This window comes from Mytilus edulis, chromosome 14 (genome assembly GCF_963676685.1).
Source record: "Mytilus edulis chromosome 14, xbMytEdul2.2, whole genome shotgun sequence".
NCBI classification, from domain to species: Eukaryota; Metazoa; Mollusca; class Bivalvia; order Mytilida; family Mytilidae; genus Mytilus; species Mytilus edulis.
Genome location: NC_092357.1, coordinates 23,590,348 through 23,734,526, shown reverse-complemented (window position 1 = coordinate 23,734,526; position 144,179 = coordinate 23,590,348). Strand labels below are relative to the sequence as shown.

At 32.3% G+C, this 144,179-nt stretch overlaps 5 protein-coding genes and 2 long non-coding RNA genes across 8 annotated transcripts; 4 read left to right on the top strand and 3 right to left on the bottom strand.

The window, feature by feature from the left end:
• The first annotated feature begins 5,915 nt into the window (after positions 1-5,915).
• LOC139502827 (uncharacterized) lies at positions 5,916-13,174 on the top strand. The gene is made up of 3 exons (XR_011658953.1): positions 5,916-6,096; positions 9,304-9,511; positions 12,604-13,174. It is a non-coding gene; the product is annotated as an uncharacterized lncRNA (long non-coding RNA).
• A 13,976-nt stretch (positions 13,175-27,150) lies between these two features.
• LOC139504057 (very low-density lipoprotein receptor-like) lies at positions 27,151-64,675 on the bottom strand. Its single transcript, XM_071294115.1, has 18 exons — positions 64,649-64,675; positions 63,382-63,439; positions 61,877-61,999; positions 58,477-58,584; positions 56,973-57,083; positions 55,446-55,571; positions 52,044-52,151; positions 50,027-50,134; positions 46,506-46,625; positions 45,399-45,521; positions 43,000-43,116; positions 39,063-39,167; positions 35,103-35,219; positions 33,051-33,260; positions 31,490-31,591; positions 30,497-30,700; positions 29,565-29,609; positions 27,151-27,572 (listed from the first exon to the last, which is right to left on the bottom strand). Exons 1-18 carry the CDS (start codon positions 64,673-64,675, stop codon positions 27,499-27,501), a joined length of 1,986 nt encoding a protein of 661 aa, XP_071150216.1. The 3' UTR covers positions 27,151-27,498.
• Positions 64,676-74,238: 9,563 nt separating this feature from the next.
• Positions 74,239-74,652, top strand: LOC139504056 (uncharacterized). Its single transcript, XM_071294114.1, has one exon. It carries the CDS (start codon positions 74,239-74,241, stop codon positions 74,650-74,652), a length of 414 nt encoding a protein of 137 aa, XP_071150215.1.
• A 3,638-nt stretch (positions 74,653-78,290) lies between these two features.
• On the bottom strand, positions 78,291-79,091 carry LOC139503497 (uncharacterized). Its single transcript, XR_011659114.1, has 2 exons — positions 78,553-79,091; positions 78,291-78,339 (listed from the first exon to the last, which is right to left on the bottom strand). It is a non-coding gene; the product is annotated as an uncharacterized lncRNA (long non-coding RNA).
• A 7,186-nt stretch (positions 79,092-86,277) lies between these two features.
• On the top strand, positions 86,278-91,916 carry LOC139502635 (uncharacterized). Its single transcript, XM_071292163.1, has 3 exons — positions 86,278-86,438; positions 90,229-90,325; positions 91,233-91,916. Exons 1-3 carry the CDS (start codon positions 86,329-86,331, stop codon positions 91,338-91,340), a joined length of 315 nt encoding a protein of 104 aa, XP_071148264.1. The 5' UTR covers positions 86,278-86,328; the 3' UTR covers positions 91,341-91,916.
• Positions 91,917-94,119: 2,203 nt separating this feature from the next.
• Positions 94,120-119,365, bottom strand: LOC139503365 (gasdermin-E-like). Of its 2 annotated transcripts, XM_071293135.1 has the most exons (10): positions 119,168-119,292; positions 115,165-115,338; positions 113,331-113,572; positions 110,922-111,072; positions 106,686-106,703; positions 103,784-103,976; positions 102,581-102,762; positions 100,449-100,562; positions 98,114-98,260; positions 94,120-97,360 (listed from the first exon to the last, which is right to left on the bottom strand). In XM_071293135.1, the coding sequence occupies exons 2-10, from the start codon at positions 115,336-115,338 to the stop codon at positions 97,160-97,162; spliced, it is 1,422 nt and encodes a 473-aa protein (XP_071149236.1). In that variant the 5' UTR covers positions 119,168-119,292; the 3' UTR covers positions 94,120-97,159. The 2 variants fall into 2 exon arrangements, with proteins under 2 accessions (XP_071149236.1, XP_071149237.1); XM_071293136.1 differs by lacking the exon at positions 106,686-106,703 and having other exon boundaries at positions 119,168-119,365.
• Positions 119,366-142,982: 23,617 nt separating this feature from the next.
• On the top strand, positions 142,983-143,672 carry LOC139504055 (serine-rich adhesin for platelets-like). Its single transcript, XM_071294113.1, has one exon. The coding sequence runs from the start codon at positions 142,983-142,985 to the stop codon at positions 143,670-143,672; it is 690 nt and encodes a 229-aa protein (XP_071150214.1).
• Positions 143,673-144,179: the final 507 nt, after the last annotated feature.

Genomic DNA, 144,179 nt, shown 5'->3' with positions numbered 1-144,179 from the left:
TCTAGGTCAGTTAATAATAAGTTGATTGACTAATATAAGTTGGGTGGTTAAGTTTAATATTTAATGCTTGTTATCATAATTATAAGATTCTAATGTGTATGTTGTTTAATATATTAATCATTAAGTATCATTTAAATCCTTTCATTCACTAAATGCAATATAGCGGAATACATATTCGGAACTTATTATTATTTTTTTTTAATGTATCGACGAATTTTCACTTGAAAATAACAATAAATGATTATTCAATATCACTTTGTTACGATTAATTTCCTCCAAGCTCATTATACATTGTTGATAGTGTGATTCGTGTCATGGCAGTTTTTCATTGGTCAGAATTTCGTTATGACGTCAATTTTTCTTGCTTTTCTCTGAATTTATTTTGTGACGCCAAGAAAAAAAGGTCTGAAGACGCCACATGAAAGACACCATCTTTTAGCAGATCCTTCAGAGGAAAGTATTAAAAATTGTCTGCATATTATTAGAGAAATAGGTTTCACCACAGAAACTAGTGCAATATAATATGTATCGACTCCCTACAGTTAAATTTTGAATATTTAAAGTGCTCAGCGAGCCTCACGTTTTCAATTTTAATTGCTTCGAGTTGATTGATAGTATATCCAACTTGATGCAGTGTCAAACCCATCACATGAATGGACAACAACTGTTATTTTCCTTACTTCGTTCAGGTACAAAATGGCGGATCATGACGATATCTGTTGAAGAAGTGGAGCTTTGTAAAACATAAGATTTGTTAAAAATACATTAGTCCTTATAATATGAACAACCATGAGAAAATAGAACAGGGTCGTTAAGTCTATATACTCAGTTAATTTAGTCGAATTGTATTGTTAAAATACTATAATTAAAATGCATATTTCAATTTATTTTAATTATACCGTTGTTTTGTTCTGATTTTCAAAGCCTGTTATCTTTGAATAGTATTAAAATAGATAAATAAATAATCTTTATTTCAAGAGGATGATCCCATTAGTTAAAACTAATCTTCCTGAGAGTCCTCAAAATAATAATAACATATTTATAAGTACATACAGTATTATAAAGTTATATTATACACAATATACAATTGTATTTAAATAATAATGAAAAAGCATATTAATTTGCACAATTTATGAAAAATTTGTAACATTTTGTTTTAAAAGATACAAGTGTATTACTCATTTTTATTTCATTTGGTAAACTGTTCCATATTTGAGAACCTGAATATGTAAATGTTTTCTTTAAAAAAATAGTTTTTGGTTTTGGAAGATTTAATAGTTTTTCATCAGCTGAACGTAAGTTATAATTTTGATTATCAGTAAAATGAAAATTTTCTTGTAAATAGTTAGGAACCATACCATTTAATGATTTAAATACAAGTATTAACTATATTTGAAACACCATTATAGACTAATTGACAACAGTACTGTAGCCAATTTGGATTTTTAAATTGAGAAGAAGTTTAAAAAGTAATTAAAATGGAATATTAATCAAGTCTTAGCATGGATTTATGATAATGTAATCTTTGTTTAATCGGCACAATGTTACATTCGTGAAATAATACGCTTGAAGGTTTTATGTAATCATGTTCGTATAGAATTATTATTGCTGCTCTCTTTTGCAGTTTCAGTACACTTTCTAATAGAAAGTTATTGCAGTTTCCCAATATTGAACACCAATAATCTAAATGAGGTCACACGTAAGCGTTATACATGTATGTTAAACAGTTGTTTATCTTCGTGATTAAAGTATTTCTTTATCCTTTTCAGTAAAGAGTTGACTTTTTTTTATAAGACCAAGATAGAGATCCATCAATACAAATACCTAGAAGCTTTTCACGTGTATTTTCTTTAATTTGTCGTCTATTTATTGCAAGAATAAATCTTTTGATTTGACGTATCTGAAAGCTTCTAGTTGGAGACATACATATAGCTTTCGTTTAAAATGCAATTACAGCCATTTTATTGTCCTCACTAGCGAAAAATATCTTGTAAAATCGTATTATGTTTTTCTCTGATGCAACTTTTGTTTTGTCCAATGACTAATATGGTGCTATCATCTTTATGATAAAATAAAGGATATCATACATATAATTGAAATTAACACTAGAGTTATTTACTATTATGTGTATAACGATGTTCATTTGTGGCAGCTGCTCTAAACATGAGGGCGAAATTCTTATTTATAAACTTCACATTGAATTAGGACTGAAAACTCTTGCGAACATAAGAAAAAAGGACTATCACAGGAATAAAGGAGTAGGTCCAGTAAGACCCCTTTTTGGCCCCAAAATATAGCAGTTTTACAAAATTGTTAAAATGTAAACTTTTAGCTATTCATTGGACAGAAGAATGCTTCTGCTACACAAATTTGGGCTGATTTTGACAATACAATGCACATATAACGGGTACTTACACTATTAAGTCATGCTAAATTACTGAAATCTTCACAAATCTAGCATTTTAGTTAAATTTTAGACGGTTTTCGTGTAAAACGAAAGTGGCTGCATTCGTGTTCATCCTTAATATTGAAATGTAAGTTGTATTTTATGATACTAGTAATACATAACATATATAAAAGTTGAGGATGAACACGGATGTGGCCACTTTCATTTTTGACAAAAACCATCTGAAAATGACATTTTTCGGCATATTTGGTAGATTTTTCATATTTTATCTTGAATCGGTGCGTTTTTTATTACTAAATCAGTTAAAAGAGTGGTCAAAATCTTTCGTCAGATGAACATTAAATTTGTGGCCAAAATCGGTCCTTACCGGACCTACTCCTTTTAAGTCATACTATTTTACGCTGCAAAAAAAGGACCCTTTGATATAAAAAAAACAATGAATAGAAAATTTGATTGTCAGCTTTCAATGTCACCTGTATATCTTTTTTCTCCTAATGAAGCATTACAATTGGACATGTCTGTGAACTGAACAAAGAATTATATATAGGACATAATTAGCTACGTGTTCAGGGGAAATAACAGTACCCCTAAAAACTTTATTGATTCTAATTTTAAAATTACATTGAATAAGAAATTAAGTTTGTTACTCCCTGCAACGTACATTTTGCAAGTAGTTATTTACAGTAATACTACGCATCAGGAAAAAAATGTTGAGGGTTGTCCTTTAAATAATTTTCTAACACTTAAAAAAACTAATTCATATTGATTATACATGTATCAGTACATTTGTAAATGAATCATTGTTAAGCGTGTGTAAGGGATAACACATTATCTAGTTTCATTATTGAGTTGAAAGAAATTTCGACGTTTGCATTTACAATGTCATTCTGGTATGTTTTGCCTCTCTTTACATAAAATATGTTTTGAATAAAAAAGTTGAGGACAGTATAAAACTGAATGTACTGCTGAGAGGTGTCATTAAATACAAAACAGATCTATGTACGAGAATGTTCAAAATAAGGGACTGCGTCGATCATTGTCAAGTGTCATTATCTAAATAGTTTGTCGTATTATAATTATTATGACAAATTCAATATACTACATAACACATATTTAATCAGACATACGTGATATGACTTGTCATATTATATGTTAGACATATTTTCTACGATAGAATTTAATTTATATTTTGATAATGGTTTAATTGTTTGGTTGCTTAGCATATCCTACAAAGCCATTCACGTCATGTGAATCCTTGTTAAAAGGTGTGTCAGAAGAAACCAAATTCCATCGTTTATATCAATATAAACAATTTGAAGATAGTGAACATGTAAGTGCAGTAATAAATTTTAAAAAGCCAATACAATGCAGTTACCTTATATATATATCAATTAAAACATGTTGGTGACATGTTTGGACTCTAACAGCCGTAAAGAAGGCCAACAACTCCATTGTGTTGTCATGTGTAAGACCATATATCATTAAACATGCCAGAATGAACCCCACGACCACAATAGATGGTGTGTCCCTTTTTAAAGTACGTGTTCATGAATACGAAACGTGATAATGATTTATCGTTTTTTTTTTCTTTTTTTTTTTAAATTTGAATCAAATAGTCAAATTGAAATTATTTTATTGGAATGATACAGTCCTTTTCTAAAGAGTTTCAATAATCAATTCGCAGAACCTATAGAATTATTAAACTTTTACAATCGTATGTGAGGACTTCTAATTTGAGGAAATGAAGCACGGAACAATTAATTGGAATTAAAGACCGTTTTTAAATTCTTCAATTGTTTTATGTTGTTGACTGAAAAACAATTCTAAATTAATACATCCATTAATGAAAACAAAATTAAAAAGTTGGTTTAATTATGGAAACCTGTTGTCGCAGTTTCTTTTAATTGAGAACACGTTTTCGTGTTACCATATCTACGTTGAATTTTCTCGTGTTCCCTTTTTGCACTCTCGTCTGATCACATTTGTTTGCTTTCTTTATTTTCCCGTTATATGTTCAATTTTCTTATCTTTTGAATAACAAAAACTTTTGTAAATGACTATAACTTAGACTCAGATTCATTTATTTTATGGTTGTATTTCTAACAAATAGTTGTAACCACGTGCCATACTAGCTTACACGTTGCATACTTTCAGTCGAGGGTTATGTTACTTGGTTACCCCTTAAAATTGATTAAGACCTTTTAACTCAACGTCTACATGCACTTTCTACCTTTTTTCATGGTGATATTTTGTATCCTGCTATCAGCTAACTGTTGTACATATAACATATACATGAATAAATATTTGCTTTATTTGTACATTTACAAATAATTACATTAGATGTATGTTTCATTATAATATTTTATTCTGATTGGCTAACTGCACATCACGTGTTATTCCGTAAGCAGTTGCATAGCTCAATACCACTTTTCACTTATGATAACACGTGCTCCAACAATAAAGTGCACAGGTGAATTAAATAATAGAATATATAAAATTCGTGTTTTCATGATCATAGCTAAAAAATGTAATTATAAGTATTGAATGCTTCTTTTTGTAACTTTATAGGGTTGTAAAAGCGTTGACCGTGCGTACATATTTAGAATGAAGCGTTTCCGCGCTTCATACAAAATGTACTTCGGTCAACGCTTTTACATCCCAATAAATTTACAAAAAGAACCATTCAAATCGTAAATAAAGTATCATTTTACCCGCTTCCATGTTGAGCAAGCGGTAACGTAAATATTTCTATCTGGGTAACATTGCTTTATGGGGTCCTCTTCGCGGTCCGAACTTCATCTATGTCGATTTCTGTTTGAAAAATCAGAGGCAATGATTAGGATTTAAACTTATGCCCAAGAACAAGGTGTAAAGTGCAGGTTTAAAAACAATATATTTACATTGTTGGAAATATAAAATGTATTTATACTCACTATGAAACAGGAGAAAAGCTCGGCGAGCATTGCTTTTTATCCTGTTTCTAAAGCTCATACAATTAAATTTGATATTTTCCGACAATGTACATACCTATCAATCTATACGATCTCTTTTTAATACCTTGTTGGTTTCAGTAAACAGATTCTCGAAATTTAAACATCTTAGTTCGCATATGGTACATGTCTACAAATTAGTGTATGTCCGACCGACTAAAATGAAAAGTCTAAATAAAAAGTAAAAAAAATAAATAACCAAGCAGTTTTCATTCGTATCAAATAACACAATTAAATGTACTATATTATCAAAAGTAAAAACAAATTGGTTAAAACCGTATGAATGCACTTCATACTCATGAAATTTAGTAAAGTCAAATCAATATGTCTCAAGATACTGTATTGATTAAGTTATACAAGATTTGATTTGAAATAAGATGTATACAAACATCTATCATAATTAAGTAATAAATCAAAATGTGTTGATCTTAAGTAATCAATTATTCCTATTTGACAATTTAACATGCATATATATATATATACATTGAACAGTCATAAATTACTTGATCGTACGCGCGCTGATTAGTACCCTCTATACTAGTAATATCTAAATTATATAATATGGATATACTGCATGTTCAGTCTTATGCATATCCTGGTTCTGAAGTCAACGAACTCTATATGTCGACATGTAAAAGTAGATACGTGGAGATGAAAGCATAGAAGTTTGCTCTGTATGCTTACTGGGATAAAACAATGGTAGGCTACGTTTACTAATATATTTCATATGATCGTAATGCTATATATAATATATTGAATCATTTATAAGGAATGTAATGCTTCTATTCTAATGTGTACATCGTACAATTGTAATGCTATTTTTGTTGGGTTTGTAGTGTCTTGTCTTTAGTTTCTAAGTAATGTTTTATAAGTTCGCTTTTTACTTAGAAACTAAAGCAAGGTACCACAAACCCAACAAAAATAGCACAATAATTGTCTTTTCGTTAAATATGTGTTTATGCTACGAGTTTATACGTTTTCTGTCGCCCATTCAATTGTATATCCGTTTAGAAACAAAAGACAGGCACCACACACCCACACACATAGCATTGTAATTGTCTTGTCGTTGAATATTTGTTTATGATACAAGTTTATCCGTTTTCTGTTGAACATTCAATAGTTTATCTGTTTTATGTGGCCCATTCAATTGAGATTGTGCGTTAATAATCATTTGCTCTTTTTATTTTCCTGTTGAATGATACAAATGTGCCAAATATACTTTCTGGAAATAGGATAAGAACACAGAAAAAAATCATGGTTTTCTCGTTGGCCATATTTAAAAATATCAAATTATGTTTGATTCAGCAATAAAGTATAACGTTCTGTTATATATATATATATATACAATATGTACAATGCCGCATTTTTACATATTGTTTTGCTCACACACCGTTGGCAGTATAATGAAATTTTATGCGACTGTCATTCAAGTCAGAGGGAATACCTCTACCAAGCACATGCATCAGAGTTGCTTTCCATTCGTTTGATTGTTTCAGCTTTTAATTTTGCAATGTGGATTTTCCGTTTTGAAAATCCTCCGCGTGTGGTATTCTTTTATAAATTTTAACTTTTAACTGTCCAAAGCGCTTTAGAGACAATTTTTTATTTTTTTATTTTTTTTTTTCTAAAAGCCTTGGTTCGTATGCATAAAGCCTCTTGAGTTAAGACATCCAATCGTTGTACTTATTTGTCGTTGGACATGTAGATAAATCCATCATTTCGGAACAAATATAAATTTAAGTAGCTTTATGCATGCCCTTGGGTACATGCACAGCTGTATAGATACATTTTATGTAATTGATTTGACACAGATATGGAATACTTTAACACACCCAGATGTATTCCTATCTTTATATCAATTTTTGTGATAAGTTGAAAATTGTTTCAACAATTGAAACGTCTTTGCACCCACAACAATTAATTCAAAACGAATATACATTGCAATACAAATTTGGACCATGACCAGGAAATAAAAAAGATTAAACTTAAAAAATCAAGAAATCAAACAAATCAGACAACTAAAGATTAAGTAAAAAAAATATCGGGAGAAATGACAGAGCAAATAGTTCTTGCTCCATAAGAGATGTTTACTCATTGCAATTGGATATATGTTGATAACTTGCCATATAAAACATTTGGTCTAATATTGTCCCTTAAAGCAACACCGAGAACATCGTCATACAAAATGCTAGTATTTTGGAATATATGTATTCAACATACCGTTGTTGCATGTATGAACGGGCCTGAAAGGAAATTTCGGGAAGAATCTGTTTAAACGGTCCACTGCATGACCGATAACCCCAATTTACGTTGCTATGCTAGAATATAAACAGTGGCCATTTGTGTTCACCACTTCAAAAAGACGACGATGCAAATGATTTTTAAAGATTGATTTTAACTAGTGTAACTGAACAATTTAAAATCAATCTAAAGCACTTACCCATTTACGCTTGAACATCATCCAGACTATAATCTATTGTGTTTGTTATTAGAAGGTGACAATTGAAATCATGCATTTTTCTCATAGTAAAGACTATTTCTGTAATGACTTTAATTTACTTTGGTCACCTGTACGAAAATAAAACGAAATAGACTTGTTACCGGGTTTGTATTAAGACGAGCAATACTACTGGTGACACGTGTGAAGCAGTATCAACATATTCCTCTAAAACATATGAGATCACCTCCAGTTTTTGGTTGTGTTGGTGTTTTGCTCAGTGTTTAGTATGTTGTGTTTTGTGTACTATTGTTTGTCTATTAGTCATTTTAGTTTTTTAGTCATCACGGAGTCATTTGTTTTCGATTTATGAGTTTGAATGTCCGTCCTTCTGCTATAAAAAGTAAAATCACAAGATACTGAACTCGGAGGAAAACCCAAAACAGAAAGGCCCCAACCAGATGACAACTGTCATCCTTTTGTGTATAGTTTACGGTTGTATATATGCATTTGCACTTAACAGATTCACTTGTATTTTGAACCTTCCAAAATCGACTGTTTCATGAATAATTGTCTATAGTTTAAACGTTTACAAAATCCAGAAGCTCAATATGATAATTGAAGTAAAGCGATTTGCGAAGATGTGGCATGAGTGCCAATGAGACAAATCTCCATCCATGTCAAAATTTGTAAAAGTAAACCATTAAAGGTAACAGTACGATCTTCAACAGGGAGTCGTGGCTCATTCCAAACAGAGAGCTATAAAGGGCCTAAAAAATTACTAGTGTAAAACCATTCAAACGAGAAAACCAATCGTCTAATCTATATAAAAAACCAAAAAAACGAGAAACACTTATGCACCACATCAACAAAGGTCAACCACTGAACAACAAGTTCCGGACTTAGGACAGGTGTAAATACATGCAGCGGCTTTTAACCTGTTAATAAGTACCAACCTTCACCCTTACTTGAAACAATAAGGCAACGTCACAACATAGAAATTTATGACGCAGTGATGTTAATACTAAAACAATAAAATAAGGAATGATATATTAAACAATTTTAAAAGGACAACTACTACCTTGAACAAAATACAATAATGTACACAGGTAAATACAAATAATTTACAGATACAAAAAATGTCTTTCACAAAATGAATAATTTTGTAGTTCATATGACACGTATACGATATGAATAATGTTTTAAATTATCCAAACCCATAAAAAGTAACATTAATTTGTCATTTTTACCTTCACTCACAAAGAGTTCCATTTCTTTTGTTAACATTTTAACTGGGTATTCTACTGAGATTGGGGTTATATTTTGAGTTTCAACGTGGATTGTCAAAATCCAATTTCTTTATGAGGCAGGTATGTAAAGTGATTAACTCACCAAACTAGGGGCTAATGAATACATTATATGTATTCTTATTTAGACTGGTAGTTTAATTACTTTTCAACTATTTTCAGAGAAACATATGTCAGCTTAGTCATATTTTACTCATAATTCTGGCCGTGTACACCTCCTCTTCCGTATTTGGAAACATCGGACGCAATGTAATTCCCACAAACCAGGAAGTGTCAAGACGTCCTATTCTATTATCTTTAACGACAACTGGAGATTCAAGTGATGGATTTTCGGGAAATTTTCTGGGATTTCTACTAGGATTATCCTTTGGTTTGTATTAAGTCATGCCACTATTTTCATTGGCGATTGGCATAATGATTAAGCACAACGCAATCTGTAAAATATATGTGAAATTTCTAACTACAATTAATTCTCCGACTAACTCAACCGATTACAAACCGATTTCGAAACAAGTTTCACAAAATTGTTTTACATTTTTGATGATTGCTTCTGAAATTGACTTATGAATCGCTTAATTGCTGGAAATTACCGAAGAGAAATTGCCAGTCTTGTTAATTATCTTGACGCCATTATTTATTCATTTAATAAGAATTCATGCAAATCCGCAATTTTTATGGACCAGTGAGTAAAGACATGAAAGAGGGAATGACATATAATTTGTTTCTAAGAAAATTAAAGGCGTCTAAACATTTTAATTATGATTTAGCTGAAAACTCATCATCTGAACTGCAAGCAATACTAAGACAACAAAAAATATAACCCAAATAACAATTTCTTCAAAGAAAAAAAAACCGTTTGCTTGGTAGCTTAATGATAGTGCTCCTTTTTTATTTACTTTAAACGTACAAGGGTGTTAACGACGTTGCATTTACATAAGAAGATGTTGAACTATTTCTAAATATGTAAAATTTATTCATTACCAAACTAAAGAACGGTCTATCGTTATTTTAACATGTTTAAATTGTCTACATTTTTTTTTGCCTCAGGAAATAAAACAATCTTATTAATACTTTGTTTGATATGAATACATATGTAATGCTTCTGACTCCACTTATAGATAATCATCAATTATTGAGCGTTAAAAACATATTTATTTCCAAGTTTATCAAATTTACTTGACGTACTTTTATTAAACTATGATTTACTGAGTGTATTTATGTGTGTTTTTATTCTGCATTTCGTAAGAGGTATTGAGGAGGGTTGGGATCTCACAAACCACGTTGCCACGAAGGCATATCTGCGCCTCTGGTCTCTATTAACAAAGAATATCGACCTCAGAGGATAATTCAAAACGGAAAGACCATTTTCAAATGGTAAAACAAAATGGAATGAATAAAAACTGTGATATTCCTGAATCGGTACAGGCGTTTTCTCATGAAAAACATGAGGAATAAAAAGTGGTGTTGTGGCTAGCTTAACCTCTCACTTGTAGGAGAGTCACAAAAAGTCAATTATAATGACAAAGATGTGTGAACACAACAACCAGGCATAATAGGTCAAAAATGTCAAAACTACGGTCATAACATTTTCTTTTTGGGCTAGCTGAAGACTATATTTAGGTGCTTGAATTTATCGCTGTGTTAAGGAAGCTGGATTGTCATGTTTTGGAATTTTAGTAAGATTTTCGGAATCCTCTGGTTTTATCTATTTGAATACTTTTAAAAAATTTGCCGGGTGACCCCCATTTTTCTTTTTATAATTCTTTCACATGTGTAATGATAAGCTGTCTGTTAAAGTCTTTTAAAATTCTAAGTACTTTTTAATAGTTTTTTAGGACTTTAACTTGTCAATGATAAAGCTATGAAAAGTCAAAAGAGAAAATGTTCCCACCAAAATTTCAATGGCTAATGTATCGAAAACGAGCACGGTGACCTATATATTTTTTTTGCTCTTTGAAGTCCTTTATTAACTCCCTATCAATATAAACTAGTGTTTCAAAAAGTTAATTACTTTGAAACTAAGAAGCGAACTCCCTTAACCAATTGTTTGCCTTGAGCTGTTTTCAGCTCATTGGTCGGGTTGTTGTCCATTTGACACATTTTCCGTCTCTATTTTTAATTTAACAACTGCTCGTCAACTTTAATTGGCACGACGTTAATTGTAAATAAAACTGGTGAACGCTTATTGAGTCTTCCCATTTGAGGCCGGTTGTCATTCATACCAAAGTCAAGGTTTATAATTTAATACGCTAGACGCGCGTTTCGTTTACATAATACTGATACGTGACGCTCAGATCAAAATAGCTAAAAAGTCAAACACAACAAAGTTGAAAAGCATTTCAACTTATATATTTTGCTTAAAAATGCAAAAGTTATTAAAAAAAATCAATTCCTACGTTCATGCGATTCCTTCATGTTTTACCCCCTTAGTTTATATCTTTTTAGTCGATTTATAAGATTTAAACACCGATTATATATAAATTCAGCAACGTCATGAAGTGAATTCGTGTGGATAAATATTTCTTCATTCGTACATATTTTTTTATTTTGTTTCATCTTTATATATTTACGCATATTTTTTTAATATCGTAACAAATCAAATACATGGAATCGAAACATTAACTTGTATCAATGGCAAACAATTAGTTTCAATTATTTAAATATCAGATTTTGTAATTTTTCTTTTCAAATTTTATTAAAATAACTTTCATCTTAATATTTAACGTATATGTTTTTAAAACCGTAACAATTCAAAAATACGTTCTAATCGAAATATTAACCTGTATCAATTACAAAAAATCAGTTCCAATAATTTTGAAGAGCAGATTTTCTATATGTTCTTTTTAAAAGTTAAATATACAAATCTCGACTCACAAAATTAAAAACAATATCTAAAATTATGAACTGCAAAACTACATGAACAGTTTTGTTCTATGCAATATCATTGATTAAGATCTTCACGGCTGATTAAATAGTCTGTATTGAAAACTACGGTTAAACCTATGAATGCGTTGGATAAAAACCGCAATTTTTATACGTAATCATGTAAAACAAATTGCGTTGTAGAAGGGTCTGAATACAGCACAAACAACATTTTCCAAAAGACCAAAACAGTGAAAAAGTATATTCAAACAAAACGCATTTGACTAACAGGTTGAACAACTGACGTTCTTTAACCCTGCTGACTGCCATTGGCGATTATTTAAAATTGATCACGAGATGTAACAAAATGGATCATAATATAAATTTAATACTAAACAAAAAACAATAAACTTGTGGCCCAGATGTTATGCCACAAACAAAAGGTGTCAATATATATATTATACACCAGATCTACATTTCGACAATATATGTCTCTTCAGTGATGTTAGGGATCGAAACGCTATTTGGAAGGCCATATAATTTATATATATATATATATATATATATATATATTCAATCTTTTTGTTTCTGGTATTGTAGGTACATCTCAAACTACGCCACTAATGACAATGACAATACTTGTAATGGTGACACTCATGATGCCGATGATGATTAAAATGATGATGAAAACGACTACAACTACAACTACAACTACAACTACAACTACAACTAAAACTACAACTACAAATACTATAAATTCATCAATTATCACACCAACAACCATGACAACTGTAACAACTACACAAACTGAACCGGAAGTTGTTGGCGATAGGAGAAACGGACGAGGAATATCATATAAATAACACATAGATGAGAGGGAGTGCAGATTGTTACCCCGAGAAAACATTGTCAACCGCGGCGAAGACAAGGTTGACAATGCTTTTTCGAGGGGTACCAATCTGCTATATGACCCTCTCAGCTATGTGTTATTTAATTTATTATACTGAATGTCCTATCATTATAGTATTTTACAGATTAATTTTATTTTAAAGTATTTTCTATGACGTCACGTACATAACAACGTTACGGGTGTTAAAAAAAATAACAAAAGCTATTCAAGATGTTTTATTTTTTATTTTAACAGTCCAATAATAAAATCTGAGCCAAAACGAAGATTTTTAGCATTGTATTTAATGACTTGATGTATAGTCAATGCATTGTCCTTTAAACTATCGGTTTTGATTGGTCTAGACGAGAAGGTAACATTCAAAAAATTGGTCCCCTCTCAGCTATGTGATAGAGTAAATTAACACCCTCTTATCAGTCAATCAAAATATGGCATTTTAACGTGAAGTATAATAAAATAATTGTTTCCACCTAAATAATTGCAAAAATTATGTTCCCTATTTGGACAAAAGTAAAATAATATTTATTTCAATGCATTTATAAAATTAAATTTGATATAAAAAAAAAAATGCTATTAATATTAATCTTACAATCATTTTTTTTTTTACAAAACAAGCTCATAAATGTTGCATGTTGCATATTAGTCTTTAAATATAAAAAAAAAAAAAAACCCTTATTTGATTCCGTAATCACTCAAGCTTTATTTTGGTCTTTGAATTAAATGATTTGCCAAAAATTTAAGAGCGTATTCAGTATGTTCAGTTAAACAAGATAAATTATTTTAAACATTGGAACGACAAACAAGTGAGCACATAAACAAAACGCATTTCGGTAAATGATTCGGGCCGAAAACAAAATTAGTCAATGGAAACTGATTGGAGACGAATGAACATGTTTTTTTTTTAACGGAAACAGAAAAAAAGCATACCGATTTATGGTCTGAATTGACTGATATCCCTATTTAAGGTCTAAATAGTATAGTTTGGAAAGAAAATGGTTAGTTAAATATATATAGTTATCATAGGTACAGGATTATAATTTAGTACGCCAGACGCGCGTTTCGTCTACATAAGACTCATCAGTGATGCTCAGATCAAAATATTTATAAAGTCAAACAAATACAAAGTTAAAGAGCATTGAGGATCCAAAATTCCAAAATGTTGTGCCAAATACGGCTCAGGTAATCTATGCCTGGGATAAGAAAATTCTTAGTTTTTCGTAAAATTTAAAGTTTTGTAAACAGGAAATTTATAAAAATGACCATATCATTGATATTCATGTCAACACCTAAATGTTGAAATTGTCTTTTGACTGTCATCATTTTCATCACTATGTGAACAATATGTAGGCTCATCAATTCCAACATAATATGTTGAGCGACGGTTGCAAAAGTTTTATCTCATACTGCATGCATACAATGTTTTCGAAATTCGATCTAATGAGTTGGTCACCCTCACTGAAATCGTACGGGAATCAAGAGTACGTGTCTACCGCACATATATTATTTATATTCTACTTTGTAGAATGACGATTCTGGAAGAATTAAAAACTATATTATGGCAGGGATTACTCATTTTACTGTGTGCATTGATATTGACCTAATACACCTCCATGTTATTAGTCAGTTTATGCTAGTTATATAGGTCAAATTCAATAATAAAGAAGGTTTTTTTGTCACCGATTGTTATAAAACAAGTCCTCATTGCACAAAAGACCCGTTTATGGTTAAAGAATTCACAAGCAGGAAGTACACTCATGACAAGAAAGAACAAAATATTACACGTTAGATATTTTAAAACAAATGGAGTGAATAGAAATAAAACAGTCTCCGAGGGTTGCATCTTTGACTTAACCACCTTTAACACTATTACTTATAAATCTGCAGTAATACATACATATCTAGATTGCAATATCAAACGATCATTTTAAGGATTTTAGGATATTTAAAGAGTATTTTTAATTTCCTGGTTGTTATTTATCCATACAGCAGCGTTGACAGACTTAGCTATAGGTAACTGATGAAGCGAATAATGTATTGCCTTAGAGACGAAATTATTAGTAACTTTAAGTAATTACTGTTGATTCATTTTTATTCGTTGGATACTAATTTTAGTGGATTTCGTGGGTGGAGGTGAGTTACGAAATTAAATGTTTTACGAATAACAAATGTTCTTTAGGCTTGTATGCAGATGTCGGGGAAACCACGAAATTAAATATCCACTAACATAAAAGATTTCCTCAATCCAAGAAAATTGATTACCACGAAAATAAATTCATCCATAGTAATCAACAATAACATGTTGGTAGGTACACTAAGCAGATTGTTATTGTTGGTGTGTTTGTCGAGATATGGTCTTTCTTAAAAAGAAAGGGGTTGGGCCCATCAGGATTTTCATGACTGCTATATATGTAAAACTGAGAAATGTGTCCTTCCCCTCAAACGTGTCCGATTCCTCCAAACGTGTCCTCGTCGACGTCACTGAACTGCAAAACATGTCTAGTTGTAAAACAGCGCCAAAGCGTGTCATTGGTATAATCACCCAAACGTGTCCAATCCCCTTAATGTGTCCATACATTTTTTTCTCTTTTACTGGAACTATCATTCGTGTCAATAAAATAAATACGTGGGTTATTCGATTACAGCTGTTTCATTTTATAATGTATACTCATTTTACTATTTCATTAAAGATTACAAAAATAGCTTTGTCAACTTTAGATCTTTTTTCTTAGTCGGCAGTATAACCTGAGTAAAAGTGGGGCGTTCGTTTTTCAATGTTGGATGTAAATACTGAGTTAAATTTTTAGATATTAAATCAGATTCCTCGTGTAGGGAGAATGTCCCATTCTCTGTGCAATTCTTACTGAAGTCATAATTAAATCAGTTTTTACTAACTCTTTATTTTTTTTAGATTTAAATCCCAACTAGTGTTAATCCCGAATAACCGTAAAAATTTAGGCCCAATCCTTAATTCCCGGTATGATAAAAAAAAAACTATCAACAGTATAAACAGGAAGATGTGGTATGATTGCCAATGAGACAACTCTCCACAAGAGACCAAATGACACATAAACTAACAGCTACTGGTATAGGTCACCGTACAACCATCAACAATGAGCAAAGCCCATAACGCATAGTCAGCTATAAAAGTCCCCGCAGTGACACATGCATTTATTGCTAACATGATATCGTTCAAATAATGCATATTATATTTGGCACTGGACGTTATGTCTCTTGTTCGTGTGTCTTTAAGCGATGTTCGAAACCTAAAATTTATTGAAAAACCAGATAACCAGTTTATGATTTTAAGAGCTTTTAAAATAACAGAACTGTTGACAAAAGGGAATCCATGCAATATTTGTATGAATATAAAAGGCGTCAACGGAGTTTATAAGTACACAATAATTCACATAATTAATTCAACAGTACAAAATTTATATGTATGCTTGCTTTAAATGCGCATGAAATACTTACAACTGCACAATAATCAATTTCAGTCAAAAGTTAATTCATATGTTACAGATTAAATTTTGCAATATCTTTTATGCTTGTGATTATCAACTGGCATTGAACAAACTTCAAATGATTACTAAACTGTGTCCCCCATCATAGAATTGCCGTAAATGTTATTGATTTTGGACAGCTATGCATGTATTAGCGCTAAAAACGTGAGGCGTTCTGGCTTGTAATAATGGACACGTTTCGGCGAAACACAAATTTCGAACAAGTTTTTGGGTTATGAAATTGGACAGTTTGGGGAATATTGAATATTACGGACACGTTTAGGGAGAACAGACACGTTTGAGGAATTGGACACGTTTGGGGGAAGGACACGTTTGGGAGTGTTACATATATACTATTTTTTCCTTTAAAAGTTTTGAGTAAGAAACAATCCTTTACTCTAATTCATTATTTAAAATGCTAATGCCAATTCCTTTATCTAATGCCAAAGCAAGTCTTTGAAGTACAAAATCTACAACTAAGCCAGAAACAATATTTATAGTTCTATTATACTTCATGTTGAATGCCAAATTTTGACTGGCTCGTACAAGATGCTTTATTTCATTTTTCTCAATGTCAAAATTAAAGATTTTATTTGGTTGATACGATGAAGATAATTCTATCTGTCCCAGATTAAATACTCTATTGTCGTTTACGGAGACGTTTGCTCGAACTTTTTGGATTTATCTGAAAAGGGTGGCTGTCAGAGTTTATTACTTTAAATTCGTAATTTAGTAGACGGAGATCACAAAACGTTCAGTATAGCAAATTGCATACATTTAACACATGTCTGAGAGATGAGCGATCTGATTGATAACTTTTAAAAAAAACACTATCAACTTTGGTTTCGCCTCAGTTTTCAATATTTCTTCGATGCCACCAGTTGATCTACCAACCTTTCAGAGTGTTATTTATTTTGTGAACCATGGCTCTGTGGGCACACCAATGTGTAAAAGTGACCGCTTGTACGTACCGATTAAATCGCTTATTCAAAGAACAATATTAAATATGTAAGACAATGCTCTAGTTCAACGTGCTGGACCAAGAATATCTTTATCATTTATTGTCAAAATATGAAAAAGATATCGCTGAACTTTTGCTGTTTTTGAAATGGCCGTAACGTTGTTATGAACAAACACAAGACAAAGACAAACAACTACGAACAATACAAGGTCCCAATATCCTGTTTAGCAAAACAGCCATCTTTCATAATAAGACCATATATCGTTAAAATAACCCTGTTTAGTGTATCTACACACATGTTATTGTTGACTAATTACTTGAAACTAAACATAATTGCGACACTAGTGTCAATAGGTAATCGCTACATCTGTAGTAGCTCATCGCTAAGTTAGTCATGTTAGTTGTAGCTGTTGTAACTCACGATCAGTAACTCACGATTAAATGAAAAAAAAAAATCTTTCATTATATCCTCATATCTTCTAAATGATCATTTGATAATAGAACTGAAAGGATCGATCTGTTACTGCTGATATTTATCTTCCATTGATGATGGTTAATAAAGACAATAGTAGTATACCTCTATAAGATTGTTCAGTTGATCTGATTTTTTGCTTTAATCGGTTTTGATTGGTCGTTTGAGTCCATTTTGTTTCGTTATATCTTACGTGTAATTTTGTTATTTTCCTGATTAATTGGCAACGAAATTACTTAATTCTCGCTTTGAATTTCTATAACAGAAAAAGCGTTTTATGTTTCAATGATACAGATCAATTACAATCGATGACAAATATACCTTTTTATCAATGAATTTGACCTATATAACTAACATGAACTGGTCCGAGACCACAATTATTTCGTAGGACGTTTCTTTTAGAACATAAATTAAATGAAAATAAAAAAAATCCCACCTGCGTTTTTCTAAATGAAATTTTTACAGTGTGTTGTACTACTTTTGGGACAAATTATATCAAAATTATAGAAAACTTCATCGGCTCTTACTCAAAATATGGACAAATTTATGTTTATAGCGTCTGGAAATTATTTGACAGCTTCCAAAGTGCTAATTTTTAACCTCTTTCAGGTGGACCAAATCCCTACTTTACTTTAAAATTCTGGATCAAAACTTTTAAACCGTATAATTTAACCTTCCTACTTGCAATTTGAAGCATTAAACATGGAGAAATAAATTGGGAAGGGGTATAAAAGATACAGGCGAGTAACCCACTGTCAACACTAGGGACTATATTCGTGGACAACGTAAATCAGGGAACGAGTATTGTGGTCTCGGACCTAATAGGATAGAAAGAGTTGACCAATCTTAAAAAAAACTTGGTATGACCAAAGCTTACTAAATTATAACACTGCTTACAAAGTTTCATAACAATAGGTTATGTAATATAATTAAAGACAATATTTTAAATTCTATACTCATCCTTGCGTGTTAAATTTAGACGTTAAAATTAAAATACTTCACATATCAACATTTGGGGCTTTAAAAATTAAAAATGCCTTAATATATAATTTATCATGTACTAAAAGCAATAGAGTACTCATTGATTTATCAGACTTAGCATAATTATTCAAAAGTCAAATTTATATGAGCCTGCGCCTAAAAATTGAGGTTTTCCGGTGAAGGGGGCCTTACAAGAAGATGTAATATTTTCCAGCAATTTTAAATTTGTGAAGCTTTTTGGTTATAAATAATCCTTACATATATATTGAATGTACTTTAAATGGAAAGAAAAGTTACAAATAACATATCATATTAGTTTAAAAAGGTCTTAGGCCAAGTAAAAATGGAAAACAATTTAGGGTCAATTTAGGCCGTGACACATATTTACATTAAAAATGCATATTGGGGCTATAAGAAATAAGAAATTGTGTCTTTTTTATCATTTCTATACTCATATGACATGATACAACAAATCTGAGCACAAAAAGACCATAAGACTCTTGCAGTTAACTTTTCTTGCAGACAGTATGGTCTGATACAAAGATTTTTGCCTTTTTAGTGAAAAACTTGCTTGCAATTTTAGTCTCAACAGGCTTATATTTAAATCACTTGCTATCCTACAGAAGAAAAGAAAGATATTATGTGAAATGGAACAGGTACAATAGACATTGTAAAGTGCTTTTGATACGAATTTAGTGAGTTCTTTATTATGGACTTCAAATTTTATATACCAAGCTCTTCATCCAAACAGGGCGTTAGGTCATTTATACATAGCATTTTGCACATATTGTCTGAGATATTCCCGTGCCTGCATTTCCTATCATGATTTTCTTGATAGAGGGTTACTGCTCACAAGGAAGCTATTAAACCAAGAGTTCCAAATGGTGAAGTTGAAATCATCCCTTCGTAAATTTTACGGACGCCATCATGAGTTGGTTGACCGTTATGGAATAACCGTTTCACAAATGATATCGGATATGTTCTTTACGTCGTAACTACAATCCCCTTCCCTTTCATGAATGTGACCTACCGAATTAGACTATTTACCGGATTTGTAATCACATAAGCAACACGACGGGTGCCACATGTGGAGCAGGATCTGCTTACCCTTCCGGAGCACCTGAGATCACCCCTAGTTTTTGGTGGGGTTCGTGTTGTTTATTCTTTAATTTTCTATGTTGTGTCATGTGTACTATTGTTTTTCTGTTTTTATTTTTTATTTTTAGCAATGGCGTTGTCAGTTTGTTTTGGATTTATGAGTTTGACTGTCCCTTTGGTATCTTTCGTCCCCCTTTGTCTGAGATAATCTTCTTTTCTGTAGATTCAGAATTCATAAATAGGTAAACGAACTAGATAAAAGCATAGAAACACAAATATTGAAACATGAAAACCTGTCAGATAGAAAGTCAGAATGCCATTTATGCATCAATATTTTAAAAAGCTGTAAAATGCATATTTTGACCACAAAACGCCAAAATTAGTCATTTTTGAAGAAATTCTATAAAATAAAGTTTAATCCTTTAGTTTTATGCTATTTGACAAATTGACACCATCAAATCATTTTGGGAAGTTGCCAAAGTACAGAATCTATATTTACAGATTTCACCTCTTAGGTCCGAGACCACAATTGTTTCGTAGTGCATTTCTTTTAGAACATAAATGAAAATTTCAAAAATCCCACCTGCGCTTTCTCAATGAAATTTTTAGTGTGTTGTACTACTTTTGGGACAAATTATATCAAAATTATAGAAAACTTCATCGGGTCTAACTTAAAATATGGACAATTCTATGTTTAGGGCGTCTTGAAATCTTTTGACAGCTTCCAAAGTGCTAATTTTTAACCTCTTTCAGCTGCACCATATCACTACTATTCCTTTAAAGTTCTGGCACCCAAACTATTTTACAGTGTAGTTTACCCCCCCCCCCCCCCCCTACTTGCAATTCGAGGCATTAAACATATAGAAATAAATTTGGAAGGGTATAAAAGTTAATAGCAAGTAACCCACTGTCAACACTAGGGACTATATTCGTGGACAACGAAAATCAAGGGACGACAATTGTGGTCTCGGAACAATTGACAAATAACATGGATGTGCATAATGCCTAAATTTCATTAAAGAAGGCTACAGCTGAGATTTCTAAATGCAAATGAGCTATAAACAGGCAGCTTTTAAAAAAGTTTTGGTAGAACTCGTCCTTACGACGATAGTTCAATTAAAATTGAGAATGGAAATTTGGAATGTGTCAAAGAGACAACAACCTGACCATAGATTAGAAAACAATTATCATTTTGTAGTATTATTTTATACAATTCATCATAAAAAATAAATATTTTTCGTTAATAGATTTTAAAAAGCCTTTATGTTTATCATACATTATTAACATCTATTTTATCAGCAATCAAAGACGGGCTTCAAAGTTACTGTGAAACTGCCTATATATTCTAGAGGTGGCGTGAATCAGATGTGGATACTTTAAAATTCCAAAGATCTTTTAGAGGACATACAATTTAACTCTCTTTCATCTTGTCATAGAATTAAAACATTTGACCTTTCTAAACTTTATAGTATTTTTAAGTATTACACATTCCAATTGAAAGAGTTGGTATTGCTTTGTTTCATAAAAAAAAGAATGGCCAAACGTTTTATGTTGAAAACGTCTTTGTTGTAAAAAATAAAATCACAAAAATACTGAACTCCAAAGAAAATTCAAAACGGAAAGTCCCCAATCAAATGGCAAAATCAAAAGTTCAAACACATCAAACGAACGGATAACAACTGTCATATTCATGACTTGGTACAGGCATTTGTAAACGTCTTATATTGAAAACGTCTTATGTTGTAAACATCTTATGTTGTAAACGTTTTATGTTTTAAAAGTTTCCCCCAGTTTTAGTTTGTAACCCAATTTTTTTTTTCTCAATCGTTTTATAAATTTAGAACAGCGGTAAACTACTGTGGCTTTTATTTACAACATAAATTGTCGTCAATTTTTTAAGTTTTAAGCGTAGGAATCATGTTTTGTAACCTTAATCATTCACCAACAATTCTTTTTTGATTGGCTCCCGTGTTTGTCTTTTCATTATTGAAAATATGTTCTTTTCAAAAACTGAACACGCCCTTAGCACACATGTATCCCATTTCTAAGTTAAGGCAAAATTAAGGCTTCCATGAACAAGGATTTTAATGAGTTGAATTATTGATTCTGATTACCACTATACAACATAAGACGTGTATTACATAATACGTTTACAACATGAGCCGTTTACAACATATAACGTTAATAACAAAAGACGGTAACAACAAAAAAAGTTTACAACGTAAGACAATTACAACATAAGACGTTTACTACATAAAATGTCGAAAACATAACACGTTAACAACATAAGACATTTTACCGAATTTGACCTACCGAATTAAGACAATTTACCGGGTTTGTACTAGCATGATCAACACGACGGGTGACACATATGAATCAGGATCTGCTAACCCCTGTTACCCTTCCGGAGCACCTGAGATCACCTCTAGTTTCTGGTTGGGTTCGTGTTTCTTAATGTTTAGTTTCCTATGTTGTGTCTTGTGTACTTTTATTTGTCTGTTTGTTCTTTTCTTTTTTAGCCATGGCGTTATCAGTTTAGTTTCAATCTATGAATTTGAATATCCTTCTGGTATACTTTCGCCCCCTTTTATGATTTTATTTTACAATAAAACTGACCAATAGTTAATAGCAAATTTTTATCGATAATTGGCTTTTATAAATGCATTGCAATTCATATCTTTTAGATTTTTTGTCACGTCATAGCTTCTTTCCCTGTAGTAGAAATCATTAGTCAATAAGTTCAATTCAATCATTAAAATAATGACGATGGGGGTGTTTATTGACCTAGACTACGTTTGGGGGTCGGTATTAACCTATATATAAAGTTTTCGCGCATAAAACAAAATTAATTCAAAATTCACACAAAAAAACACTTTTATAAAATAATATATAATTTTCATGCATGTGTATATCATTTTATTTTACTTTTTAAATAACAGTGCAGTGCAAGTGCATGGTGAACACTCTTCGTTAATAATTCATTTTTCTAAAAAGATTTGGTTTGAGGAGGCATTTTAATTTCCCCGCAAAACGTTCTTGAGATATTCTTCCACATGCGTGAACCCAATTTGTATGTACGTGTGCATAGATATTAATGATTTTTCAATGATATGTATATTTCTAACGACAAAACATTTTTATAGTATTAATTTTTATTTTAAACAATTTTTCTATGAGTATTTATCGAAGAAATGAATTTATAGCAAAGGACAAAGAATTGTATTTTGCACTCGATAATGTCCATGTATTTGTATATAGGTTACCAGTCAAAAAGGAAAGTTTCGTCAGCAGAAACATCTAATGCTGTAAACCAACTTAATTTCGCGAGCGATTTATTTTCGCGACTTTCGCGAATAGAAATTCAGCGCGAATATAAATCGTCCCGAATATGTAAAACTTGGATCATTCCTTATTAACCTTCATAATGTTAGTCAGAAAATCGCGGAATTAAATAGCCGCTAAGTGCTCTATAAAAAGTAAAACGCGAAATAAAATAGGTTGGTTTACAGTAGTCAAAACTGGCGTTTCAATTTATAACATGGAAAATTTGCTAGGAATTGTAAAAAGCTCTATCAAAACGATAACACTTTCGTTCCTCATTCAATTTTAACGTCAATCATCATGTACAATTTTTTTTTAAATAATAGTGCTACATTTTTTAAAGATTTATTTAGAAATAGAGTCCATTATGAAAATGCTTTGATGTATTTAATTCGAATCTTCAAGCCTAATCAAAAAGTTATCATTACTTTTGAGACTTGTGACAACGTTCTACAAGGATTACACGTACATCTAACGTGACGTAAGTGTACATTATTGGATAATCGATGAGTTGACAAGCATTATAGTCCCTCAAATGACACCAAAACTATGTTTTTTATTGCTGAAACTGCATTTTAGCGGCTTTAAAAAAATAATGACTTTCGTAGCTACATGTGTACTTTCTTCAAATTGTTATTTATTGATATAATTAAAATAAGATGGGTTTTGATTTATAATGACACGACAAACAACTAAAGTACACATGGCGTAGGTGTATAAGTATAAACCAATGACAATGTGGAATATACACCAGTTGCGTATATACGTAGCAACATAACAACACCAACATTATCATAATCTAAAAGAGGGACGAAAGATACCAAAGGGACAGTCAAACTCATAAATCTTAAATAAACTGACAACGCCATGGCTAAAAATGAAAAAGACAAACAGAAACAACACGAACCCCACCAAAAACTAGGGGTGGTCTCAGGTACTCCGGAAGGGTAAGTAGATCCTGCTCCACATGTGGCACCCGTCGTGTTGCTTATGTGATTAAAATATAGTTTATTGTAGAAAATACTTTTAGCTTATAACGTGATTAGTTATGTCACGTGTGTCTGTTTCTTTTACCTTGTATGTCGAATTTGACAAATGATTATAATACATGTCGATTCAAGAAGCTCGCACTCATGTTGAGAGCAGTCGGTGCCACAGAACAACATCATATTACCCTAATAAAAATCACAAAACTACTGAACTCCATTAACAATTCAAAGGAAAGTTCCTATTCAAATGACGAAATTAAAAGCTCAAACACATTAAACGAATGGATAACAACTGTCATACTCCTGACTTGGTACAGACATTTTCTCATGTCGAAAATGGTGGATTAACCCTGTTTGTAAAGCCAGCTTCACCTCTACTTGTATGACAGTCACATACAATTCATTTATATTGACAACGATGTGTCTTCTGCGAAAAAGGGACGAAATATACAATAAGGGTATTCATCCTAATTAGCCATTACCAAACTGGCATAAAAGAAAAATGACTTTAAACAGTATACAAAACACAACATAGAAAACAAAATACTGTGCGAACACACTCCATCACACATCTTGTGTATATGGCAATATGAAGAATACCACAAAATGACAATATTATGTGACAGGAATACAGTTCAAACAAGTGAAACTGCGAGCTACTGCTCACTGATGATTCCCCCTCCGTTATAAGGAGATAATTTTAATAGTGTAAAAATATGTAAGTGTTCGTTTAACAGGAAGTTGTTGAGTGATGCATCTGAAAACGCATTACACGGTATAGCTAAATTGTGTAAACCCTGAAACCAGATTTCAGGAATTCATGCATTGTAGTTCCTGCGACGAACATTTTCAAGTTGACTATTAGGTGTAAAATGATACAAGTGTTCGATAATCAGGAAGTTTTCGAGTGATGAATCTGAAAAAGTATCACACAGTATAGCTGACATTTATATATTCTTAAACCAAATTTAAAAAATCTTTGTATTGTAGTTCCTGTGACAAATGTGACGAAAATTTTCAACTTGGCTATCAGGTGTAAAATGACACAAGTGTTCCGTAAACAGGAAGTTGTTAAGTGATGAAGCTGAAAACGCATCACATCTGACATATATCAACCCAGAAACCAAATTTCAGAAATCCTTGTATTGTAGTTCCTGACGGACTGACGGACTGATGGATGGACTGATAGATGAATGGATGGATGAATGGATGGAGAGACATAGTTAAAACAGCATACCCCCTTTTTCAAAGCGTGGGTATAATAAATGCAAGAACACTCAGGACAGACAGAGAAGTACATCAATAAATAATATACTATTACATATCGACACGTAATCAACAGAATAATAAAACTTCTTTGATAATCATTTTAATTATTGTTTATTCAGCAATATCAAAAGCTATAACACCGAGAAGAAGAACATGATCAGTTTGCTTATTTAACGAACAGAGGTAAGTGGTCATGACAGTGATGAAAACTATGTGTACACAACATTTTAATTTTGTTTTGAATGTTTCATGTGTTTTGATTAGCTAATGTCAGTTCATAGACATAAGGATGTCATATGATCGCGACGTCATCAATGTTTCTTTCATGATTTACTCCTTAAAAATGAAATCTTTGAAATAACAGTAAATAGATATATCGAAAAATATGTGTATGAACCTTGTAAAAACTGGCTGTAAAAAAATAACAATTGTACCATTTTTCATAGAATTCATTTTCATTTTCTTTTGAAAAAATCGTCGACATAAATATACAAATTGATAGAAAATAACAAAGCTTTTTTTGATGAATTATACGAAACGTTTTAAACATAGCATTATTCTCACAGTTAACTGCTTAATAAGAAATAAATCATGACATTAATACAGTATGCTTATATCTCAAAACCGAATAATTACATTGAATAAAATGCATACAACATTAATTCTAACATTATTATTAAATAGAAGGAAACAAAATTATAATCTTTAACAAATTATTCATGTACACAATTGTCCCATGAATAATTTATATATCATAGTATCATCTTTTAAACTGTTTAGAGAAAAAAATATGCTTCCAAAATTGTAGGCACACAAAAAATTTATCCTTTGAGATTAAACTGAAAAAGAAACCGATATTCTATACTTATATTTAAATAGATACTTTTCAGTTCAGTTCAAAACAAAAAAAGTTTGAATCTAGTTCTGTCGAGCAAACACGTTACTGTATACAATCACAATTTAAATCAAAATTAAGTTTCCTCGTGGATCCTTGATGGAATGACTTCGTCCGAAAATATGCCCCAAAACCTTTTTCGAATGGTATGTGGAACAATGCGAAATAAAAAAAAAGAACGTTGTATTATTCTCTCTGATTTTTTACAGTAAGTGTTAACCATCAGTAATAATTCTAATTAAATATAGCTTATAGCAAAAATTGTTACTTTTTAAAGGAAATCGTCAATAAATTTGTTATAATATATCAGCAAGCAACTAAATGAAAAAGTTAAGAAAAATACAACTGTTTCACATTAAAACATAATAATTCAACGTCCATACGTAAACAAAAGACAGTACTGAAAATTAACATGATTAAGTGACAAAATGTAATATCAAAATCTTATATCTAAGTTTTTGTTTGAAAATCCAAACTTAATAATTCTAATTAAATATAGCTTATAGCAAAAATTGTTACTTTTTAAAGGAAATCGTCAATAAATTTTTTAAAATATATCAGCAAGCAACTAAATGAAAAAGTTAAGAAAAATACAACTGTTTCACATTTAAACATAATAATTCAACGTCCATACGTAAACAAAAGACAGTACTGAAAATTAACATGATTAAGTGACAAAATGTAATATCAAAATCTTATATCTAAGTTTTTGTTTGAAAATCCAAACTTAATAATTCTAATTAAATATAGCTTATAGCAAAAATTGTTACTTTTTAAAGGAAATCGTCAATAAATTTGTTAAAATATATCAGCAAGCAACTAAATGAAAAAGTTAAGAAAAATACAACTGTTTCACATTAAAACATAATAATTCAACGTCCATACGTAAACAACAGACAGTACTGAAAATTAACATGATTAAGTGACAAAATGTAATATCAAAATCTCATATCTAAGTTTTTGTTTGAAAATCCACAAAAAAACAAACAATACTATTATCAAAATGAGGTCCGGTGAAACCCTGATCCGTGAAGTTATAAAAACAGTAAAGACAGTAAAAAAATTAAATTTTCAAAATGTCTTCTTCTTAAAAATTGATCCATCAAGCTATGATATAAATTGCTCCCAGTAAACAAAGTCCAAATACCAAGATGTTCATTCCCACACTTGTTGCACCTGTAGTTAAAGAATTCTCAATAAAAAAACGTTAATATTGTAATTGTGTATGCAGTATTGTATAATGATGTAGAGTGTATGCAGTGTGGTGCAATGGTGTATAGGGTATGGAGTGTGGCAGTATGGTTTAATGGTGTATAGTTTATGCAGTATTGTGTAATGGTGTATAGTGTATGCAGTATTGTGTAATGGTGTATAGTGTATGCAGTATGGTGTAATGGTGTATAGTGTATGCAGTAAGGTGTTATTGAGAATAGAGTATGCAGTATAGTGTAATGCTGAATAATGTTTGTGGTATGGCAGTATTGTATTATGGTGTATAGTTTATGTAGTTTGGTGTATAGTGTATGCAGTATTGTGTAATGGTGAATAGTGTATGCAGTATGATGTAATCGTGTTCAGTGTATGTAGTCTGATATATTGGCGATTTACGTATGGAGAACGATGTATTGGTGAATCATGTAAGTGGAAAGTTTGCAAAAATGTGCTTGTCTTGCCCTGCTTGGTGATATTTTTTTTCCATTTCCTGAAATTAAAACCCCACACCTACCAAAACCGTTTAGAAATTTAATTCAAAAATTTCATAAAAGAAAAATATGGACGAAGTCACTAAAACAATTTTAAGTCAGTTGTTCAGCTAGGAGCAAATATTTATTAAAAGTCATACACAAAAAGGTCTGTGCATTGTGCGATAAGTGTTGTATGTAGATCTCTGTCGCTCTCTGTCTGCATTTTACTTTGATATGAATATATACACTGTTCTTATACCAAATTCATTTTAATTACATGTATATGTTTATGTAGATACAAATTTCATTGTGCAATTTTTCTTCATCAAAACAACCCTATCTCGTTCATGATATTATTTTTTAGCAATTTAGTGAAAGCACGTTATTTTTTTTCAAAACAAAAAGAAGAAACTTTCAGTATTTTTCCAAACTTAGGGCAACTCGTACCAAAATCCTATTTAATTTCGAAAAGGTTTTTTTTGGGATTTGGTACAAGTGATTTACCATGTGTATACATTTTTGCAATAAAATGAAAACATATAAATGTTCATGACCTTTTACGTTTTTCAGTGAATGAAATGCAAAAATGAATATGTTGTACCATAACTATAAACTCCGCCCTCTTCCCATTAATTTTAAGTTGAGGTTCATATTTAGCTATCAAAGTAAACATCAAATTGCAGATGATTTTATCCCCAACACACTTTTTGAACAAAGTATTTCATTACAAAATAAAAATAAAAAACGCAATATACATTACAATGTGATATAAATGATTTTAGGACCAGATTAATTCAAATGTGTACAGACGATTATGTGACTCTTTTTTTACAACGTGCCCCCTTTTCTTTTACCAATAACGAGAAAAAGACACTTAATGTGGAGCAAGCGTATCAACTTGTTAAACATGTATGCAATGCTAGTATTGTACGTTCTGTTTCATGGTGACCAGAGTGACCTCCAATTGTTAACATAATCATTCTTTTGTTTCTGTTTTTAAAAGGATAATCATCAAACATCTCTTTATTATAATTTTGAATTTTGTAAAGACATGTGTTTGAATTATCTTTAATGAATGGCTTTTATTTATTTTGAATTTATTGAACCATAAAATTAATCTTTTGACTCTTCACATTGAATAATCCGCGAAGCGGATTATGTTAAATGTGAACAGTCAAAAATTAATTTTATGGTTCAAAAAATTCAAAATAAATTATTGCCATTCATTATCAATAAATTTCTATAAAAAATAATGCTCAAAGATATATATTAATACCAATAACAACGTACACAGATGTTTGCGTATGAATACACAACGTTAGAGTGGGCGTGTCTTCATAAAAATTGATAACATTGAAAATAAAGCCAATTCTTTTAGCAAATCAGAAGACAGTAAATACACCAAATTTATTTATTACAAAATATTGTGATATCCCCACTTCTATCGTCAAACAAATTTAAAGACCACATTTGCTCTACTTACTTGAACAATCATTCAAAAAGTCCATTATCATATTCCCTCCGCATTCTGAAAAGAGAAATTTCCTTTTTATCCATGTTGTAATAAAATAACTGTTAAAACACACAACGTAATGGCACGACATATTTTCATGAGTACAACTGACTATGCAATATGGTTTTTATCTTATTAGATTTGTTTACCTATACATGATGTTGTTGCTTTCACCAACGTTATTTGAACTTGGATGATTACGTGTTTGGAAGGCTATCATATCACATTTACTAGTTTAAGTGTAATACAATTTTATGTTTTTTTCTCATCATCGCTGCACGTGATTCCGCCATGAATATAAAGGGCTACTACGTTATATATACAAAAAGTGTTTATACTTCGAGCCTGTTAGATAAGGCAAGCCATCTCCATGTGATTTTTACAGCTTACTTTATATTGTTGTGACACTTCTGACCCATGTTTTACCCCGCTACATTCATTATGTACCTGTCTCAAGCCAGGAACCTCTGCTCCAATGGTTGGCGTTTGTTTGAAATATTTGATTTTAGTTTTTTGTTGTCTGAAATATTTGATTTTAGTTTTTTGTTGTCATTTTTCAGGCTGCTTGTTAAATTGTTTGAATTGTTTTGCATTTTTTAATGGCACATCATATTATCAGGATCACAGCTGACTTTGTAATAGTGGTTGTATCCATTGTTTTATGATATACCTTGACCCTTAAACGTTATTGTTGCTTAATTCAATGTCATTTGAACTTAGACAAACATTTGTTTCATTTGCTATCGTATCACATTTACGTTTTTAATGTAACATTGTTTTAATAAATCTCATGATAACTTTATGATGAGTGCAATGAACATTTCATACATTATATTGTCTCTAGTCACTTCGTCGTGTTCTTTTAAATCAATCTAACGACATGCGGTTTTAAGGATTTTTACCTTTTACTTCTTCTTTCTTTTCATCCTCCATTATTGTAGGGCCTGCAGTACTATCGTCTGTTCCGCCATCATTGATAACACGTGTTACGCCATCTGCAGGGCCGTCATCAAGACCGTCAGTGTCGCCATCACCATCAGTGTCGCCATCACCATCAGTGTCGCCAACACCATCAGTGTTGCCATCACCATCAGTGGTAGTGTGTTCTGTGTTATAAATAAGAAAGTGTATTACTTACATCTTCATCAAAGAAATGAACATTCATTACTACAAACAAACATAGTACAAGCTTAACTATTCCCTTCCCTTTTAACGTATGTGACCTACCGAGTTCGACTGTATACCGGATTTGAAACAACATAAGCAAAAAGTCGGGTGCCACATGTGGAGCAGGATCTGATGACCCTCGTTTTGCTTTTTCTTAAGTTGTCTATGTTGTGTCTTGTGTTCTATTATTTGTCTATTTGTCTTTTTTTCTTTTCAGCTAATGTCTTCTTTTCTTTCCATAATTTGATTACATAAAGTCTAAAATGTCAACTTTGAAAATCGTATGCTTGAAATTTTTGCATCGATTTTGAATGACGCCACTCATTTTGGATTTAAATCTTCATATCCATTAAGCCTGTTTCCAGTTTTTCTCATCAACACGTATACTGAATGCCATATAACCTTTTAAATGTATATGTATCTAAAACCATGGTGTATTAAAGTCATGCTCGTAGCTAACAATACATATATATACCATCAACATATTTGATTGTAGCTTAACATTTAGACATATAAAACTGTTCGTTTGCATGACATAGTGTTAGCAGACATGATCGTAGTTATTATTTTAGGTATTTAAAACTGTTTGTTTACATGAAATACCGCTAATAGGCATACTCTTAACTTCAAATTTAGATTTATAAAATGTTCGTTTACATGACAAAGCATTAACATGTATATGCTAGTAGCTACAAAATAATATATTTTGATATGTTAGAATGACTAACCACAATTATCTTCATCTTCTTTTAACATACAGTCTTCTATTCCATCGCAAACTTTATCTTGGGAAATACATTTACCGTCTTGATGGCATCGAAACTCACAAGCTGTTGGTATAAAATAATTAATAGATACTCAAAAGCTGTTCGTATAAAATAATTAATAGATACTCACAAGCTGTTGGTATAAAATAATTAATAGATACTCTTGTCTATTGCAAACTTTTAAAATACATTTACCGTCTTGATGACATCGAAACTCACAAGCTAATGGTATAAAATAATTAATAGATACTCACAAGCTGTTGGTATAGAATAATTGATAGATACTTACAAGCTGTTGGTATACAATAATTAATAGATACTCACAAGCTGTTGATATAGAATAATTAATAGATACTCACAAGCTGTTGGTATAAAAAAAATAGCTCTCTGTTTACTTCTAATAACCTTTTTTATTATTTTTATCTAATCAAACGTGTAAATCGTTTGATCTCAGTTCTTCTTTTGTCAAAATTTAAATTGGTCGTAACATTTTATTGCTTTCCTCTAGATTTCATTTGAAAGTCATGTGAAAGACAACTCTGTTTGATGAGAGTACATAGAAAGAACAAATATTTTTGCAAATCATTAGAAATCAAGCATTACGTTCCCTGCATATTATTAGAGAATAGATTTTTACACAAAATCTCGTCCATTATCATGATATTTTTACACTCTCTACGTATCTAACTCTATAAAGAGGTACATTTTTCACCTATACACATGTATTCGAATTTGTAATATGTGTAACCTAGTACAAATGCATCATGATAAGATTCAATGCATTCAAATTTCGCGATGCTTTCCAAGCGTACAAAAATAAAAATGTTACTGTAGATAGTGGAGAAATATTGTCTCATATTTGATGCAATGGTACACACTTGATATATGTATTTGTGTTGGCTTTATTATGATAAGGAATTAATGTAATGAATAAACTGTAAATTTAAGAATGCGATGATAGAACAAACAAATTACATCTTCATAAGGACATATTCATATGAAGGTTTATTAAATCTTTTTATTTTAGTTCCAAGAATCATATGCTGGATGTCAGTGATTACCATCAACAAAATGTGTGAACTTAATTTTTGAACTGTATTGTTTTATGTTTCCATGAACCCATGATTATAATATGAAAAAATATTTTTAACACAAATGTCGACTCTTCTTAAAAACCAAATAGACATTGTTTACTTTTGTAATATAGGAACCTATTTTAATACTTTCTTATGTTAAACTGACGAGGCACTCATAGCCGTGATTCAGCAATCCCAAGTTAAACTATACAAAAAAAGTTTCTTTTGATTTTAAATCGGTTAAAAAGTCATTAACTATGACATTACCTATATCTTGTTGACATATTCTAAGATGTTTGATACAACCTTTTATTTGGCAATAATAAAAGAGATATTGTTTAGCCTTTCACTTGTATTTATACTTGAAAGTTTTTCTCCTAGAGTTGATTTTACATATTTTTATCAAAGTTGAAATTAAGTTCCATTTTAATTGTTATATTCAGTACCTGTAGTTGTAGGTACTGATGTCTTCGTTTGGGTAGTTATTGGCTGTGTTGTTGTCGCTGGGACGGTCGTCGATGGGACTGTCGTCGTTTGTGTTGTAGTCGCTGGTATTGTAGTAGTTGGTATAGTAGTAGTTGGAACTGTAGTCGTTGGTACAGTAGTCGTTGGTACAGTGGTCGTGAGTACTGTCGTTACTCGCTGTGTTGTGAGAGCTATAATAACAAATTGTCAGCCAGTGTCAGGGTAAAAGCAGGTATAGTTATACACAGATAATTTTAGGCAACGCTCAAATGGTAAAAATTGGTTTAAATTTTTACTCCTTTTTTTAATTCATCAACTATCAAACTGTTCGATAATTTTGAGTCACCATTTTGAATCATAACCCCATCCTGAGTCTTTATTTACATTCTTTAATTATTCTATCAATGACACTGTCCTGATTTAATAAAAAGATCTCTCTACAAATCTCACTTGTAGACTGTGATGATGCCATTCGACTTCTCATAAAACCTATTGTTTTATTTGGGATTCACCCTATCGATTTCCAAACACACTCGGTAGTGGTAATGCTTGATTCTATTTTCGCCATTATTTTGTGGATCCCCAGCACACCAAGTGTTAAGTTTAGTTTACACGTCTGAGTCCACATAGTACCAAAATCACTAATGATAAACTTGTTGAACGATTTTTTACAAATATGAATCCATGTGAAACTCGGATTTACAACCTGATCGACTTAATTCGATGTCCCTGCGATGATGGATGCATATCGTCATTGAGGGTATCATGAGATCAGTAGTCTATACATCTGTCATAAATAAACCCCGATTCAAATATCGAAACGTCAGACGCGCTTTTTTTCTACAACATTTGTACAACAGACTCATCCGTGGCTCTCGAAACAAAAAAGTTAAAAGACCAAAATAACGAACGTATAGATGACCTGCAATTCCTATTTCACATATGTTTTGGTTATCGACGAACGTCAATTTTGAACAAAAAAGAGTTTGAACATGATGGATTTAGCAATATTTTGCACTCACATCTTTTTTTTTTTTTTTAATGTTTTGACACCAATGCTCTTCAACGTCTTGATTTATTGTGGTCGTCCACCTGCTTTACCTTAAGGATGTACTTAGATGAAAATTAATTCTTTCAGTCGAAAAAGTATTGGTTAAGAAATAAAATAAGTTAAACATATTCATAGGTTATGCAGATCCTTTTCGAAAAATTTTATTTTTTTAGATATGGCGGGAAAAGGCTGACTCACTCTCTTACCTTATATTTGCCTTGGTATAATTTGGGTCTCAAATCAAATGAAAAAAATCTATGATCTGGTTACATTTTGGTAACTGACCTTTTATGAGCTATAAGTCTTATATGAAAAGATAAATTGATGTTATTGGGCAAAATATTTTATCATTTACTAAATGAGAACATCTGACACAAATTCCAAAGCCTCAGCTAAGTACATCCCTTAGGGTGATTGATAAGTCTTATGCAACCCTTTCACGCTTGTGGTTACCTTAATGATGAGCAGAGTTTCTTCAATGAGATTTAATTTTTAGCTTACGTGATGCATTATCTGAGTATGACTTATCTGAACATTTGCTATTAAATGCTATTTTTGGGGATAGCTGTACGGTAGGTATACTCATAGTAGGAAAAATATGGCAACATATGTACACTTTATCTTCCTACCTTAATTTGTCTTATTTTCATGTTTGCCAGGTTTCTTTTATAATTTTGATATGTAATCTTCAGTTTCATAATGAAAAAATTTAAACATGCCATTTCATCATTCTTCGAAATATTTGAATAAAACGTGATGAATTCTGACTCGTAGTAAAGTGTCATTAAATCTGACTCGTGGACAAATGAGATTAATTCTGACTCGTGGTAAAATGAGAATAATTCTGACTTGTGGTAAAATGTGATTAATTCTAATTCGTGGTAAAATGTGATTAATTCTAATTCGTGGTAAAATGTGATTAATTCTAACTAGTGGTAAAATGTGAATAATTATAACTTGTGATATTTTTTTAATGATTTACCACATGCTTCATCTACTTCGTCGTCCTCCGCTATACAATCAGGAGTTTCATCACAAACCAAAGAGTAGTCAATACATTTTCCACCAAAGCATCTGAATTCACCATTAGGACATTGACCTTTAAAAACAAGTAATAATTTAATCAATACATGCATTTGTATGATAATCATGTCTTCACCCAATCTCCGGCGCAAAGTTCATTTCCGATCAATACAAGCTCCGCATGACTGCACTTATATTGAATGTAGTATTACGAAGTATTAAACGAAACGGAAATGGTCTCCTCGTCGGAGATTTCTCTTCATCTGCATATGAAGAAGAAGATGTGGTATGATTGCCAATAAGACAAATACCCACTAGAGACCAAAAGACACAGAAATTAACAACTATAGGTATGGCCTTCAATAATGAGCAAAGCTAATACCGTATAGACAGCTATAAAAGGCCCCGAAATGAGAAACAAAAGACAAATTCAAACGGAAAACTAACGGCCTAATTTATGTACCAAAAAATTAACGGAAACAAATATGAAACACATCAACAAACGACAACGACTGAATTTCAGGCTCCTGGCTTATTTTTTATATCGCTTATATACAAATGTAGAAGAGTTTCCTTTTGTTTTACATTAAAACATTTGATCGATATTTCTAACTGGCTATTAAATATTGTAAATTAATCAAATTATAAGCTGTAAATTGTCTGTCAGCAAAGTTCGGTTCCAATGCATCTCGGCCATAGACTGAATTTATTTCAACAACAAAAAATAAAATAAGACATTAAATCTATTTCGTGTTAAAATAAATGTATTCTAGGCAGCTGTAGAATGTTTTGCCTCTGAAAGTGTTTTAATTTTTTTTCTATGTTGCATTCAGTTTGCTTTTCTTACGCATCGTATATCAATCCGCTACTCCAGATGAATGTACGGAATCAGCCGAGTTGTGACGAATGACCTTTTATATATGTTACATTCAAATATGTGATCGATATTTCTCACTGGCTGTTAAATATTGTAAATTAATCAAATTAGAAGCTGTAAATTGTCTGTCAGCAAAGTTCAGTTCCGATGCATCTTGGCCATAGTCTGGATTTATCTCAACAACAACAAAAAATAAAATAAGACATTAAATCTATTTCGTGTTAAAATAAATGTATTCTAGGCAGCTGTAGGATGGTATGCCTCTGAAAGTGTTTTAAACTATTTTTCTATGTTGCATTCAGTTTGGTTTTCTTACACATCGTATCTCAATCCGCTACTCCAGATGAATGTACGGAATCAGCCGAGTTGTGACGAATGACCTTTTATATATGTTACATTCAAATATGTGATCGATATTTCTCACTGGCTGTTAAATATTGTAAATTAATCAAATTAGAAGCTGTAAATTGTCTGTCAGCAAAGTTCAGTTCCGATGCATCTTGGCCATAGACTGAATTGTTTTCAACAACAACAAAAAATAAAATAAGACATTAAATTTATTTCGTGTGAAAATAAATGTATTCTAGGCAGCTGTAGGATGGTATGCCTCTGAAAGTGTTTTAAATTATTTTTCTATGTTACATTCAGTTTGGTTTTCTTACACATCGTATCTCAATCTGCTACTCCAGATGAATGTACGGAATCGGCCGAGTTGTGACGAATGACCTTAACTATGTATCCATACCAGACAATCTGCTGACTTTTTTTATTTCCTTTTTAAATTGCTTTTTGATGTAATTTTACGAACAATTATGAACTACTGATTTTAGTTAATTTAGTTGAATGGACACACAAACATTCGATTGGAAATTAAATTTCGATATATATGTATATGTAACAACATGATTTCATACAAATGCACATATAAGCCACAAAAAAAAAAAGATTTGTCGAATATCTAGGCAAAAGATTATTGCTGAAAGTATTAGGAATCATTTTTTAAATTCCATATCCTTACCATATTGTTACCTGTTTATTAAACTATCATATAACATTTTCCTGATTATTTATGTCTTACGTGTACATTAGAAGTTTTGTGTAACTTCAACACGACGGGTGCCACATGTGGAGCAGGATTTGCTTACCCTTCCGGAGCACCTGAGATCACCCCTAGTTTTTGGTGGGGTTCGTGTTGTTTATTTTTTTAGTTTTCTATGTTATGTCATGTATACTATTGTTTTTCTGTTTGTCTTTTTCATTTTTAGCCATGGCGTTGTCAGTTTGTTTTAGATTTATGAGTTTGACTGTCCCTTTGGTATCTTTCGTCCCTATTTCAATATGCATACTTCATACTCATGATACTCTAACTGCTTGATTAATTAAATTAATTCAAATATAAACATAAACATGATAAACTTTTAGCCACCTCTTAAAAAACAGAACCGAATTCTATGAAAGTTTTAAGTATGCACAGGAATAAGAGAGGGTTGAGAACAAGGGAACATGTTAACCTCCACTGCATTTTTACGCAAAAAGAGGAGCCTCTGGTATTAATAGTCTTGAGTTGTTATTTTTTTAAAATGGGTTAATATGTTTCGGATTTTAGCGAGACGTTCATATTCGCTGAACTAGTACACATTTTTGTTCAAGGGCTATTCAAAGCCCGCAATCAGGTGCGGGATATGCTTGCTGTGTTGAAGACCCATTGGTGGATTCGGGTTGTTTTCTGCTCTTTGATCGGGTTGTAGTCGTTGTGACACGTTCCCTGTTTTCATTCTCAATTTTAAAGCTTAAACAAAGATACTGACAAACAGCTTTTCTTAACTTTTGATTAAGTATACGAAATAACTATAATTTAATTTTGGATGTAACGCGTCTTCTGATTGCCTGACGTTATTTTGTTATCACCCCATAGACATAATTTAGTCATGTGACCGTGACGTCATCAACGTTTTTTCATGTTTTTTTACGGTTTGAAATGGAATTTAGAATTAAATTATAAGAAATGACTGTAATATTTTTTCTGTTTATTTGAAATAACATAAAAAATGTGGTGCACACTGTTAAATAACCCGATACGCGCGTTATTCAGTGTGCATCAAATTTTTTATGTTATTGCTTCATAGACAGAAAAAATATTACAGTCATTCCTTAAATAGATACGACGTTACAAAATAGCGTTATTTTTTTGTCATCGTTTTTCATTAGTTAATTGTCGTTTTTTGTCGAAATGTGCATTGATGCTATAGAATTTGCATCATTTAATGATATTTGGATGCAACAATGAACTTTTTAAAACCTCAATTAATCTCAACTGAAAGCTTCCGTTCTATATTAAGGAGGAAGACCTATGATAAGGGAAATAACTCTTTAAATCAGTACGTTTATGTCAACCATTTTCATAAATATATTCTAAACATCTGGGTTACAGAGATTATTTTCAATCTGTTTCAGGTAATGTCTTAAAACGCATTGATGAAAATTGAATTTTACAAACGCATTAATGATTTAAAAGAGTGACCTCCCTGAACCAATGTCTACTTTTTTAAGTTAGAATAAAATAGATATCACATGTATTTATACAAATAGAGCAGAAAGATACCTAAGGGATAATAAAGTAATTTCGCCAAGGTAATAAAAAATAAGTGGGCAATGGATGTGGTTGTTAAATTTAAAAGATGCGTGTTGTGTTCCTTTGTTGTTTATTGTTCTAATTGAGATTGTGACACAGTGATGACTGCTATACCCCTATTTTTACAATTTTACCTACAATGTCTGTTTTGTTCACGTATCGTTGTAAATATAATGGAATTTGATGCGTCTTTCATACAAGGGAAAGGTTTAGCGTGTTCAAACAAGGTTTAGTCCACCATTTTCTACATTTAAAAATGCCTGTTCTAAGTCAGGAATATGAATTTTGTTGTCAATTCGTTTTGTGTGTTTTATCATTTAATTTTGCCATTTGATTAGGGACTTTCCGTTTTAAATTTTCCTCGGAGTTCAGTTTTTTTTTATTTTACTTTTTTTATGCATATTACTTACATTGATGTCCTTCATCCTCTCCATCAGCACAATCGATATTGCCATCACACTCATTAGCAAAGTGACGACAACTTCCATCATTACATTGGAAATTAGCATTGCATCCTGGGAAATAATTAAAACATGATTTTATGTAACTTTCGTTCGAGTACTTCGTCTCTCCTGAATTACCGTCATAAGTTTCGCTGGAGAATAATTTAAACACCATTTTATGTATCTTCCGTTTGAGTACTTCGTCTCTCCTGATTTACTGTCATCAGTTTCGCGTGTGATCACAGTAAAGAAAGTAAAGCATAAACATGAAAATAGCAGAACGGTTTATTTTATTTTGGCAAAAACTACTTAACACACATAATTTAATTACTTCAAAATATTCATTTAAGGGCAACCCTTGATAAACAAAAACATCATAAGATTAACCGAACGCGGCCGATACCGATACTGAAACAGACGCCAAGAATAATTGAGTGGGCTGAAACTTCTACTGTGAATGTTCCGCAGTATATTAAAAAAAATGTTCTAAATCTGAAAGTAGCATATCAATAATAGCTTGACTCATTTATACATATGATTATTTCTAATGATGAAAACATTGTCCACTAAATGAACTAGTACAAGAAAGAGGCATCAACCTGGAAACAGTCATATATCCTTGATGAAAGACATATAATGGTTCAACATCGTCCCTCTTATTTACTTTTGTCGTGCTTCGCAGACTTTTCATGATCAGAAAATACCGATTTAACCCTGAACACGTTACGATTTAGATTAAAAATCAATAATCAAATGATTGCATGATTAGTTATCATAGCTAACAGGATTATAATTCAATAGTTGTTGGCAATAATTAACTAACTAATAAAGGTAGTAATTGTAGTGTTGCATGGAATGTTGTGCTTTAATCATTGTTAATGGCTTCAGATGTTACATATAGAATTAATTTTTTTTGAAGTGGGAACTTCAGAATCGTTTTAGCAACGCATGTATTTGACACATATTTTTTCCGCATTTTCTTTTAACGATGGTCCGGAAAATAAAACTATTGTAATTAATGATAAATGGATTCAAAAGAAAGAGAATATATATGACCTAATCCTTTCAAATAGATGAGAATTATTCAATACACTTATTAAAGATGAATCCCGTGTTCTCAGAAGTCCAAACTGATAACTTCATGATCTTTTTTGCATTTTAGGAGTATCTTTGTGCACAGGATTTATTTGGTTTACACAGTTTGAATTGTAAGAAAGACCGGCATTGTTCGATAACGCATTTAGTTGCACAGTTACTAGCACAATTGTATTTTAATGTTCTCGTAATTATTATAAAATACACCAAAAAACATTTATTTTATAAAAACATATCTTGATTAATATCTAATTTTAATGAATATACTATTGACGTTACTTTTTGAGGCGTTGACACATTTGTGTGACAGACACACCGTTAGTAATTATGTTATGCCGTTTTGGTATGCTGTCCTAAATTAATTCAAGTTTATCGTGGTGACTCTGCGGTTAACATGTGGAAAAGCATTACAATCTATATTCTAATGTATGTCTATGTCTTAAGTGTTCTTTTATTAATTTGTACTGTATTCCCGTCATGTAATGTTAACATTTTAACGATTAATTTTTCATTGCCATACAGTGTGATGTGTTGCCAGCCAAACACCCCGGTTCAACCCAACATTTTTTTTGAAAATGTCCTGTACCAAGTCAGAAATATGGAAGTTGTTATATAACAGTTCGTTTCTATGTAGCTTACATTGCCGTTTTGTTTTTGTTGCACTTCAGAGTTCTGTTGTTTCGTTATTTTTGTCTTATAGTTGAAGTGTTACTTTTGGTTTTATATTCTAACGCGGACTTCTTTTCCCTAAATCGATTTATGACTTTTGAGCTGCGGTATACTACTATTGTCTCTATTTGAGATTGAAAAAAATACTGTAGATTTTAAAAGACAACAAATCGGTAAACTGATTGCTCTTTGGAAAGATGGAAAATCTTAAACAAAAAATATGTTTTTGCTAGTTCACGAAACAAAACATGGCGAAAATATCGTTTTTGCGATGGAGGCTGTGAAAAAGAAAAATGGCCAAGGGTCGATCCTGGTTAAATCAATAATACTAATAATGTCAACATTAAATATTTTCGCTCCTCAAAGGATGTGCAACAATAATTAAGGTGATCGAAAATGAAATATCTGAAATCTGCATTCCATGTTTTTAACAACAATGACGCGTTAACTTACATAGGTTGATGCAGGTTATATATCGATAGCAGATAAGATACTTCATTTGTTTTGTGTTTGAACTTGCGTATTTGCAAAATGTATATAGCTGACGCCGCCATTGTTATACAAATATTCTAGAAGATTAAGAAAAAAAGATGCGTTAAGCTAGATCAACGCAAAGTTTTCAACGAAAAGACTTAATGTAGAAAAATTATTTGGCATGAAATGCCACTAAATGATGCACTGCTCTTTCAACCAAAAATCTTCCCCGATAAGTGTGTATCGTTACTTAAGTTATACTGGCATATTAAGTTCTATATTATTCATTTAAGTTTATAATAATTTATTTACATAGATTTATTTGAACTGATGTTTATGTAACAACTCCGTACATTGACCGTTTCCGGAACTATTTTCCTATACTCCACCGATAGTGCTGCCGTGAAGAAAACGTTGCTTGCTCAAATAATTAATAAATATAAATTAGTTTTTATTTTTAATTTACTAATTTTGGCAAGAAAATCTCCGAATCTTTGATTTATTGTTAAAACCTTCCAGTAAAAAAACCACAAAAAGATGTGGTATTGCTTTCTCGTTTATATATTAACCTGCTAGCTTTATTAAGAGATCGCCGTTTCTAAATCTACTTCACTTTTACAATTTATAAAAGCGTACACCAAAACTTTCTACTTGGTTAAACACATCTTCCATAACGATTATGTAACAAATGACAAGAGGTATATTTTTTCAAACAGAATACGAATTAAGTTAACCTTAAAGGGGCACAAACTACGTGATATATAAAAAATCAAAGTATGATATTTTTGGTTCAATCATTAATGAAAGTGAAGGAGTTAAATAATAATTTGCTTTTATCTGCTAAAATGGTTAAGTTTTGTCAAATTTAGCTAATAAACTTTGATAATGAATTATTCACTTGCAAGTGAACTTTTTTGATTAACTGATTCAATCCACACAAAATTATTCTTTTAAAATTAAAACGACCATAAACATACATTTTTAATCTATATTACAAATTTTAACAGACCTATAAAAATCCAATTGCACGAGTTGCTTAATCTATTTATATCTATGTTTAGGTCTACATTGCTTATATGGTCATAGAAGGTCAACTCGATAGTTATTTAGCTGGCGTCTTGGCTAAAATTCACACGAAACGAAGCTACATCTTATTGAGACTAAGTCCTATAAATTGTTTAATTTATACTTTTGATAGTTTGGAAAAATGTTTTACATTGTTATAAATAAAATATGAGAATTTCAGTCAAATCAGTGAACATGAATTTGGCAGCTAGTGCCCCTTTAATGCTTTAAATTATAAGATGGCGTAATTCGTAAACAACAGAATTCAAAAGCCGATACGAGGAAGAGGATACAACGTTTACTATTGACACACTTGTAAGTTTGATAATTTTGGTAAATATGACTATCTTGTTCGATTTATTAGAGAATAATTACAGTGTGGGTATAAACAACTGGTTTTGAGTGTCCTACTACTTCACAGTTTCAGAATCTAATGTATTTTGGGTATTATCTTCAAAACTGTACAGAAAAGCGTCGTTATTAGTTAAGAACGTAATAAAACAATTGTAAATCAACTAATAAAAACGTGACGTTATTTTCATTTTGGGGACCGAAACAAACAAAAACCCATATTCCTTTTGATTCTGATACGGCCTCTTACCTGTGCAGCCCTCTTCATCCTCACCAGTACTGCAATCATTATAACCATCACATTTGCTGTTCAAATCAATACACGTGTTATCACAATTGAAAACACTCTGGTATTGTTCACACCCTTCTAAATCAAATTAAAGTTAAAAAAAAATGTCATATTTTAGTATTGGTATTTCCTTGCTTAAATATGAGGAAGAGTTGATAAAATTTTAAGATACACGAAAGCAATTTGAAAAAGCTCTTTTATAATAACTTTCATATCGTTCTTTTTTTAATTTGTAAAATCAGGTCTTAAGACTTGAAGTAGAGGGTATCACCAGCCCAGTAGTCAGTACTTCTGTGTTGACTTGAGTCATTATTGATGTGTTCATAATGATAAATTAACTGTTAACAAAACTTTGAATATTTTAAATACTACGGCTTTTCTTCCTCAGGAATAGATTACCTTAGCTGTATTTGGCAAAAGTTTTCTGTTCCTCAATGCTCTTTGACATGTTCAACTTCGTACTTAATTTGGCCTTTTAAATATTTTTTGATTCGAGCGTCACTGATGAGCCTTTTATAGACGAAATGCGCGTCTGCCGTAAGTGTAAAATTTTATTCCTGGTATCTACGATGAGTTTAATTTTAAATTTAAGTATTGACACCTTGACGGCTGAATCAATGATTGGTACCCCTGGAGACTACACGTCAGGGGTTTGTTTTGACACACTGACACCATGGTTGATAATTGAAACCTTTGGAGACTATAAGTAAAATGTTAGAATTGATTACACTGACTATTGAGTTGGTAATTGATACCCTTACAGACTAAAATTCCAATGTTAGTTTTAGCAAACTGAGTTTTGAGTTAATGATTGATTCCCCTGAAGACTACACGTCCAAAGTCAGTTTTAACACTCTGACTGCATAGTTAAGGAGGTAAAATGTTATTTCGTACCTTGGCAATTTCGAACCCAAAATTATCATTTCGTACTCTATGGGCAAAACAAAACTACCATTTCGTACCTCATGGACTATATACATGTTCACAACTTGTTATCGTATAGTTGTAATAGTTCTTAAAAACAATACGATGTAAATATTTTTGAGATGATTTTATTTAGATATAATATAAATAAAATGTATCCAACCTTTGTTTGTTTGCGGAATTCTATGGTCCAAATGCATCAACCATTTCGTAAACTAAATACAAGTTTATCATATCGTTTCATATTGTAGAAATTTTCATTTTTTAAGATATAAAACATTTTGAGATAAAAAAAAAACAAATATTTGATTAAGCAGCACATTGAAACAAACAGTTTTTATTTCGCTGGTTTGCAGGATTTTATCCTTTATTTATTTTTTCATCGCTAAAAATATGAGGTTAATTTACCAACACAGGAATACATATCTGCAACTGTTTTTATAATCATTAACAGTTGTTTTTGTCAGGAAATGCATTGAATTGTCACACAGAAAACAGAAAGTACAAATTCATTTATTTGTTATCCTTATATATCTAACCATTCATATTTTGAAAAACGTTTGATAGATATCTATTTTTAATGTGTACTGCATATTTCTTGGATGCATATGATATATCTGTTACTACAGCGCCAGCTTAAATTTCAAATAAATATCCTAAATAAATACAAAGTCTTACAAATTTTAGTAAAAATATCGTTCATTGATTTATTCCTAAATAATATCTCGTATGTGCCTTAACATGTTTAATTTGGAATTTTAGACATTACTAGTGAAACCGCCTTACAATAAATAATCCTTCAGATTGTTTCAACCAAGAAATAAACACATATAAATCTTCCAAGATGTACGAAGTGGCATACATTTAAACGTTCCATGAGGTAAGAAATAGTAAACATACGAATTTTCAATGAGGTACGTAATGGTATTCTGTTAATATAACATAAGGTAAAAAATAGTCAAGGTACGAAATGGTCAGGGTACGAAATATATAGAAAATTTATTCCGTACATTCGGCAAAAAAAGGGTCCGAAATGAACAATATTTAACAATTCATTTTAAAAACTTACGACTGAATTTAGAACAAAACGATTTAAGAAAATCAAATATGGCAGACTTGAACCAACGATATCTGCTGAACAACAGGCTCTTGATCTAGGACAGCTTATAGTTTATAGTTATACATGTTATTTTGTACTGTAACACCTCTGCTTATGTTGGGGACGGATGCCGTTAGTATACATGTTTATCCGAACAGACTATGTATACGCAGTATCAAATCAAAAGCCTGAACTCAGTGGTAGTCCTTTGTTGATGAATATTATATTTGTTTTCAGTCTATAGTTTTGTACATAATGTATGCAGGTTCTCTTATGAATTGTTTTACATTATGAATTTTGTGGTCTTTTTTTTAATATGGGTCACGTTCATATTTACCTGCAGGCGCGCAAAAAAGTTCGTCTTCTCCTGCTTTACAATCAGCAATACCATCACACATCTTTGTTACTGATACACATGCATCATCTAATACGCAAGTCATTTGTCCGGAAGGGCATGTACCTACATGAAACAAAAAATCATTAAAATTAAACAACATTTGTGGAATGCTCATGAGACGAAATCAGTTCCAGCTTGGTTATGACATAGAACGACTAAACTGGACACCACACGAGTGTAGCGATACTTGCAATAATTAGTTGACAATGCGTTTTTGGAGGGGACAATCTGCTCTTTCACCCTCTATGCTATGTGTTATTTATAAAATATTGTATGACAGCTGCAGATGTCGCATATAAAAAAAATAAAGTACGAAGTGGAGTATTTCGGACCCAAAATGTCGAAAGGTTTTGCCAAATACATAGCATAGACCACAGCATAGACTGAATAGATTTCGATTGACCGGACGCAAAATGTCTGAACTAAACTGAAGATTGGACACGACTTATAAGTGTGATTTTGATTTTAAAATTCATTAGTCGGTCTTTAAAGAGCTTTACAGAGAAAATTTGTGTACTAGTGTGTCTTCATGCTCGTTTTTACTTACTACAGGGAAAATTGATTTGTTAGTGTGTCTTCGTACTCGCTTTTACTTACTACGGAGAAAATTGGTTTATTCGTGTGTCCTCATACTCCTCATTACTTGCTACAGAGAAAGTTGGTTTATAAGCGTGTCTTCAAACTTGTTTTTACTTACTACAGAGAAAGTTGGTTTATTAGTGTGTCTTCATTCTCGCTTTAACTTACTAAAGTGAAAATTGGTTTATTAGTGTGTCCTCAAACTCGTTTTTACTTATTACAGAGAAAATTGGTTTATGAGAGTGTCTTCATAATTGTTTTTACTTACTTCAGAAACAATTGGTGTATTAATGTGTCTTCGTACTTGTTTTTACTTATTACAGGAACAATTAATGTATAAGTGTGTCTTCATACTCGCTTTTAATTACTACAGAAACAGTTAGGATATTAGTGTACCTTCATACTCGTTTTTACTAACTACAGAGAAAATTGGTTTATAAGTGTGTCTTCATACTCGTTTTTACTTACCACTACATAGATATTCGTCTTCCGTCAAAGGACAGTCATAGTTACCGTCACATACTTTTGAATGTTCTATGCAACTGGTGTCTAAACATGTGATCTCCGGACATGGCTCTATTGGTTCACCTAAAATTGAGTTATAACAGTAAAGATAAATGATTGTCTTGTATTCAACATGATTAATGATGTTATAATGTTAATGTGTCCCTAGTTGAGTCTAAACACGTGATCTCCACACATGGCTCTATTGGTTCACCTAAAATAGAGTTATAACAGTAAAGATACATGATTGTCTTGTATTCAACATGATTAATAATGTTATAATGTTAATGTGTCCCTAGTTGAGTCTAAACACGTGATCTCCACACATGGCTCTATTGGTTCACCTAAAATTGAGTTATAACAGTAAAGATAAATGATTGTCTTGTATTCAACATGAATAATGATGTTATAATGTTAATGTATCCCTAGTTGAGACTAAACACGTGATCTCCACACATGGCTCTATTGATTCACCTGAAATTGAGTTATAACAGTAAAGATAAATGATTGTCTTGTATTCAACATGATTAATGATGTTATAATGTTAATGTGTCCCTAGTTGAGTCTAAACACGTGATCTCCACACATGGCTCTATTGGTTCACCTGAAATTGAGTTATAACAGTAAAGAAATATGCGTGTATGATTGTCTTGTATTCAACATGATTAATGATCGATGTAATAATTGATGTATCTCTATTTGAGTCTAGGCACCTTATCGCCACACATGGCTCTGTCGGTTCACCTGTATTTTGTTTACAACAGTAAATATATATGCGTGTATGATTGTTGTTTTTTTCGACATGATTTTACAATTATATAATGTTGATGTATACATCTTCATGAATATAATTGTAACAAGTTCGTTAACTGCATGAACTGTGTAATACGTTTCATTGCAAAATATGTTAATGGGTTGGTGTTGCAATAAAATAAAAACCTGCAGAGAAATAGATTTGAAAGCAGCATTTCAAAATTAAAATCATACATCAATGATACATACAAAAGGGTCTGTATAGGGTTACTTTATTTTTGTTCTTCATTTTAAGTCAATTTTCTCTATTTTTCACACTTGTTGCACACTATTGTCTTTTTTTTATATTTTAGACCTCATTATTCTATATACTTTATTTTTGCCAATTATTCCCTATTCTTCAAACGATCCTTAACATTATCATGCAACGACACATATTCCCATTTATCAAGTTTTTAATAGCGATGAATGTAAAAAAAGAAGTGACATTGACATTGAATGAATAGCAATTAATTTAAAATCATTGAAATGACTATTATATAAAATAGGTCACATGTTAAGCTATATAGTATCTCTTGAGTAATTGCTATATGTTGACAAACAATGTGTACATGAATGGTCAACTCACAGATATCTTATCAGTCTAGAGAAAAATGTAGAAAATGAGAGAAAATGTGAAAAATCCAAACATAACGAAGACAAACAATTTTTTAAAACACTGCGTAAAATAATTGGGATTGAACGACAGGAACCCAATCAAAAAATGGATGCTTCGATAGTATGAATGGATCCTGCTCAACTCGTGCTACCCGTCGTGTTACTTTGTTCTTTGTGGTTATTAAAAATGTGAATTATATAACAAACCACACAACACACGAATAATATGATAGGTAGTTGTATATCCATACATTCGTTAAGTTACTGAAGGCAATCTCAAAGAACTTTATATGTTGATAATAAGTTATGCAGTCTTACTCATTATATCAATGCATTTAACACAAATATTCAAGTCCTTCTCCGTTATAGAGCTCTCTTACGATTTTTATTACATTTATACGTCATTTCACAGATATGAGGTCTATATCTCTGCACTTTTGAAGTTTCAACCACTTTCAAAATCGTCATTTTGCATGATAGGTTTCTTAGTTACGTTATACGTAATGTTAATTCCCATATGACTGAAGGGAAGCTGACCAACTTATATGATATTTCCAGTATAAAATCAAACTTTTAGAATAGACGATGCGTACATTTCAGTCGCATGTTGGTTGAAATCAAATGAAAGCTTCAACTAACTATCTTATCCCGAAACTTGCGTTTTTTCTAACCTGTACACTATTGTAAATGGGATGAAATAACACGTTATTGTCATAAAAGTAAGTTCATATTATTATTTTAACAGATTGGAGGTCCTCATCAATGAGGCTGAAGGAAACGAAACAAGATGATTAAAAAAACACAATTGATTTAATAGCTTCTGTATTATCATAAATGTGGTGTCAAATGAGGGATTTGACAGATATTTGGATATACCATTATAACAAGGGGTCTTATACTACTAATAAAGGCTGTTTATTGAATGAATCATTCACCTTTGTTACAATGTTGTTGTCCTGGAAACATTATACAATTCTAATAATGTCCCCGCCAAGTACATTGTGATTTATCTGTATCATTGCCATTGTGTATAAAAAAAATCCGAACGGCCCAATTAATGACAATCCGATTGTGTAATGTGATTAGTTTTACTATCAATACTAACGTATACACTTGTATATTACAATAAACCATTAGATTTTATGAAGGCAGCCTTTTATGAAGATAATATGGTATTTAGGATTAAGAGTATAGCTAATCCTGATTGGTCGATATGTTCGCCCGTTATTTTTTTATTATTAGAGACTTCATGCACTTTGCAGTATACCAATGGTAAAACAAACAATTTCCTTATCCCTAACGAAACTGTAATGTCTTTTAAAGGCTACGTTGAGACACATATTTTTTATATACTATTGTTAGCCATGTCGTTGCCCTTTTATTTTCTAATGAGTTTGAATTTCCATGCCATCTACTATCTCTTATATAGATATTAGAAGATGTGATATGAGTGTCAATGGGACAACTCTCTCGAAAAAAAACTTAAAGTACAGTCTTCAACACGGAGCCTTGGTTCACAAGCTATAAGGACCCAAAAAGTACTATTGTAAAAACCAATTAGAAAGGAAACACCAACGGTCTAAACTATATAAAAAACGAGATACACTTATGAACCACATCAACAATTAACATCTACTGAACATCCGATTCCTGACTTAGGATAGGTGCAAACAAATGCAGCAGGTTCAAACGTTTTAATAGATAACAACCTTCATCCTTTCTTGAAACAATAGTGCAACATCACAACATAGTACATTTAAGAAATGACTGTAATATTTTTTCTGTCTATGAAGACATAACATAATAAAAAATGTGGTGCACACTGAATAACGCGCGTAGTATGCGCCCGTTTTTTTATGTTATTTCGAATAGACTGACAAAGTATTTTAGTTATTTCTTATAATTTAATTTTAAATTCCATTTTAAACCGACGTAAATCATGCAAAAAGCGTTGATGACGTCATGGTCACATGACAAAATTGTGTCTATGATGTGATAAACAAAACGATGTCAGCCAATCAGAAGACGTATTACATCCAAAATTAAATTATAATACAAATAATGTAAAAACTTACAATTTGTCTCGTCCTCACTTGAATCACAATCGCTATAGCCGTCACATACCCAACCATATGTAATGCAAGAACCATCATTACACAAAAAGTCCGAGTCCTGGCAATCACCTATATATAATGACAAATAACGTTATGTCAATCGATGAATATATAAATCTAGGCAATTACCTACACATAATGACAAATAACGTTATGTCAATCGATGAATATATAGATCTAGGCAATCACGTACACATAATGACAAATTACGTTCTGTCAATCGATGAATATATAGATCTAGGCAATCACCTTCACATATTGACAAATAACATAATGTCAACCGATGAATATATAGATCTCCACCCCTACTCCTTGTAGTAGTTAAATTGTTGCTCCCTTATCCCAATATTTTTGAAAAATGCTTTAATTTGTTTGTAAATATATTTCAAAAATTGAAAAAAGGCTTTGTGAATCACTTGTTCAGAAGTTATTGCACTGTTTTTATTATTGCGAAAAATGCAACAGGGTTATAATCATAATAATTAAAACTTGCATTTTGAAATTTTGTTATAAATTAAACAGGATTTTTGTCAATTATGCAATAATTATAATCGAATTTTAGTCTTAAATGACAAAATCACAATAGTAAATGCATGCAATTATTTCTGTTCTTACTATTATATAGTTGGTTTATCGAAAGTCAAATAACAATTTTGATACATTTGCCATGTTAAAATAGTTTTCATTTACGAATTGAAAAAAATAATGACAATAATGAATTTGATTAACATGTATCTCCTTACAATATTGCTATTTTTAAACCATTTATTAATCAATGTCTGGCTTTCGTATAGAAAAGTGTGTTCTGTTGTCTTATTTTGTCCTATTTTTTTTCTTTCAAATTGATCATGTCAACCAATGTTCAAAACAAAAATAACTGATGAATTAGAGGACTGCAATATGTTGAATAAGAAAATCAACAACCGTCCTCATTTAAAAATATGTTGTCTTTGAACCCTAGCCAAACAAATGTCTAAAGCATTGACATTCACATTTTGAAATATTTTTTTGAATTAATTGAATCATTTATCAAAGTAATCCATGTTCTACATACAAATTGGTATATATACTTCATGGTAACACGACCAAGATAATTAGTTTGCTGTGGACTATTTGTTCTCGTAGGTATAATCAATATTAGTACGCAGTGCTCGGTACTGAACAGGATCTGCTCACCCTTCCGGGTATCTGAGACCACCATCATCTCTTGTTGTTTTGGTGGGGTTTGTCTGCTTATTCTTTAGTTTTCTATGTTGTATTTTGTGTACTACTGTTTGTCAGTTGGTCGACTTCATTTTTACCCATGGTGTTGACAGTTTATTTTCGACTTATAAGGTCGAATGTCTTTTTTGTATCTTTCGCCTCTCTTTTATAATACACCATTGATAAATTTCCGTTTATGAATTATTGAATTTTAAGAAACTAAGGTTCCATCGTCTTCATGCAGAGGTGTTTTTTTATGGATATAATCTGGGTTTTTTTATATATCGTCGTGCGTTTTGTCACTGAAACATACTGAACCAAGTCATGAATATAACAGTAGTTATCCATTTGTTTGATGTGATTGAACTTGTGATTCAGCCATTTGATTAGTATATTCGCGTTTTTAACTTTCATAGGAGTTCAGTATTTTTTTTATTTTACTTTTTTCTTGTCCTAGGCTATCAATTATTCAGCTTTGAGCAAAACCCCCAAAATAGCTACTGACGCATTTGATTCATCTATATTCTTTTTATTATAGAAAAGAGGGGAAAGATACAATAAGGACAGTAAAATACATGTATCGAAAATAAACGCCAATGCTTAACAAGGAAAAGACAAACAGACAAAGTACACAAGACACAACATAAAAAATCTAAAGAATAGACGACACAAACCCCATAAAAAAACTGGGGTGATCTTAGGTGCTCCGGACGGGCAGACAGATCCTTGTCCACATGTGGCAGCCTTCTTGTTATTTTAATTAGTCATTACTTACATTGTGATTCATCTTCTCCATATGTACAGTCTGCCTCACCGTCACATACCCAGTTACCAGGAACACACGACATATCCACCGCACAGTAAAACAAGTCATCACCACATACTTAAAAAGAAAAGAAGAAAGTTTTAACTTGATAATTGTAACTTTCTCGTTGTCAATATACCATTTGTCAGAAGTAAACAAAGCCAACAGTAGTATACCGCTGTTCAAATGTCATAAATCGATTGAAAAAAAAAATCCGGGTTACGAAATAAAACTGAGAAAACACATCAACTTCAAGAGGAAAACAAAGAAACAACAGAAACACTGAAGTGCAACAAAAACCAAAACAACAATGCAACACACACAGAAACGAACTATAAGATAACAACTGCCATTTTGCCTGACTTGGTACAGGACATTTAAAAAAAAACAATATACTCTGTTTTACGTATATTGTTAAGATACAGTATTTCAATTACACGTTATGCTTTGCACGTTAACACTATACGGATTGTTTATTTTTTATCGAAAACGAATATTTCTATTCTTTTATAATAATTTCCTGATATATAAATACCAAAGTAGCATAGGTTGCATACTTATGAACTTCAGAGGAGTAACATTTTAAATATACTGGTTAAAGTTGGATTGAAAACTTGAGAATCATATATTGTTTCATTAAAACAATCTTAATTATAAACTCAATTAAATATTGTATACAAATGTATCTTTTCATGTCTCTCTTTATTACGAGAAAAAGGACCGATACTGAATAAAGTTAATGCACGATAACGTTAATTTCACGACGTTGTCGTGAGATTCTGATGTTAAATATATGTACCCGTCAAAACTTTGAAATGGCAAAATATTTTAAGGAAAAAAGTAGAGTAAAACGTTTTTTTGTATTCAAATTGAATAACTATAAGCAATTATTGTTTTGAATAAAATTCAAATTGTTTTTTTTTTGTATAAGGTCGATTTCTATCCGACGCGGCTCATATGTCGGTCTGTCGGCTCATAAGTAACATATTGTCTTTGTCTTAGATTTTTAAATATTCGATATTTTTTGTTATTTTCCTTTCTTCTTATGTTCTTACATACAGCCGATTAGCATAATCCATAATATTTTTTTATGTTTAAGTACGTAAATGAAGGCAACAGAAGTATACCGCTGTTCGAAAGTCATAAATCGATCGTAAGAAAACAAATCCGGGTTACAAACTAAAACTGTGATAAACATATCAACTTTATGAGGAAAACAACAAAACAACAGAAACACTGATGGACTTTAAGAAACAGAAAACACATTTTTAGAATGTGTTTTACCAAATCATGTTTGATCATCATAGACCTACTATTCATTTTTACCGTGCTCCTTTATTTTTAGAAAAAAATCATCAAATGACTTACATGTAATCTAATGCATCCTGGGTTATATTTTCAAAAGTGTACACCAAAACATCGTGATTAGTTAAAAATGTCATAAACAATAGAATTTAACCAATAACGTGACGTAATATTCATTTTGGGGTACGAACAATTGATTTACCCATAGTCCTTTAGATTTCGAAACAGCCAATTGAATATACCAGATTATAAAAGTTACACGAATTTTCAAAGCAAAAATTGAAACCCTTTATTTCGGGTTTAATTTCTTTAAAAAAAAATTGAATCCATACCCACACTCGAATTATTAACAAAATGTTTTATCTCCATATTGTCGAGAATTAGCAATAAAAATATTAATCAAGCCATAATAATATCGCAGACAGGATATCATGACCGTGCTGTTTCCAGACAATATCATGTCAGAAACTCAGTCTTACTGTCCTTACAACAACGGTACTAGCAGATGAGAATTGTTGATGATCATATGTGACTTGATTAACCTGTAGTGACAACAATTTGTGCAAGTCATTAGAAAGACATATTCATGGTCACAACGCCAACTACTAATTTATTCGCCAAATGCCATTGCAGACCGACTAATGCTAAAAAAAATCTTTCCGATATACTGAAATGCCTGTAAAAAAATCGTCTGCATAAAATAAACATTTATAAGTACTAAAATTTCTACCGAATCATTGACAAAACACATTGTAATCTATGGACAGAGCTGCAAAATCAAAAGGTAAAAAACATTCAAAACATGCCTAACAAATTTAATGTACCTCCCTGACAATAATTTTGTCATTCGTTACATACAGTCATTGCCTCAAACGGTGATAAATCCATTGATAGGGGTAAACCAGGGATTGGATGCATACCACACGATTTGAACATTAAATGACGGCAAACGTTTTGTAAGACATCAAAGAAATGAATAGAATCTTTGTTTAAACATTTTGTTTTCAAAATTTGCATATTCGAAATGGGAATAAAAACATATCTAGTGTTGTGATCTTAAAGTCCGTCAATATACTAATACTCTAACTGCAAATATCTGTTTTACGAAATAAGTCACAAAAACAGTCTTTGTTCCCCTAATTAATTTGCATATCTGTTCATGCATCATGTGCAAAATCTACCAAAATTTTACCATAATCAATCATGATATTTTCTGCTGAAAGTATTTGCTCTGGTAATTTTTAGATTATCTATGCTTGTGGCTCAAGGGGAAAACTATTTGATATAATTATGTATACTAGTAGAAATGTATAGGTGCTAAACTAAGACAACACCACTACATGTATACCGCTGTTCAAAAGTCATAAATCGATTCAGAAAACAAACAATTCCGGGTAAAAAACTAAAACCGAGGGAAACTAAGTAATAAACATATGTGTGAGCAGACGTTAAAAGTAATAATGGTTCATAATATGCATTGGCATTATGTAAACTGACCGTTTGTTCAATTGCAGAATACAAGGAGTAGAGTATATACAGTTTTGAAGTTGTTTGAAGAAATTAATTGATTGATTGATTGATTGATTGAAAATAGCAAGAGCACTATTTTGTATCAGAGTATGGTTTCTTATGTATACGTTTTGAATTGGTGTTCTGACACCTTCATGTTAGTAAATTGATAACATAGTTAACATACAAATAGGTAAGAATATAGAGTTTATGGATGTTCGCCTTTGTATTTTAAAATGACAAGCTGTTTGTAACACTGGTATTAATTGATAGTGTATGAATAACTGAACTTTAAAAAAAGTAGAAAAAAATGATATTTACGTGTTCTTGTTTTTGCAATATAATCAATTGAAGTTATTGGATATTACGCTCTTTAGATTTTCCATACTTTTAACATTTGAAGATTTATTCTTTTAAAATTACGAAAAAATAAAGTAAAAGAGTTATAATATTACAAAAAAAAAACAATACAGGTCCTACATGTATAACACCAGAGGATTCCGAATATCTGGCAAAACAATCAAAAACAAGAGGAGAGAACATACTTATATCATTTACCTGAAATACAACTTTGCTCTGTCTCGTCATTGCCACTTTCACAATCATGTTCACCGTCACATAGCCAATCCTTGGAAATACATATGTTGTCCGAACAGGTAAATTCCCATTCTTCGCATGCACCACCTACAAGAACAACCAAATTATTTCATTGACATAGTATTATGATTTTATTTATCGAAAGTCAAATAACAATTTTGATACATTTGCCATGTTAAAATAGTTTTCGTTTACGAATTAAAAAAAATAATGACAATAATGAATTTGATTAACATGTATCACCTTACAATATTGCTATTTTTAAACCATGTATTAATCAATGTCTGGCTTTCGTATACAAAAGTGTTTTCTATTGTCTTATTTTGTCCTATTTTTTTTTCTTTTAAATTTATCATGTCAACCAATTTTTAAAACATAACTGATGAATTAGAGGACTGCAATATGTTGAATAAGAAAATCAACATCCGTCCTCGTTTAAAAATATGTTGTCTTTGAACCCTAGCCAAACAAATGTCTAAAGCATTGACGTTCACATTTTGAAAAACAAGTTTTGAATTAATTGAATCATTTGTCAAAGTAATCCATGTTCTACATACAAATTGGTATATATACTTCATGGTAACACGACCAAGATAATTAGTTTGCTGTGGACTATTTGTTCTCGTGGGTATCATCAATATCAGTAGGCAGTGCTCGGTACTGAACAGGATCTGCTCACCCTTCCGGGTATCTGAGACCACCATCATCTCTTGTTGTTTTGGTGGGGTTTGTCTGCTTATTCTTTAGTTTTCTATGTTGTATTTTGTGTACTACTGTTTGTCAGTTGGTCGACTTCAGTTTTACCCATGGTGTTGACAGTTTATTTTCGACTTATTAGGTCGAATGTCTTTTTTGTATCTTTCGCCTCTCTTTTATAATACACCATTGATAAATTTCCGTTTATGAATTATTGAATTTTAAGAAACTAAGGTTCCATCGTCTTCATGCAGAGGTGTTTTTTTATGGATATAATCTGGGTTTTTTTATATATCGTCGTGCGTTTTGTCACTGAAACATACTTAATCAAGTCATGAATATAACAGTAGTTATCCATTTGTTTGATGTGATTGAACTTGTGATTCAGCCATTTGATTAGTATATTCGCGTTTTTAACTTTCATAGGAGTTCAGTATTTTTGTTATTTTACTTTTTTCTTGTCCTAGGCTATCAATTATTCAGCTTTGAGCAAAACCCCAAAAATAGCTACTGACGCATATGATTCATCTATATTCTTTTTATTATAGAAAAGAGGGGAAAAATACAATAAGGACAGTAAAATACATGTATCGAAAATAAACTAACAACGCCATTGCTAAACAAGGAAAAGACAAACAGACAAAGTACACAAGACACAACATAAAAAATCTAAAGAATAGACGACACAAACCCCATAAAAAAACTGGGGTAATCTTAGGTGCTCCGGACGGGCAGACAGATCCTGGTCCACATGTGGCAGCCTTCTTGTTATTTTAATTAGTCATTACTTACATTGTGATTCATCTTCTCCATCTGTACAGTCTTCCTCACCGTCACATAGCCAATCCGTGGAAATACATTTGCTGTCCGAACAGGTAAATTCCCATTCTTCACATGCACCACCTACAAGAACAACCAAATTATTTCATTGACATAGTATTATGATTTTATTTATCGAAAGTCAAATAACAATTTTGATACATTTGCCATGTTAAATAGTTTTCGTTTACGAATTAAAAAAAATAATGACAATAATGAATTTGATTAACATGTATCACCTAACAATATTGCTGTTTTTAAACCATGTATTAATCAATGTCTGGCTTTCGTATACAAAAGTGTTTTCTTTTGTCTTATTTTGTCCTATTTTTTTTTCTTTTAAATTTATCATGTCAACCAATTTTTAAAACATGACTGATGAATTAGAGGACTGCAATATGTTGAATAAGAAAATCAACATCCGTCCTCGTTTAAAAATATGTTGTCTTTGAACCCTAGCCACACAAATGTCTAAAGCATTGACGTTCACATTTTGAAAAACAATTTTTGAATTAATTGAATCATTTATCAAAGTAATCCATGTTCTACATACAAATTGGTATATATACTTCATGGTAACACGACCAAGATAATTAGTTTGCTGTGGACTATTTGTTCTCGTGGGTATCATCAATATTAGTACGCAGTGCTCGGTACTGAAAAGGATCTGCTCACCCTTCCGGGTATCTGAGACCACCATCATCTCTTGTTGTTTTGGTGGGGTTTGTCTGCTTATTCTTTAGTTTTCTATGTTGTATTTTGTGTACTACTGTTTGTCAGTTGGTCGATTTCATTTTTACCCATGGTGTTGACAGTTTATTTTCGACTTATTAGGTCGAATGTCTTTTTTGTATCTTTCGCCTCTCTTTTATAATACACCATTGATAAATCTCTGTTTATGAATTATTGAATTTTTAGAAACTAAGGTTCCATCGTCTTCATGCAGAGGTGTTTTTTTATGGATATAATCTGGTTTTTTTTATATATCGTCGTGCGTTTTGTCACTGAAACATACTGAACCAAGTCATGAATATAACAGTAGTTATCCATTTGTTTGATGTGATTGAACTTGTGATTCAGCCATTTGATTAGTATATTCGCGTTTTTAACTTTCATAGGAGTTCAGTATTTTTGTTATTTTACTTTTTTCTTGTCCTAGGCTATCAATTATTCAGCTTTGAGCAAAACCCCCAAAATAGCTACTGACGCATTTGATTCATCTATATTCTTTTTATTATAGAAAAGAGGGGAAAGATACAATAAGGACAGTAAAATACATGTATCGAAAATAAACGCCAATGCTTAACAAGGAAAAGACAAACAGACAAAGTACACAAGACACAACATAAAAAATCTAAAGAATAGACGACACAAACCCCATAAAAAAACTGGGGTAATCTTAGGTGCTCCGGACGGGCAGACAGATCCTGGTCCACATGTGGCAATCTTCTTGTTATTTTAATTAGTCATTACTTACATTGTGATTCATCTTCTCCATATGTACAGTCTGCCTCACCGTCACATACCCAGTTACCAGGAACACACGACATATCCACCGCACAGATAAACAAGTCATCACCACATACTTTAAAAAAAGAAGAAAGTTTTAACTTGATAATTGTAACTTTCTCGTTGTCAATATATCATTTGTCAGAAGTAAACAAAGCCAACAGTAGTATACCGCTGTTCAAATGTCATAAATCGATGGAAAAAAAAATCCGGGTTACGAAATAAAACTGAGAAAACACATCAACTTCAAGAGGAAAACAAAGAAACAACAGAAACACTGAAGTGCAACAAAAACCAAAACAACAATGCAACACACACGGAAACGAACTATAAGATACCAACTGCCATTTTGCCTGACTTGGTACAGGACATTTAAAAAAAAACAATATACTCTGTTTTACGTATATTGTTAAGATACAGTATTTCAATTACACGTTATGCTTTGCACGTTAACACTATACGGATTGTTTATTCTTTTATCGAAAACGAATATTTCTATTCTTTTATAATAATTTCCTGATATATAAATACCAAAGTTGCATAGGTTGCATACTTATGAACTTCAGAGGAGTAACATTTTACATATATTGGTTAAAGTTGGATTGAAAACTTGAGAATCATGTATTGTTTCATTAAAACAATCTTAATTATAAACTCAATTAAATATTGTATACAAATGTATCTTTTCATGTCTCTCTTTAAAAGAGAAAAAGGACCGATACTGAATAAAGTTAATGCACGATAACGTTAATTTCACGACGTTGTCGTGAGATTCTGATGTTAAATATATGTACCCGTCAAAACTTTGAAATGGCAAAATGTTTTAAGGAAAAAAGTAGAGTAAAACGTTTTTTTTGTATTCAAATTGAATGACTATAAGCAAAATTGTTTTGAATAAAATTCAAATTGCGTTTTTTTTTTATAAGGTCGATTTCTATCCGACGCGGCTCATATGTCGGTCTGTCGGCTCAATAGTAACATATTGTCTTTGTCTTACATTTTTAAATGTTCGATATTTTTTGTTATTTTCCTTTCTTCTTATGTTCTTACATACAGCCGATTAGCATAATCCATAATATTTTTTTATGTTTAAGTACATAAATGAAGGCAACAGAAGTATACCGCTGTTCGAAAGTCATAAATCGATCTTAAGAAAACAAATCCGGGTTACAAACTAAAACTGTGATAAACATATCAACTTTATGAGGAAAACAACAAAACAACAGAAACACTGATGGACTTTAAGAAACAGAACACACATTTTTAGAATGTGTTTTACCAAATCATGTTTGATCCTCATAGAACTACTATTCATTTTTACCGTGCTCCTTTATTTTTAGAAAAAAATCATCAAATGACTTACATGTAATCTAATGCATCCTGGGTTATATTTTCAAAAGTGTACACCAAAACATCGTGATTGGTTAAAAATGTCAGAAACAATAGAATTTAACCAATGACGTGACGTAATATTCATTTTGGAGTACGAACAATTAATTTACCCATAGTACTTTAGATTTCGAAACAGCCAATTGAATATACCAGATTATAAAAGTTACACGAATTTTCAAAGCAAAATTTGAAACCCTTTATTAAGGGTTTAATTTCTTTAAAAAAAATTCAATCCATACCCGCACTCGAATCATTAACAAAATGTTTTATCTCCATATTGTCGAGAATTAGCAATAAAAATATTAATCAAGCCATAATAACAGGACAGGAAATCATGACCGTGCTGTTTCCAGACAATATCATCTCAGAAACTCAGTCTTACTGTCCTTACAACAACGGTACTAGCAGATGACATTTGTTGATGATCATATGTGACTTGATTAACCTGTCGTGACAACAATTTGTGCAAGTCATTAGAAAGACATATTCATGGTCACAACGTCAACTACTAATTTAGTCGCCAAATGCCATTGCAGACCGACTAATGCTAAAACAATCTTTCCGATATACTGAAATGCCTGTAAAAAAATCGTCTGCATAAAACAAACATTTATAAGTACTAAAATTTCTACCGAATCATTAACAAAACACATTGTAATCTATGGACAGAGGCAAAATCAAAAGGTTAAAAACACTCAAAACATACCTAACAAATTTAATTTACCTCCCTGACAATAATTTTGCCATTCGTTACATACAGTCATTGCCTCAAACGGTGATAAATCCATTGATAGGGGTAAACCAGGGTTTGGATGCATACCACACGATTTGAACATTAAATGACGGCAAACGTTTTGTAAGACATCAAAGAAATGAATAGAATTTATGTTTAAACATTTTGTTTACAAAATTTGCATATTCGAAATGCAATTATGAAAAAAATATCTAGTGTTGTGATCTTAAAGTCCGTCAATATACTAATACTCTAACTGCAAATATCTGTTTTACGAAATAAGTCACAATAACATTTATTTTTCCCTAATTAATTTTCATATCTGTTCATACATCATGTGCAAAATCTACCAACATTTTACCATAATTAATCATGATATTTTCTGCTGAAAGTATTTGCTCTGGTAATTTTTGGATTATCTATGATTGTGGCTCAAGGGAAAAACTATTTGATATAATTATGTATACTAGTAAAAATGTATAGGTGCTAAACAAAGGCAACACTACTACATGTGTATCGCTGTTCAAAAGTCATAAATCGATTCAGAAAACAAACAAATCTGGGTAAAAAAATAAAAAACCGAGGGAAACTAAGTAATAAACATATTTGTGAGCAGAAGTTAAAAGTAATAATGGTTCATAATATGCATTGGCATTATGTAAACTGACCGTTTGTTCAATGGCAGAATACAAGGAGTAGAGTATATACAGTTTTGAAGTTGTTTGACGAAATTAATTGATTGATTGATTGATTGATTGATTGATTGAAAATATCAAGAGCACTATTTTGTATCAGAGTAGGGTTACTTTTGTATACGTTTTGAATTGGTGTTCTGACACCTTCATGTTAGTAAATTGATAACATAGTTAACATACAAATAGGTAAGAATATAGAGTTTATGGAAGATCGCCTCTGTGTTTTAAAATGACAAGCTGTTTGTAACACTGGTATTAATTGATAGTGTATGAATAACTGAACTTTCAAAAATGTAGAAAAAATGATATTTACGTGTTCTTGTTTTTGCAATATAATCAATTGAAGTTATTGGATATTACGCTCTCTAGATTTTCCATACTTTTAACATTTGAAGATTTATTCTTTTAAAATTATGACAAAATAAAGTAAAAAAGTTATAATATTAAAAAAAGAACAATACAGGTCCTATATGTATAACACCAGAGGATTCCGAATATCTGGCAAAAAAATCAAAAACAAGAGGAGAGAACATACTTATATCATTTACCTGATATACAACTTTGCTCTGTCTCGTCAGATTGATTGTCACAATCATTTTCACCGTCACATAGCCAATCCTCGGGAATACATGAGTTTTCCGAACAGCTAAATTCCCATTCTTCGCATGCACCTACAAGAACAACCAAATTATTTCATTGACATAGTATTATGATTTTATGACTACAAATTCACTAATAATTTTGATGATTTTTAAATTGTTTTTTTTTTTCTTTGATGTTACTGACTGTCATCACAATTCGATTGCTTTTCGAAAAAAAAGACCTAATAATCCTTGGGGCCAAGGTTGAGTAATTACTGAACGTTGTGTTGTATGAATAAACGATACGAAAATTTTATTTAGTTGGCTTATCGTACATTATCACACCTCGCGTACATTATGACGTTATGATTGGTTTAACGTCGTTACGTGATAAGTGATAAGGAAAATACGTTAAATTGGTTTTCTCATCATACAAAGAATTTGTGTTATGATTTTTTTGTTTCAATAAAAGATTACAAGTTTATATGCAACGATATACAAACGTCTCTTGAAACAATAGGTAGACTATACAAAAAATCGTTACAAAAAATATCCATTCATAACGCATTACTCTATTATGACTTGCTTCTTTCGCTTTGTAAACAACGCCGTGATTGTATTCTCGATGTATCTATACTCAGCGCAGACTCTGAGATGAACATATAAATGGCTGTTAAAATATACCTCCCACGTAAATCCACATGTATCGAAACCTTTACGCAAATGCTATTTTGATTTATCTGTGTTAAATTTTACAATGGAAAGAAAACTAACATAATCTTTACTCTGGTGCATAATAAAAAGAATGCGTGAGATTGGAAAAATGTGCAAAATGAAACATATTAAATTACCGCGAAATTCCATTATTGTTTTTGACACATTAACGTTATTTCTAATCATGACGTCATAAAAATGAAAAAAATCAACGCTGAAGGTTTTTTTTTCCATTGCGTTTACCGTATAAACACGGATATGATTACATTACAAAAAAGATTTAAGGTAGGTTTTTTTTATTCTGTTGCATTATTCGAACATTTGGTTAATTTCAACAAGTCATCATGGCGACTCCTTGATTATAATATGACGTTAGCTTACAAGATAAAATGTAAATTTTTACATTTATCGAACTCTTGGTAAAATAGAACAGCCACACAGACGGCATAACCATAATCGCGTCAGTTTCTGAGATACCGTATTTGTCCTGTAAGAATCTAAATAATTCTTAGAAGACATAGATTTTTTGGTAAATTTACACATGGTCTGGGCCGTGAAATACTTTAATCTTAAATTCTTAAATTCTTACAAATGTATATCTAGGCCCAGGCTATGTGTAAATTTCCAACAAATCTATAGCTTACATGAATTATATCTTTATTAGATATGTACCTATCTAAATTGTAGGATGTGAATTGTTTTATTATTTCATTGGCTTTAACTCTTGCTTATGCATACTATAACAAATAATAACTTACTTGAACACTGCAGGCTTGTTCCTAGTAATAATACCACTGTCCATATTTTTAAGATATCCTACATTGTAAGTAAAAACATTAAAGTTTATTATCTGGTTAAGGTGTTATATTACATAATAGGGATATAACTCTGCAGAAATCAGCTGCGCGTTTGAAACACGTTCTATTGTTATGGAAATTCAAGCTGTTCAATGATAAACAATTGTGTTTGTCAAACTGCTCTATATTCAATGACAATTTTTCAGAGAAGTGTGGTTCGAGCTTTTTGATTTTTTCATATTTTTATCTAAGGATCAAATGAAATATTTCGTCAAAATTTTATGAAAATTAAATTAGCCAAATTAATTTTCGTCAAGGTGTTTGGTACCACCTTAATTTATTACATTGGTGTTTATCTTTTAAGTCGAGCTTTTAAATCAATACTTTAGATTAATTTTTTTTTCGTGGGTATCAATTTTCGTGGATTTCTTATAACTTGTATATTCGTTGATATTTGATTTCGTGATTTTGTCATTCTCTATATACAAAGCATATTGAAAATATGATATTCGTTGAACATTGGATTTCGTGGTTCGCCTGTACAAACAAAACCCACGAAAATTGGTATCCAACCAATAATAATAAGTCCACAGTATATGATTACAATGTATATGAGATGTGCGATTGATGTTCTACATCTAAGGAATGACTGTAATATTTGGTCTGTCTATGAACAAATAATATCCAAAATGTGGTGCACACTAAATAACCCGCGTAGCATACTTTTTAGACAGAAAAAATATTATAGTCATTTCTTATAATTTTATTCTTAATTCCATTTTTTAACCGGAGTAAACCATGAAAAAACGTTGATGGCGTCAAGGTCACATGACTAAATTATGTCTATGAGCTGATAAACAAACACCGTCATCCAATCAGAAGACGCGTTACATCCAAAATTAATTTATTTATTTATAAACATGATAACTTTGAAAGATTTAAAAACAACTAGGTCGATTTCACTGCTGGTGGACGTTGCTTCACCTTGGATACCAAAAATCAGTATTGAGCTTTGTTGACATGAAATATCAATTATGCAGTAATCTGGGTTATTTGTGTTAGTTACATTGTAGTGTTGTGTCGTTGTTATCCTCTTATATTTATGCGTTTCCTTCAGTTTTAGGTTGTTATCCCGATTTTGTTTTTTGTCCACGGATTTATGAGTTTGAACACCGATATACTACTGTTGCCTTTATTTATTTTACTGTTATTCATTTGGCCTTCTTACCGCACTTGATCCTTTAGATTCAGTCATCACTAAAACCGCGTAGGGTCCACACATTAAAATCTTGGTAATTTTATGAGTGCCAATGAGACACCGTACCTCTCTCATTCAATTCACAATTTGCAAAAGTAAATCATTAAAGGTCAACGTACGGTCTTCAACTAAAAGCCAAAATTTTAAAACAACACGTTTAATAATTTATTGCGTCCGAAGCGCTTTTCTGGATTTACCTTCATCAGGAACGCTCAAAGCCAAACATTTGAAATCCGAAGATGTATAAGTACCGAAAATCGTTGAAGAGATATATGTTCAAAATACCTAAAATAAATAGCCAAATTCATCTAAAGCCAACTTTGCCTGAGGGAGTTGAAACCTTAGTTTCATAATAATTTCAAAATTTATCAACGGACAATTTTAGTAAAGTTTGTTTAATCGTGTCAGTACCGAAGCACTGACTACTGAGCTGATGATACCCTCGGGGACTGATAGTCCACCAGCAGAGGTATCGACCCAGTGATGTAAAAATTTAAAACAACACGTTTATTAATTTATTGCGTCCGAAGCGCTTTTCTGGATTTACCTTCATCAGGAACGCTCAAAGCCAAACATTTGAAATCCGAAGATGTGTAAGTACCGAAAATCGTTGAAGAGCTATATGTTAAAAATACCTAAAATAAATAGCCAAATTCATCTAAAGCCAACTTTGCCTGGGGGAGTTAAAACCTTAGTTTCATAATAATTTCAAAATTTATCAACGGACAATTTTAGTAAAGTTTGTTTAATCATGTCAGTACCGAAGCACTGACTACTGAGCTGAGCTCACATCATTTATTTGACAAACATATACTTCAAAGTATACATTATTTTTCTTATAACTACTTTCACCAATGTAAATAGTAAGTATATTACAGTCCCGATCATTTATTGTTTTTTTGAAATCTGATGGAAACAAATTAACATAAAAAAAAGTGAGGGTGGTTGCTTTGGGCTGGTAGGCGTCTTCTGCTATGCATTAATTCGGATCAAATGTTACAATTTGGAATAAGACATAGACTGGTCCGATGTCCTTTGCATGGGAGAGGACCAGTCCTGAATAGGACATTATAGAAACATTTACAGATCAGACAACTATATACTGGTATTGAAAGATAAATAGCCACAAAAACTGGTCCCTTGTCCTCAGCATGGGAGAGAACCAGTCCTGAGTAGGACAATATAGAAACATTTACAGATCATACAACTATGAACTGGTATTGATAAATAACCACAAAAACAGGTCACTAGTGTGTTAAAACACAGACTCGCTGTACTGGTTCAAATTCTAAAATTTTAAACCCCTTACCTAGATAAAATTGAGAAAGTAAATTTTTAACGTGCAAAAGAGACAACAAATCGACCAAAGAGGAAAAGAAGGCCCAAAGCCATCAATGGGTCTTCAGCACAGCATTAAAATCGCACAAGCGGCCTTCTGCTGCCCCCTAGACGAAAATGTGTCCTAGTTTAGTGAAATGGACACCAAACTAAACTCCGAAACATATCAATGAACTAAAAGTAGAAAACATACAAGAATAGATTCCCCTAACTGTATAAGGCAAAACTTTAAGTAATGGTGTGTCCTCTTTGCTCTTCTTACTTCATTAGGCCTTTTGAATTCTTTTGATTCGAACGTCACTGATGGTTTTTTTGCAGACAAAACACGCATCTGGCGCAAATACAAATTTCAATCCAAACTCTATAATGAGTTTATTGACATACTAGACTTAAAAAAATTACAAAGGCCAAATGCAGTCTTATCGGGGCCTTTTATGGCTGACTATGTGGTATGGAATTTGCTCATTGTTGAAGGCCGTACGGTGACCTATAGTTGTTAATGTCTGTCATTGAGGTCTTTTGTGGATAGTTGTCTCATTGGAAATCATACCACATCTTCTTTTTTATATTTCATAGTTTTATTACAATCGTTTTATAATTTCTGGTGTTAAATGCTCTTACCTCTTTATTGATGTAGTGTCAATTTTTTTTTCAAATAGAGTTAATTTTTGTCATCCGTTTCGTACAACCTTTAAAAGCCTGACATAAGGATGTGGGTGGAGATTACAGAATAGAGAATAATGGGCCAAAAATCTAAAGAATAGATAAAAATCTACCCCAAGAAAATAACGAGTAGGGAATAATGGGCCAAAAAGCTAAAGACAAGATAAAAAAAACTACCCCAAGGAAATAAAGAATAGAGAATAATGAGCCACAAATCTGAAAAATAGATAAAAATCTAACCCAAGAAAATACAGAATAGAGAATTATGGGCCAAAAATCTAAAGAATAGTTAAAAATCTATTCCAAGAAAACAAAGAATAGAGAATAATGGGCCAAAAATCTAAAGAATAGTTAAAAATCTATTCCAAGAAAAAAAAGAATAGACAATAAAGGGTAGTAAAATAAGAAAAAGAAAGGAGAATAATGGGCAAAAAATTTAAAGAATAGATAAAAATTTACCCCAAGAAAATAAAAAATAGAGAATTAATGGGTAGTAAAATAAAAAGAAAGGAGACTAATTGGCAACACATATGAAAAATATAGAAAAATCTACCCCAAGAAAATTAAGAATAGATGAGTCAATGAAATAAAAAGAATATAGAATAATTAGGGAATCAATTATAAACAATAGAGATAACGGGCAAAAAGTATAAAAAATAGAAAATAAAGGGTAAAAAGTCTAGAGAATAGAAGTTTTTCTCCCTAAGGAATATATTATCCAAGCTGTATTTGGCAAAACTTTTAGGATTTTTTTGTCCTCAGTTCTCTTCAAATTCGTCATTTATTTGGCCTTTTTACCTTTTTTTTATTCGAGCGTCACAAACGAGTCTAGCGCAAATATAAAATTTAAATCCTGGTATTTAAGGATGTACACCTCTGAGGAGCCAAAAATTTCTAGAATTAAACTTTTTTTCTTAACCTGATTTTTGGGTTTATAAGACTGTAACAAAATAATTGGCGAAGAAAAATCATATGGTGGTGCACTTCTATTTTTGCTACGACCCTCTGAAAATGCCCAATTTTGATGATTTTCCCATTTTTCATCGATTTTTACCTATTTTTGGGCTATCGTCGTGAAAAAAATCACAGATCCACAATTAAACTTTTTTTCATACTTTCTATAAAGATGGAGTGGACCAATCTGAATAAATTTTACTTAAAAAAACTATAGGTAGGTGTTAATATAAGAAAGTTTTATCATATTTTGACGTTTTTTTGTGTAAAATTTACCATGCTGTCAATTTTGTATTTTTGTGATTTTTCTCAGTTTTAAGAATAGAATGCATATTATTTCAACTTTTTTGTTATAAATGATTGAAAAAATACATATCTAGGAAATTTGAAAAGACCAAAATGATATGGGATGTACATGATTCTTGTGAAATAATTTTTTGTATCCCTCACCCATTTTCTCATAATGTTGGCTAAAAATACTGACTTGATTGGTCGTAAAATTTGAAAACTGGATTACTCAAAAATCATTCATTGTGAATACACAATTATTTCACAGAGGTATGTTTGATTATAATATTTTTAAAATTCATTGATATTTTCCACTTGTATCACATGTTTTGAAAATAATTCAAGAACGAGATTTCAACGAGACTGAACGAGACTGAAAAGTCAGAAGAATACATCCTTAAGATAATATTACTTAGAACAAGTGGGTCGATTCCGGTGCTGGTGGAGTTTTTATTCCTCGAGGGTATCACCAGCTCAGTAGTCGGAACTTGTTTTGACATCAATTATCATTGATATGGTAATAATTATAAATCATCTATTCACAAAACTTTAATGTTGTGAAATACAAAGGCTTTTTTACCTCAGGAATATATTATCCTAGCTGTATTTGGCAAAACTTTAAGGAATGTTGGTCTTCATTGCTCTTCAACCTCTTAATTAATTTGGCCTTTTTAACCTTTTTTTATTCGAGCGTCACAGACGAGTCAATTGTAGACATGACGCGCGTCGTGTGCAAACGCAAAATTTCAATCGTGGTATATATGATGAGTTTACTAAGTACTGGTCATCTGGTTGTGTCCGTTGATAAATTAATAGCTTCACGAGTCCAGTTACATGTATTAGTCTGTTTTCTAGTCAGTTCTCTTTAAATGGGTTTCCTTGTGATATAGAATTACTAATCAGGGCTCGGAAAAAACAACATACAGAAAGTAGTCAATGTTGGAACACAATATATCCGACTTATAGCTGTAACTGTATCAATAAGTAAGATATTAGAACAATAATGGTATCAAATGAAAGCTTCAGGGCTTGTGGTCACTGTAGATTCCTTTTATACGTTTCTTTTAAATGATAAGAAGATATAAAATCTAAATAGGTGGGCACTTTTACTCTGTTGTTCGGATCAGAAGTGCCTTTGTTTGTGCTACCAAACTTCTTGGGAATAAGTTCACTCTAATATTCGATATCGGTATGTTGAATATTAAGCACATTCCAGGATAAAATATAGTTTTTTTATTAAATGACTATAACTTTATTTCAAATAAGGACGACATACCTGATGATTGAAGACATAGAAAGCAGTGGTGAGTTTAACATAGAAAGCAGTGGTGAGTTTAACACAGAAAGCAATGGTGAGTTGAACGTAGAAATCAGTGGTGCTATGTATGTGTGGTTGAATTCCTTATAATCATGGATCATTGATTATAATGGCGACATTTAACTTCGCCAATATTTAGTTCAATTTACTTGTAAAACGTGTTTAGTCTAACTGCGTTACTTGAAATAATGTCATGAATATAAGTAAATTGTGCCAGTAGTATAACAAGTGGAAGGTGCCTTAAATACAAAACAGTGATGTAGAGTAAGGAAATAAGTTTCTAGTGTATTGATAGAGATAATTAAAGAGGTTTAACCAGAACTGTCTACTAGAAAAGAACATGTATTTAGTGTTTTCCATTAAAAGTAACTTTGAAACTTGAAGGACGGTGATAAGGTTTTGTAAATAGTCTCATCATAGATACCCATGATTGAAAATTCATCTTTTCGTCAGTCGCGCGTTTCGTCTGCAAATCATCGGTGACGCTCGAATTAAAAAAGTTAAAAAGGCAAAACAAAGTACGAAGTTGAGGAGCACTGGGGACCAAAAAGTTCATTAATATTGGCCAAATACATCTAAGAGAATATATATTTGTATTGATTTTATTTTTAGTTCATTTATATGTTTTGGAATTTAGTTTGACATTCATTTTCACTGATCTAGTACATATTTTTGTTTGAGGGCCAGCTGAAGCCCGCTTGTGCGATTTTCTTGCTGTGTTGAATACCCATTGGTGTCCTTGGGCTGTTTTCTTCAGCTAAGGTATTCTATTTCGTCGGCAGAAAACCTTATTTGTAAGTTATTGTAAACATTTATAAGCATGACTATACCAATGATGAATTCATGTCAACCCAAAAGTGCTGACAACTGGGCTGGTGATACCCTCGGGGAATAAAAACGCCAATACATAGTAAATGACGTGATAGTTATCTCTATGTAACAGAGGTACAAACAAACAGTAGTAATTTAAAGATCATTTCTAAATGCACTATTAAAAACAGGAAGTCAACAACTAATTCCATGATTTGTAACTTACATTACTGCTTTCAATTGTCCGCTTGCAGACTTAGAAATGAGAAAAAAATAACAAAATACCGAACTTCGAGGAAAAACCAAAACGGAATGTTCCTTAAATAAAACATCCCTCTTGTATGACAGTCTCAAAAAATTCTATCATATGAGAACGATGTGTATACAAAACAAACATACACAATACTATTAGGCAAACATGTCAAAAATGTTAAAAATATGGGTACAGCAGTCAATATTTTGTTATAATCTTAATCACTACACATTAGCAAAAATGAAAGACAAGAATACAAAAATTTATTATAGCACAAACTATTCTAAATGAACTAAGTTTCCAAATCACTCGGGGAATATTTAGCTTTTACTGTGTTTTTTTGGCTATAATAGTTAACACTTTTGTTCATATAGATCCCCGTGTATTTAAACGTCTCTAGGGTTTTGTGTTAATGACTTTTAAATGTCCTGATGAATGTTAATCAAGAAAACACATCAAACGCAAAGCATTTGAAGCTTTATTCATGCAATTGGTGTGTTCCTAACCGCAGGAGCAAGTTATAGAAAGAAGATGAAGTATGGACTTACCATTTATGCTTTGAAGGACTGTTTCTTGTACCTTCTTGTACAGTTCTAGAAGAGGATATTTCTGAACAGGTTATAGTTAACAATTTATAGGTCTGTATACTAAGATATGATTGGATATATACAAAATACTTGGTTTATTTTTTTAGCACCCAAAAGTCAAAACACTTCGAGTTTGAGTGTCGTGTTTTAAAATGATTAATGTAATTTTAAATTACGTCTAGTTAGAAGACTTATTTAGTCTTATATCCTTTTAATTGCTTAAATTAGTTTTAATGTGAACAGCATGTGATCAGTATTAACATATTGTTTTATCAAAAAAATAAGTAGGTGCTGAATTCTATTCGAGGCGTAGGAATATTCAATGTTTTTAAAAAAATATTTGTCCTTTAAAATGTTTACGAACTACGTTCATGACTTTGCCATTTAACAAAACAATAACAAATGTTTATTATCTTTTAAAATACATTTTTCTATAATTAACGTTACTTACACAGTGCTCATCAGTGTCACTGAACTAAAGCTATCAACATGAAATTTAAATGAAGTGGAGCATTAAAATTGTAAATTCATTCGTTTTAACGGACATTGCATTAATTAGAATGCAATTGATTTCTGCTGGGTGTTCTCATCAGACAACAGTTAACACAACATCACATTGAACTTGTACAATAAGAACACCATAAATAGTGACATCAGTTCAAATACTATGGACGGAGGCTTATCAAATATAAATAGTAAATTTTAAGTATGGGAATCACATATTGATATGATAATAGGAACTCAAGGATACACATTTTAAGTGGTTTTTGATTTGATGTTTAATAAAGTTTTTTTTGGTTATTCGATTATTTATGATGTGGTAGAGTTATCTTCAAATGAATAGTATAAATTTTAAATTTGTCAAACAGAAAAACTTAAATTGTGATCAAAAGTTTGCAAAGCTAATATTTTTAACATTAGTTAGATACATGTTTAACAGAAACACCCCCTGTTTTGCAGATAATTGGCATCTAGCGGTTTTTTTCTGGCCACGAAGATATAGCATAAAGTCTTGTAAAATTGTCTCTAATATTTGAGTTGGCTAAACTATTGATAGGGCTAACAAAAAAATCAAAAAAGAGAACAGAACTCAGAAATGTTCCGTATTGATATGGTCATATCTACAAATTACTAGTACCTGTTTACAAAACTTTTAACTGTTCGAAATACTAAATATTCTTTCCGTTGTAGAAAAAGATAACCCTTACAGTACGAGGTAAACATTTTAAACATGGATTTTTAATACTCTTCAACGTTGAACTGTATGTGGTTTGCTAATGTGTTTATTCAATATTCACTATTGAGTTTTGAAGACGAAACTTTTGTCTGACGTACAAAGTTATAAGCCTGGTGTCTTTGATAGTTTTTTGAATATTTGAAAATTCAATTATCGAACTTGACTAGTTGATAACAATTCATGTGTACATTTTTTGAAAAACAAATGTTTGGATGGACTAAGAACATGTCGTTAACAACCGCTATTTCTGTGATTCACCCAAACTAGAGTCGACTTTAATAAAGTTGATTATAAATTAATAGCAACATGTCTCATAGTGATAATTTATGTAATGATGTCCATTAATTTTCATACATTAGACATATGTATTTTTCAGGTGTTGAAAGGCAGAACTTTAAAGTATAGTCTTCTATGATTAAATATTTGGTCCACTAAATACTTTCAAGTGCTTTTTTAACCGGCATGTTCATAAACTAAAAAATAAGCTGCAGATAGATAACAAAGAGACGATCGAAAATCATCAATAAAATGAAAAACAAAAAAACGAAAGACTGAGCATTACGCATCCAGCTAAAAATTGAGGTATTCAAATATGTGCAGATTTTGCTTATGTGTCATTTATCATGTCATTCCTAGAAAATCTGTTGATAAACTATATCATTTTAACATACATCCCGCAATAGCGGATAGACTAATGTCTCTCTTCTAACCTTAAGATATCATCATATCCGTACACCATAGTCTCTGTCGATTTTTACATTCATAAACTGAATCGAAATCTCCAGAGGAAGAATGAACGAGATAATAAGCCAAGACAAGTGCTTGTTGACACACCTTGTTACCCATACGTTGGAATGTCCTGCGAGTCAGGCTTTAAAGTCTAGTATTTGTAATTACATGGAGGATAATAAACCCTTTATGTCTGATGTGTTTGTTTCTATTGTTGATAATACTACTCTTCAGCCTATTTAAAAGATTTTACGGGACACTGGACTTCTCAATCTTTATTTTTAGAAGGTATATTGCCTTTTTCCGAGGAGACTTCTGTTGGTGACCCGGTTTGTTACAAGGTGTAGAGTTAGGTTGTATAGATGTTCCCCTCCATCGTATTTATCTGAAGTCACTTTTGATAACTAGACTAGTTGTTGTGGGTGTTCTTCCTTATCTCCCTGTTGAGGGTGTTTCAGTATTGCTATGAAATGATGTAGCTAGGAACAAAGTGATTGCAATAGTTACCAGTGAACCGGAAGATGATGCTGAAATGTATCCAGCTTGTGTTGTTACTAGGGCGATGGATAGAAATCAACAACATGAGGATTTGCGAGAAGTCTAGTTTGATTACATGAACCTTTTTGACACTTTCCTAGCCGACATTGACGGTCCTGGTAGCTCGTAAAAGGCCCTGGTAAAACCATCCTAGTGTTAACAAGAATGCAATTATGCCATGGCCAGACGTAAACAGCCGTTCATTAGACATGTTAGACCGAAGGAATATTTTCGAAGAACAAAATAAAGATCCTGAGGTTCTTCAGCTCCACAACACGGCTCAACCAGAGGAGGAAGCAGACAAAGTGGGCGAATGCTATTACCATCAAGACGGCATTTTCATGAGGAAGTGGAGGCCCCTAGTTCTACCCAAGAGGAGTAATGGAGAGTGGTTTACCAAGGGGTGATGGCTAAAGTTTATAGGCAAGAAATTATAGGTAATGCCCATGACAGTCCTTGGCTGCACACTTAGGTATAAGGAAACTTGCCCTAAGATCTTGCAGCCTTTCTACTGGCCAAGACTTAGAAATGATGTCGCAGAATACTGCAAATCATGCTATATATGCCAGGTTATTGATTAACCTAACCAATTTACCACCAGCTCCACTTCTACCTATTCCAGCCTTTGACAAATATTTCAGTAGAGTACTAATTGACTGCGTTAGACCTTTGCCAAAGACTAAGACTGGACAAAATGCGTATTTATTGACGATCATGTGTACATCCACTCGCTTTCCTAAGGCTATTCCGCTAAGGAATATCAAGACATCTACTATTGTCAAAGCTATCATCAACTTTTTTACGTTAGTGGGAAAGTCTATACAGTCTGACTAGGGTTCAAACTTCATGTCAGGTTTATTTCACCAAGTCGTGTACCAGATAGGGATTTCTCAGTATAGATCAAGTGCTTACCATCAAGAATTTCAAGGTGCCTTAGAACGTTTTCATCAAACATTGAAGAACATGATTAGAAATGTTTGTCTTCAATTTGACAGAGACTGGGATGATGGAGTTCACTTTCTACTTTTTGCGGTCCGAGAGGCTGTTCAAGAATCCCTTGGTTTTAGTCCTTTTGGGTTGGTACTTGGCCATACTCTAAGGGGACCGTTAAAATTGATTAAGGAAGAGTGGCTTGCTGAACACACTGACTTGAATCTTTTAGACTATGAATCTAATATTAAAGAAAAATGGTATACTGCTTTACAAATTGCTCAGAAAAACTTTTTAAAATGTACAGAACAAGATGAAAATATGGTATGATAAAGATGCCAAGGACAGAGTTTTTGAGCCTGGTGAAAAGGTACTTGTATTTTTGCCAGTCCCTGGAATCCTTTACAGGCTAAATATTGTGGTACTTATACAATAGAGAGAAGAATCACTGGGTTGAATTATATTGTAAAAACTGCAGGTCGGCGCAAACAAAATAGAGTGTGTCATATTAATATGTTAAAACCATATGTTGTAGTCCTGTCGTGTACTGTTGTCATTTTAATGTTATATTTAAGATTGCCATAAAAGCGGGAGGTTTAGCATGCCACAAAACCAGGTTCAACTCACCATTTTTTTTTTCTTTTCTTAAAATGTCCTGTACCAAGTCAGGAAAATTGTTATATTATAGTTCGTTTCTGTGTTTGTTACATTTTAATATTGTGTTTCTGTTGTGTCGTAGTTCTCCTCTTATATTCGATGCGTTTCTCTCAGTTTTAGTTTGTAACCCGGATTTGTTTTTTTCTCAATCGATTTATGAATTTCGAACAGCGGTATATTACTGTTGCCTTTGTTGAGCGTACTAATGAATGTGAGAGTAAGCCATTTGCCACTTTAGCCATGGTTAAATTGGAGAAAAATCATGACAAACCAGATGTAATTGAACCACCTTTTAGTTCTTAAACTATGGAAGAGACAGTAAGATTGAAAAATTCAGAAATGTTTTCAAATTTAGATTTAAAACTTGCACATCTGCCTTTTGGTCGTAGAGACAAAATAAAAGCTTTGGTATTTTCTTTTAAAAATCTTTTTCCAGATGTGCTGTTTGTCATGATATTGATGTAGGCGATGCTTCTCCAATTAAGCAACATCCTTACCGGCTCAATCCAATAAAAATTGAATTTATGAGACAAGAAATTAAATATATGCTTGACAATGATATTATTGAGCCGAGTAACAGAGAATGGAGCTCCTTGTCTTCTTGTGCCCAAATCAGATAAAACCTTTTGTTTCGTGACTGATTTTAGAAAAGTAAATTCAGTTTCAAAATCTGATTCCTATCCGATTCCAAGGACAGACGATTGTATTGACAAAGTTGGTCAAGCAAAATTTGTGAGCAAATTTGATTTGTTGAACGGTTTCTAGCAAGTTCCATTGACACAGAGAGCTCGTGAAATATCAGCTTTTGTCACACCAGATGGCTTATTTCAATATAATGTAATGCCGTTTGGCATGAAAAATGCTCCAGCTACATTTCAAAAAATGATCAATAATGTAATAAAAGATTTAGACTTTTGTTATGCTTACTGTATGTAGTGATAGCTGGGAACAGTATTTAAAACATTTATATGATACTTTTGATAGATTGTCACAATCAAATTTGATTGTTAATCTTGGTAAAAGTGAATTTTGTTAGGCCACTGTTGATTATTTAAGGCATACATGGTTGGTCAAGGTCAAGTAAAACCTTTTATGGCTAAAGTGGATGTCATTACCAATTTCCTCCTCTTACAAATAGAAAGCAACTTTTGAGATATTTAGATATGATTGCATTTTACAGGAAATTCTGTTCAAATTTTGCTACTGTTGTTCAACCATTGACTCATCCGTTACGGAAAGATTCTAAATTTATCTGGAGTGAAAATTGTCAAAACGCTTTTGAAAATAACAAATCACTTTTAATTAATAGTCCAACAACAGTTTGTACTTGCCGTTGATGCAAACGATGTATGAATTGGAGCTGTTTTATGTCAAGAGACAGATGATAATGTTGAGAAACCTATATCATATTTTTCTAAGAAATAAGATAAACATCAGAAAAATTATTCAATTATTGAAAAAGAGTGTTCTGCAATGCTGCACTTCAACATTTTGATGTATATTTAATTCCCACTGTGCATCCTATTCTTGTTCATACTGATCATAATCCTCTCACCTTCATACATAAAATGAGAAACAAGAACCAGAGGTTGACTAGGTGGAATTTATTTTTACAGGGATATGATGTTATTGTAGAACATATTAAAGGTAAAGATAATTCATAGTAGATGCTTTATCCAGAACTTATCAAAACACTTTGTATATACTATGTATTTTTGTACATATTACTCTGGCATCTCTAGATGGGTGTGTCCTTAACTGTTTTCTATAATAAGGGCCCCGCCGAATGGGGTGTCGCCATAAAGTGATCAGTCTGAACAAATTGTGTCCTGTATATCGAGAGAACCTAAATGATTTCAAAGTTTATACTTGACATGTATATTTAATACCATCAGAGGGTGTGTCATAATGTATGTACAACTTCCTAGAGAAAGTTTAAGATAAAAAAAAAACTTCAGTTTCAGTTGACAATTTCGTGTTATACGGTAAAAATACAAATTGTTTACCCCAGGTTATTCACAGCAGGGCCCACAAAGATGGCTCCCATCTAAATGATGTCTAGTTTCTCTGTTCATCTTTATTTTTTTTTGCCAACTTTTCTCTTTTTAGCTCATCTTACCTAATGGGCCAAGTAAGCTTTTCTCGTCACTTGGGGGGCAATTGCCTGACATCATCCATTTTCTTTTACAAAAATCCTCTCAGAAAACTACTGGGCCACATTTAACCAAACTTGGCCACAATCATCATTGGTATCTAACTTTTAAAATGTTTTCAATGACTCACCCTGCAAATCACCATGGCTGGCTTGGCTTATAAAATGCAAGTTTTTTCAACTATGGTAAAAACCTTACTCAAAAGAGAAAATCTGCCAGCGGCAAAAAACTTTCAGAATGTTGAGATTTTCCATTTACCTAAAAATCTGTCTAACTACAACTTATGAGTTGTTGCTCTATGATGAAAATTTTAACCATTTTTTTTTTTTTTTTTTTACTTATATCTTAAATTCAATAGAAAGATAGAAATTTAAAGCAAAATGATCAGGAAGACAAGATCTACAAATAAGTCTTCATGGCAGAAATCGTCTGATGATTCATTATTGGAGTTATTTTCCACTGACATTTTGTACCATTTTGTTGTATTTTGTCTATTATTTTAAAAGTTATAAAATAAATATGAAAAAAAAGACAAGATCTATGTATGTGTCAAATTTTGTCAAAATTGATTAACTCTAAGACTACATAAGAGTTATTAAGGCTTGCCTGCGTACATCTTCAACAACGAACACTCCTACTAAACATTGTGGACTAGGATTAAATTCATGATAAAAATCTCTTTTTGTTGATCATTTTTTTCTGTTCACAAATTTTCTCATATATATCTTGCATAGTTTTTGACAGAAAATTAAAAAAAAAAACAGGAATCTTTTAGTCAGTAGCTTGACAGTAATTTGTTTTGACTACCACTCTCCTTCTCTTTCTCTCTTTCTGATCTTTCTCTCTCTCTATTTATTAAGAGCATGAGTCTACAGTTTATAAGAGCATATGTCTGCTCTCTTCCCCCTCACATCCTCATCTTTGTGTTAATTAGGAGCAGGTTTGACAGTGCAAAAGAGCATGTTTCCATGTTCTTTCTCACTACTCTGATCTTTCTCTCATTCTATTTATTGGAGCAGATTTTACAGGGCATTAGAGTTCTCTTTCCCTCTTATCTGGATCAATCTCTATCTATTGGAGGCAGAATCTACAGCACATTAGATGTAATGGCCTGACCATTAAGTATAACCGACGATTGGGCTCAAGCAGAAAAGACTATCAGGTGCTGATACTTTAATCAAGAGTCAATCTAACAAATGGTAAAAAGCTGAAAAACAAATAAAATACAATTTTACAATGTGTTCAATTAATGTTATTAAAACGAAATGTCAAAGGTAATAGATAGCACAGTCCGTTGAATCCGAGAAAATGTTGTACTTTCAAGAGCAGTTATAAATTTCCAGTGCTTCACGGAGAGAATGTTCAAATATGTATATAGTAATTTGAAGGCTTCAAAAACAATGTTGTAAAGTTAACTCACTCTGTGGTTAGCCACGAATTGTGTCCTAGATGACGTTTGTCCTTTGAAAAGTTCTCCAGAACTGGTATGACCTTGCAATGTTCGGTTTGAGATCCGTGTGAGCAGGGGAAAGGTAGCGATGATACGATGTTTTAATGTTCTTATAAGGTTACAGATGAATAATCCTCCTAGACTGGAACACATAAATAGATTGAGAATATAATCAAACGAACTATATAAATTACAGAACGGTGTAACAGAATACTCCCCGTCTGATGTCTATCTGATATCACTTTTCCATAAATTTTTCGAATATGTATATAAGATTTACACAAATGAATTAATCCCAATATAAATTGAATATATACAGGTGAAATTTCCACTATTGGTCGTGTGAGAAATATCACGTCTCAACTTACGACATTTCACTATAAAGTTTCCAGAATAGATTAATTCCACGGAAAACTGGGTTCGGCACAGTTTCTTGTCCTATGAAGAAGGATCTCTCCAATGAGATCGCTGTGATTTGTAGAATGTTCCATAGCTGTTGTTGAGATAGTAAGAACTGTTTTCTCCAACGTTGTGAGACGGCGACGACGGTTAAAGGTGGTCCTCCGATGGGTATGACGAGAGTTAATATTTGATCTTCTTCCGGTTTGGCGAAAAGCTCCATCTTCTTTAGTATCAGGCGAAATTAAGCGTTTCGTCTTAATGTTCAATCCTGCTGATCTTGCAGTTTTATCTGTGAAGTGGGGTCCTCTATGTTTGATTTTGTTGTAGTAATGTCCAAGAATAGGTGTTACTTTGTGATGATGTCCAGATAAGACTACTGGTTCCTTTTCACTTATATTCAAGTCAGATTTGGCAATAGGTCCTTCTTTCGGAATAGGTTTGTGAATGCTATTGATTTCCTCTCCATGAACTGTAGGTTCTGTTGATTTCGGATTGAAACTTTCTTTATCTATAGATTTTTCTATAGAAGTTACAGATTTTGCTTTTAGTGACGCGAGTGATGTCCCTTTAGATGAATTTGTGCGTTTACCAGGCTTGGTACTAGGTCCTGTACATTCAAGGGATTGTATTGAATCCGATTTAGCGACCTTGGCATTCGAATGAAAGTTTTTGTTGTTAGACTGAACAACAATTGGATTATTGTCCTTAACGGCTATTTCCGGTCTTGAGGCAAGACGTTGTTTTGATTCCGTGATTGAAACGTAAGTTATCTTTGTGTTGACTTCAATAGGAACAGTTTGCTTGTCAATGTATGTATTTCCAATTATGACCCAACCAAGTCTCAACTTTTGGGCAAATGGAGTTCGGGATGGTCCTAGGCGTTGTTCAAGGACGTGGTGTGCCTCTATAAGGTCCCTTCCAATTAGGAGTAGAATTTGACAACGTTCCTCTAGTGGTGTAATACTTCCTCTGAGTTCTGTCAGATGAGGATGATGCATTGCAACTTCAGGAGTAGGAATTTCGTCTCGATTATTGGGAATATTATTACATTCAATTAATGTAGGCAGATCAAATTGTACGTCACTATGTACAGATTTTATGACGAAATCTTTTCCTCTTTTCCCGGAAGTAGCTACTCTGCCGGAGCATGTCGTAAGAGAGTAGTTTTCAGGTTTCTCCCGAACGTTGAACAGACTGAAGAATTCAGGCGAGGCAAGAGACCGGTTGCTTTGGTCGTCAATAATGGCGTACATCCTGATAATTTTGTCTGTCTTGTCCTTGTGGTACACGTCCACAGGTAATATCTTGGCATAAGATTTCTCGCTCTTATGATCTTTGTAGATCTCTGTGCAGATCGAACTTACAGAGGTTAACTTTGTTTCAGCTGACTCTGTCTGCTCCCCGCCGTAGGCTTGTCTGGGTGAGCTAAACTGGGAAGTTTCAGATTGATGTGGTCTAGTGATGTGAAGAGCTGTGTTATGTCGTTCACTTCCACACTCGTTACAACTGATACTTGCGTTGCAGTCCCGACTTCTGTGTGTGGTTGACTCACAACACTTGTAGCACACATTGTTTTGTCTTAACAGTTCCTTGCGTGCCTCGATTGGTTTAGCTCGGAATGCTCGGCATTCATTCAAGGTATGCTTTGTCATGTGTAGGATACACAGATTTTGCTGTTGACTGCTGTCTTCAGTTTGCTGTTCAACAGCCGTCTTATGGACGTTGACTTTAGAGTACGTCTGAGGTGTGAACCTTGGCGTAGCGCCTTTTGTATTAGGCGTGACTTTTGACCCAAAGATGAACCCAGGATCGTTCTTTATTTTGCTGATTTCCCTGATGAAGGCAGAGAATTCTGTGAAGGGTGGAAATGCAACTTCATATTTGGACTTGTATCTTGATGCCCTTGTTATCCACTTTTCTTGGAGTCCGTATGGCAGTTTTTCCACAATAGGATTTACCCCCTTCGAAGAGTCGAAGTAAGCTAGCAAACATCCCAGCTTGGGATTTTCTTTGTGATATTCTATTTCTGAGATGATGTCTGACAAATCGTAAAGGAGTGAGTTGTCTTTATTTGTTAGTGTTGGAAAGTTGTCAAGTTTGTTGACGAGAGACGTCTGTAACATTATTGGAGCACCATATCGATCGTCCAGTCTTTCCCATAGTCTGTGTAGGCCTCTTGTTGGGTTGTTGGCATTTGATGCCCTTATACTCATGGCATGTTTACTAGACTCTGGTCCAAGCCATTTAATAAGTAGGTCTATCTGTTCCGAGTCTGAAACTTGTAGTTCGTCTATGACGTTTTTAAAGCTGGCTTTCCATGTGTGAAATGATTCTGCCTGGTCGTTAAAGCTTGTTAGCCGGGAGAACAGCAAGTCCTTGCGAAGGAGAAATCTGGTAATCTCTAACGTAGGATTGTTTTGCTGCAGGTGTGCAGAAGGGGTCTCTTCTATAAGTCCTTGTCTTAGGTGTGAGACAGGGATCTCTTCTATAATGCCTTGATTTTGGTGTAAGACAGGGATCTTTTCTGAAACGCCCTGTTCTCCTATGCCAGTTATTGTTCCCAGATCTGGGATTAAGGTAACTTCCGGGGACTTAATATCGGAAGGCAAGACAGCAGATGTCTGTGGCGGCAAGTTCAGTGCCACAGATGGCACGAACGCTGGTGCTTCGTGACTCAGCTCGAACTTAACAGGAATTTGTTTTTTCTTTTGATGTCCTGTTACTTCCTTTACAACAGTTAATACAGGAAGTTTATTGACGAAATCTTGCACACGCTGGAGCGGGTCTTCCTTTTCATCAGGAAGATCGCTAAATGCTTGGCTGCCGTCGTATTCCAGGACACGAGCCTCGGCTTCTGCGGCTGCAGCCTCTCTTTGTGCTTCTAGAATGTTCATAGCAGCTTTAATTTCGGCTTTTTCCCGTGTCGCACGCGCAGCCTCCCGTTTCATCAAAGTTTTCCTGCGTATGGCCTCACGTTTCATTTCAGCTCTCTGGTGTGCAGCCTCAGCATTTCTACGTATAGCCTCTTGCTCCGCCTCGGCTTTTCTGCGTGTGGCCTCTTGCTCCGCCTCGGCTTTTCTGATTGTGGCTTCTTGATCTGCTCTGATGGCTTCTTGTTCTGCTCTGATGGCTTCTTGTTCCGCCTCGGCCTTCATTTCATTTTGCTTGAAAAGAGTCTGTTCTTCTATCATTGCCTCCTGCTTTAGGAGCAAGGCCTGTTTTTCGGCAAAGGCTATTTGAGTTCTGGCAGCCTCTGCTTTGGCACGCTTCTTCCGTGCAAGACTTGAAATGTCAGAGACGTTGGAACTCCCACTGTGAGAGGATTTCTTGCCTCTAGATGTCTTTGTTTTTGTAGATTTAGCCTTTGTAAGGGCAAGGCGATGCTCATGTAAGGTTTCCATGACTAGTTCCACTCTGGACAGACGAAAATCCAATGAGAGATTACACGCGTCTATGTCTTTTTGACTCTCCAATGTCCTGGTCCTTTTCAGAAAGTCCAGATATTCGTCTACGAGTCTACGATAATTCGTACAGGCTTTTATGAGTTTATCCTGTACTGTTAGCAGTTGCTGGAGTTCTTTTGGAGGTTTGGTGATCTCCAATAACTGTGGTTCTATATCTAACCAAAGGGTCTCTATTTCCTGACAGAACTTGTCACGTTTTTCTGTGAAAACTCCTTTACCTTTTTCTGTGAGGTCACGCACTCGCCTAGTCTCGACATTTTCATCTGAAAGTGTTGTATTAGACGGATTTTGTAGTAGTTCTAGATCTGGGACATTTCCCTCTGGGGGCTGTATCTCTTCTTGCTGTTCCGCGTGACTGGGATCCATGATGTAAATCGACTAACTGTAGGCAGTGTTTGTTCAACGTTGTCGGTTTGCTGCCTAGGACGCAGTAGCTGTGTTGCGTAGTGTCAATGTAACAGCTACGAACGATGCTCCGTTGTATTTCCTGTTCAGGAGATGTGTAGACAAGTTGTTGTCAATTTACTGTACGTCAAGGGATGACGCGTACATGCAGGGCTCAACAGGTAGGTTGTTATGTAGCTGTATAACTAACATGGAGTGGCGTTATCTGTGAGACACAACAGGCAAGTTGTAGACTTTTTACTGTAATGGCCTGACCATTAAGTATAACCGACGATTGGGCTCAAGCAGAAAAGACTATCAGGTGCTGATACTTTAATCAAGAGTCAATCTAACAAATGGTAAAAAGCTGAAAAACAAATAAAATACAATTTTACAATGTGTTCAATTAATGTTATTAAAACGAAATGTCAAAGGTAATAGATAGCACAGTCCGTTGAATCCGAGAAAATGTTGTACTTTCAAGAGCAGTTATAAATTTCCAGTGCTTCACGGAGAGAATGTTCAAATATGTATATAGTAATTTGAAGGCTTCAAAAACAATGTTGTAAAGTTAACTCACTCTGTGGTTAGCCACGAATTGTGTCCTAGATGACGTTTGTCCTTTGAAAAGTTCTCCAGAACTGGTATGACCTTGCAATGTTCGGTTTGAGATCCGTGTGAGCAGGGGAAAGGTAGCGATGATACGATGTTTTAATGTTCTTATAAGGTTAAAGATGAATAATCCTCCTAGACTGGAACACATAAATAGATTGAGAATATAATCAAACGAACTATATAAATTACAGAACGGTGTAACAGAATATTAGACTATGTTTCTAATCTCTCTTTCCTTTCTGATCTTTCTCTCTATCTTTTTATTGGTAGAAGATTTAACACTACATATTAGAGCTGGATCCTTCTCTCTTATGATTCATTTCAGCGCTGAGTCTACATTGTATTGCCCCATATTTCTACTCTCTCTTCTTCTCCCTTCCTGATCTTTATCTATTATAGAAAGCAGAGTTTACAGCACATAAGATCATGTCTCTCTTTCTCTCTTGTAGATCTTTCTCTGTATCTCTTTACTTGGAGCCTAGTCCCAAGAGCATAAGATCATGAGCATTTGTATATATATTCTCACTCTCTCTCTCTCTTTATCTGTATTGAGCCACTTGATATTAATCAAACAACAATCAATCTGTATTAGGTAGTTGCAGAAGAGCATATTAGTCCATCCCATAGTGAACCTCATTCTTCTTCCCCTTAGAAATGATGTTTTGTTTGTATTTTGCTCACTTTGATGTTGTGTTGAATTAGCTTCAAACAAAAACTTTGCATTTACTATGACAAGATATACAATGTTGTGATTCTATTATAAGTAACAGTTGTTTAGGTATGATTTTGAGTACGAACTGCATCCTTTTGATTGCAGTCTATAGCTAATTCTGTATACCTGTTCTGTTTGTAAATTTCGGGCTAGCCTATTTTCAAGTAATACATGAGTTGGACAATTCTTATCTTCACTCTGGTTTCGACTAAGATGATAATTTTTATGTTGGCGGTTAATGTTCAATGACAGATATCAGAAAAAGGAAGATTAATATTTTTTGGGGATCAAGCACTAATAAACGAATTTTAGTATAAAACGGCAGGTTAGATCTTAACATCATATGAAGAACCGACAAATAAAAGCATGGTTTTAAATGAAAGGCAAACGTGAGTCCTACACTCCTTTTGAATTTAAAAAAAAAATCAATTTTAGCATTAAATCGTCACAGTAACCATAAAAAAAACATTTCGACTCGATAAACTCGCTAATATTTTCATCGCCCCTTTAAAATTATGGAACCATCCATGAAAGAACAAAGTATGAACCGTAAAATTATCCTTTCCCATAATAGAACTATTATATATAAAGTAAAATCACAAAAATACTGATTGAACTCCGAGGAAAATTCAAAACGGAAAGTCCCTAAGCAAATGGCAAAATCAAATGATAAAACATATCAAACGAATGGACAACAACTGTCATATTCCTGACTCGCATTGGTACAGGCATTTTCAAATGTAGAAAATGGTGGATTGAACCTGGTTTTATAGCGCTAAACCTCACATTTGTACGACAATTGCATCGAATTCCATTATACTGACATGGATGCGTGAACAAAAAAAAACAGACACAATAGGTAACAATGTCACAAATAGGGGTTCAACAGCAACACCAAAAACAAAGGGTGATTTCAGGTGCTCCGTGAGGGTTAGCTGATTCTGCGCTCAAATCAACCGGTAAAACAAATCAAGTTCTAACTACAGTGAAATTAAACTAAGCACCTGGTTGTCGTTTGTTTATGTGTAACATATTTGTTTTTCGTTCATTTTTTATATAAATAAGGCCGTTAGTTTTCTCGTTTGACTGATTGTTTTACTTTGACATTTTGGGGTCTTTTATAGCTAACTATTCGGTATGGTTTTGCTCATTGCTGAAGGCCGTACGGTGACCTATAGTTGTTAATTTCTGTGTCATTTTGGTCTCTTGTGGAGAGTTGTCTCATTGGCAATCATACCATATCTTCTTTTTTTTTATCAACTATTTAAAATAAAGGATGAACATCTGTCTACTAAGACCCTCTACAGTCCACGTCAATATGTTAAAACATAAAAGTACATAATGCTAATCAGTAAATTACAAAATGAAATTAATCAGCTGATTAAAATCTGTATTCAACTGAGCATGTAGGATATACATGATATATTAGTATCAATTTTAAGTAGGCTACTATGAATATATATATATAATTAATAAATAAACAAAAGAGCCGGGCCCTCATTGGGGTAGCCACGTAATATGATAATCCTATATTTTGTGCCTATATAATCACATAATCATTAATCATTTTTTTTCAACAAGATAATCTCAAATCATGTAATATTTAATCTTCTGGGTAGTATTATAATCACATTTATCAAATTGAAAACCCCTTGAGGAGGCTTATAAATGCGAAACTTCAATTATTGAAGACTTTATTCACCGGGTATTATACCAATGTTATTTCAACTGATCGGGCGGAGCTTCTGTTTTAATTTGAATAAGGATAGTCTATTTGAAGATGTGTGTGATAAGAATGATTGCCGTTATAATTATTACTGATGTCTAATCACCTTTCACTATCATCAAAGTAATTTACAAAACAATGACTGGACTTCATTGATGAGTTTATCCTAAAACACCTATCGATAGATGGACTGGTTTATTGTGAGCGAATCGGTTAAACTCCGCCCAGTCAAGTGAAATAAATCGAGTAATATCACACTTTAATAAGAATGTAAACAAACCGTTATCCGAATAAATCTTGTTAAATCGACTGCATCCGAAAATAAAAAATAAAAATATATGCAAATTAAGTGCTCCAAGTGCAGGAGGACAATACCAAAACAATAAAATCTGCTGTATTTTTATCGTTTCACTCCCTTCACCAATGGTGCTCTTTTGAAAACGATGACCGAAAAAAATGAAAAAGACCTATTCGATAGAGTTAAATCTAAAAAATGGGAAATGGCAAAATTACCTGCAGGAAGCAGCTTAGGGTGTTTATTTTCTTGGATAGGGTAAATAACTAAGATCATTTGTTTTATCTTTGGTAAGTTCCCAAAAATAGAACCATAATTTACGCATTACCGATTACAAAACGACTTCCATCGTGACAATCATGTCCTTTTTCGCATATATTTACATTACGGAGTACTTTTAAGGAAATAGTGTATCAAAATGAAAGTCACTTCATGTCTGCTTTATTATGAAGTGAAACTTGAATGAATTCCCGTTGTCCTACATGTAGCACTCCCTACGTATGTATGTATGTTCCGTATCTCCCTCCTTTAGTAGGAGCACCACCATGGGTTATGGTGTAAAATGGAAGACATTTAACACACTGTATCGGTACAGATTTAATGTGAGCATTTGCCTATCCAGTCTCCCAGCCTGGCCGTGACGGGTCTTACAACCAGAAAGTTAACCTTCCCCAAAACAATAAGTACAATGTAATAAAGCATACGAACACACCCACTCACCTGAATCGCTCATCCTCAAAAATATAAAAAATGCATAATATAAAAAAACATTATATACAAAATAAGGGATAAGGTCACCCCGGATGCCGCACAAATGCCTAGACAACGAACGGGAAACCGGAGAGGACATACTTGGAATCCAAACCGATACCGCTAAATGCCCAGCTGTATTCCTGGTAGAGGAAAGCCGAAAATCCTATGATAAAGGATCTCGGAAAGAAACTACCGATCCATTAGGGGAACAGCTAAAACCCTCAGACATCAAATAGATTGGTCTGGTAGTTGGAAACTACTAATGGATCCCATCTGACTACATGTCTCAAACAAACCTGAAAATATCTGCAGAAACCTTTCTCAACAAAAAAATATAATCCAAATCATAAAATATACGATGTAAGGATAATAATATTTATCCATGAAATCAATTTGACAAAACAATTTCAATGATGTTGATGGATTGTCTCTGCAACAATTTTCACGTCGGCTCTCATTGGCATGCTCCAATACTAGTCAATTTTTTTGTTGGGTGGGAATTGATTGTCATATAAATGGAAGCAAGTTAACTCGTACCACTGGAAACTTGTACCATGTTAACTCGTACCATGTTAACTCGTACCAAAAAAGTTAACTCGTACCATTGAACGGAAAGTAGTACCACTGGGAAGTTGTACCATTAAAAATGTATTGAAAAATACGATGTTTTATGGTGTTTTTAATTTGAAAACTTAATTAAAAAAAAAAGTTGAATTACTGGAATTTTATACTAGATTTCAATGAAAACTTAGAAAAAATATGTTATTCTGCCATTCACAATACCTTTATTCACAATACAGATGGACAGTCAAACTCATAACTCATAAATAGAAATAAACTTGAAATATTATGCTGCCAACACTACCATTACGTCTACTGGCTATTCACAATACCATAAGAACCATAATTAACAAAAATTTACCGGATGGACAGTCACACTAATAAAAAGAAATACACGCCATGGCTATTAAATAAAAAGCCAAGCAGGCAAATAATAGCACACAAGACCGTGACAACATAGCAATCGAAAGACTAAGCTGAGGAAAATTTTAAGGACTGTTTCATACATCATTCATTTTCCTCTGAAGATGTCACTACTCTTTACCATAAAGCTATGCTGAATATTATCATTATTATATATATAGTAAATTTCGTACTTTAACTGTTGGTCATCAACAATTTACAACCTTTAAAACACAATAAATTAATTCTTTCAATGAATAAAATTCCTTTGAGAAACAAAAGAAAAAAAACCCAAACCCATTCAATGTAACTAATTTGGAATGATTAAAAATTAAATCCAATACATGTAGTTATCAGTAAAAGTTTAAAAAAGAGTGTATTCAAGGGAGACAACAAAGCAAATCTGCCACGGTATTGTCTGTCCAATACACAAGGAACATTTGCTACAATTTGGTCTTTGTACTTTCAAATTATATACATTTTACAGACTAAAGAGGTATTAAGTGAAATAATAGTATATATTCATCATTAAACACCAATCAAATGCATTTAAATAAGTTGGTACGAGTTTGCATTGGTACAAATTTTTTTTTAGTGGTACGAGTTGACATTGGTACGAGTTTACAATGGTACGGGTTAACTATAATTTGTATAAATATAAGTTAGTGACACATCTCCATTAATCCTGATAGGGAGTGTACATTGATGCCTCAGTGACAGCAGAGACATATATATACATATATGTCTCTGGTGACAGTCACAGCTTTCTTCAGATAATGGAGGCATTCACCAGTACAAAAAGTAACATACATGTGTACATACATTTATACAGTGTTATATACTGCAGCTGTGCTATTTGAGCAGTCAAATTGCATTGTCAGAAAGGAAATCAAACAAGAAATTAGCACATTTATAACCCTACTGAGTTCTAAAGGGAATGAAAGATACTGGCTCAGTTTGTCATGTTTGTCAAGAACATGATAACACGCTCCTTGGTTATTTATCTGCACTATCACCATGGGGTTGATTAACAGATTATTTATTTTGCCACATCCAAGTACATGTATTAACATTTGAGGTCAATTTCCTATCACTATAATTGGTCAATTTTATTAGCGAATCTTTAAATTTGAAAGATTCATCCAATTTAATAAATTTTGATAACTTATTGACTTGTAGGAGTCGATATTTGCAACTTTTTTTATTCTGGTCAATTATTTCTTGCTTAACAATATTTGACTTATTAAAGTTGTATTTTGTCTTGCATTAAAGGGAGACAAATCCTAAAACTTACAAATTTAGACCTATATATGAGTCAAAAGCAGATTCAGACTTATTTATGTCTGAGCTCTGACTGAATGTGACAATGGCTCCAACCCGTTCCTTCGGTACAAAGCTATAGATGGAATGGCAGACCAGTTAACTCGAATCTCGGACCTCTATGTTACAAGACTATAGACTTCCATATCCCAATTAAGTTATGGCTGATTAACTAAACAACTAAAGGGAAGTAATCTTGATACATAAACTAAACTGCTGAAGAATTCAAGATACTTAGTTTATAAAGGTTCATCATAATCCTTTTATCAAATATGACTTTATGAACAAAACAAAAATTACTGAGTGCAGACAAAAAAATGCACTGGTATACTTTGAAGGCATGTCACAGTACCTAGATTATTACATTTTCACATGTTTTTCACGCATTTTAAATTCATAAGATTTTAAACAGATAACCGTTACAGATTTCCAGATTCCCCTTTTTAACATTTCTAAATGTTGCTTTTTATGTTTTAGAAAATGTAAAAACTAAGTTATACATTTTCTGAAACAAAAAATTGCATTTGATTTTTTAGATTTCTTTCTTTTCTGACCCACAGCAGGTGCTCGGAATCTCTTTTTACATTTTTGGAAATGTTTATTGCCTTTGACACATAAATTTTTTAAATGCATTCTTTGGACTCGGCTAAAAGATGATAATAAGCTAGAAAATGCCTGACTGTAGTCACCTTTTAGTAAATAATGTCCCCCCAAAAGCCCTTTATTCTATGTACTAGTAGTTTTATAAATATAAAATATATATCATGAATTGATACATGTAAATCACAGGCACTTGTCTCAGAATAAAAATTCTTATATACCTTAATATTAATGTATAGGAAATTTTTTTCTGAGACAAGTGCCTGTGATGTATATGGTGGTACATTTTCCACACCATGGCTAAATTTTGTAAATGAAGTTAATGTGACATGTCAATTTCAGGATAGTGTTTTAAATACATGCAATATTAAATTAAATAAGATACTAACTGACAATATTTTTTTTCTTTCAGCACTAAAGGAGATTATGAAAGCGCCCAAAGAAAATCATTAACAACAAAAGGTTGGAGGAGATACACAAGTACATTTACAAATGAAGGGAAACTGATGGTGAGTGGTGTTTTTTTCTCATGAATGTGCAAACTATTACTAGATTTATTTCACTTGACTGGGCGGGGTTCGCTTAGTTAAGACCAGTCCATTTATAGACAGGTGTTTAAGGATAAACTCATCAATGAAGTATCCAGTTATTCGTCCCATATCATACACTCAGTTCTTTTGTATATGCATTTGGTGACGCTGATAGGTGATTATTATTAGAATTCAATAATAATTATAATGACAATCATCCTTATTACAAACATCTTCAAATAGGCTGTCCTTATGCAAATTAAAACATAAGCTCCGCCTGATCAGTTGAAATAACATTGGTAATACCACTTAAAGAAAAGTAAATCTTTTCTATTTGAAAACAATGCCATGGATCCCGAAATGCAGGTCTATTTTTTGTGGAAACCAATTTCATATTTAAAAGGAGTTACACCCTTTAGTAACCTTGAAATAATGAAGGTACCCTTTGCCAATTGATACATGACTTGTATCTGTAAAGAGTTTAACACTGTGCATGTTATGATTCATAAATACAAAAAACGAATGTATAATCATGATAAAATCAAGGTCACATTTATTAAATATTAGTTTTGATTTCGGTATTTACTGATTTAGATTAAAGTTTAGTTACCTCGAGTAAAGTGCTAAATTTATATATTTGCTTTCTAGCTACCTTTACAGATTTCGCGAAAAAGTGGTGGTCCTATGGATTTTACCACCAAAATTTTACATAGGACTGGCACAATTTTAGTATTTTCAATAGAAATAATAGTGAGGACCAGCATATTTTCTTCAAGGACCACCAGGGAAAAAAAAATTTCGCGAACTCTGCCTTTAGGATTGTAAAACTATGCAGATACACTTAAAATTTGTATTATAATGAAATAACTTTTTATTCTTATTTTAGTTAGCCCGTCTTTCTGTGGTGATGTGGGGTGGAATTGCTGCATATGTTGCCTACAGGTTCCTGAGACCAGAGAGGAAATTAAAACTTGAAAAAGAACCAGTTGGATAAAATCTAAATTCTGTATTATAGAGTTTTAAATATTCACCATTGATAGTCAGACAGGAGAAATACTGAATCATTTAGTTTGTGTGAATGTTCTTTTTACAAGTTTTCCTTTTCAATCCTATTCCTGCAAAATCAAACCAGAGTTTATTCCCTTAAAAGAATAAAAGTATGACCATACCACTTGGCAATGCATTGAGAAAGGGATCCTAGATATAAAAAGATGTGGTATCATGAGTGCCAATGATATGACTTTTTTTCTTTTTTTCTTTTTTCACTCTGAATTTGATACAATTTTTCAGTGTGTAGAGTAAGACATAATGTGTGTTACTTGGAATTCAGATACACTATTTTTTAATTTTGAATAGTCCACACTTAGTGTGTGCTGTGATATAAGCTTTTAATTAATTGTGTCATGTATCTATCATCCATGTAACATTTTGAGATTGTACCCCTTCATGACTGTATATTTATTGACATATATAATTGGTTATAATAGTGATGGTGTGTATCTGTTTTTGAAAAAAGCTGTACATTTATTATGACTTGTTATTTTTAAATAGAATTTCATATACAAAATAAGGTTATTGTTTTAATTATATTGCCATGGCCTTGAGATAAATAGACAGTTCACCTACCTTATGGCTTTTCCATTAAAGTAGATGAGAACACGGTAGGAAAGTACTTTCAAATTCTCCCAACAAACAACCATATATATATATTTTTTTTTTATTGCAGCCAATTTCATTGAGTGTGTAGGCAAATGTAATATCGTTGGTTAGGTTGCTTGTTAGCTGAACCGTGAAGTCATTATATGGTCAGGTATACTGCCCTCCTTTCGAAGTAGCATAGTCCAACAGACAGATCAATTGTTTTTTCTGTCAGACTAGTCTATTCTTAAAGTAGAGTAGTTTACCTAACCTAATCATGACTTCACGGTTCAGCTAAAAAGCAAGCTTACCAAATATATTACCTTTGGCTACACACTCAATGGAATTTGCTGTAAATTTGCACACAACAAAGGCATACTATCTTTAATGACCCAAAACTCATGTCTCGGATTCCCTTCTTCCCTCCCACATTCATGTTAATGGCATATTCATCAGCACTCAGACACCCCTGTATCTTCTTTCATGGTTTCAAATTTTACAAACAAGAAAAAAAATCATTATTACAAACTTATTATCTTACAAATTTTTGTGACAAGAAACCCAGGCTCCTGACTTTGGACAGGCACATGAAGAATGCGATAACCAACTGATAAAAAAATTATGCCGTCTTATACCATTTTAAAACTGTTGCTGTACTTCAAAGAAGTGTTCATACAGCAAAAACAGAACAAGAAGACATGATACTGTGTATTCATGATTTACAATTAATTACGAGTAATGATGTATAATAATGATGCATTTTTTGTAAAGAGCTATTTTCAAAACATGGTTAAATCTAGATTATCTCCCCTAATCACAAATGCAATTCATATATTATATATATGTAGATATCTGACTAAAGCGGGTGGTTAGCTAGGCTCTATAAATTTAGATTTAATCCACGATTTTCTTAGTTTAGTATTTTTGTTATTGTACTTGTTTTAACCCCCGCCGTAGCAGAGATTAAGTTTTACCCTTGTCCAAAATTCTGTAAGTACGTCCCAAAATTGGTTTCCATGCTCAAACTTGAGTTTGCCTCAACCAAATGTCATGAAACCTATACACAATGCTAAATACCACAAAACACAGATCAAGCTTAAATTTGCTGGCATCACTTTCACCATTCTATGGTTATGCCCTTTTAAAAATTGAAAAATTGCATTTTTTTTTATTTCCGTTCTCTTACTTTTAGTTTGTCTCAACCAAATCTTATGAGACTTATACGCAATGCTTATTATCTAAATTTAATAACACAGACTAAGTTTAAAATTAGGTGGCATCACTTTTACTGTTTTAGAGTTATGCCCCTTTACAAATAGAAATATTGCTGCATTTTTCTTTTCTGTTTTCTAACTTTAGTTTGCCTCATCCTTATGTTATGAAACTTATACACACTGCTTATTACCACAAAACACAAATCATATCTGAATTTTGGTGGATTCACTTTTACTGTTCTATAGTTGTCTTTGACAAATGGAAAAAATGCTAGATTTTTCGTTTCCATTCTCGAATTTCAGTTTGCCTCAACTAAATGTTATGAAACCTATGCACAATGCTTATAACCACAAAACTCAGATCAAATACAAATTTGGGTATCCTAACTTTTACAGTTCTTGAACTATGTCCCGTTATAACATAATATGCAAACGGGCACATCATCTGTGTCCCATGGACACATTCTCCATTTTTTTAACTAAATATCTAGAAAGTATGGTACATATCATGCCAGTACCAAAGCTTTGACTACTGATGTGATGCTACCTTTGTAAACAAACAGTCCATCAGTCGAAGAAGTCTAGAATAACATTTTATAATTTTGGTGTGTTCAAAGACAGGAGCTAATTTAAAAGATACCCAAGGGACTGAATTCGAATTTGTAAGTCGAAAACGAACTGACATTCCCATGGCAAAAAATTAATAGACAAACATCAATTAACAAAACACAACATAGAAAACTTAAGATTGGGTATTTTAGACTGCACCAAAACCAAGGGTTGATCTCTTGCACTCATGTTAGGTAAGCAGATCCTGCTCCTCATATACCTGTCTAAAGATTTTTTTCTAGATTTACCAAAAGTGGATTTATATCCTAAAAACAATTTTCATTTTTACCATAAATGAAAACAAAAATTGTACTGTTTTGAAATTTTTAATTACATCTCAATACATTGGCATTTGTAACATATAAAAAATATAACAGAAGCAGCATAATATGTAAATATATATCACAAATCACCACAGTAAACTTTTGGTAGTTTGAGATTTTTTACAATCATTTTAACTGTTTATGACCATTGCCATAGCAGAGGTGGCATTAAGTTTTACCCTTGTCCAAATTTTTTTAGCCTTTTGCCAAATGTTTGTTTCCTCATGTGGAAAAAACTTACTATCATAACTAGTACTACTGATTAAGAAATATTTTTTTATCTCATAAAATCTAAATATTTGAAGATTATTTTGACAAAATCAAAAGTGGTGCTGGAAATCCATTGATGGAGGAGCAACACCCTTCAATATAACCTGTGGTGATCCCTGTAAAGGAGGCAGAAAAACAACATTATATAAATCAAATTACATGGCACTTTTACAATATTTTGAAATTACTGAACACTTTTGAAATGGTGAACACAATGTCATCAGAACAAAACAAACAAACAAATGTTTGAGGATACATAGGTTTTGTTTCTACTGGTAATCAAATGCGGTGCTGGAAATCCATTGACGGAGGAGCACCACCCTTCAATATAACCTGTGGTGATCCCTGTGAATGAGTGAGAAAAATAACATCATAAAAGCCAAAACACATCAAGAGATTAATTTACATAACATAACACTCTTAGAATATTTTAAAAATCACTGAACACTTTTGAAATGTTGAACACAATGTCATCAGAACAAACAAACAAACAAATTCTTCTACAAAAATGGCAATATAGAGGTTTTGTATCTTACAATCATAAACACAAATAATTAGTTCAAAATAAAAAACAAAGTTCCAATGTCCCCCCCCATATTACATATTTCAACTATGTAAGTGCAAAAACTAAAAAAAACCACTATAAATATATAACTCTTTAAAAAATAGTTAATTAATTGGCACTGATTTTCTAACTTGTATGAGATATTGCTGTTATATACGTATACCTATGATATAATTTTAAGTTTAATAGAAATAGGGCAAGAATTGTACATGTGGGAGCATGACTATGTTTCTTGCAATGTGTCTCGCAGGGGAAAATATAAATCACAATTTATTTGTAAAAAAGATCAACTGTCCGAAACTCAATATGTAGTAGAATAGATAACACAGGAGTGCAACACACATGGATTTACCTAGATGAGCTTGTCCTATATATTGGGTGTTGTTTACACCACTGCATATCTTTCATTTAATATGTATACACTGTTAAGCATCTAGATCTTATTGCTTGCATAACTTCTACAAGATATAAGCTGGGATTTTGAAAAATGATTTTGAAACATAAGTCATATTGACTTCAAAAAGAAACTACACTAGCATTATGGTTACTGGCCTGGTATCAAACAATTTTCTTTGTGACCTCAAAATATTCACATGGACATCATTTTAATCCATAAACAGTTAATACATAACATTACAATAATTTGTATTGTAGAAATTTAAATACATTTCAAAAATATAGTGAAATAATCTGAAGACATAATATAAAATAAAATTACATATAAATAACATTTATGGTAGTATCAACGACACATATTTTGTTACTCAGGAGTTGTTTTAAATTTGTTATACATTATTTAATTATGCATATACTTATGATGACTTATTATTAATGAGTTTCTTTATCTTTTTTTTTTACGTATACCCTTATTATAATATTTATCCAATAAATAAAAAAAAAAGTAAAGTTTGCTGCCAAACATTTAAGCTATTTTTAAGTATCTAGCTTTACTCTTAAAATAATTCTAAAACATTTCTAATCTGAAAGACTATACCTTACACAACACAGCTACATTGAGAAGCTTAAAATCAAATAGACAAAAACAGTCTTCTCAAGATCAGATCATTTCTTAAATATTTGTTTTTCAATTCAGATAAGCATTGTTAATTACAATGTAAGAGAAGATATCTTATTGTAATATTAAACAATAACAGAAATTAGAATATTTGACTTTAATTTTGTTTGCACGATAAAAAAACTGAGCTAAAAAGAGAATTTCTCACAATATGCCTTGAACTTTTTTTACTATGCTAGAAGAGACTTCAAATAGTAGTAAGTTAGCATTTATATTTTAGTAATAATTGATTAAAATAAAGTTACAACAGATACTCACAATTAAATGAAGGTCTGAGACAGTGAAAATACTTATATCCCAATTTCCAAGATTTAAAATTAAAACAGACTGGCAATAATATAGTAAGATTGAGTATCTTCCTTAAGGAGGCTCCAGGGTACAAAAAAAAATAGGCAAAAATTGAAACAAGATTTTTTTCATTACAAATTTTATTTAATACTCTATTAGTTGTTACTTTATGATATGCTTCAAAAATCTACCAAAAAAATCAATTCATGTTGGCTCCAGATGACTTTTAAAATGTATATATATATGAGTGAAAAGGCTCCAAATTATCTCCCTTTGGTGAAAAATGCCATTTATATGCATAAAAATTAAAATAACTTTTTTAACTCATCAGTGACCTATATTTTTTATTATTGTTTTCAAATGAACTGTACTTAAACTATCTATTGTAAAATTTAAGTGATTTCTGTAATTTAGTTCTTTTTAAATTTCGATTTTACATTTTTTTATCCTAATAGTTCAACAGAAAAAAAGTATCTTAACAAAAATGCATGCTTCTTTCAAAGGCAGGTTGTGAGGTTAAATGAACGGTGACCCCATATTTTTATTCAATTTTTCTATTAAGTATAGGATAAAGTTTACTTTATATAGAAAAAAATAGCAAAATCCTATATTTAAAAAAAAATTAGACCCGCTAGCCCCCTTAAATCCTTGTTTTTAACCTGATTTAATAGTCTAGAACATTGAAAAGTGAATACTGAAATATTTCATTAGAACATCAAAATCAATAAAATTTGGAAATTTATTTAAATATGAAAATAGAGTATAAATTTTTAGTTTGTCTTTGTAAGTAATTTAGCTGCTTTCCAGTCCCCTGTGCCAAGGAAATACACTTTAAGAGACACAGTAAAGAATACAGTAGATACACTCATGGATATGTGTCTTAGTCTCTGGTGGTAAAATAGTCCCATTGTCTTTATATACTGTGAGTTTCATGTCGGAGAGAATACCATCTGCTGGCTCCTCTAGTGCTGGAGATGTTTCTGTGTCTATAGGTATCGGCACACTACTAGATACTGCACTGAGTCTCTTAAACTGAAAACAAAGATTAAAGATTATCTTTAACTATAAAAAGAAGATGTGGTATGCCAATGAGACAACTCTTAAAAACAGAACAAATGACACAGAAATTAACAGCTATAGGTTTTTGTATGGCCTTCAACAATGAGCAAAACCCATACCGCATAGTCAACTATAAAAGGCCTTGCAAAATATTATTTTTTTGCAGATATTAAATTTTGCTTATAAATGTCTAGATAATGTACATGTACTGTAAAGTCAGATATTATTGCATACTTTTATTATTGGAATTTTTTAAGACAAGACTAAATTCAGAGATTAATTATTGAAATAAAAATCTGCATGCAGAAATATGTATCAGATGTCAGAATGATAGTTTTTATTATTGGGATTCTTGCCCATCTTATAATTTGCAATATAAAAAAACTTTGAAATAATTACAGAATTTACAGTTGATAGGCAGTTTTGTGCACATTAAAACTTATTTCACCCTGCCTGTGTCTATAACCAGTCAGCTGGCTATCAGAACCATGTGTTTTTGGTCTTCCTTTATCAGGATATTTTTTCAGAAGACCAGTGTTGATTTTTGTTTGTTTATTAATTCTGATAATGAAGAAACAAATTAAAAAATATCATATGGGGAATTTCTTGTTTGGCAGCTCCATCTATTTTGCTTCTTTTTTTTATTTTTTTTATTTTGCCCTTTTTTAGATGTTTACTTATTTCAAATATCCTTCAAAGCAAGATTAAATAAGGATGTACACTTACAATTTTTGTTAAGGCTTTTAGCTGTTCATCATTACACTGACAAAGTTTCTCAAGATCTTGTGTTTCAACATCGTGCATTGCATCCACCAGATGAGCAACAGCTGCTAATATTGGAGTTGTCTCCCCTTCATACACTACATTTTCTTCCTATTAGTAAAAAAACAATAAACAAAGATCAAATTACAATCAATTCTTAATTTATGGTTAATTTTTAGTAAAATGCTGCATGCAAATAAGGCTATCAAAATCAAACCAGGTGCTCCGCAGGGCGCAGCTTTATATGACCGCAGAGGTCTACCCTGAACCGTTGGGGCAAGTAGGGACACAACATTCAAGCTTGATACAGCTCTGAATTTGGATTATGATAAAAAATTTGACATAATATGAGTTTCTGACACACACAAAAATTGAAAACTACCACACCCCTTTTTTGAAATTAGTCCAAAACCTAACATTTCTTTATACACAATTTACAAGTAGTGTAAGGGAGGTAAATCCGAACATACCTTAACGTATCTTAAATGTTTTTCAATTACCTCCCTTATACTGCTTTTAAATTGTCTTAATTGTCCATTGACCAGAAAAACCTACTTTTTCCCCTTTTTTGCCCCTAATTCCAAAACATTTTGAGCATTAACCCCTAAAGTCAATACTAACCATCCCTTTATGGTATGTAAACTTGTGGTATTATTTCAGAGAGATTCATACACTTAAACACAAGTTATTTTTTGAAAACTACAAAAATGCTTTTTTGAACCCCTTTTTGGCCCTATAGTTTCTAAATTATTTGATCCACAACCCCCAAAATCAATCCCAACCTTCCTTTAGTGGTATTGAACCTTCTGGTAAATATTTATAGTGACATATTATTGCATGGTCGTATGTATTTTGTAGTTAAGTTGTGAGAGTTGTGTCCCTTTGTATAATGATGATGCATATTTGTCATGTGATGTTATCGGTCTCTTTAAAATAAACGTGCTATGGAAATAGATCTGTTTTTTTTTTTGCTCTCAAGCAAATATAGCTTTAGCGACATCGGGAGGCAAGTATATGTCCCCACATGTACGTAATACTATCATTTCACAGATTTTTGCATTAATAAAAAACATTGCAATATTTCTGAATTTACATTCATAATTTTGTTCTTTAGAAACTTATATTGTATCAGTTTTCACAATAATTAAGACATTGCCAAAATTTCTGACTTTATAATAAACAGCTAAACAGAATAATTTCATAAAAATATGCAGAAAAAAAGTGAATGTTTGATGTCCAATTGTTGCTTAATTTAGTTAATTATAACCATTCAGGACAAGAATATGTAAATGTGATATGATATTATTTCACTTGGGTTTACACTATACATGTACTTACCTTTGTAAGCACATTTGGTGCAAGAACTGAATGAATAAATGTGAACAAATGCTACTTTGAAATCCATAAATTGAGATTTTCTCAAGGTTGGTTTTAAGTAATTTGAATTATCTCACTTACCACAATGAATATAAATTGTAACTAGCTCAAAATCAAGAATTTACTTTTAAATTTGGCATAATGAAAAAGAATTATGAAATAAATTTTATTTGTTCTTTAAAAAAAATCATTACAAAATAATCAAAAGTACCAATATGAGGTAGGTGTCTAATAAATCTGAAAAGGCTGAAACATTACAACTCATCATTGTCACTCTGCTGACCGAATATGAAATCCCTCAATTTAATCTAACAGGAGAAATGGGTGAAAAATATTAATTCAATTTAAAACATTGATTTTTTTTATTATTCTATCAGACAAAAGACTCTTTTAAATGTGGGTGAGGGACACTATTCCTTCATGAATACCCCCAGACTGGATTTTACAACTTTGAATTTGATACAGTATTCTGGTATTTTTTCAATAAGATTTAATGTTTAATTAGTCTGTTTCATTTTTGTATTGTGTTTAACAAAGGTGAGGTTGACTTTCAACTTACTGTGGAGTAAGTATGCAATATTCTGAATGTCTTTTTTTTTTTTAAATAGCATGTATAAATCTAGAGCTTTGTTATAAAAAATATTACCATAGTTTCTTCATACTATTTTATCTAAAGAATTAAAGTTTGTTTTCAAAAACATAAAAAGTAAACATTGATACAGAAATACACAGTTGGGGGTCCAGAAATTTTCATAAGTGGGGGCCCACTGACTACTTAAGAGAGGGCCCACTTCGGTCATGAGTCCATGATTCTCTATATAATCAACCAAAATTTTCCCAGAAAAGGAGGGGATGTGCCCCTACACCCCCCCCCCCCCTCAAATTTGCCTCTGATAAAATGTCACACTTGCATAGATTTTACCTCAGTTTTAATCCCTGCAGATGTAGCCACTGTCCATGTTTCAGCTTTATTGACAATTAGCTCATTATGTTTTTCTTTCTCTTCTTTTAAGTTACCTGTTTCTGCTTGTACAAGCTGTAAAGAATTAAAATTAAAATGTGTCATGTGTGTAATTAGGTAAAACTAAATAAACTCTTTGGAAACAAGTGAAATTTTTTAAATCAATAATACTCCTTAAACTACACATTCAGTCTTCCAGGTTTTCAGTTATAAATACACATTGTTCATTATAATCTTAAATATTTTACTGAAACTCCAATTTTTCCAGATGAATCCTTTAAAATGACCCTTAACAAATTTCTGGATAATATTAATCTTTTATTTATTAATTCAGAAATTTGTGCATGCATTTATTATTTCAGTTGTAGAACAATGGATGAATTGTGAGACTATTAATTACAATTTGAATAAATAACTGAAATCTGATAACTACTTAAAATATTTTAAAGGAGTAGGTCCGGTAAGACCCCTTTTTGGCCCCAAAATATAGCAGTTTTACAAAAGTGTTAAAATGTAAACTTTTATATAATTGAACAGTAGAATGTTTCTGTTACATAAACATGGGCTGTTTTTGACAATACAATGCACATATATCGGGTACAAGCACCATTAAGTCATGCTAAATCACTGAAATCTTCACAATTCTAGCATTTAAGTTAAATTTTAGACGGTTTTCGTGTAAAACGAAAGTGGCCGCATTCGTGTTCATCCTTAATATTAAAATGTAAGTTGTATTTTATGATAATACATAACATATATAAAGGTTGAGGATGAACACGGATGCGGCCACTTTCATTTTTGACAAAAACCATCTGAAAAGTGGCATTTTTTGGCATATTTGGTAGATTTTTCATATTTGAGCTTGAATCGGATCGTTTTTAATGACAAAATCAGTTAAAATCTTTCACATAAACTAATTGAATTAAATAAAATAGACACTTAAGTGTTTAAAAAGTGGTCAAAATCTTTCGTCAGATGAACCTGAAATTTGAGGCCAAAATCGGTCCTTACCGGACCTACTCCTTTGAGTTCTTCTTGTTTGCAATATCTTTTGTGTAACAATTTTGAAAATAATATAAATACCCCAAAAAAATTCATAGGTACAGTAATTTACGCAATGTTTCAATGAAAAAGTGATCCTTATTTTGGGCTTACTGTTTTGTTGATTCAAAGGGAAATAACTCATTTTATTTTCAACATTTCTATGACAAAGTATACGATATATAGATGAAAGAAGATGTAGTGTACGTGCCAATGAGACAACTTTACACCCAAGTAAAAATTTGTAAATGTAAACTATTATAGGTCAAAGTAAGGTCTTCAATAAGGAGCCTTGTTCACACCAAACAGCAAGCTATTAAGGTGGTACCCAATACTTTCACTAAAATTAATTTGGCTCGTTTAATTTTCATTAAATTTTGTCAAATTATTTACTTTGACCCTTTAACAAAAATATAAAAATTAAAAAAATTTTGAACCAACCGTTTTGTCAGAAAAATTATACTGGTTATATAGCAGTTTGACAAACACCAATTTTGATCATTGAGAAGCTTAATACATTGTATTCCTTTTACAACACAACGTGATTAAAACGTTTAGCTGACTTTACAGAGTTATCTCCCTGTAGTGTTAGGTACCACCTTAAAAGCCAACAAGATGACTAGTAAGAGTAAAACCATTAAAACCTGAAAACCATTACCGGTATGTCTGTATAAAAGCAATGCATCTGTATAAGCCATATCAAATCCGATTTAAATATGTATGAAGCACTGTAACATGATTGATTGAATATTTGTTGCTTAACATCATGTCAATGCCCAAAAGAAAAGAGAATCATTGGATAGGAATAAACCTTATGCAAGGCTAAGCTTACATGTACATATATAAGAATTTGATTGATTTTGAAACATTCAAATACAAGGCAAAAGATGAATTTTGGTAGGTTTTGTAGATATTCTTAGCATATCTCAATTTGAAAACAGATACAGAGTTTCCATAGGGATTTGATCAATATGAAATGGGTAAACAGATGTATTGATATTTATTTGCATAAGGTTGAAATTCTAACTGACACCGCTTAAATTTAACATTACCAGTTTAGACAGCAGGACAACATCACTATGGCAAGTCATCAGTTTGAGTAAAGCTAATTTCAACAGTTGACCTTCTGCCTCAGGGAGGTCAAATAAAGGTTGCAGTTGCTCCTCTAGATGTTGGAGAACAGAGGTTTCTTCTTGTTCTGTTGGCCTCGTAGAAGACTCATCTCCATCAGTAGCTAAAAAATACCCATAATCCTTAGTTTCAGTTTTAGTAAAAACATGTGCTTGACATGACAAAAAACCTGGAATGAATAACCCCTAATGAATAAGAGCTTAACATTCTGTATAGACACCAGTGTAAATTGCTGTAGACAATTTGTGTTTATTCTACATTCATACATGTACTGTAAAAGAGAGGTGACATTTGTGCTAGTTGTGCTGTTTGAGTTTGAGTATACCCCTTTGTGATAAATATCCACTAGTGACCATTTTCTGTATATTGCCTTGATTTTCACGCTAATAAGTTAAAACTACGACTCCAATGAAGAATACATGTTTGCAGAATTAATTAGTGGTTTATTGTTGGTTATCTAAATCAACGTATGGATCCTTTGATCAGTACTTCATTGGTCAAAATTTGATTTATGATGTCAATTTTTTTTAAAGGTAATTTATTAAAAATTACTTTTAAAGTCATTTGACAAGATTATTTTACTGTTATTTGTCATATGATGATCCTCTTGTAAACGAAGTAAAAAAAGCATGAAAACATGATTTGTATCTCAATAAGTTTTTTTGTTTAAGAACATAAATAATAATGTTGACCTATATCTTAGATTCTTTGTGTTGTCTGGATGCTGTCTCATTGAATAATACTTAACAACTCCCTTCATACGTAGTGCTGTTCGATGTGAGCCAAGGCTCCATGTTGAAAAGCATACTTTGATCTATAATGGTTTACTTTTACAAATTGTGACTTGGATAGAGAGTTGTCTCATTGGCACTCATACCACATCTTCTTATGTCTATATACTGTGAATTCATAATTATTAGTTGGATACCAATTTTAATGGATTCCATCGGTACAGATCGAGGAACCAAGATTTCAAATATTCAACGAATTATGAACTTTCTAAAAGAATGTATGCAGTCTTTGCCACAACAAAGAAATTAAATATCCATGAAACTGCAACTTTTCCGCAAACCACAAAAATTTGTATCCAAGAAAATAAATGAATCCACAGTAATTATAATTACTTATATCATCCATGGTTGAGTGGTGAAATCCCCCCTCTAATTCTGCTGTCATGATGGGTTCTATACTTCCATTCTCTGCATTAATTTTCAGTTCCCAGACTTTGTACGCCAGTGTTGTTCCTTTTTCTAGTGTGATATCTTTTTTCTTGTTTTCAGAGAATTCCCCACTTTCATTGATTCCCTCCTTTGTAACCTGATAAATCATGAAATATCATAAAGACAAAATAAAGAATGAGTAAATCAGGGTTTTAGCTGCATGGGTGTATCAAATTTGCACCAAAATATATTAGTTAATGCAAAAGAATATACCGTATATATAGGTTTCAATAATTCCAAGTCAAAGGGGTTCTTTCAAACAAATTGACCTTTTGTTAATGAAAAAAATGATAAATACAGGAAATTATCAAATACATTTACCATAATTGAATTATACCTTGGTGAAAGCAAAGGAGTTGGTTCTTTAAATTCTTATTTAGGCCCTTAAAATTATTTTGTATATATAGTTTTGAAAATAAATTATTATCAAAATTTTATGGAAAAATTAATAAAATAACATTAATCATGGATAGACAGATAAAAATATAATAGTCCATGCAGTTTTATATAATTACATATTCAGATTGTGAGAGAAGTATTATATACACTTGAAGAAAATACAAAAGTTTATGATTATCAAGTCAAGAACTATAATACATGTACTTTGGTAAAATATGTGTTTGCACAGATCTATATTAAAGCTGGACAAACTAATAAAAACAAAGTTAATATCATATAACCAGATGCTCCGCAGGGCGTAGCTTTATACGACCGCAGAGGTTGAACCCTGAACGGTTAGGGCAAGTATGGACACAACATTCAAGCTGGATTCAGCTCTAAATTTGGATTGTGATTAAATAGTTGACACAGCATAGGTTTCTGACACAGAACGAATGTGTTCTAATGAACTTAAAATTTTTGTTTCTCTTAGAGCAATTCACTATGCTGTTGAATATTAATCCTCTCAAAAAAATGTTTGAAGAAATTTTCTTTTTTATTTATGAAATTTCAAATGAGAAAAATTGAACCCAATTTATTTAATCACATCCCCCTTTCCCTTATTCCAAAACTAATCTCAATTAAAATTTCTAATGGAGTTTGCAACAATAACTACTCATTTAAATACATCATAAAATATTAAGATGTAAAAAAACTGCTTGTTATCACTGAATGGTAAAGATTATTTTAATTTATCAGTTGGTAGTAAAAAGTGAATATACATTGTATATTGTATATAACAAAGATTTAAGTTGATTCTGGACAAAGAAAGATAACTCCAATTAAAAAAAAATCTTGCTATTGCACAATATTTTGCAATTAGATATTTCTTGCTTACTATTCTGGACAAAGAAAGATAACTCTAATTAAAAAAAAATTTGATATTTCACAATATTGTGCAATTAGATATTTCTTGCCATTGCGCAATACTGTGCAATTGAAAAGACTTGCTATTACACAATACTTAATATAATAATTTTAGATCCTGATTTGGACCAACTTGAAAACTGGGCCCATAATAAAAAATCTAAGTACATTTTTGGATTCAGCATATCAAAGAACTTCAAGATTTCAATTTTTGTTAAAATCAGACTAAGTTTAATTTTGGACCCTTTGGACTTTAGTGTAGACCAATTTGAAAACAGGACCAAAAATGAAGAATCTACATACACAGTTAGATTTGGAATATCAAAGAACCCCATTTATTCAATTTTTGATGAAATCAAACAGAGTTTAATTTTGGACCCCGATTTGGACCAACTTGAAAACTGGGCCAATAATCAAGAATCTAAGTACATTTTTAGATTCAGCATATCAAAGAACCTAACTGATTCATTTTGTCAAAATCAAACTAAGTTTAATTTTGGACCCTTTGGACCTTAATGTAGACCAATTTGAAAACGGGACCAAAAGTTAAGAATCTACATACACAGTCATGACAGTTAGATTCAGCATATCAAAGAACCCCAATTATTCAATTTTGATGAAATCAAACAAAAGTTTAATTTTGGACACTTTGGGCCCCTTATTATGTTGGGACCAAAACTCCCAAAATCAAACCCAACCTTTCTTTTATGGTCATAAACCTTGTGTTTAAATTTCATAGATTTCTATTTACTTATACTAACGTTATGGTGCGAAAACCAAGAAAAATGCTTATTTGGGTCCCTTTTTGGCCCCTAATTCCTAAACTGTTGGGACCTAAACTCCCAAAATCAATACCAACCTTCCTTTTGTAGTCATTAACATTGTGTTTAAATTTCATTGATTTCTATTTACTTAAACTAATGTTATTGTGCGAAAACCAAGAATAATGCTTATTTGGGCCCTTTTTTGGCCCCTAATTCCTAAACTGTTGAGACCAAAACTCCCAAAATCAATCCCAACCGTTCTTTTGTGGTCATAAACCTTGTGTCAAAATTTCATAGATTTCTATTAACTTAAACTAAAGTTACAGTGCGAAAACCAAGAAAATGCTTATTTGGGCCCTTTTTGGCCCCTAATTCCTAAAATGTTGGGACCAAAACTCCCAAAATCAATACCAACCTTCCTTTTGTGGTCATAAACCTTGTGTTAAAATTTCATAGATTTCCATTCACTTTTACTAAAGTTAGAGTGCGAAAACTAAAAGTATTCGGACGACGACGACGACGACGACGACGACGACGACGACGCAGACGCCAACGTGATAGCAATATACGACGAAAATTTTTTCAAAATTTGCGGTCGTATAAAAATTAAATAATTTTTGCCAACAAACACTTATAATTCTATTAGAATATAAACTTTGATATTCAACATGCTTGTATACTTTAAATATACATGTATACATGACTAAAGCAAGAGTGGACACACTGAAATGTCTTACTTGCTTAATCTGTTGACACTGAATAAATATGTTGAAATGCTAATTTGATATATCAAATGTTAGTTTAAACAGCTACAAAAATGTAGCTAGTGTTAATCATTGAAAATTTGTAACAAAAAAATAGTACAATTTTACATCTATATAGCTAAATATGGGATTCGAAATCCAATTTGAAGAAACATTTATAAAGGAGAAGGTTCACAATTTTTTATGTTTTCACATAGAAATACTTGTGACATTTTTTTTTGCACCTTCCTTTAAAATTTATGAACATATGACCCCTCAAATAAACATTATTTGTAAGTTTTTTCCAGAAATTGAATTATTTATGGCATAATTAACCTTGGCCGCCATCCACAATCCAAAAACTTCTTATATCAGGGATCTCCATGGCCTGTTTAACGATGGCGCCCCGCCATCGTTCAAATGTCTTGCGCCATCGTCAAATGACTTGCGCCATCGTTAAATTGTTTTGCGCCATCGTTAAATTGTCTTCCGCCATCGTTCAAAACTTCATCGTTTTTTGCAGCCCGACGCCATTTTTTTTTATCAATTATTATCAAATGCATGTAATTGCATAACCCTTAGGCTTTTTATGTTATAATCCAATACAGTTCTAACGCCTGAGGGATATCCGGATTAAGATCGCTAATCAGTTGTACCCGAGCTTGTACAGGTAGATCAACAAACCACACAGGAGAATACTTATCTGAGGATAGACGATCTATTTGTCGAATTAATCAACTAAGTTTTAGCAAATGATTATGATAATTTAGATTGAATAAAAAAATTAATAATCCAGTTACAAAGAAAACAGTTTAACAAGTAGAACACGTGCTTTTTGACTTACGCAATCAGCATCCCCCTTTTTTTAAGAAGTACAAAATAAGACGCAAAACAGTAAATATTATTTCATTGCAAATAACTTGAATACTGCTGTAACGATAATTTAGAATTACTTTAAAAGTTTAAAAGTAAAAACTTAAATATTTCCTGTAAAGAAATATCGTATCGTAATTCCGAATTCATTTCGTATATTACAATTAAATTGATACATCCGCGTTTCCGGTTTCTATTCAGACTCGAAAGATGCATGTTGCACAGCATCAATTTGACAGATAAAGTCATTAAAAACGTTTTCATTTGTCAATGTTTGCTTTACAAATCTCTTTAACCTTTTACATAACCCGTACAAATCGTTTTGTTGTTGCTGCAAATCAGCCATACCGGTAATGGGTTCTGAATTTGACAACTGTCCATGAAAAATAAGCTCCACATCATTTGATTTTTTACCCCCATAACAATTACCAAAAATACACAAAATCTACATGGGGACCTTCATGACAGCTTTTGGTCATTCTCGACTAAAGGGGGACCATGAAGACTTGGCATTTGAATGGTTAAAAACGGCAATAAATGAAAATATTGATACTTCTAATTCTATAATGAAAATTCAAATAAATATAATTTAAATAAGCAATGATTTAGCATGTTCACCATTCCTTGTATAGAGGGACAAAATACTTCCGATCGCGCTACACTGTACAGTGTAGACACGGTTTGTAATGTGTAAGTTCCTCCATCGTTCAATTTTCATCCATGGAGATCCCTGTTATATTGTTGAATTCTACATTAAAATTGAAATCTGTTGGTTACAAAACATTTTGGACCAAGGTTTTCTTTCCTCAAGCTTTTAGGTCTGAAAATTGCAAAAATGGGCCTTTTTTTTTGAGAATATTATTTACTTTTAAGAAAAGAACTGATTCAATTAGCATTAAGACTTTTGAAATAGACTATTTATGAACCAAATTATGACCTTTTGGTGTTAAATGATTTCTATCCAGTACAGCTCAAATGTTACTATGTATATCAGAAATGTGATTTATCAAAATTCTGATATAGCTGGACATATACTATACTTTACAGATTCTACAGAATAATAAACTTATTTTCTATATTTATTATACTCATAGGAAAAACAAAACTCACCATAATACAAAACATGTACTTAATCATTAAATCACACCAAAAGTTTGACAGTGGTAACTATTCAACTACAGTAGTCTGGTTAAATCCAACTACGTATACACATTACTATTGGAAATAACTGAAAATAACCCTTTATAAATTTTGTGCGTCCAAAGCACTTCCTGGAATAACCTTCATAATGAACACTCTGATTGTTGGAAGCGGATTATTTTAAAGCCAAGGATGTATAAAAATTGAAATTTTGAAGAGACAGCCTATATGTGACCAAAAAGGACCTAAAGGTTATAGCCAAAATATGTTTTAGGTAAAAAAAAATCTGAAATTATATCAGTGAAACATTTGTTAATCATGTTAATACATGTACCAGGTGCCAAGTATTGCAGCTCACTCCTTTAAAATCAAGGTGTCAATTGTTGATTTGATGGTAAGTTTTAGCCAATGAAAATATTTTTAATATAAAAAGTGCAACTGTCAGGTTGACCCTAATTGGTTTTTCAGTATTTTGAAGGTAACAATTGTTGAATTTAGTTTAAGAGGGAAGCTAGTACCAATGAACTTGAAGTATTCAAAGGCATGACTTGCCATGTTCTGTGCCTAGTTTCTAATCTATCAAGGATCTTATGTCTTCAATGATAAAGTGAAAAAAGTCAACATCAAACTTGGTCTCATTTTTTATCATTGGGTACCAGTTTTGAGAATTTCATGAGTACCAATTAAATGTTAAACAAATTACACATTTTCTGAAAATTTGCATGTTACTAAGACTTCAACCAAATCTTGAAATCAAATGAATTAAATTTTTTTCCTACCGCAGGATGGTGGTTTTCACCCGGCACTCCTGCTTCCTCTACCAATAAAAACTGATCACCATGTAAAATAGTATAATAGTGTTGAAAGTAGCGTTAAAAACTAATCAATAAAAAATATTGATATAAAAAAAATTCCTCAATCCAAGAAAAATTGGTACCCAGGAAAATAAATGAATCCATAGAGTAATCAAATTTGAAAGTAGTCATTGTATAGTTCATAAGTTTTTTTCCACAGAAATGACATAAAGTGCCATTTTAAAATTTATCAAGGACCATCACTCCTGACCAGTATGATTGATGATTGGGCGCAGGACATTTGAGCGAAAAAATTAAAACTGCTAGGGGACATTTGAGCGCCAACATTAGGGCCCATTTAAGCGCAGGATTAATCCGCTCACCTGTATTTTCGATAGCCCATTTTTATAGCGAAAATTTACCTGTTTGAATAATGCTCACCTTACTATATATACCATGAACAGTAATTTATATTGGTTTAATGTTTTAATTAAAGTTGTTTATATTTTCATCATGGAAATACAAGTCACAATGTTGAAACGAACAAAGGAAAAAAAAGGCTAGAACAGACTTTTAACATTTGATTTAACCTTTTAGACTTTTAGTGCTGTATTTTAATTGAAAAATTTTATATTGTTTTATGTTGAGCTGTCTTGAGTCTATTAGTGCTGTATTTGAATGGACATGTTTTATATTGTGCTGTCTTGAGTCTATTAAACATTTTTTAATTTATTACATATTATTTATTTACCAAAAAGGGTTAAAAATATTTCGCTAAAATGGATTAAAATTCTGGCGCTCAAATGGGTTCTACTTTGGCGCTCGAATGTCATATTTTTTTCGCTCAAATGTCCTATCAATGCACTGAAAAGTCCTTCGCCGTGATGATTATCAATATCCTTGACCTTCATTGTAAATTCTTGGTAGCAACATATCAAAACTTGAAAAGCATTGGTTGAACAGCTCATATAATTTTAAATGCACAGAAACAACATAAAGTTCAATTTTCCAATTAACCAAGGACCATAACTCCGGAACAGAATATAAGTAATCCTCCTCAACATGGTTTATATAGGGCCATAAAAAAGAATAGGTTTGTTTGCCCAAATGCTACCTACCAAGAAAAAAGCTGCCTACTCAAATTCTTTTATTGTCCTAATTTGAAGAAGTTTTTTTTAATCAGATAGGCATGAAGACTAATACACACCTGATACTTCATTTTCTTTTTGAAAAAAAAAAAAAAAAACGCCTACCTACCTTCCCACTGTCTCAACCTTTGGGAAGGGTTTGGGCAAACCAAAATATTTTTAATTGTGGCCTAGCTACTTGCCATACTGCATCATTTAATTGAGAAGATTTTTCAGATAACTTTGTCAATAAAAATTGTGCAGACAAACCTTAACATGTGTACATGTGTTTTTACCTTTTCACTCATCGTTTCTTTCAGATCTTTATCTTGAATACGTTTGATCTCTGCATTATCTGTTGTCTGTATAACACCTCTGATTACACACAGAACCGTATCTTTTGATTTACGAATCTGCTTCACTAATGGATGGTTCATGTTAAGTTTCCTTAAAAGGAAAAAAAAATATCAAGGTTGAAAAAGAGAGGCAAAAGATGATAAAATTTGGATGGCCCAAAAACGTTATTACTGGCCTGCATGGTCAGAGGGCTTAAGGATGAACTTAGGTGAGGTTAGGTAAATATTAAGAAATTAAGAAATTAAAATTGATGCTATAAGCTGGTAGAGCATCAATTAAGGATAAAGATAAGCTAAAAATAATGATAGGTCATGGACCTCCTTTTCGAGGTTTTTGAAATTTAAAATATGGCGGGAAAAGGCTGACTCGGACTTTTACATTATATTTGCATTGGTATTATTTGGGTCTCAAAACAAAAGAAAGAAAATCAAGAATCTTCTAAAAGTTTGGTAATTGACCTTTCATGAGCTATTAAGTCTAATATGAAAAAATAAATTGGTGTCATGGGGCAAAATATTTTACATTGTATTGTATGGAAAAACACCAAGGAGTCCGAACATTTGACACAAATTTCAAAACCTCACCTAAGTACATCCTTAAGTTGTTAATGGTGAAGACTATATTACAATATATATCTAAATGTCTTGTTTGCATGAGACTTTGAATAAAATGTATATTTATCAGTCTAAGAAAAGAACTCAATACTAATTCATTTTTAAAAATTGTTTGTTATATAGAGAATAATACATGGCAATATCCGTATCATATGCCGTATCATCCCGAGATACCAATATCAGCACGAGGGCCTTTAGGCCCGAGGGATGATATTGGTCGAGGGTGATACGTCGTGTTATACGGATTTTGCAATGTATTATTCTGTTTATTATATATTTTTTAAAACCAAATTAAAATTGTAAAAAAATGCATTTGTGCAGAAACAAACTTCATGAAAATTATGACCAAATAAACAATTAAACTTCAGATATTTCTACATCTTATTGTACAATTTTATATACAAATCGCTCGTCAAGTTTCTGGGTAATAATTATTTGGAAAAAAATCGATTTTAGTTGAATTGATAGGACGTTTTTTTTTTAATAGAAATCATTTTTTCCCTAAACCTGAAAATGCAGCAACTGGACGTCATAGGTCAAAGGTTGACGTCATTTTAATTATGACGTCACGCCAGGTATGCGATACGGATTTTGCTATGCGATATGGGTTTAGCTATGCGATACGGGGTATGTGATACAGGGTAGGTGATACAGACAGGAAAAAAGAACCTTTATTAGATATACAAAATTGCTGTATTTTGTACTAAATATATAATAAAAAAAAATAACGCTACCTGATGACAGCGTTTCTTTGTTTACATTGAATATGACGTCATAACTTAAATAACGTCACAACATTAATCCCTAACAACAGAACCAAAATCAGAAACATTACGTTCTTTGTTTACATTGAATATGACGTCATAACGTCACAACTAAATCCCTAATAACAGAACCAAAATCGGAAACGGTATAATTTCCTTTTCTCTTTTTAACATGTTTGATTTATAAAAAAAATCATACAGACTTCGTCCCCATTCACAGGTTATGCCTGCCTCATATTAGTAAACAATAAATGTTATGGTGGGATGGATCATATAATTATGATACAGTACACTACAAAATATAATATATATATATATATATAATAAGTCCAAAAGGGTACAACATCACCAAAAAAATAAAATCATAAAGAAATGTTTCTCATGTCTATCATGTCTATGGATAGAGAGAGTGGGAGGATTTATCACTGCATCTAGAAGTCTTGTGAGATAAGTTATATTTCTCAATTCAAGACTCGGTCATGACTGTGAGTTACTAGTATATCTTTTAAATTAAAACACCAGAGTATTTTAAATATTTTAAATCTTAGTTTAGTACACAATAAACTATCAAGAGTGGATAAATATTATATAATACAATACATGGTACAATAAAATTGTACCTTTTTGTAATGTCACACTGTCAATTAGGAAATTTTACGATGTTTTCATCATTGCAAAAATAGCACCAGGATTATCTATGGCATTTTTCCTTTATAAAGCAATATAATGTTCTTAGACATGAATACATCAACTTACGTAATAATTTGCTGCACTTGTCAACATGAAAAGGATAATGTAACATTTTATAATCATAGCCTTTTGATGAGGTCTGTAAAAATCTTTTTAAGATAGAGAAGGTACAATTTTTAAATTTGAATTTATTTTCTTAAAGAATTAAATGCACAATGAAAAAACTGTGTTCTCATGCCCGTCTAACAAGATTATATAAAATTATCATATATATTCAAACCTTTTCATGAGTTCACTCATAAAATTATCTGGATCAGCAACCTGTACCAAGTTAACTTCTCCAAGTTTGGCGCTGATAGTAACTTTATCGCTAGCACTTAGATTGGCGTCCATTAAATCTTTCATTATATCCACTCCAAATTTACCACTGAGGGAGTAAGTGCTCTCTGGGTTGTAGGAACAGAATGCTGTCTCCTCGAGTTTAGACTCAAACACATCATTACTGTTGAGAAGGTCATAAAGCTGTAAATGAGCAATAAAGAATGTTTATAATGTAAGAATTTTATTTTATTTTCTATCATTTATATTTTTAATTGGCCATTATTCTATATTCATTATTGCTTATAAAATTTTTAAAATGGACCCAAACAAATCAGTGGCGGATCCAGAACTTTTCCTAAGGGGGGCCCGCTGACTGACCTGAGGGGGGCCCGCTCCAGTCATGCTTCAATGATTCCCTATATAATCAACCAAATTTTTCCCATGACAGGGCCCCCCCCCCCCTGGATCCGCCTATGCAAATAAAAAACAGACAAAAATGAAGAATAAGGAATAATAGGCAAATGTGAGGAATAGGGAAGATTGTACACATTATAAAGAATAGAGAAAAATAGCAAAAAAGTAAAAAAAATAGACAAAAAAAAGCAAAAAATAAAGGAATAGATAAATTACCAAAAAATTAAGAATATAGACAAATATGCAATAAATCAGGAATTTAGAAAATTATGTGTAAACAAAATAAAGAATAGAAAAAAAGTTCTTTGAACAATTAAAGAATGAAGAAATGAGGGACCCCCATCATGACTCAATATTCTTTAAATTCAGGTTTAGCAACTGATACCATTACATAATTACTCCACCTTCTGTTTAAAACTGATAAACTCCCAAGAAGCGGATTTAGGGTATTCTGGAAAAAATTTGGGGGATTATACATGTATAGGGAATCACTAAAGCATGACCAGAGCAGGCCCCCCTCTTAGGCAGTCAGTGGGCCCCCACTTATGAAAATTTCTGGATCTGCTACTGCTCCCTCCTTTCCTAGTATCAAACTCTTGTATTACATTCTATGGTAATCCAACTAGAAAATCTTGATTACCAAGAATCATTAAAATGTACCTAACATATAGTTAAATATCTGTAGATCTTTAGTATTTATATATATATGAACTTGAACTTTGAAGCAAAAGTTTATAGTGTTCTTTTCCTTTCCCATGTATTCCATAGATCTATATAAATATAAATTAAAACCACAAAGGAAATCATTACTTAACCATACTTTATGAGGGCCTAGATGGTGGGTTCTTCAGTATTGTATTTTTTTTTTTTTTTTAGGCCATTTTTATTTCTTTATTCTTTATAGTTTTTGACCTTTATTCTGTATATTTCGCACCCCATTATTCTTTATTCATTATAATTTGGGTCCTTTTTTTATCTATTCTTTATAATCTTCACACATTTTTCTCTATTCTTCATGATTTTTGCCCAATATTCTCTATTCTGTAAACCCCAATCCAGATTCTCTCTTATTACATGAACCCCAAAAGAATGAAAGTTAAAGTGAAAAAAATATTGCAGAAATGTAGTGTATTTTTGAAGGGATAGCTATGTCAAACTCAAATATAAATGGTACAGTAACCAGATATCCTTAAAAAAATAAGAAAAAAAACATGCTTAACACTGCCCTATTCTATATGTGTCTGTCCTATGTCAGGAGACAATCATGACAATAGTTCAAAGATTGTATCTTATATCAAGTTGAGGTGAAGAAGAGTTTGCTTTTTTTCAATATTGTTGATTGATTATAAATTATACATGCAAAGGAATCTGATCCTTACTGGAAAGTCATAGGTTGAATACTCAATTTTGTGGAAAAATATCCATCGCCTTTTTCGTCTCTTTGCCACAACATTAAAAGGTGAAATTCTGGTGGACTCTTCTAAACTGGAGGATGGAATAAGAGTGTCCTTGCCCATGGCATTGACAAATTGGTGACAAACTGCTGGAAACATCTGTAAAAAAAAAGAAGAAATTAAGATCGAAATACTCAACTAGGATCATAAGGCCATAAAAAAGAATAAGTTTGTTTGCCCTAACCCTACCTACCCAGAAAATCATAAACTGCCTACTCAAAATCTTTCATCGTCCTGATGTGAAAATATTCTTTTTATTAAGATAGCATGAAGACTAATAAACATCTGAGAGGGCCCTCATGGGGTTTTTGATTATGTGATTACTTGGCCGTTTTTTTAATGATTATTTGATTATTAAGCCAAATATTTCATGATTATTTGATTACCTAGGACTGTATTTTTAGTTTATGATTATTTGATTACTAAAGATCAGCAAATATTTAATGATTATGTGATTATATTGGCAAAAAAATGGTGATTATGTGATTACTAGGACCCCCCCCCCATGAGGGGCCTCATCTGATACTTAAATTTCTCTTTGCCAAAAAAGAAAAGAAAATGCCTACCTAATAACCTACCTATGCACTGTCTTGATGTTGGTTAGGGTTTGGGCAAACCAAAAAAAAATTTAAGTGTCGCCTAATGCTGTTACCATTAGACATCAAACAGTCATTTTCACCTACCTGGTAGTGTCAAATTAGTTATACTTTTAATGTGATTTGTCAAAATATCCTTATCATAATTTGTCTTAAATAATTTTCTTTACCGTCATTTTTGGAAAAAAAATGAACTTGATTCGTCAAAATCGTCGAGATTTTTTTATTGTCTACAATTAAAGAAGGTGTACATTTTATCATCATGCACCAAAAAATAATGCATGTTAAAGTCATTTGGCAAGAATTTTAGTTTAAACATATTTATTTATAGTGGATTGTGAAACAAGTTATTGCAACTTATATTAACCCTGTCCACTTTATGGTTCCGTGTGCTGCCATTTAAGAAGCATTAGCCTACTCTTTTTTGAAATCTATAAGTAACAAGGGTGTCTTTTACATGCAAGAGATATTGCTTTCTCTTAACACGGGTCAGCCATTTATTGTCCCCTTCAGACAGACTATCATCGTTTCTCAAAACTATACTCGAATATGGTATCAAGGGAGAGGCGAACATACAGTCCCCGAAATGTTCTTCCCCAAGTGGGGATATAAATTTTAACCATTATTCATCATGAAGGTACCCCCATTATATGACACTCCTCATTGCACTAGGCTAAAAAATAAATAGCTGTGTAATAGAGGCAAAAAAAACCAAAAAAACATGTGTTTCTGCTAACCATACCTACCCTAAATTTTAAAATGTACCCTAACACTTTTTATGCCATTTTTAAGAACAACATGAACAAGCACTGTATGTTATAGTCAGACTGATTCCATAGCAGTCATGGCAGTAACCAGCTGAAATATATTTGTAAAATAAATTGACATTGCATACCTTCCTCCCCTTTTTTAAACCATGTTAGTGGAAACAAATGTTTTATTTATTGGCCTTATAAATATATGCCTTGCAGATCTAGAGTTGGGTAGGTAGGTTATAATTTAATTTCTATTTGTTGCCAACAACATAAAGATATTACCATGATTAAAGCAGGATTTTTTTTTTCTTTAATTCTTTAATTTGAAGCAATTTGTGTCAAAACATAATTTTTTCAGGTCTAGCTGTAAGTTGTAACCCCCCTTTAAAAATGGATGCATTCCCCCATGCTTTGTAAAGACAACAATGAAAATAAGCTCTAAATAAAGCTTTTTTACATTGTTGTGCAATAATTTAATATAACATACAAACTGATTTTCATTCTACAAAATTTTGGTGTATAATAATATTGAATTTTGATAAAATTTCATTACAATTAGTTTGTTTTTGAAAAAACAAACCAGTAATTACGATGCGAAATATGTTCTAGTTACTCCCCTTTGGCCAAACGTTTGATATTCTCGCTTAATGGATTTTGATTTGTGTTTACTCCACCTTTTAGCTTTAAAGTGAATTCCTTTTCCTTAAGTCATTACATTAGAATTCTGTAGAGTAATCAGATCAAAATTTGAAGTTAAAAGTCTGACAATGGCCTACAGACCTCTCTGAGACATCCACAGGTTGAATTATAAGTCACTAGCAGAGTACAGGATCACAGATGCTGGGGAAACCAAAGAGGAGAAGAAACTGGAAAAAGATCCAAACAGTGTGAAAAGGAAGTTGGACGTGAGGGATGAGAAAAAAGCTCAAAGCAGCGCAAAGAAGAAGTTGGAGGCAGCCATGAAGCTAGAGAAATCCTTCAATGAAGATGATGTTGAAGAGGAGGAGTTGAGATGTTTAAGGGCAGAGTTAAAAAGTACAGAAGAAGATTTAAAATCACACAGATTACAAAATGAAAAGATAGTGTTGAAGGAAGAGCTAAAGAGAAAACAACTGGAGTAAGAAAAAGATAATGGTGAAAGTAAAAGTACATTACATAAGAAAGTGGCTTCGACATCTAGCTACAAAAGTAAAGGGAAAGTTTTGCAGGAAAAATCAATAAAAGACCCTTCACTAAATGAACTTAGGCAATTTGAGAAATTAAATGAAATAGAAGACAAGAAATTATCGAAACTAGATCTTCTTGAGCAAACAATTGATTCTGATTCCTCTTGTAGTACTTTATCTAAAAAATCTCGCTCTGTCACTGTTAGGAAGGGAAAAAAGAGAGTAGAATAAATCAGAGTTTCAGATAGTTCTGAAATAGAAAATAGAATAAATGTTATATTTCAAATACAGCGTAACATTACCACTGATGAAAAATGATGTCTTTTGGTTAACAATATAGCTCAGCATTATTACTTAGACTGTCTTCCTCTTTCATATCAGAGTGTCTAAATATAAGAAATAGTGAACTGATATGATACATCAATATGTAAGTTTTCATCTAGCATGATATGAAGGTACGTGTCAAACAGTCATTTTCTGCTACCGTTAGCGTCAAATTGGTTAAAATTTTACCATGATTCATCAAAATATCCTTATCGTGATTCGTCAGATATGTTATCATGTAATCTTTCATTTTACGAACACCATGTCAATAATTAATATAATTAAATGTAACAAGTTCACACCCGTGATATCGCGGGTCCGTGACTGAATTAAAGTATATAACTATGCCTAAGCCTTATTTTAGTAATTGGTATTGTCATCTGATAAAGTCATGTCGATTATAAGATACACAGTTTTCTCTGCTTTTAAATCTTTCTGTTTGAACCCGTCGACCTGGAACTTATCAATTATTGGAAATATTAATTATTTGGAAAACAAAAGGTCCAGGCTATCCAGAAATGGAGTATGTTTTAATCAACAGCATTGTCCTATATTAGTTATCTTAGAAAGTCTTGCTGATTGCTGAATAAAGCTACAATAGGGAACAATTTGACAATGATTGAATTTAGTAGTGTCAGCGCTTTGATTGTGACCCGTGTATATAGCAAAATCCTAAATACACCGTTTGGTGGTGCGCCTGTCAAATGCAGAACGTACAGTTAAGGTAATAGCTAACAGGTGAATATACTATTGGTATCGGTATCGGATTAGACCCGGAACTTGTTAATTATTGGCAATATTAATTATGTGGAAAACAAAAGGGTCTAGAGTGGTGTAATTTTTAATCTACACCATTGTCCTATATTAGTTATATATAGAGTTGAATTCTTTGATGTGTCGTTTTTACCCGATGACGGCTGACAAACTGGACCTCGTAATTTTAGTATTATAGATGCCATAGGTCTTAAGTTACTTAACCATGGAATTTGTATTTGTATTTGTATATATTTCAGGACATTTTTACAGACTTGTGCATGTTTTGCAAGTGTTAAATAAGCAACTTTTACAAAAATATATAAAAACTTACTATAAACAATGTCTCGGTTCTTTGTTTTACAAATGGAAAACTACGTTTCGAGAAACGAAAGTAGGAAAAGAAAGAGGAAGTCGCTACTTCCTGTTTACAGTTTCGATTTCCTTGATTTGTTCGGTAATATTCGGCCAAATACGGTTTTATCCGTTGAAGGCCAAGCAAACTAAAGTTCGGGCCATCAATGCACAGTCGAACAATGACCAAGAATCAGAAGTTACTCAAAGGTTTCCTTTAGATATTCATAAGTTTGCAAAATGAGGTTCGAAAACATGGTAAATTAGGAATAGACAAAGCAATGCCCTTGGGAATCGAGTAGCAGGAATTTTAAGTTTATCAATGTTTTTTTCTCTCAAATTTTCAAGTGGGGTAATACGAACAGTGGGCTGGCCACTTTATGATATGCAATCATATACTTCTAATTCTCGTTCAAATTAGTATGTCTGTGTGTATAAATAGGGGTGGGGTTTGTTGTTGGTTTTTTTTTTGGGGGGGGGGGGGTAGTTTTTCTCCTATGATCCTATGAAACAAAACTTCTTAAGTCACCTACAATTTCTAACTAGTTTACATCTTATATCAAAATAAGCTCCCGTATTTTTTTTTTTTTGTATCTTTTTTTCTGATAATAAAATTGAGAATGGAAATGGGGAATGTGTCAAAGAGACAACAACCCGACCAAATAAAAAACAACAGCAAAGGGTCACCAACAGGTCTTCAATTTAGCGAGAAATTCCCGCACCCGGAGGCGTCCCTCAGCTGGCCCCTAAACAAATATATACTAGTCCAGTGATAATGAACGCCATACTAATTTCCAAATTGTACACAAGAAACTAAAATTAAAATAATACAAGACTAACAAAGGCCAGAGGCTCCTGACTTGGGACAGGCGCAAAAATGCGGCGGGGTTAAACATGTTTGTGATACATTTATGACATTGAGGATCATTGATGAGTAATGGAACTTTATTCGTTGAAGAAAAAAACTACCAGGGCGTCTCATGCGGTCATGTCACAGTTCCCATGTTATTCTAGATATCAAATCGTATCTTGAAAAAAAAACAAGTTCATTACAGCTAATCTGTTGAAGCTTGCGTATATTACATTTTTTCGAGTGTGTCCATATTCCCCTTTTTGTGACAGGCATTTGATCGCGAAATCTACTATTCAAACTGTACTGGAATACAAATCCTTGTGAAATCTAAATGCATTTGACATCGAAATATGACCCCGTCTATACTCTATATAGTTTCTACACCGGAAAAGATCCAGGAACAAAACAAGAATCCAAAATTATTCTTCTGTTTTTACAATTATTTTGAGTTTTTGGTCAATAAATAACACGGAGACTGCTTAAATAATTGGACTGATCAGACAATATATATAGACAAAATATGATTAAAATTATTTCAAAACTCCACGTGTAAATCTCATGTATAATTTTAATGTTGCTAAAACTCATTAGAAAACTTCATTAAACGTGATTGTTTTCGTTATAATGTTTTGATCATTGCCAAAGCAATAATCTTTACCCTCTTCAAGAAGTCTTAAAAAGCAATTGACTTGAAGTAAATATATTAAGAAACCGATATTTCGATAAAATCTGACATCCCGTGCGCTATACACAAATTAAATAGCAATGACACTGAAAAAAATATATTATTCCATTGTATGATTGATGTTTCCATTAAAAAGATTAATTGACTATTTATCAAGCTACACTAGGTTAAAACTCACCGTCAATAAGATAGAGGAGAGCCATAGTGTAGTGGTTAGCGCATCAGACTACAAACACACACTATGGTTTCTAGATGGTTCGATCTCCGTTCCGGAGAGAAAATTCAAGGACTGAATTTTCGGTTCTCCCTTGACACCATGATTTCTGAGTATTGTCTTGAGAAACATTACAGTCCGTCGGAAGGGGACGACACATGACTGACCCGTGTTTAGAGAGAGCAATATCTCACGCTTGCACATAAAAGACATGCACCGTTTTAGATTTCGAAAAAGAGTAGGATGTTAATGCCGCTACAAGATCGCACTCAGACCCGCAAAGTGGAAAGGGATTAATACATGTATAAGTCTTAAAAAATGTACAAGCAAATCAGATTTTCTACTTACGTTCATTATAGCTGTTTTACGTCACATAAAAGTATACACTATTTATACAGCTACACTCAGTCAACATTCACCGTCAGTACAAATCAAAATAAGCTACTGAGATTTTTTTATTGTAGATATTAGTATAAAACTGTTTTATCAATCAAATTCAAATTATATAATGTTCACAATTTTGAATTAACATATTAATACAATTGAATAATTAATAGGATCCGGAAACAAGATTTAAACTTATAATATTAATTAATACGCTTCCTAAATATCCGTGATATACAATGTAACCATTATTAATTCAATTTTTAAACTATTTTGAACAATAACCATATTTGGCCATTTCTAATTGTATGCTGACAAAGAAAGTGATGTTCTCATACCATCAATTAAATGATTACTATATAAGTAAAACATTCTGCTTTGAGACGTCAAAGTTTAAATTGGTAAGACTTAGTCATGATTTTAAGATTATTTTAAAGATTTAAAGTAAGAAATTTGCAAGTTTAACTAGAATAAAGATAAATAATAGTATTACATTAGATGTATGTTTCATTATAATACGTTATTCTGATTGGCTAACTGCACATCACGTGTTATTCCTTAAGCAATTGCATTACTCATTAAAACTTGTCATTCATGATAACACGATTCCCACAATAAAGTGCACAGGTGAATTAAATAAAAAGATGATAAAATTCGTGTTTTCATGATCCTAGCTAAAAATAAATGTAATTATAAGTATTGAAAGCTTCTTTTTGTAACTTCGTAGGGTTGTAAAAGCGTTGACCGTGCGCACATTTTTCGAATGCCGGGAGCACTTCCGCGTTTCATACAAAATGTACTTCGGTCAACGCTTTTACACCCAAATGAAGTTACAAAAAGAAGCATTCAATTCTTAAATAAAGTTTATCAAAATATTTATTGTTTTTTTTTTTTGGGGAAAAAATGTATAATATTTGTTTAACTTTATTGTTGTTTGTAACTGTTTTGTATGTATTATTTTTGTTTTTAATCATTTTATTAAAAACTTTGAATTTTTAAACTTATGGGTGTCAGTCGAATCCGGTCTACTTCTACATCAGCAACAACGGGCCAGCCTGTCTCTAAATCGACTTTAATGCCATACACTATCATATAAGCATCTGATGTTCAGTGCCTGGTTGTCGTCTGTTTGATTTGTTCATAAGTGTGTCTCGTTTTTCGTTTTTTATATATATTGGACCGTTGGTTTTCTCGTTTAAATGGTCATTTTTGGGGCCCTTTATACATTTGTAGCTTACTGTTCGGTGTTAGCCAAAACTCCGTGTTGAAGGCCATACCTTGACTTATAATGGTTTACTTTTATAAATTGTTACTTGGATGGATAGTTGTTTCATAGGCACTCTCATACCGCATCTTCCTATATCTATTGTCACCGGTTAGTTCCCAATCTTGTAAAATCAAGCACCAACTCTCACAGAAGCAGTACAACTTTTGTTATTTATTGACTATATTTATTAAATTTTCTTTGTCAAAACAAATCTTGATTTAAAAAAAAATAGATACTTAGATTTTCTCTCCTTGATCGATTGACGTCAGAACAATTACAGCTATTTACGCATGTTACGCAAGACCACACTAAAGTAATTTGATGTAATAACATGAGCAACAGGACGGGTGCCACATGTGGAGCAGAATCTACTTACCCTTCCGGAGCACCTGATGTCACACCCCCCTAGTTTATGATGAGGTTCGTGTTGCTTAATTTTGAGTTTTCTATCTTTTGTCTTGTGTACTATTAATTGTCTGTTTGTCTGTTTATTTTTTAGCCATGGCATTGTCAATTTATTTTCGGACCATGAATTTAACTGCCCCTCTTATATCTTTCTGCCCTCTTTTATCTGATAAATCAGATATGACAATTTGTTATCTTATATATTAAAATATTGAAATCATGATGCCGGAACAATCTATGAAAAGAATTATGGGGAGTTGTCTCATTTGCAATCCTACTTCTTATTTTTATTATAACCTAGCCTAGCTTTGGCCATGTTGTTTAAGATATTTGAGCGATACTGGATTTAAAGAATATTTAGATCATATCAACATTCAGCATAGCAATACAGATTTTTATTATCATTCATCATTCCGCCAAAAAAACAAATGATCTTCCCACCTTTCAAGCTTTACCGTCCTCTTATAATGAAAAAAAGGAAGGGTAAGCAGATCTTGGTCAACATTAAGCTTTCAATAATGAGCAAAAGTCATATACAGAATGTGGCGAGATTTATATAAAAAAAAAATAGGGTGATGTGGTATGATTGCCAGAAAGACATCTGTATCCACCAAAGTTTCAATGAGGTGGAATTGAGCAATTACAGGCAACCGCAAATGAGGAAAAAAACATACCGTATAGTCGGCATTAAAATGCACCGACATAAAAATTATGAAACAATTCAATTGAGAAAACGAGCGGACTATATAATTTTAGGAAATCAATCTACGAAAAAACAAATATGGCAAACATGAACCAACGACAACCTGCGAACTACCGGCTCCTGGCATGTTTGTGAGCGCTCAACGACCTCCATATTAACATGGACAGCGGTAGAAGAACGAACAATAACTTTAATATATATGTCAACGTTTTCAAGGGTAGGATAAACTTGTGGGTTGCTGTTTGATACAAGTAGCTGCAATCAAATTGAACTGTGATATTTTTATCGAGTTGGTAACAACATAACAACTATGCAGCCACGAATCAAAGACTCCATGATAATGCACTGTAGACAGTTTTTTTTCCCCATTTTTTATTGGTTTTTAAAGACGAAGAAACATGTGGAGATTTGAGGAAATTGACGGATGAGAAACGCTTAGTTCTTTATTTCCCAGAACCAATAACTTGTCTATCTTGTAACAACTCCACCCAATGTGCTTCATTTTAATATTCAATTAACAAGAATTTTATTGCAAACAATATATTTCAACGAGTTTAATGTATTTTCGTTTATTTCTTGTCTTTATAGAATAATTATATACAAGATATGCACTATATAAAAAGAACCTTTTCTAAATATAAACGTTGGATTATTCAGTCATGATTGGTGTCAATAAAAACATTTCTTTTACTCTATTTACAAAAATGAAACTTTTTTTCGTTTAATCAAAAACGCAATTTCAAAAATTAAAGTTGGATCGTATCAAATAAAAATACATGTACACCCTAGTAGGCTCGTTGCATTACGTTTGTGCGCATTACCATTGAATTTGCGCGCAAATTATTAACAAGTACAAGTACTCCTTCTGTCAGTCAATGGAAGTATTATATCTATATAATACTTCTATGGTCAGTCTAAGTCCTCTGCTCATTATAGTGAGCATGAAATGATTCCGAGTCGTTTGTAGTACGCCTGTACTCTGCTGATAGTAGTGATGCTTTTAGTTAAATATATTTAGGGAAATATGGACTCTGGTGAAATGATCATGATCACTTTATATTTTGTTTTAGAGTTCTATATGAACAAAACATAATTTCAATTGATAAATATTTTTATCAAGCCAATGTTACCTATTTCGGGGGTAGAACATCAAAGTTTTATAAACAGATAATTTATGAGTATGAACAATTCACAAGGATGAAGAAAAAACGTGTATATAAAAAAGAAGATGTGGTATGATTGCCAATGAGACAACTATCCACAAAAGACTAAAATGACACAGACATTAACAACTATAGGTCACCGTACGGCCTTCAACAATGAGCAAAGCCCATACCGCATAGTCAGCTATAAAAGGCCCCGAATAGACAATGTAAAACAATTCAAACGAGAAAACTAACGGCCTTATTTATGTAAAAAAATGAACAAAAAACAAATATGTAACACATAAATAAACGACAACCACTGAATTACAGGCTCCTGACTTGGGACAGGCACATACATAAATAATGTGGCGGGGTTAAACATGTTAGCGGGATCCCAACCCTCCCCCTAACCTGGGATAGTGGTATAACAGTACAACATAAGAACGAACTATAAAAATCAGTTGAAAAAGGCTTAACTCATCAGATGGACAAAAATGCAAGTGGACGTGGCCCGGTACTTATACATCCCGACACAAAAAGACACAATGAACATATCTGAGAGTACTCGCAGTTATCTGACAGCTAGTTCAAAGCCACTAACAACTAATAAAAAATCATGCATCTAAGACTAAACTATCAAACTATATACTAGGTTAAACATCATTATCACTATACTAAATAATGTTTATCCAAAATTTAACTTTTAAATAAAACTTTTTCTAAATTGTATATTTAACTGGCACCCCGCTGATTGATACTTCGACTCGATTGAAACAACAGCAGCCTCACATGCCAGGGGTCCAGTTTAATTGTATATTACCATATAATACAATAAATTCAGACTTGTCAAACACATATTGATGAAGATAAGCCGTTACACTGGACCCCTGTTGTGTTTAATTATCGCTACACTGAAGCTATTATAGATGAAACGGTGGACCAGTTAATAAGTCGTCTGCTCCCACTGACCGATATCCATCACGTGTGCACGTCAGGTATCGCATTTCAATCCCGCTACTGACCGCGTGTTAAATGAAGACAAAGGATCAGAAAGGAGAAAGAAGATTTTATTGGTAATAATTTTGTAAAACTTTTAAAATTAGTAGTCATTTGTGATTTTTGAAATTACGAAACAATATTATGGGCGAATATTATGCATGATTAAGTACATTTCTTTGATGTAATAGTAACAAGCAGAGAAATTGTATTATATGTCTCTGTCACAAGTAACCCATTAGTTCACTGTCGCAGTTCATCATAATTAAATGCATGAACTGTTGAAGGGTTCGAGATCTGCCATACTTATTATAGTAGCCTTTATTTCAGTGTTTTCACAAATTTGAGTCTAAAACCAATGACAAGCTCACTGGTATAATCGCTTGGATCCTGCATATCTGTGACTAGTATATATTACAGTAACTTAGTATAATATACGTGTACCTATTGGTGACCTGCTGTTGTCTGTTCTATGGTCGGGTTGTTGACTCTTTGACACATTTCCCATTTCCGGTCTCAATTTTATCATGTATAAACAAGAATATGGATATATTTGTAAATACAAGTTGTACTAGTGTGAATTTATTTGTTGTAGCTGTACTAAATGGGACGTCACAACAAGGCCAATGGTCAAGCATATAGACAACGAAGAAAAATAAAAAAAAAGACAGAAAAAAAAGTTGTTAAAAAAACAGACTTCAGATAACGCAGCAGTCATTACTTTAATGCAGTCTTGTGATACTGAAAACTTGGACAGGACAGATTATAATGTGTCTGAAAATATGAGTGATATACATGGTAATACAAAAAAAGAGCAACTCAAATCAATAGAAAGTCAGTCCACAAATAGTTCTGGAAATTTACTGACTCCGACACAGAATCTTTAGATTATAAGTTTGATTACATCAGCGCTTTGAAGAAAATACTTGTGGATTATAGCTTTGAATAACACACTTGTGGATTATAGCTTTGAAGAAAATACCTGTGATGTACTTCAATACACTGTTTAGTATGATGAAGACGGAGTTGTTTACGACTTTTAAAAAAATGGCGCAAAAAAATTAAAGAGTCTATGCCAATGCATTGCAAAGTTGTATTTATCTTCGTGTTATTTTTTTTTCAATTGTTGTTGGAAATAGACTTAAAGAATTTTGTAGAGATGTAAATACTGAATAAAACAAAAAATTGAAGAGATTAAAGCTTAGGTTTCTACCTACCAGAATCAACAACTAAGACTAGTTTTACTTTAAAACAACTACATCTAAAGTGCTTCATTTTAATATTTACTATACTATATATAAAAATATTAATTTTCGCGAACCATTTAGGTCACGGAAATTCCAAAATATGGCATCAGTAAGGAGAGTTGTACAAACAATGTAAATACACAGAACCCCATCCAAACTTGCTTTAACTAATAGTATTCATCTTTTTCTATTTTATATGTACTAACAACATTCCATTTTTCTATAATTTCGATTAAAAAATTCCAAAATCTGAGTTAAAACAGGTCGAATGCCCCAAATAAACGTTGTCTGATTGGTTGAAGTACTGTGGCGTCGATGATAAGCATAGAAAGCCTCGATGTAAAGCACAAGCCTCGATGTAAAGCACACGCTTCACATGAATAAGGAGAGTTTTACAAATAATGTGAATACACAGATCCTCCATCATATTTATGTTTTGCTGAAAATGTTGCAGTGTTCATCATTTCTGTTTTGATTCTGCTAACAACATTCCATTTTTTCTGTAATTCCGATTTAAAGATGTGGAAACCCGTAATAAAAATAGATGGCCTCAATGATTTATTAAAAAGCAACGCAAAAAAATTCCGTTAATATAAACATGTTGAACTTCGACCCTGAGTTCATAAACCGATTCACATTAAAGATCTCCTTGCGCTCAAATGTAATTCTTAGTGAAGTATACGGGTAAATTCGTTTACAGAAATTTATACACACTTTTATCATTAATATATTACCAGGCTTTTGCATATTCACGTTTTTTATGTTCAACTTTAGTCAAATTCAATTCTATACATTATTTTTACGTAAAGCAATAGGAGTAAGAATATTATTTCGCGCCAATTTAACCAGCATCACCGCCACCATCATAATTATTTACCGTTTATCTTTGTGAAATTTCAGTTATATAGTTTATTAATTAGAGAAATTTTGGTAAGTATTACTTATTAATGTTAAGGTTCTACTGATGTGCTTTTCTAGACCTTTTTGACGGTCAGTTTTATCCCATTTATCTCAATATTATCCCCGATGACAGAAATGTCAACCCGACCTATTCGTGTCAAAAGTGAAAATCGATCTATTTGATGAACTAATTTCTTCATAAACTGTGCATGCATTATTTCTGTATTATTTGATAACCAATCACATTCACGTTGCATGTTTGCATGATAATGGGTTATGTATCAGTGGATTGTAAGGGCGATGCAACATGTGAGGTCTGCGCGATCACGTGACATTATTATTTGTAAACAAACATGCTCCCCATGTAACACGTGTCTGAATTATCCTTTCAAAGTGTTATGAATCTTTCAATCACTATTTTATGATATATTTTTCTGTTTTTAGGTTTGCATATCAGTAGTCAAAGTGAATTAGACATAGTTCTGTGGGTTTTTTTTTTTTTTTTTTAAATTAGTCTACATTATTTAACTGAAGTCTAATAAGATGACTCAACTTTTCCTCTTATTCTCCCTCTATTTTTGAAACCTGCATACCAAATGAAAGGGCATTTGCTCCCCTTGAACAATATTTGGCCCCTTCCCTGTCATTTCCCTTTAAATTAGTTCGAGATTACTCTGACGAAATCGATGGGTCACTGTGAAAACTGTTAAAATATGGAAAAATAAAGGTTGGCAGGTAGGTGAAACTTACATAAATGAAGAGATAAATGAAAAATGAACAGATTATATATTTATATAACTCCATGGCCGTCAGTCGGCATCAGAAGTGGCGAAGCAGCGCATCTATTTTGGGTGGGCAAATATCCACTTTTTGATATGGGACGAGCTCTGACGTCCCACGGCCCCAGCTTGTCTGGCAAAACAGCCGTTGGACGTCAGAGTAATCTCGGACTACTTTTAAATTTGCTCAAAAGTCATAGTCCATTTACAGAAACGGCTGTTTGTGATTTTACCATCTCAACTGCAATTTTCATATTGAACACATTTGACCATTCAGTATGAGTTCCCATGTATTTTTGTCTTATATGAAGGAGGTTTTAGGTCATGTTTTCCTGAACACCTTATTGCTATTTGTCTGTCTGGATTGTTAAAACCACAAAATCAAATATCGATGAATATGCAAGTTTTCAACAATCCAGGAGAATTGACATCCACGAAAAATATAGGAATCCACAGTAAGATTTAGGTTTTGATAAATTTTGGAAATGACATTAGGAAGTTATAAAACTTTATTCTTTGAATGAGGGGGAGGACAGGGGGGTACCCTTCTCCCTTCTCCCACCCCTCTTTTCCTTTCTCCTACCCCCGTTCTCCTTTCTGCCATTAGAATAAAACATCTCCTTTTGAGATATTTTTTATTGAAATATTAGAAATTTTTTTAAAAGTAGAGATATTTTATTTTTTCTCCTTTCTCCCAGCCTTCCTCTCCTTTCTCCTACCTACTTTCTCCCACCCCCTTTCTCCTTTCTCCTACCCCCTTTCTCCCTTACCCCTGTCCTCCCCCTCTTGAATATGTTTCAAGCATATTACATGCATGCTCAGCACCGCTTTTTATCAGGAATTTTATAATTTATGTCTTAAAATTCGGGTTTTTTCTATTATAAAAATAGGTGGATTTTCAAGTTAATGAGAAAAATGCTTTGTTCACTAATTCAGCATTGCTTTAACTGTTGTGAATGTGAGCTCCCTTCGGCTATTATTAGAATCTAGATTTACATCATTCATTTTCAATGTAAGAGTTCTCCTTTCATTCAAAAGGTAAATTTCCATGTTTGCTGGTCACTTGACTAGAAACTGCATTCAGTGATATTGTTTGTCTCAATTTACGCCTGAATTTCAGATTTTTCCGAATTACCAATCACTAAAATAAATGTTATATAATACGTATTAAATACATGTAGCATTGTATGTAACTATCATATTCATGTTTTTATTTGACATTATGAAAGTACTATTGAGATCCAGGATTCTGACTTGAATAAACAGTGTTTGTAACACACATGGTTTTATCCATTTCTTTGCCTTCCCTTAAAAGTATCTTTCAGTTTGAAACTACCTGACAATCATACTGAGTTCACACCTAATTTGAATTGGATTGACATTAACTAATTTGAATTAGTTTAATTCACATTTGAAACGGTTTACATTAACAAACACATAGTTCAAATGCGAATCGAATGCAAGTGAATTGTTTGTCTATCTATGGTCAACATGTTGGGGTATGACTATACCGCTTTTACCAATTTTAAGAAACATTGTTGAATTTTATTTATGGAAGCTTACTTTTCATTTATATAAATTTAAGATTAATATTTCTGAGGTTATGGATTGTCTCTACTTATAAAAGGGGAGGATTCCAAGTTATTTAATATATTTAATCAAATTGTATTCAGGCGCATAGCTCCCTATATGCCAACACGCAACTGCGTGCATATCAATTCAGCATGCAAAAAAAATGTCAAAATAAAAATTTATAGCATTCGGCATGCAAAAAAAAATGTCAAAATAAAAATTTATAGCATTCAGTATGCAAAAAAAAAATATCAAAATAAAAATTTAAAGGAAACACAAATATGTTGTTTATAATAAAAAAATCATTTGAAAATTGTATGTTTTTCGAATATCATAAACAGTTGTGAAAATGAATAATCAGTCCCTTGCTTTAATGAAAAATCTTGCTTCACTAGTGCAGAAAATGAATAATTTGTCCTCTTAGATTACAAAAATAAATAACCGATCAAAAACAAATCCACCTGCCCCTCCCCCAGAATATCAAATGGTCGACCCCTAAGTCTATAGGATTTTTTTCTGCGACAAGTGCCTCAAACCATGTATTAAGATTTTTGGATAAAGGACCACAATAGGTAAAAGTCCAATTTAATATTAAATGTTTTAAGTTCTTAGACTACATTCATTCTGTGTCAGAAACCTATTCTGTTTTGACTATTTGATCACAATCCAAATTCAGAGCTGTATCAGGCTTTAATGTTGTGTCCATACTTGCCCCAACTGTTCAGGGTTCGGCCTCTGCTGTAGTATCAAGCTGCGCCCTGTGGAGCATCTGGTTTATTTGAAGGGAAGATGTTCCCGACCTGTTTATTAGTGGAATTGTGAATCAGGCCATTTCTCTTAATTGTATTAATGTATACTTTTCAAGTTGGGACAGTTTCCTTCATTTTTGAAGGCTGTATGGTTGCCTATAATTGCTTTGTCATTTGAACATTTGTGGGTAGTTGTCTTATTGGCAATCTTATTACATATTTTAATTTTTATACGTATCCATCCTTCAGAAAAGTTGTTCCAAATGTAATGAATCCCCTCCAGGCTTGCCTTTATCTTCATTGGAACAATTTTTGGGATACGATTGCTTTCAAGCAATCTGTAGACTTATACTGGTGGCTCAGAGCATTGCCCTCACGTCAATCGTTTTATTCTAAACATTAAGGAACATCTCAGATTCTTATGATTGTCTTGCTTTAAAGGTAAAAACAAACAAAGGGATTGAACTTTAACAACTTTCCTAAAATGTTCTTTTCATAATCTTCATGTTTGATAATTCCCTTGACTTATATGCGTGTTTTTAACAACACGGAAAATCAGAATTACGCAGTATTTATATTTAGTGTTTTTCTAAATTTAGAAACACGTTAGAGGGAATTCCCAGTTTGATAAAATGCGAGAGTTCTCTGAATTCCGATAAATCTATTTCTGTCATATAAGAACTGAAGTGGAGTTTTTCTTATATTTTACCTTTATGAAACTGATATTTGAGATTGTACTTCCATAAAGAAATAGAGAACTATCTAGGTCGTTTAATAAACATTTAATATACGTTCTTGCATCTCCAGGTTTTTTTTGGAAATTATGCGCATGCGTATGGTTTTCTTGACTTTGAGGGGTTTTCGATTGAATGGTTGCTCTGGATTCCCCACTCAATTAATTAATTTTAAACTCATGGGATCTTTTCTATGTATGTCTGCTATTGAAGGTTATTATTGTTGCATAATTTTAAATCATATGCATCATTTAAATGAAAATAAATATAGTCCACATCGTAGAACACCCCTTCAGGCAAAATGGAGTCTTCCATATTATTGTTTCCAATTGTCTCCCTTCTGGAAGTAACTTCCGTGAATTCTGAATTAAAACAATACGTCGAGTATTAGCTCGTTCTGTCAATAAAGTGTATTATATTAAAAATGATCGAAATTTAAACCGATAAATGTGTACGGAAAGGAGTCATGATCTCTGACCGAAAGGAAATTAAATATTTAAAGAGTTAGGAATGGGGTTCCTCCTAGAATTAACGTAGGAAAATAGGTGATAAGATACGAAGTGAAATACCTTCTCTCACTCTGAGTCTCAGTGACTGCTGTGGAAAGTAAACTTGGAATTGATAGTACAAAAATAAAACACAATAGGCCTAATCGCATTGTTCATACACTTTTATCCGGGATTGGCTATTTTGTAACTATTTTACATGTGCAGTTGAATTAGTTTTGAAAATAATATTATCCAGCTACATGTATACATGTACATGTGTCAACGAAACAACGGCAATCGTATCCGTCAGAGCAATCTGCTCTTCGATTTTTTTGGGGGGAGGGTTCCAAACCTGTTGTTTATAAGTTGCAAATCAGGCCATTACATTAATTGTTGCTTACTTAACATGTCTAGACTGTTTTTTTCTCACTTATTAAGGCTGTATGGTTGCCTATAATTACTTTGTTATTTTAACCTCTGGAAAGCTGTCTCATTGGAAATTATACCACATATATACAGATTTTTATATGGATTGTAGACCTGAAAAAGATTTTCAAAGTTGAATATGCTGCAAACTTCAAACAACCTACTACTTATTTACCATGCATGTCTATCATGAAACTTTTGATCAGAACTATATATAAGTGATTTCACCATTTCTTCATATGTGTACCACTATCAATCAACAGAACAAATGCAAATTTTTTTTTTAATATTTGCATATGGTTACCTTTAATTTCTCACATCTATTTTATTTGAATTTAGGGAAATAAGTACATGTATTATGTATATAAACAAATCTCATGTCGATATATAACATGTACAACAATCAAACATCAACCCACACCAAACTTGGCTGTAGTTGAAAAACATCAAAAGGGAAAATACAGTGAAATCTGGAGAATTTATATTATCACATATACATGCATTTGAAATATATTTAAAACAGGGGCGGATGCAGGAATTTTCAAAGGGGGTGTGCTAACCCAGGGCAAAGGGGGGTGCAAAACATATGTCCCGATACAAATGCATTGATCGGCAAAAATAAAGGGGGGGTGCGCACCCCCCGAACCCCCCCCCCCCCCCCCTGGATCCGCCACTGTAAAATATTTTTTTCAAATTTTTTAGTTTTAGGTTCCACCTAGCTACCATATTAGAAAACTGGGATTTAAATGCTAGTCTATTAGAGGGATATTTCCAGTGGCGAATCCAGAAATTTTCATAAGTGCGGGCCCACTGACTGCCTAAGAGAGGGCCCACTCTGATCATGCTCCAGTGGTCCTCTAAATAATCAACCATATTTTTCCAGACAGGGGGGGGGGGGGCTCTTAATTCGCCTTTGATTTCATTGGTTGTAATTTTATTTTATCATGAATTAAGATTTGAACAGGACTTGGGGAATGAAGGTAAAGACTGAATGTCAGTTTTAGTCTTATATATGTACTTTAATTTTAGTCTTACATGTATTTATGTGTACATATATCACTGATTCAGTGTTGATGGTGAATAGCTATATATAGACACTGACAAGTCTTGGATAACATTTTATAGTTTTGAATGTTTCTTCATCAGTTTACTAAAATTAGGTGGAGGTATGTTTTTATTTCCAACAGAGGGCACTCATGCTCAACCTATATCAGTTTGTGCATGAAGCGATTGATAGTTGCCAGACACTGAATGATTATACCTCAAATTTGTGAAAGTTTTAACCTATGCATATATACTTTAAATACGATAAAAAAAAAATCATGTCTTTTTCAGGACTTCTGATCCAACCATGTAGAATGGCATGTTATTGAGATATGGTTCTGGTTGATGGATGTTCACGAAGGACCTGTAGTACAAAGTATATCACTGGATTGAGCTCTCTGTCTAAGTGTATTATTAAAGTGCTTTGCTTTGAGCTCGGTTCATTGTTATGCAATTCATTCTTTGTGAAGTAAAGATTTTACAGACAACTCTCATGTACAAGGATGTCTCCATGTATTATCATTTGATTCGGAGTTAATGTCCCCATTCTGACCAGACGTGACTGCGTATTTATACATCCTGCACAGCCAAACGCACGACCAACATTGACAAGTCCGGTGAAGACAAAGTGGAAAACTAGTTGAACACTAACAACAACTTAACTCATGTTTTTAAGTTGAGGTTCATTCAAGCTTTTGTTGATAGAAGTGAACTGATCTGAACCAAAGTTCTAGTTTATACTTTCTATATAAGGTAAATTCATAAAAAAAACCCATTCAATTATATCCAATATTTCATTCACTAAGAACGAGAGACTAGTGTACACATGACATTCAATAATCAAAGAGTTTTGACAACTTCACTGACGTTCATCTACAGATAACGTTATTTATTTATTTTTTTAATAAAACAAAAAATTGTGAAAAAATTATGTGTAGGCACGTGCCTAAAGTGCCTTACGGCAGCTACGCCCCTGATTTCTATGTACAATGTAAGTAACAGGGAGATAAAAGCATTTTATTTTTTGTTTGAACCAAACATTATTTTTCCATCGACCAAATTTGTTTTGCTTTCACCAGCTTTGAAGGAGATATTATCAAAGAATTGATAGAAAACAGCACAGAAGCTTACTTTCTAGCTCATCAGGCCCAAGCATCATGTTAGGCATTGTCGTTACTAAAATCCAATAAATTTCTTCTAATCTGAGGATCAATTCAACATTTTAAAGTGTTTTACTAATGATACTGACAAGCCACCACAAAGATATACTGAGTGCCAATGAAAACGCAACACTTTTGTTTTTCAAAAAAGTCTGATAATTTTTATTTATTTTATATTAGAACTTTGTAAAGTTGGTTGAAAATGACTTTAAAGACAATTGTCGACAACTTTACGGTTGGGTGATTTTTGGAACAAATGCGAAGTAAGGGTTATTTTGAACGGACATAAACCGAGTTCACCGCTTTTCAATATACGCACCATTTTCACGATTTTGTCATTTAAAGCTTGGCTAATGTCATGAATTTTCCCGCCTTTATTGTAAGGAAACTGCAATAAACATCTGAGTAAATGCCAGGACTTTCTGACAACCAGCGACATGCAGTTTCCGGCATGATCCAATGAAGCCTTTCACAGCATACAATTTCGAGAAGACTGTAGCCTCTACAATAACCCAAATCATCCACAAATTCAACAAAAATGGATCAGTTAATGATAAGCCACATCCCGGGGTTCAAAAAGCAAGAAACGCTCAGCAAAACCGATACATTTGGTCTTTAACATATCCGATATCGACTCTGATGGATGTCCAAAGGTCACGAGAGTTCAATGGTAGTCAAGGTAGATCCTCTGAAGCAATTTCAGTAAAGCACCATTTGCGCAGAAATTCAACAGTTAAAGAACACCACAGCCGACATCTTAATGGCCGTCTGGCGTAAACGAATTCTGTAGACCAAAAATCATTCATTATGTACCAAAAATCGTCAGTGGTGGTTACATAGACGTTTGGCAACCGCCTTGGCCAAAAGTAATGCGTTTCGCCAGATTTAGGTCCGATAGAGCAAATTTTGCATCAGATTTGACATGGTTTAGACGATGAAAACCACCACCAATATCAAAAAGTCAGCTTGAGTTTGCTTTGCGGGACAAGTGGAATAACATTCCTCGAGATCACATTAAACGTCCGGGATGATCAATTCCGCGGCGCTGTCGAGATTGCGCTGCACAACAGGGTTGTAACATTTTTTGTTAGGACTGTGATTTGATGATTCGACATTGGATGTTTCGTTTATCTATTGTGCCCGAAAGATGACAATGAAACATTTTTGTTTGATATCGATCTATTGTTAGAATTGTTAATTTTCAAGAACAATTCATTTTGAAAGATCATGATTTCTAATATAAATTTTATTTTTGAAAAACCAAGTGTTGCGTTTTCATTGGCACTCAGTATATATAAATAGAACCATACAAATAGTTAGCAAATACATATAAAAAAAGATGTGATATGATTGCCAATGAGACAATTCTCCACAACAGACCAAAATGACATCGAAATTAACAATTACAGGTCGCCACACACCCTTCAACAATGAGCAAAGCTAATGCAGCATAGTCGGCTATAAAAGGTCTCAAAATGACAATGTGAAACAATTCAAAGGAGAAAAATAACGCGTATTTATGTACAAAAAATAAAGAAAAAACGAATATGTAACGCATAAACAAACGACAACCACTGAATTACAGGCTCCTTATATCATGTTCTCAGATATCATCTCCCAATTTAAAAAAATCACGAAAAATTGAACCTATTATGTGTTGCTCTCCTAGCTATAAAATGTATCCAAAATCAAAGATGTGGAACATATTCTATCATAATCATTTGGTAACTAATGCAATTAGTGTCTCTTCCATGCCTGTCTTGAACATAAAAACTAAACTACATATAAAATAAACAATACTCCTAATGCTCCGGTTGGTTGTCATCGTGCAACACAGTTAATAACACATATAGGAAAATCATAGAACTACATTTATCATAAAACACTGTCAAACATTCAAACATACTATCCACACTCATCTGTGTCCACACTTGTTAATTTATAAAATAAATATTGCATGCAATACAATGTGACGGGTTTAGTTTATTTTCGTTTATTGCATGTTGTTGTAGAATTATTATGTAATACATTAGTTTTCTTGTTTGAATTGTTTTACGTTTGTCATTTCTGGGCCTTCTATATATATACATGTAGCTGACGATGTGGTACGGGCTTTGCTCATTATTGAAAGCCGTACGGTGACTCATAGTTGTTAACTTATGTGCCATCTCATTGGCAATCCTACCACATCTTTTTATAAGCATTGTAAAAGAAAAATACTTTAGTGAATTGATATCGGTTGATCGATTTGGTCATGCATCTGGTGTCAGTGAAACATTCTAAGATCCTTAAAGATGAATAAAACTTTATATATTTCCAGCATCGAAGTGCGTGTATTGATTTACCTTTATAAGAAACGCTTACATTTTGCACATATAAATATTTGAAAGCCAGTGATGTGTAAATACGTATGACCAAGATTGAATATCAAAATTTATGTAAGGTAACCTCTTCCTTAGGGAATTGGATCTTCAGTTACTTCGTGATATTCTTAACTTAGCAACGGTTATTTCAAGTTAGTACTTTTTAAACATGTCAGTAACTGACACATTGACTACTGAGATGACGATACCCACGGGTATTAGAAACCAGAAACCAGAATCCAATGTCAACGTACAAACTGAGGATGCTTATTGCAGCTTATGTTGTAAAACACGAATAAAGTAGCACTCAACTGTTTTGTTTGAAACTGTATATCTATTAAACAGAGAATTTTTAATAAATCAATTAAAGCAATCCATTAGCGAACAAATACTAAATTCTCTCCAAAAGGCCGATTTCTTCCATTCTTTATAATCTGATAATAGATTTTTCAAAGTAAACACAAGTTCTTTACGATGAGACACGTAGCCAATATTTGAGTCCGGATATTGAAATAATGGCGGGAAAGCCATTTGTAAAGACATTGTATTTGACTAATTTCAAAACAAATCACTGTTTAATTGCGATAATTTTTCTGCTTTTTAGTGGTATTGAATCATGGTAAATATTCCCAAAGAATATAAAATCTCAGAAGATATTTATGTCGTCGATCGTGACGAAAAACAGTGTTTTCAAGATGCAGAGCTTTAATTGATCATCAATTTTAAAAGTTTGATAATGACCAGCTATTGTTTTGATTGTTTGTAATAATTAAACCGTAATATTAGTCATGATACACAAAAACAGGATATAATTTATTTACACTAAGGGTGTAATATCATGATAATTCATTTTTCTCGATCTATTAGTCTACTTTTCTAATAAAATTGTATAGAATTTATCTGTATTTCAAATCAAGATTGAATACTTAGTATTAGTAAATTTTTATTCTTTCCAGTTCTATAGACAAAATTTCAAGTAACATTTCATTGCAGACTAGTGTTAAACCATTCAAACGGGAAAACAAGAATCTATTCTATATGAAAACAAAGAAACGAGAAACACGTACATGTATGAACAACATCAACAAACGACAACTACTGAACATCAGGTTCCTGACTTAGGATAGATGCAAGCAAATGAACATATTTATAAATTCTACCACTTCTGCATGTAATGCTCATTGCCCATCAGACTCTAAACGTTGATTTAAAAATTGATTTTCGAAAATTTGAATCATCTGAAATTTCAATATCCTTTCCACGTTGAAGATACAACATTCATTCAACATTGAATCCCGGTTGATACGTAGTTGAGAAGTTATTATAATAGAATATACATCATTCATTTTGGCGTCCTTTATAGCTTGGTGTTCGTTGCGAGCCAATTGGCTCCGTTTTGAGTGCCTTAGTTTTGCTTATAAGGGTTTACTTTTACTAGTTGTGCATTGGACGGAGAGTTTTCTGAATGGCACTCACACCAACTCTTCTTATATTTATCAATTGCAAACTGTATACCCAATTTTACCTGCTTTCCAAATTTATGCTGTAGTTTTTTACGGTAGTCAGGTAAGCATGACTGTGCAGAGTTCCTGTGAAATTTATAGAAATATGTGTATTAAAAAGTAAAATCACAAAAATACTGAAATCAGAGAAAATTCAAAACAGAAAGTCCTTGATCATATGGCGAAATCAAAAGCTCAAACACATCAAACGAAGGTATAATGACTGTCATATTCCTGACTTGGTACAGGCATTTTCTTATGTAGAAAATGGTGGATTGTACCTTGTTTTATAGTGCTAAACATATCACTCGTACGACAGTCGCACCAAATTCCATTGTATTAAGCAATTAAAAAGAAGTAAACAAATACAAGAAGGAATAATTGAAATGAGAATCATCAATGTGTGTCTTAATCATCTTTAACCTCATATATACAAGTAGACACATACATATACCATCATTTCAGCAATTCCTACTTTAAGTGTTACTTGTTTTCAATAACTGAATACACATGACTCAATTAAGGAACAATTCCTTCATGTCACGCTTTAAGCACATTTCAATATGGGTAGGCATTTTCTTAGTCGATATTTTACACTGAATAAGGGAACGTCCATTTAACTTTAAGGGTTTTGCTGACAAAATCAAGCATAGTGATGTTAATTCAGGAGTGTATGAGCACCAGCCAGGTGTATTGATTTGAATATAATCTGGAAGGTCCGGATCTCTTTCACAGTTGTTAGTTTATGATATATGTGAGCGTATATTCACCTCTAACCTTGGATAGCGGTCAAATAATAACAGTAGCTTAGAATATAAAGACCAGTTCAAAGGGATCGACTCATAAAGTCAGTACTACGAAGTCAATTACAAAATAAGGAAACTGATTACTGAACTAGTATTAATTAACGATATTTCAAAATTAGGTAAACAAATTCAACAGACAACCGTCAGTACCACATATTTTTTTTAATTTTCTGGAGTCTAATCTAGTTTAGAATGAAGTTACATGTATGAAAGATTACCCAAGATCATGTTTGCACCAAACTAATATATCGACAGGCACATAAAAAGGAATGCCAAACGGTTGTCTTTGAACCTGCAGTCTGTTCCCGAGGGTATCACAAGCCAAGTAGTCAGTACTCACTTCTGTGATGACATGAATTATCATTGCTATGGTCATATTTATAAATTAACTGTTTACAAAACTTTAGAATTTTTGAAATACTTAGGCTTTTCTACCTCAGGAATCGATTACCTTAGTTGTATTTGGCAAAACTTTTAGGAATTGCGGTCCTCAATGCTCTTCAACTTCGTACTTTAATTTGCCTTTTAAACTATTTTGGATTCGAGCTTGACTGATGAGTCTTTTGTAGACGAAACACGCGTCTGGCGTAAATACAAAAATTAATCCTGGTATCAGTGATGAGTTGATTTCCAGGCGGTATAATGTTGTGTTGCTAGCGAGTCAGTTACATAATGTCATTTCGCTCCCTATTGATTTTAAATGCGTTTAATTAGTAGTTTGTGTTCAAGGAGGAAGAAGTCTCGCTATATATATATATATATATACTCGTCTAAATGTAGGTCTGGATATGCAAGTTTTATTATCTGCACAATTAAAAATAGGTCAAAATATTACGCAATGACATAAAATGTCTTTAAAAAAGCAGAACATTAACATTTCATGTTTCCGTGACAAAAGCCCATCCTAAAACATGTCTGTAGATATCTTTGGAAAAGTGTTAAGAAAATCAGCCGCTCATCCACAAGAATAGATTTCTGAATGGACTAATACACGCTACAAAGTGCTTCCATTAAAACAAGTTTCCAATTTCAGATCACGTTTAAAAGATCGGGATAACAAGACAACCATTGTATTGCATTGAGGAACTATTAGTGAAATTTTAAAATAAAAAATAAATATCGTGTCATGATGTAGTGAATTACTATATAAAACTGTTTGTTGAGTTATCAATGTGGAAACTTGTTATTGATTCAAAAGATTGCAATGTCTTTATTTGAGTCTAAAGGTATACATAGATAAAAAAAAAAATACACAAGCGTATCATACTCAAATGTGACGAATGTGTCTATCCTTTCTTGCAGTTGCACTTCCGTAAATATAGACAATGCAATTTCCCACAGGAACTAATTTTACGACTAAAACTGTGCAACTTTGTTTATAAAGTTTCGTACAGATTTATATCCTAGAACGAAAAGTTCACATGCATTACTATTTTTCATATGTCAGAACATAGGGCTTATATTTAACATTAATATGCCTAAAAATACTAAGAGTTTAAACTTTTTCTAATATTCTTTACTTTTTGTTTAGGAGATCCAACAATTTGTATGCCAGACCATTAATCTAAACTTATAAAATAAGAAGATATGATTGTCAATGAGACAACTCTCCACAAGACACCAAATGACACAGAAATTAACAACTATAGCTATATGTCTAGGTCACTGTACAGCATTCAACAATGAAAAAAGCCAAAACCGCATATTCAGCTCGAAAAAGCTTCGAAATCACTAATGTAAAATAATGCAAACGAAAAACTTACGGCCTATTTTAATGTAGCCTACAGAAAAATTACCAGAAGAAAAAACAAATATGTAACACGGCAACAAACGACAACCACTGAATTACAGGTTCCTTACTCGGGACAGGCATATGCGTATAGAATGTGGCGGGGTTAAACATGTTAGCGAGATCCAAACCCTCCCTCTAACTAGGGACAGTGGTGTAGCAGTTCCACATAGGAACACAAAGTCGTCATTCGAAAATAAATTGTCAAAATAGAATACTCTTTGGCAAAAATGTACAACAGGCAAAATGTCGTTGTTTGTATAAAGTTCATGTGATCATAAATTTGGAAATAAATCGACTTTGGTCAAGAAAGGCGATGTGATAAAACTGAGGAAAAAATACTATATACATGTAATAATTCGGTATCAACAGATCTAGATTGATAAAGGCAATAGTAGTATACTGCAGTTCGAAAGTCATAAAGTTTGAGAGAAAACAAATCCGGGGGAAACGCACCAACTATCAAAGGAAAAACAACAATACAACAGAAACACTGTAAGGCAACAAAAAAAACCGACTATGTAACATACATTGAAACGAACTATAATATAACAACTGCCATTTTCTGGACATTTTAAGAAAAAGAATGATTTTTCGTCAATGTTAAATGTAGAAAAAAGTGCACTGCCTTCTGAAACTATCAATTCTAGTGATCAAGATAATTGTGATTCTTAATCGGATTGCGGAATCACACATGCGGAAATATCGTATATATGTTTTAAAAAAGGCTAAAAATATGTAGGCGCCCGGTGTCGTTGAACTACCGGTAAAAGTGTTTAAAAAACACGCTTGATTATTTTAGTTCTTATATTTAAAGTGAGTTACAATACGGGGAAGGCCCCTGTTCAATTCTATTGGCCAAAGATGTAATTGTACCATGTTCGTTATCTGACACAAGAGAACCTCTTTAATATGGTTAGATAACGTTAGTTCAAGCTACCTAAATATTGTACTGTGGTGTGCTTGACTGCCGGTTTCCGGAAAAAAAATGATTTCATTGATGAATTCAACGAGTTAAATGTTGGTATTAGCACAGTTGAAGCAAAATGTGTATAATGTTGTATATGCAAACAATGTAGCTTTCATTATAGAAAGTGAAAGTGAATAAGGGTGAATACTTTAGAATGTAGGTGCATGATATAAAAATATGATAACAGCCAATCTAGAAAAGTCTAAAATTATGCATTTAAGAACATCTTATGTGCCAAGTACAAAATGTCCTTTTGGTTTAATGGACAATTTGTTGATAAAGCATACATAATACAAATTTAGGCTTATGCGATATGACAAAAAATAACATAACAAAAATACCGAATTGCAGTTGAAAAATTTAAAACGGAAAGGAAATGGCAAAATCAAAACCTCAAACCCATACAAATCGATAACAACTGTCATATTTCTGACTTGGAACAGGCAAAGTAAAAGGAAATGCAGTTGTTAAATCTGCCAGTAGGGTCTATGTGGTTTTTGATATGATGTATATACAAAACTGTTCATTATATTGTATGGTCAGTGATTCATTATGGTGCCTCTATTTGAGGTTCTACGGAATTTTCTTCTATACATGCTGTTAAACATTATGCTATGAGGATTAAGTATTATATTGGTAGTAGTATTAGTAGTAGTAGTAGTAGTAGAAGAAGAAGTAGTTGTAGTAGTAGTTGTAGTAGTAGTTGTAGTAGTAGTTGTAGTAATAGTAGTAGTTGTAGTTGTAGTAGTAGTTGTAGTAATAGTAGTAGTAGTAGTAGTAGTAGTAGTAGTTGTAGTAATATTAGTAGTAGTATTAGTAGTAGTAGTTGTAGTTGTAGTTATAGTAGTAGTAGTAGACGTAGTAGTAGTAGAAGAAGTAGTTGTAGTAGTAGTTGTAGTAGAAGTTGTAGTAGTAGTTGTAGTTGTAGATGTAGTAGTAGTAGTAGTTGTAGTAGTAGTTGTTGTAGTTGTAGTAGTAGTTGTAGTTGTAGTAGTAGTTACAGTAGTTATAGTAGTTGTAGTAGTAGTTATAGTAGTAGTAGTAGTAGTAGTAGTAGTAGTAGTAGTAGTAGTAGTAGTAGTAGTAGTAGTAGTAGTAGTAGTAGTAGTTGTAGTTGTAGTAGTAGTTATAGTAGTAGTTGTAGTTGTAGTTGTAGTTGTAGTAGTAGTAGTAGTTGTAGTTGTAGTAGTAGTTATAGTAGTAGTAGTAGTAGTAGTAGTAGTAGTAGTAGTTGTAGTTGTAGTAGTAGTTATAGTAGTAGTAGTAGTAGTAGTAGTAGTAGTAATAGTAATAGTAGTAGGTAGTAGAAGGTAGGTAGGTAGTAGTAGTAGTAGTAGTAGATATAGTAACAGTAACAACTATGGGTCAGCGTACGTCTTCACCAGTGAGCAAAAACAACAGACATGTTTGCATATTTTTTTTTGTATTTACTGTTTCACAAGTCTGAAGTAGGATTATTGAACACTCATTGGGTTACCTTTTTTTAGCTCACCTGGCCGAAAAGCCAAGTGAGCTTTTCTCATCACTTGGCGTCCGGCGTCCGTCGTCCGTCGTCGTCGTCGTCCTGCGTTAACTTTTACAAAAATCTTCTCCTCTGAAACTACTGGGCCAAATTTAACCAAACTTGGCCACAATCATCATTGGGGTATCTAGTTTAAAAAAAAGTGTCCGGTGACCCGGCCAACCAACCGAGATGGCCGCCATGGCTAAAAATAGAACATAGGGGTAAAATGCAGTTTTTGGCTTATAACTCAAAAACCAAAGCATTTAGAGCAAATCTGACATGGGGGTAATATTGTTCATCAGGTCAA

Bases quoted from the DNA above. Each gene is read 5' to 3' on its own strand.
- LOC139504056 (XM_071294114.1), top strand. From the start codon at position 74,239: ATGTCAGGTTTATTTCACCAAGTCGTGTACCAGATAGGGATTTCTCAG.
- LOC139504057 (XM_071294115.1), bottom strand. From the start codon at position 64,675: ATGACTGAATCTAAAGGATCAAGTGCG. The intron at 31,592-33,050 runs GTACTGAATATA...TTATACCAACAG, and splicing joins ATCAGTACCTACAACTACAG to CTTGTGAGTTTCGATGCCAT. The intron at 30,701-31,489 runs GTTAGTCATTCT...TTTATAACACAG, and splicing joins AGAAGATGAAGATAATTGTG to AACACACTACCACTGATGGT.
- LOC139504055 (XM_071294113.1), top strand. From the start codon at position 142,983: ATGAGGATTAAGTATTATATTGGTAGTAGTATTAGTAGTAGTAGTAGT.
- LOC139503365 (XM_071293135.1), bottom strand. From the start codon at position 115,338: ATGTTTCCAGCAGTTTGTCACCAATTTGTCAATGCCATGGGCAAGGAC. The intron at 113,573-115,164 runs GTAAGGATCAGA...GCTCATTTACAG, and splicing joins ATTCAACCTATGACTTTCCA to CTTTATGACCTTCTCAACAG. The intron at 97,361-98,113 runs GTAAGTGTACAT...CTTTGTTTTCAG, and splicing joins TAAAAGCCTTAACAAAAATT to TTTAAGAGACTCAGTGCAGT.
- LOC139502635 (XM_071292163.1), top strand. From the start codon at position 86,329: ATGACCGAAAAAAATGAAAAAGACCTATTCGATAGAGTTAAATCTAAA. The intron at 86,439-90,228 runs GTAAATAACTAA...TTTTTCTTTCAG, and splicing joins TGTTTATTTTCTTGGATAGG to CACTAAAGGAGATTATGAAA. The intron at 90,326-91,232 runs GTGAGTGGTGTT...TTCTTATTTTAG, and splicing joins CAAATGAAGGGAAACTGATG to TTAGCCCGTCTTTCTGTGGT.